Raw genomic sequence first — 108,199 nt, 5'->3', positions numbered from 1 at the left:
TCAGGGGAAGATGTGAATTAGTAACATGCATTGATGAGACATGAATGATACAGACAGAGAGGAGAGAAGCTCAGAGTATCTGGAAAAGTATTATCCCCTGGCAGACTAGGCCTATAGCAGCATCATTAAGCAGAACAAAATCCCCCTGACATGCAGATAAATTGAATGCCAGTAACAACATAACTAAGGACTCGTAAGCCCTAGCTGTAAGCTTTATCAATGAGGAAAGTTTTAAGTTTACTTTTAAATATGGGGACCGTGTATGCCTCCCGGACAACACTTGGGAGTTGGATCCACAAGAGAAGGAAAAAGAGAGTTTCCTTAACTTACATACGTTAGCATTTGCATACATGCATATATGCAAATATGCATATATGCATGTATGCATATATGCATATATGCAAATATGCATATATGCATATTTGCATACACACCTATACAAAATACACACCGACACCACCTTCTTCATCCCTGTTTTCAAATTTTTTTTAAACTGGATAATGTTTGGACATTGCTTTAGTTTAACATGCAGACTGTTGCACTATTTCACTCCACAATCTGAGATACAATGTCCTTGATACGGGTCCTTAAAGTTTACACTTGTTGTAAAATTCCAGCTGTTATGATTTTTGCAGGAGATTTACCACTTGCAAAAACACACATTTCACACAGTCCATTATAAAAGTAGATATTTTAAGCATAGGGTAATGGCAAAGAAAAAAGGTTGAACACATTCTAACACAGGTAAACTTAGTAAACATGGCGATAATGCTCTGTGAAACTAATCTGAAACAAGTAAAATCCTTCATCCAAGATTTCATTGAAGTAAAAATACAAAAGCATTAAAAGTAAAATGTATGAATCCTACATGTTGGACAAAATTGGTGGTTTCATACAGACCTATACACATATATACACGATAGATAACTTATACATAGATAAGTGTGTGCAACACTAAAGCCATTTATTTTGGCGTATTATTACAGATGCTTAGCACACCATGCAGGCCTCATTTTACTATTCCAGCTGGTGAGGTTGAAGCTCATTTTAACTACTGTTGGAAAGTTGAATCTGTAGCACTGCATCATATTTTATGAAAAGTCTGTACATATGTTTTGTGTGACCAACATTAGCCTATACTGACTCAACCTGTCAACACTTTTTGGCTTTAAAATGTCTTGAATATATTTGTATAGTCCTTGTTTAAACTTCCCACTTGCCCTCAAAACATTTTGCCTAAGGACTACAAAAATATGACCTGTCACCTTTTGTCAACAACTGTTTGCTCTGTATGGCCCAACGGCCATTATGATGTTAATTCTATGAGTTATGAAGTGCATTTCATAGAATTCTTTTACATTGAGTGAATACAAAGCCATTTTTATTGTCTCCTCCCTAATGTAATTTTTCAGACAGCATTCATGAAGTCATATGTGAATGTTATGAGGTTGAGAAAGTCAGTGGGTCAAAAGCTCTCTATAATTACAACAATCTTAGTCATGCATGTTATCACAGCAATTTGAACTCAACGTCTTTCTCTGGGTTTCTACACTGATTTAATCCATTTTGAACAATGGTTTGGCACTGATACACTTTCACAGCAAAGAAAAACCTCTGTAAAGTGGATATTTTGACATTCACCGTGTTCCTGCTGAGCTCCAAGAGCTTATGTATTTTTTTTGTTGGTTCCTTTTCCAGCTACACTTCGGCAACAGTGATAATTGAATGTTCAGAATCAGAATCAGAATCAGAAGTACTTTAATAATCCCCGGGGGAAATTGTTTGGTATATCGGTTTGATGGGAAGAAATTCATTTTAAGATTAAAGCATGGTGGTCAGGAGTTCGCTGAATGACTGGCACAAAAACTCAGCCTGCAGCCACCGTTAGTCCTATGACTTGTACTACTGGAGCAACACGCTGCATGGCTTCCTCTGTGTGTCTTCCTGGCTGTCCTGTAGCTCTTATCTTTGTTTTATGACGGTCACTCCTAGGGACATTGTGCTCACAAAACAACATGGCCTAGAAAACCTTGGAATCTAAACAGCAGGGAAAGCATAAAAACACACAGATGATAAAGTGACTGGATTTAATGTATGGATTCATGCAGTACAGTCATGCTCATGGCCCTGAGGTACAAACTACAGGAATAGCTAATCAAATTGGGCCATACAGTTCACACTTCTGAGACAGAAGACGTTAGTTAGAACTGGCTTCTACATCTGTTTGGGACTATTGGGACAGTCGAGTCAAGGCCTATTTGAAAAGCAATAGTGTGCATACATAGTGCATTGCTTCTGTCAATAAAACAATGCTTATCAATGATATTATATCAAAACACAATGTTTGCATTTTTCCAGTTTTTGTTACTGCAACAGATGACAAAGTGTTAGTATGACTGCACTAAAGTAATGGAGACTGGTGCAAAAAAAGCTTTTATAATTGTTATTTATAATAATTGGTAGTCTATGATGTAGTCTCCACCAATGCAAGAAAGTATAGAGTAAAGTTAAAAGAAAAAAAAGTATATGCCTCAAGGTTCACGTCAGGGTCCACGAGGACATGGGCAAATTAGATTTTGTGCTTCAGTTTCCCTGAGGGCAATTAATTTCCTTATCATCCGGAAGGAAACTCAATTTGTAGCCAGAAGTGAAATATATAAACAAACAGCTGCATAAATAATCAATTCTCAATGCTCCAAGCTTATAAACAAACCCAAAATAAAACTTTTTCCAAACTATGAAGAATTCATCAAGATAACTAAGTGTAAGGGATGTTAGAGGATGAACAGATTTATGTTCATCAGTATCAGTTTCTTGCTGCATATGTAGCCTATTCATCTGCATATATGGCAGCTGATAAATTACAAGAAAATATCAACAGAGAAAAGCCCAAAACATTTGTCTTTATTACATAGTCTGTCACCCAGGAAGTACAGGTTATTAACAATTACTATTTTTCAATTGTAGCTATACATTTATAGCACATTTGAACTTGTCACAGTGTGAATTAACCTTAATTATATTATTTACACGTCTTTTGGTTTTGTCAAAATGTCTTCTGAAAATGACTGTCCTAACTAAAACAAAAACAATTACAAGGATGCTCCAAATATTATTTATTACATATTTATTGTGGTGTCAGCTGTAAAATCCAGCATTGCTGAGGCTCTTGTTTAAAAGCTCTAACCCTAACTCTACTGATAACACGTTGACAGTAAGACCAGGTGAAAATGTAACATCATCCTTGCTTTATTTCACCTCAGTATAATGGACATTGATTATTGATAAATTAAAAACAGCTATATACTACTTTCACTGTCACCTAAAGGCAGTGACAGTTAAATAATGTAGTAGTTAGATGTTACCAGAGGAGGTCAACATTGGGTCTACTAACACCAAAACAAACAGGAATGCTGCCTTTAAGGACCAGAGAAAATACTGGAATTTCTAAATTGATTTTAAGCAAAAGATAAAAGATGCGGTTAAAACTAATAAAACTATGTAGAAATGTGAGAGAATGAGACCAAGTGGAGAGCAAGTCCTCAAATAACACGTGGCAACACTTCCGACTATAAATACTGAGGCTAATGATAAGGATTGACTGATTTAATTTGCTATATGATGGTTCTTCTTCTCCTCTCCCATTTTAGACCTCATACGTTATGAAAGTGAAGATAATTATTAGATTTTAACTATTTTTTCAACATTGCATATACATACCTCCAAAGGCATGAAAATATTTTTTTAAATAATCATAATATAAACATTATTATAGCCGACTACAATTAACGTAAATTAAGCTGCAGAACATTGCCTTGAAAGCTAAAAGGGAAAAACATTTAGCAAGCTTTTCACGACCAGCAGGCCTAAAATAAAATAAAAGTGGCTTCCAGTGCTGAAAGGGTCTTCTCATGACGCCAGTCAGATCTTTGAGCCAACATTTTATTTGCTCTGGCTGATGTTACCAGATACATCAACTGGAAACTGCCACTAAAAGCATCAGTTCACTCCCCAAACTTGTAGCAAGTCATTATCTGGACAGTCACACAACACTGATTACTGTCATATTGTGTCATATATTTCAATAAGGACTGAAACCTTAAATAAACAAGGCAACACATTTTAATTCATCACTTTCATCCCCTCTAGCCAAAAACAGTATTGATCACCCTTTAGTGTGTTTGCAGCATATTTATCATTACTTCTGACTGACTGATTGACTTATAGGTCTATGAGCTCTTAAGTCTATATTTGCTTTCAGATTGATTGTGCCTATGAATTTAAAGAGGTCTGTCTATTTGCGTTGTCACTCAAAAGGCCTTAGTGACTTAGTTTGATCAGTGATTGACAATTAAGACAGCTTTTTACATTTTCAAAGAAAGGTTATCGTATTGTTTGTTATTATTTAAGCAGTATACTGAAAGCGGCAGAAAGGCAGAAGTGAGGACACTTTAATATGTGTTTAATTTATTGCAAATGATATAGTTATCACAGTATTCAACAACTTTATTGCATATTTTCCTCAACTTGTTCAGCCCCAATTCACACTACTACCACCAGAAGGCTAATGTCAGACATTGGGCCTTTCAGCCATTTGTCCATCACCTTTAGGTTTATAGTTATAGATAATTTACAGTCTAGTCTTCCGGCGGATTATGAGACAATGGGCCCCTGGGCACAGACATGTAAGATGCCCCCCCACCCTGAACTAGACATCCAAACTCAAAATCGACTTTCAGTCATTTCACACCTCCTTGTGGTAATTTTGTGGTAATTGTGTGACTGTTTTGCATCTCTCCGATTGTTTTTAATCTATTTCAGTTGTTTTCTTCTTGCTTTGAGTTGTTTGTAACCATTATGTGTAAGTTTTTGATCGATTTGTGTCAATCATTTAGCATCTTTTGATGCTCATTTGGCATCTCTGAAGTCATTTTGGGTAGCTTGTAGTTGTTTTGAGAGCGTTTGAGGTCATTTGGCATTTATTTGTGAATGTTTTGTGTTATTTTCAGCAACATTTTGTGACTCAGGGGCCCCTGACCCTATGGGCCCCCGGGCCTGTGCTCGATAAACCCGTTCAGTAATCCATATGTTCTGCTATATCTGACTTTATATCCAGACACTGAACCTCACATGGACTTCTCGGTCACGTGAAGGCAGTACAGTGCGCAGCAGCCTTTGCGCAAGCGCACATCGACTGCCCTGATCAGCTGACTGTGAGTGAGATGCTGTGTTGAAGCACCTTTGAGTCGAAAAGCTGTTATTATCTGCGCTATGTGTGGGAACCTGCGACTGTTCGACTGAACTACACCGCGTGGACCAAATACTGAAGCCATTAAGCACACCGGTAAGCACGGAAATACGTCGGTTATTGACGTCGTGACAGCGGGAAACTGATGCAAACAGGCTCGTGTCAGCAGCGAGCTAATACTGACATCACCATATAGCAACCAGTTATATTTTACTAATATAACCAGTGATACTGAGAATGATTTAACACAAATCACACCTCAAGAGCAGCAGTTATTATCACGTGTTGTTGACGGTGTTTGATTTAAAGGAGGATCAGTATTAAGCATGTCCTCTGCAGCACAGAAACTGATCATATGACCGTAAATCAGCAGACATGGAGGTGTGTGTGTGTGTGTGTGTGTGTGTGTGTGTGTGTGTGTGTGTGTGTGTGTGTGTGTGTGTGCGTGTGTGTGCCTGTGTGCGTGTGTCTGTCTCTGTGTGCGTGTGTCTGTCTCTGTGTGCGTGTGTCTGTCTCTGTGTGCGTTTGTCTGTCTCTGTGTGTGTGTCTGTTTGTCTGTCTCTGTGTGTGTGTGTGTGTGTGTGTCTGTTTGTCTGTCTCTGTGTGTGTGTGTGTGTCTGTTTGTCTGTCTCTGTCTGTTTGTCTGTCTCTGTCTGTTTGTCTGTCTCTGTGTGTTTGTCTGTCTCTGTCTGTTTGTCTGTCTCTGTGTGTTTGTCTGTCTCTGTGTGTTTGTCTGTCTCTGTGTGTGTGTCTGTCTCTGTCTGTGTGTGTGTGTGTCTGTGTGTGTGTGTGTCTCTGTATGTGTGTGTGTGTGTGTGTGTGAGGTGTCAGCATTTCAATCATGGGGACTTGTGAGGAAGTTCATGAATCAGAAGCCAAAAGCGGAACAGGGAGCCTTCTAATATTCATGGAGGGATACTCTAAAATACTCCACACTTTACTTTAGCAGAGGTTGCAATGGCATGTTAAAATACTGAGTTTCAAAAAAAAGGCATACATTAAGAATTTTAAAGGCAAGTTTATTTATGTAGCACATTTCAACAACAATGAAATACAAAGTGCTTTACATAAAACATTGAAGAGCAATTAAAAAGATCATTTAACGTAATACAAAAAAAACCCCAATCTAAAGTAGAATAAGACAGGTATAAATTGCAAGAGTAAAAGGTGCATTGCAGTGTAAGAAATTATGAATAATAATTAAAACCAATTTTGATACCACGGCAAAAAGAACAAAAGTCCTTGGCACACAAAATAGGACTTTTTTAAATCAGCAGCCCACAGTTCTGCTACAGAAAACTAAATGTACACGTACAAACACATACTTGATTTTCCCCTCTGTTGTTTCATCTACGCAGGCTTCGGTTGAAAATCAGACGGTTGATCTGCTTTTTTTATAGCTTTGGTACTTTCAACACCATATTATGTGGATATCTTATCATTTTGAAACACGGAGGATTGAAAAATATTGAATTATCAATACTTGACAACTTAGTAATGATCAACAAGTGAAGTGGAGTAAAAAAAAAAGTACAATATTTTATTAGAGGGTACGTTTACGACTGAAGATGTGTAGCCTAAATGTGTGAAACGCTATATTTGACTTTAATTCAAGGGAGCTGCAGTTTATCTCTAAATACTGTTTTAATTCTCTGATCTTCACATCATTTGAGTTGAGTTTGAATTGTTTAAGCAGTGTTTGTGATAACTATAGATAGAAATCTCGATCAAATCCTTTACGAGGCTGTTTTTCACAAGTCATATCTATAATAATGTAGATTAGACCTATGTTATTTTTTTATTTTTTTCTAATATTTGTGGAAAATCAGTGGAAAAACTGTTCACTGACAAAATAACCCAACAAGTATTATGATTTTGATGCAAAAATCATTTCAGACGTTGTTCAATACACCCTAAGATGTTTAAGGAAAACCCATACAAACGGTATGAATCCACAGAGATAATTGATTCTTAGCTGTTTTTTATTGTCTCACGGTATTTATCGTCAGACCAGCAGCCCTGGAACAAGCCACGCAAGAGCTCCAATAAGACTCTTTCTCTTCCTTCACCCTCAGTGACTTCCTTTCATCAAAGGCCCGGCGGACAAACCTCTCACCTGCAGCCATGACAGAATTCTGGTTGATCTCCGCTCCGGGGGAGAAGACGTGCCAGCAGACCTGGGACAAGCTGATGGTGGCCACCACACGCACCAACAACCTCTCTAACAACAACAAGTTCAACATCCCTGATCTCAAGGTAAAACAAAAGCTTTCCCCACCACAGGAAATACACCTGCAAGTGCATTAGTAGTGTTTTTTGTTAATATTTGTTGTGCGTTGTGTCTCTAACAGGTCGGAACACTAGATGTCTTAGTGGGTCTGTCAGATGAACTGGCTAAACTGGACACTTTTGTGGAAAGGTAAAAGTCCATGTGTTATTTCTGAGTTGAACAAGTTTGTAAAATGCCCTGTGTATTTGTTAGGCAGTAGGAGACAGTTTTTAGATGAACAAATGTCACTTTTTTAGTACAGTTTTGTTCTCCCGCTGTCATCTGTTGCTTCTCTTGTGTTTACTTGTTCTCCCGTGTGTTGATGTCTGACCCTTCTCCTCACCCTGTTGTCGTGTTTCAGTGTGGTGAGGAAGGTCGCTCAGTACATGGCCGATGTCCTGGAGGACAGCCGAGACAAGGTCCAGGAGAACCTACTTGCTAATGGAGGTAATGGCTGTTCACTTTAGGGAGCAGTGTGTAGGATTTAACGCCATCTAGTGGGGAGCTAGAGACTACAACCAACTGTAGTAGAAGCTATGGTGGCCTTCAGTTACAGTCACTTTGCCTTTTTGTCTTTTTCGCTTCATTTTTGCATCATGAACAAAAGTGCAATGCAGGCTTTCAAATTTTTCAGGGCAGTGAGAAGCGTGTCTCGCTGAGCTCCTTCTCCAGTCTTCCACAGTCACACAGGCCCTGAGCGGAAACGCATTTAGCCTTGCCGGTACCACGTAGTGCTTTATGTCCCTAGCCTTGATAGAGCTTACCTGTCCTATGTAAATACAGATAAGAAATGATCCACTCAGGAGGATAAGTCAGATTGTTGGAAGAGGTAATTGTACACCAATGAGGACTTATTTCTGAATGAAGACATTGATTTGAGATAATAAATGACTTTAAACGCTACACACTGTCCCTTTTTTAAAGCTGAAGGAGGTAAAAAGCAAAAAACAACACCAGAATTTGAAGCAGAGTGAGACCTCTTCCCGCAACCCACTCCTCTCCTTCTTGAGCCAATAGGAGCGCTCTCTCTCTATCTCGAAACTACCTTCCCGGGGTTTAATCATCAGGCGTTCACTCTTCAATAGTTGCCATGTTGGTGGTAGAAAGCAAAAACAGTGTGATGTCGTTGATTAGACATCAAAGATGGGTTTTTATGCGTTCAGATATACAATACAAAGACTATGGAAATGAAGGCGATTAATGCTGATGACTTCAAGTGTTCATTTTCACTCTTTACAGTTGACCTGGTCACCTATATCACCAGATTTCAGTGGGACATGGCTAAATATCCAATCAAACAGTCACTGAAAAACATCTCTGAAATCATCTCCAAGGTAAACGTCTGCTCACTTATGGACATATTGTTTGATTTTTATCTTAACCTTTGTGCTTTCGTGTATGTATTTTTAATCAAGCACTATCATTGGCATTGTGATCAATTTTGAAAGACACACCTACAGAGTGCAACAGAAAAAAAACAACTACAGAGAACAAACAACACAAATGGCATCATAAACAATGTAGATATAGTGTGATTTTTCCCGCTCCTGTGATCCAACAAGGATTATTCTGTATTTTATGTTTTATACCATTGTGTTATCTAGCAAGCGACTCAGATAGACAACGACCTGAAGGCCAGAGCTTCAGCCTACAACAACCTGAAGGGAAACCTGCAAAACCTGGAGAGGAAGAATGCGTGAGTAATTAAATAATAACAGTAATATATTAATAAACTTTAATTTGATTGCAGAATTATTGTTTAAAGCCGTGTGGCACATGATTAGCTTGTGTTTTATCTTTGGCTATTTCCCCATATTGTTAAAACAAGTCCACATGTATCCTTCGCATTTAAATATTTTAAAAGTGTTGGGTTAAATGTGTTAAGTACTTTTGCGCCACACATTGTGTACTTCATCTGTACATCTGGAGCAAAAATGTTTGTATATCTTTTTCTAAGAAAGCTTCCTGTCTGACTATCTGAACCGCATGTGTCGTCCTTTAGGGGTAGCCTGTTGACCAGGAGTTTGGCTGACATAGTGAAGAAAGAGGACTTTGTACTGGACTCAGAGTACCTGATCACCATGCTGGTGGTTGTCCCAAAGTACGTACACTTACATGTATATGTTCCATACGTGGGGAGGTTCCTACATGATAGAAGTTCCCTTCTAACTGGAGCTACATAAAAACAGAATAGAAACAGTTTTTTACGTTATTAGAGGTATGATGTGAGTTTTAATGGGTTCACAGTCATTTAAGAAGACACAAAGTGAAAAGTATTTCAGTTCAGTGAATACGTTTTGGCCACAGAAATGGTCATATTGTCACTCATCACTCACTATCATCTTCAACCGCTTATCCGGGGTCGGGTCGCGGGGGCAGCAGATCCAGCAGGGGACCCCAAACTTCCCTTTCCCGGGCCACATTAACCAGCTCTAACTGGGGGATCCTGAGGCGTTCCCAGGCTAATTTCAAAATAAAATGAAAATCTTTCAGTTATAATTGTAATAATAATAATAATAATAATACATAGGACTTATATAGCGCTTTTCAAAATACTCAAAGATGCTTTACCACTGTAGGACACACATATATAGATTAAAAACCCCTAACAAACAAACAAGGAGGTTAGCAGGGACAGGCAAGTTAGATGAGGTGTGCACTGAGGCCAGTTTTGAATGATGGCAGTGTGGGAGCATTTTTCATGCGTTTAGGGAGCGAGTTCCATAGAGAGGGGGGCGGCGACTGAAAACGCCTCGTCACCCCAACTTTGGTGCTCGGTCCTGGGGATTTTTAGGGTAATATCAGTGTAGGTATCAGCCTACGAATGTCAAACAATTCAATACATCACATTTGTCTTTTCTTTTCCACCCTCACCAGGACAGGTTATGGGGACTGGCAGAAGGAGTATGAAACCCTGGCAGAGATGGTTGTGCCGCGCTCCACAAAGTAAGCAAAACTACATGATTCAGTTATTTTTGACAAATATTTGAATGATCAAGAGGAGAGTTTTGCTCTTACGTATCTGATTTTTTCAATTAATGTCAAGCAGTTTAGCTTCCTCCATTATCGGTGGTTTTAAAGGTCCTATATTATGCTCATTTTCATTTTCATACCTGTATTTTGGATTTCTACGAGAATTTTTTACACCTCATTGCAGTCAGGGAATGACGTAACGGCACTGTAATTGTAGTGGCACTTTTTACCTTGACCTTTTCAACGGATTTCCATTGCTAGGCAACAGCCTTGGTCCTTGGCAACTTCCTGTCGGCTGATGTCGTTCACATACACTGCAACAGGAAATAAACTAGGACTGTTTGGAATGTTTATGTTTACATCTTTGAAAAGGTCCACATAGTATAGTTGTGACATCACAACCGTTTGAAGACAGTTTCTGAATACGGGCTGTGTGCATTTTTCTCTGGACTGAGCGTTTTAATACTTTTACAGTATTAAAACAGCAGCTCGACCTGCTTTATGATAAAAGTCATGGTAACTCACTATAAGAATGTTGCAATATTATTTTCTTTTTCTGTGACCAGACAATTTGCCTTGCTTTCTCAGTTTCCCCCCCTCTGCAGTTGCTTTATCAGGTTTCGTGCTCGACTCTGATCAGAATCGGAAGCATCTCATGGTTGACCTGTAAAAAGCAAATGACTCATATTAAAGTAGAAAGACATTATGTGGTTGACTTGCAGAAAGCAATTGATCTTTTGCCAACGAGGCTAGATGATTTGAGGCGTTATGTTCGGGCTTTTGGACTGACGCAACTCAGTGTGCTGTAGTAACCTAGCAACCTGAACCAGAACCGATGTGGAGCATCATCTGGCCAGGGGAAACGTCTTATGTTAGAGTAGCCAGGGCAGGGGAAGTTCTCTCAAAGAAATACTTGACCCTCAAAATGACATTTGTATATCAATTCCTCACCGAGTGTTGCCTTGAATTTGTGGTTGCATGCCTCCACGGTGAACAGAGAAACAGAAAAGTCTTGATGCATGAAGTAGGGCTCTGCGTTTAACAGCAAAACTTCCATTTACAAACTCTCACACAACTCTTGCAGTATTATCCAAGTCTCATGTATTCAGTTGTGTGCTCAGTACTTCCCAGTCAAATGCGTTTTCGCTAAAACACAGGCACACTACTTGTCCTGACTCACATGGACTAATGGCATGCCAGCTATTTTGCTTCTAAATGGTAAGCTTTAAGCATATAGCAATAACACATATGTGATAAAAGGTTTTATCCATATTACCTACTCTTTGTTGTAGCACCACGCATTTAGCAAAGATAAATAAATGATGCTGTGCTATCGGTCACGGGTGGAAGACCATATATTAAATGTGATATAATATAAGTAAATGTACTTGCGTTCATTGCAATCTCAGCAACAGATATTTTCGGTATTAACATTCTCCAAATGTGCACGTTTGTTTTCAGAGTGAGATATAAGTTTACAGATTTAGCTTACAGTATTAGATGTTATTTTGTTCAAAACTCTAAATTCCATAATTAAAGTACTAGACAAGCTGAAAATCTTCAACTCCCTCTATGGTATGAAAACATTCATTTATTAGACGCTTCTGTCTCATTGTTCTGAGACATTGTTCTGCTTTGCTGTCAGAGGCAATAAGTTCAGACTAAAAGTGTTTTTGTTTATATGTTCAGGATGACTCTTTGCTGTCTAACTTTAACCCCACATGACCCCAAAATGTTTTTTGGGTGTGGTTTTCATATAAGCCATTACAAGTTTCTGCTCCACCCACACATGTACTCTAATGTGTTATCCTTATGTGTTTTATATTGTTTATTTGTGATGTAACACTAAAACTTAACCTCCAGGGCATTGAAGTAAATAAAGAAAATGATTCATACTCGTGCAGCACGACATAAATCCCAAAAGGGGACACAAACTAAGTAGAGGTGAACAGTGAGGCTGGTGTGTGGAGTCTGAAGGTGATACTGTTTTGCTTATTTTTGCCACAAGGACAAGGTGTCAGACACACTGTGCGTGTCCAGCTCTCATGTTAATGTGTCCTCTCCTCCAGGCTGCTGTTCGAAGACAACGACAGCGGTCTGTTCAGCGTCACTCTCTTCAGGAAGGCTATCGATGACTTCAAGCACAAGGCCAGAGAAAACAAGTAAACTCATTTTTGCCAAAAAACTTAATACATTTTTGGTAAATTCCTTCAAAGTCTTCACTTCATATTTTATGTAAATCTGGACCGTTTGGATGGAAACTGCAACTTGACTGGTTGTCAGCCGCATACAACCACAGGGCGGTAATTCAGATTTAATTTGAGCTGTATTTCAGTTTTAGTCATTTGACAGATCTTTATTCTGATCTGCCGGTTGTGTTTCCTTGTTGTGTTTTCCATAAATGATGTTTGGAAAATCAACCACAGATATTAAGCAGTGATGACACTTCATTATTAAAGTAGGCCAGCTATTCTTAAACCCATTCTATATTAAACACAATTAGTCAGCGCCTCTCTCCAATTAGCATGACTGAGGGATCTCAGTGTTTCTGTTTGTGTCATTTGTCTGTTTGTATGCAGCCCATTTTCAGGAGTGCACTTGAATGTCTGTGTGTGTGTGTGTGTGTGCTGACAGCTGATTGTTTGCTCTCCGCTGTGTGTCCTGAAATAGGTTTACAGTGCGTGATTTCCAGTACAATGAGGAGGAAATGAAGGCAGACAAAGAAGAGATGACACGTTTGTCCACTGACAAAAAGAAACAGTTTGTACGGCTGCTTTTTCCTTTACAAACAGTACTTTTGACTCAGAATGGAAGGAAGGAGTTAATGGCGCTCACTATTTACCGTGTTAATTCGATATTTGGCTGCAGATATTTAAAAAAAAAATGATTTAATGATTCATTGAGCGTACGCAGCCCTGCAGCTTGTCTTAAATAATGGCTGACAGACAGTAATCTGCCACGGTGCTTCGTGGTAATTCATAAGTAATATTTAATTAAGCAACATCCAAAATGGGGATGTCCAAATTTAGCCAGTTGACAGGTATTTTATCTTTATTAGAAAATATTAAAATGCTGTTTCTATCCATCCAGGGGCCCTTGGTACGATGGCTGAAAGTGAATTTCAGCGAAGCTTTCATCGCATGGATTCACATAAAAGCCCTGCGTGTGTTTGTGGAGTCAGTACTGAGGTAAGCAAGTGAAGACCCAGCAGCTTCCAGGAACTGCCCTCAGTAACGTGCGTCAGTCTGCGACTCTTTCCGTACTTTGTCAATCCAGCCACCCTTTCTTTTTAATGTAAGATTGGTTTCTTCTTGTTTCCTGTGAAAGATGACAGACAGATTTGTTGTGTTTCACAGATACGGGCTGCCAGTGAACTTCCAGGCCATGCTGCTCCAGCCCAACAAGAAGAACATGAAGAAGCTGAGAGAGGTGCTCTACGACCTGTACAAACACCTGGACAGCAGCGCGGCGATCATTGATGTAAGTCTCCTTCACACGCTTCATATTCGGATGGGAGTAGTTTAATGCAGGGACGTTGGGTAAGGTTATTTTTACCAGAGGTTTTAGTCCTGTCCAAATGCGCCATGTCAGTAATTATTCCGGAGAATATCAGAAAAAAATACGCCGATTTTCACCTTCTGTAAAAAATACCTCAGGTAAAACTAGTCCCGTCTGAATACGACCCTCTGTTAAACATACGTTGATATACCTTCATATCACGTTTGTACGTAGTTTCCACAAATTTTTTGGAACATTGAGAAGCACTATTTTTAGATTCTATCCTTTAGTTTTGTGTGTACTTAATTTTGTGATATCAAGAAGCGACGTAGCACGCACATGGCGACAGGGAGATGACGGCAGTGGTAAATCCAGTAACCCCTGCCACCTCTCGTTGAGTACAGGGATTTTTTAATCCTGTGCGAATTGGCCATTTATATTACAGGCGTCCTGAGGTGAAATAATTTTATCCCACGTCCCCACATTAAACCAAAAACCACAAAATCCTGCCTGAATAGTGCTAAAGTAGCAGGTGAAATAACTGGAGGTCCAGCTCTTTGACATTTACGATAACAAGGTCCTACAGAAGACTGGAGCGATCCTTTGTTTAAGGTGTTTGAGTTACTGACGTCTGGTTGTCACTTCCGGATGGAGCGGCTAAATTCTCCTTTATCTGTTGCCAGTGGCCTGCTCAACGTCGTTTATGTGCAACAATTCGGTCGCCCCTACGCAATTCAACTTCAACTTTTTTAATGAATGTCTAAAGTGAAGAGAAGATAACCTGAGCTTTAAATGTTACAAAGTTCAACATGACACATTTCTTTCTTTTAAAGCAAGATTATTATTTTATTTTTTTCAAGATTATTTTCTGGCAGTTTTTCAAGCCTTTATCAAATAGGACTGACAGGAAATGGGATGACAGAGAGAGAGGGAGACATGCAGCAAAGGGCCACAGTTCGGAGTCGAACCCGCGGCCGCTGCCTCAAGGACCTTCAGCCTCTTTACATGGGGCAGCTGCTCTAACCAGTCAGCCACAGGACGTCCCGCAAGATTATTTCTATGCCCCGAGTCCTTCGTCATGATTTCCGGCTGTCCGTCCGTCCCATTCTTGAGTAAATTTCTTGTGAATTCCAGGATGAAGTGATTCGATTTTGGAGGTCAAAGGTCAAGGTCACTGTGACCTTACAAAAGGCGTATTTGGCTATAACTCAAGAGCTAATTATGACAACATCTCACACGAATGTCTAATATGATAAAAAATTATGAAGGGATGACATTTTTTATCCGAAGGGTTAAAGGTCAACTTCCCTGTGACATCATTATGTTCTGCCAACATTTTTTTCTGTCTTTAATTCAACGCCATAACAATATTTTTAAACATAATTAATTAATAAAATAATACTTAAGCGAGAAAGGGACATTTGAGGTCCCCTGCTGGGGCTGCTCCCCCCGCGATTGGATCCTGGATAAGCGGTTGAAGATGAATGAATGAATGAATACTGAAGCACGTAAACATGGTCTGGTAGAAACTAGAATACAAATATGAACCTGAAAATGAGCCCGATATAATGTAAGTGTGTGATTCTCTCTGTGCCTGCAGGCCTCGATGGACATTCCAGGGCTGAACCTGAGCCAGCAGGAGTACTACCCTTATGTTTACTACAAGATCGACTGCAACCTGCTGGACTTCAAAGTCTAGTAACACATCCTCTCACTCTCTGTGCAGCCGTGTTTTGACGTGACATGTTCACATCCTGAGCGTTAATTTATTTACATGATTTTTTTCTTGTTTTTTTCTGCACCTTTGGTCCTCCCATTGTCTTTCCCTCTCTCGTGCTCCTGGTACATTCCTGGGTCCATACTGAATACGCGGTTGAACGTCTGTTCTTATATGCTTGACAAATATGGGCCTTCTTCTTTGTTGTCACTTCCTCTTGGTACAACGCTGTAAAAGTGTAACTCCCCAGTTAACACCCACCAAAATAGTTGACATTCCCCCATCTAAGGACATGTAAAATGCTGCATTTTAATTGTTGTTGTTTCTTCACCCTGTTCCCATCCTTTATTCAAAGCAACAAAAACTCTACACACGTGGGAAATGGGGAGAAAAAGAAACGTGTATTAAATATAGTATTTATTTAAAGCCTCTAAAACCGGTGAATATGTTATTGTTTGTTCAGTTTTTGAAAGTGATGTGTTTTTAGCTACATGTTAGGAATGTCTGTTTACAAATAGGTGTTGACCATCGATTCCCCAAATAAAGCTGTAATCCTGTGAAATACTGAGATGGATCATTTTACAGTAAAGAGACGCAATATGTTTGCTGATTGTATTCACCTATAATTTCTGTATATTAAGCAGTTTAGGAAATATATTGATAGGTCTTTGTGCAAATACTGTATTGTCAGTATAACTGAAAATTACACATATTTAAATAAATGTGAAAATAAATCGTCTATGTGAAATATACTTGACTTTGGCTCACTTTCTTTTTTTAAAGTTAACATCACAATGTTATTTAAACATCCTCTTATTTTACTCTCATTCTTAAAAATGACAAACACCAAACAAAATTCAATTTTTGGGAACACTAAGTCTCCCTAGCAAGTAGGAGCCCATATTTACTTTTGATTAATCATTTTCAGTGTTTAATTCATTAGTCAACAACCATAAACCCATATGTGTGTATAAGCACATAATGACACTGTAGTAAAACAGTTAATAGGCCAAGCAATAATACCAATAAGAAAAATATTGTACATGCATAATATTAATATTAAACGTAATAACGATAATAGCAAATACATAAATACACAATCTTATTAATAATAGTAATAAGTACATAATAATAATGAAATACATATTTTTATAAATATTAAATACATACTGATAATAATAAATACATATTATTATTAATATTAAATACATAATAATGATAATAAATACATTCTATTAATAATACTATTAAACACACTGATAATGCTGATGATAATAATAATAATAGCAAATACATAATAAATACATACTATTATTAATAAGAACAATATTAAACATAATAATGATGATATTAATAAATACATACTATTTGTATTAATAATATTAAACACAGAATGATAATGACAATAACAATAGTAAATATATAATAATGATAAATACATAATATTATGATTACTTATATTAAACACATAATGATAATATTAATAAGAATAATACATCATATTAGTAATCATAGCTATAAATACATAATCAAAATGATAATAAACACATCACATTATAAGATTAAACACATAATATTATTATTATGATTATTAATAATCATAATAATCATAATAATAATAATAACAAAGGGGACTTAAAGTTGGAAGTGTTAGCGTGATTTTCATTGGTATCAGTGCATATTTGTATGATGGTGATGATGATGATGATGATGATGATGATGATGATGATGGTGATGATGGTGACACGAGCTGGGGTTGAGAACCCTCGCAGCCAATCAGCGCTCAGAGCGGACGCAGCTGATGACGCAGAGGCTCCGGTGCGTGTTAGCGCTGCTCAGCTGCTTGTCTGTGGAGTATCAACCAGCGGCGGCAGCGGCTCCACCTGATGATGGGCACGGAAACACGGATGGAGCTGCAGTAGAGATCTGGGGAGGATGCTGCGGCTGCTGTGAGACGACCCGAGCCGTGTTCAGCCCGTGTCAGCTGCACCTGCCGTGGATGCTTTTCCCGATGGGTTGTGGGGGGAGTCGGGCGGACGCGATCATCGAGCCGAGGTATCATGAGAGCTGGACCAGAGAAACGGAATCGACGTGGCTCACCAACACGGACGTGGAGACCTCTCTACCAGTAGCAAACAGTAAGAGCCTCCGCCTCCGTGTTATCTGTTTTAACTGCAGCATCCCCCACTGCATGAACCACAGGCCAAATTACAGCCACAACATGAGGAAATAATACAGAAAAAAGGGATCACAAGAAAGATAAATGAACCACTCCAAGCGCAACCAGCTGCCAACTCCCTGACAAAGCAGTTTTGCATCTCTACTGTTGTCATATACTGTTGAAAGAAAGCCAGGGCACGAATCTGGTTGTGTTTCACATGATAACCTAAGCCTTTGTCCGAAGGTAAAGCTCTTGAGGCCAGTCTGAGGGAGAAGAGGATGGTGAACACAGGCACCCAGTGTGGGAAACAGGCCCTCACATCCACCGGCTCCAACCACCAGAGGAGACCCAGACGCTCCTTGAGTGATGTAGGTGTCACTGGTATTGGCAGGTCCGACTGCTAAATATTAACACCAAACAGCGTCTGTTTTTGCACACAAGGTGACAGGATGTGAGACTCAGCAACTGCATACTGTAATAATATATTATATTATATTATATTATGTTACTTCTGACAGTTTGCTCTGCAGAATCAGTGTTTTCTTTTGAAAATGAATGAATTTAATAGAAACCCAAGAAAAAGTATAAACTCCAAATTTGGCATATGATGTCCCCTTTAAATATTGGTGTTGAGTGTATTTTGGGCTACTTAACAACAGTAAACAATGAGATGATAAGTTGTATTTAAATATTCTGGATTCTTTGGGATATGGCATTGCATTTTCCTTCCCACCATCTGTTTGCCTAGTCATTTATCGTGAATGCGAATGCACAAAACCAACTGAATGCAGATTTAAAATGTATGGGCCTTAATCCTTATGAACAGCAGATAGGAAGAGACAGATAATACTGCATGGATACTTTTATTCTGCATGTTTTATTCTCAATTTAGGGGACTGAGTTGCAAATGTTATTTTGCTCCGTGCAAAAATAATTTCACATTTACTGGAAAATCACTTCCTCTGACCTCACACCTCAGAAACAGAGACTGTTTGTGTGTTTTTTCTATTGAACCTTCCACTTATGGGCAGAGCTTCGGTGACTCAGGTCTCAGTTGGCCAGCGTTGCCCACTTGCTCTCTGTGTGGTGACATTTAAATGACGTGACATTCAAAACTCTCACATCTTTTTTTCACAGCAAACCACTCGTGAGTCCAAAAGGAGGGCATCAAAGGAGGCCGGTGCGTTGTCTAAGGACGGGCAGCCCGTCAATATCAACAGCAGCGGAGACACTGAACCTGGGAATGTGTGCGACGAAAGATGAAGAAAATCCAAGACTGTGTGAAAAAGAAGATGGCCGGAGCTGCGAAAAGTTCACCAGGAGATGGGATGGGGATTTACAGGATTGTGTGGATGATGTTTGCGAGTGACTCTGCGAGATTTTGGCTGTCGGTCTCAGTGATTTTACAATATAAGCACCTGCATAATGTCTCCGTCCAAAGATCTCTGGATGCTGCGTCTTTGTTGTGCCATTGCAAATGCATGTGTGAAGTGAAGCGGAGAGTGGATCACAAACAGTGTTCAAGTCTCCACAAGGCTTTTCTCCCATGCTTATGGTGCCGGTCAGGGAATGAGTCACTGTGTTAAGCCAATTTTAAAGTAAAACAAGAACAGACCGTCCCGTATGCACACGATAATCACTATCTGCACATATGTTGTCATACAAATGTTTTCTGTGTCGGGGGGCCTTCCTTAAGAGTTTGCTTCAGTTCTTTGTGCAAATCTATTCCCTTTGTTGTGAATGAAAAACAATGATGATGCTGTTTAAAGTCAGTCAATGCTGTAAATGATTTTCATTCAAAAGACCCTGAAGTGCTGTCTAGAAACTGAGATTTTGAAGTTTGATGCTCGAAGGCTGAAGACTGTCTTCTCCTTTGCAAAGGTAAAGAAACAAACACACCCGCATGTGCCTACAATTCATCTTGATCTGAACTGCTCCTGTTTCCACTTTGAGCGTTTTTGATTCGTTTATATGTTCTTTTACATCTTTTTTTATGTTGTGATGTTACACTTTATTATTCACCATTATTATGTATTGTAATGATGAATCGTTTGTGTGGCTTACACGCCCATCTGCATGTCAAATCAATCTCAGACTGATTCAACATTGGTGGCAAAATGTCTTTGCTCAAACATCATAAAGCAACACGTGAAAAACTGCACTAAGAAGTACAACATTCAGGATGTGTCGTCAGGAAAGGGAGAGTCACGGCCAGCAGATGGTGATGTCGACCAGTTCTGAAAAAAACTGAAAAAACTGTTGCCTGTCAAGAGTTTTCGATGATTCACTGATGATAATGTTGAAATGTGTACAGGCCAACTTTTGTGATGGAAAACTATATTTAAACACCAACACATTATTTTCCCTTTGAATTAAAATTGTTGTCAGCTTCTTAAGTTGTGAAACTCAGAAAGAAGTGTCGTTTCTCGTTACCTACAGGCAAAGGCTGCTGCGGAATTCATTAGTCTACATCAACAGACCAATATTCTGCTTTGTGTGATCCAATTCATGGATGTGTTTGTATATAAAGTAAAGACAAGGTAATTATTTTTAGATATATAGTTATCTCATTGTCCCCAAGCCCACAAACACATGAGTTGGCAGTAATTCTATTTGCTATCATTGTAATACCAAAATATTTTTGTATGAAAGCAGTCATGTTTGTAGTCTATATTCTGTTGGATAGATTCATTATTAACTGGATAATATTTTATCATAACATTTTTATAGTGTAGTAGGACTGGAATCTTAATTTGCAAAAAGCAAGAGATAAGAAAAAAAAAAACAGTTTAAATGAAATATATAAGAGTGAAATAAGAACTAAGGGAAATTAGAAAGATGGCATGAAAACAATCTAGGCTATACAAAAATACATTACAGTACCTCAGACTATAAGGGTGAATTGTGTAAATATGCAAAATGACTCCAGATTAAGTAAATAAATCTGTCATAAAATTGAACTACTATAGGCCTACCTCAAAAATGTTGACATAAATGCATAAATATATAAATGCATAAATGAATTAATAAATATATGAATACATGTATAAATAAATAAATATGCATTACATGCATTTCTACATTTTTGTTCACCTACCTTTATTTATCTCTTTATTTCTGTGTCCGTATGTGAATGAGTAAGCAGGTCCCGCTTATTCATGCATTTATTGATTTATTCCTGTAATTATTTATTTATTTATTGAGTCCTAAGTCATTTTTACTCCTCATCATTCTTTCATTTTTATGAATGGCCTTTATCTGTTTTTGTTAATTAACTCCATATATTTAATTACTTCCCACCTGTTAAAACCATTAAGATCAATCATCATAATGTCCCCATCATAATGTGATTTTGCACTACACACCTGACAGCGGAAGCTCTGGGGCCTACAAAATGACGATTTCCGCTTTTAGTTGAAGTTAACAGACAAGCGAATCAGTTTTAATTTAATTTAATTTTTTTTGTATGTATTTATTATTGTTTTGTGTATGGTTTTATTGTATGCCTTTTTATTTGATTGTGTATTTAAGTACTCTAACTCATGTTATGTCATTATCATTTCAAATTGTAATGTTCATTGAAAGGAGAATTTACTTCCTTATACACACACATTATTATTTGTCAAGTACGACGCCAAGTTGTTCTACTGTGTTGATATTATATTTGTGAAAATATGCAAATAAAGTTTAAAAAAAACAACAACAACCAAAAAGACAAAAAAAAGACAAGCGAGTCAGTCATGCGCAGTGAACCGGCGGGCTTTGAGACCACGCGGCCCGCGCTGTCAGCTCTCAGCCGTTAACGGTGAACCGTTGGTGCTCTCCGTTCACACCGGGGAGATAACAGCTGATTGAGAGCTTACCGTCTGACTCTCTAAAGCCCAGTGACTCTGAAATACTCATTGATACTTCTCTTCCATTTTTTCCTCTTAAGCTGTGCGGTTATAATGAGGTGAGGATGGCCAAGCGACCGGGGACTGACGACGGGATGTTGACTTCACCGACCGTTCTCCGGGATTTCGCAGCCGACACGAGCACCGGGGACGTGAACATGGACTGCGGCGACGGCGCCGCGGCGGAGGTCTCCTTGGAAGAAATCCTGAAACTGTACAGCCAGCCGATAAACGAGGAGCAGGCGTGGGCGGTGTGCTATCAGTGCTGTCGGACTTTAGCGCAGAAACATCGGAGGAAAAGCTCCAAGGGTGCCGGCACCTCAGCCGTCGAGTGTCCGCGGAGGATTGAGGGACCCGGGGATGTGACGATTGGGAGAGACGGGACGGTGAAACTGCACTTTGAAGACAGCACAGGTAAAACAATAAAACCAGCCAGGTGTTACACATTTGTCTGATTGAATACTGCGCAGCTACGACTGCGATCTCAACAGTGAAGCCTGTTTTCCTCCACATCGCTCCAGGGCCACACACACGGAGCTTCCCCACAAAGAGGCCATGTTGTTGTGGCTGTCTGCTTCCAGCCATGTGGGGAATTTGTTGACAGTCGCCCGATGCGCTTATTAAAAATACATCACAAATCACCGCATAGCTGCTGGGGATCGAAAGACAGACACAGAAAAGCGGTATTGCCAATATTAACAAGGCAGGGTTTGTTCTCCCAACACAATCTAGTATTTACATTATAATCTTGGCTCATATCATGGCTTCATTCAGTCGGGGTGTGTTTTAGCAGGGCTGGTTCTTGAATGGCTGCTTGGGGTTTGTGTTTGAAATGATTGCTCCTGCAGCGGTCAGTTAGCTACAGTAAACAATGAGCCATGTGATGGATTTAAACTGCAGAGCTCCTTGGGCCCAGTCCAGAGCAGAGCAGTATAGCCACAGCACCAAAGCTACAGTGAAATACAGGCAAAAAGACACACATGACTCATATTTCTGCTGTGATCAGAGCAGGTGTATGGGTTTGGGCTGCATGCACCTGAGGTGAGGGAGATTTTAAACAGTGGAAACACGTTTTTAGTATACTGCCCTACAAAGCCTCAGTGCAATCTCTTATCATTCATGATCTCTCTCTCACAGTTTTGAGCTTGAAAGTGTTGAGGTTAGGATTGATTGGATGGAAATTAATAAATGGCACTCAAGTAAACCATAATCCATCATCAATGTGCCGAATATTTATTTGTTTGGACAGTAAACAAACTTTGAAGACCATTTTTTGCTTAAATGTATTTGTGTGGTAGTAGTATAGTTTAGTAGTAAGGTGCAGTGAGCTGCATGCACATGATAGATCCACTCAACTGTTGTAGGTGAGGTCCACTTTCACGCAAGTGTGTGTTCCACCTCGACTATTTGCCGCACAGCTGAAACAATTAATAGATGAGTTATTTCAGAACATGAATTTGAAACAATTTACATGATTCTTTAAACAAATACCAAGAATTTCACTCATCAACCACTCGTATGCAAATATTAGCTTTTTTCATGATAGTATGATGCATACTTTTGGATTTCATGACGTTACGTATGCACGATGAAGACTCTTTCACTCTTTTGACATTTTATAGACCAAACAATTAATAATAATATTAATAATAGGGTTGCATAATATGAGCAAAATATCTAATTGCGATTATTTACATTGATATTGCTTAGGATCCACAATATTAGAGGACGTGTGATATTTTGCACATCATTATTTTCATTTTTATTTGAACATATATATATATATATATATATATATATATATATATATATATATATATATTAAAATGTATCATGATGCATCATCCGTACCAAGCAAAGATTTTAGCCGTAACATTTGACAGATATTTTGCCTGTAACAAATATTGCGCCATCTGGCGATTTCGGTTATTGTACTTTAGTCCATATTGTGTGCATCCCTAATGGTTAATGAAGAAATAAGTTTAGGCCCTAGTCTACACGACAACTAGCCTGGCGTCACCAGGCGGATTCTCAAATGCTTACTGGTCTGGAACCTCTCAGTTCCTTTTTTCTATTTCCAAGGGTTATTTTCGATTTCCAAGGGTTATTTTCGATTTCCAAGGGTTATTTTCGATTTCCAAGGGTTATTTTCAATTTCCAAGGGTTATTTTCTTTTTCCAAGGGTTATTTTCTATTTCCAAGGGTTATTTTCTTTTTCCAAGGGTTATTTTCTATTTCCAAGGGTTATTTTCTTTTTCCAAGGGTTATTTTCGATTTCCAAGGGTTATTTTCTATCAATGGTGTAAACCAAAGGGGCCTCTGGACGTATTGGGTAGACCTACTACCAATCACAGCAATGAAACGGCAGAGCTGGGTTTGTTTTGTAGCAGCATTGACAGAAACGGGCACATTTATATCAAATAATTCCAGTCCGAATGACTTGGACCCTGCTGTCTTGTTTTATAATGCATGAGCACAGATTTACACTTGAGGATATACGCTGAAAGCAATCAACTATTGGAGCAATTACCATCACGCTGACCCTCAAAGACCACCTGGTGTCTAATTCAAAGGGGCTCCCAGCAAGGCTTCTTCCTGTACACACGTTCAGGTGTTCAGAGATTCTCCGAGCCTTTTAACTGCTTCCCATTAACTTAATATGTGAGAGATAAAGTTGGGTGTAGGAGGAGGAGGTGTGGCTGTCAGCGTAGCCTCTGGCACCAAGGTTGTATCCCATCTCTCCGGGGAACTTATTAGCCCCCTTTCTTCTTAGTCCCCCCTCCTCTGTCTGAGCCCCACATACAATCTTTCTCTCTGGAGCACACCCCTCAGACCAGACCCCTCTCATCTCAGCATATTTAACCAACCAGGAGTGTTTGGAGATGCACAATATGGAATTTTTTGCCAATATCCGATATGCCGATATTTTACAACTTGTTTGGCTGATAACCCATATGTTTTTTTAAAAACGTATTTATTTTTAGAATTGATTAATTTTCTTGATTTTTTATATATATATATATATATATATATATATATATATATATATATATATATATATATATATATATATATATATATATAAATAAATAAAGTCAAAGTGTTATAAAATGTTAATTATGTATACCACATATTATTAAAATAATTTCCCCCTGCGATTATAAAGTATTTCTGATTCTGTGCATATTATTGTGTTGGTTCACCGGTAAACGCAGACATTGAAATACAAAGCTTAAAATGATGAAATATTCATTCCTTGTTCAGATGAGAAAAACACTTAAACTTACGTTAAGGTAAACATGCCATATTTATTTATGACAAGTGCTTTTAAACAAAACAAGTAAGATACATCCTACTTAAAATGTGTTACAGGCATTTATTCTGATTTAATCAAGGAAACAGCGGTCTATTCATTCATCGGTTTATTATATCGTTGTGTTATCCAATATCTGTTCATTCAATTTTAAGTCAATATCGGCTGATACTGATAGCTTGCTGTTATCATCGTGCATCCCCTATAAACAGATTCAGTCAGTGCTGCCGATCGTCTTGCAACTACTCAAAATAGAATAAATGTGATGATGAGATGCGCAGACTTTAGACTGCAGATTATGCGGAGGGTCCCATGCTGCTCCTCTTGTTAGTGGACAGCTCAGCCCTGTCCTGGTCTTTAGTAGACCTGGTGATGAGAGAGACGTGACACCTATTAAGCTTTCGGTTGCTCAGTTTCAGAGGGTGCTACCCCAGCATGCTTATGTAATCTACATATGGCCTGTTAATGAGCCAGAGACAAGGTGGCATTATTCGTCCAGCACCCAGACCACCGACACAGGAGGCCTTCAAGTCACTTCTCCTATCTTACTACGTGTATCAAGAGGTCCTCTAGAGCCGAACACTGCACAAAGTGTGTGTTCAGACGAAATGAGACTAATAAGCAGCTCAGAGTCTAAGTCAAGTGCTTATTTTAGGCTCAATTAGACGGATGTGAGATGCACGCTGCAGGCAGATTGATTGATACAGAGCAGGGGGAAATGTTTACTCCCACCCCACATTGAACCGAGAATTAAGCCTGAATGCTGCATCAAGATGACACACTTGTTTGCTCCCCAAGATTTTCAATGATTCATACCAATAGTAGAGGAGTAGAGGATGTTTTTTTGTTGTTGGTTTGGTGCATGCAGTATGTTAACTACAGTGCTGATCTGGTTAATTATGTCTTTGAAGAGGTTTAAGATGTAACAATGGTTCCCTATTTATTTATTTATTAGAATAGAGATGGGTAAAAGATATAAAAAGTCAATCGGTAGAAAACTCTTACATCTCCCCATCTGTAACCCACTCTCGGTAAACCCATTTTTAGGCAGGATAGTCTGGGTGACGCTTCACACTGCTCCAAAAATGCCCACTGTGACACACTCACTCTAGGCCAAGTCGTCTCTCCTCGGCTGGGACAAACAGAGAACCTAGTGTTTCTCAAGTGAGCGTTGGTGGATGGCTGTTTATTTATTTTTTCTCTCCCGTCTATTAGCTGTAACTCATAGTGACCTGCGCAGAACTGAGAGACTCTTTGAAATAAGTGTTTTCCTTGAATGTCTACTTAAGCTCTGCATTGAAAAACATGTCTTAGGATGCATCCACAGCAGACAGCTTAGTCCCATTTTTAATTGGAAATAACTTGAGGGAATTAAAACTGAAATGGCACTTCTATTATCGTTCAGAGAGATGACACACTGGTCAAAGTGTCTCATTTATAGGTCTAATTTTACACTGCACTGGTGTTAAAGTCTACAGATCTATCTCTCTATTTGTACTTTCACCCTTGACGTTACTCTGACCAGCACTTAGCCTTTTGTTAAATGTCATTTTTCACTGTGGGAAAGAGACTCTGTACCTTTTGAGTTCTTAGAGGAAAATCTACAGGTGTGTTAGAAAAGCCAGACAGAACAAAAAGATAAGATTGTCAAAGCTTTTGAGTTATCTTTTTTCCAATAAGGGAAAGAGAAACTTTCCCCCCCGTCTATTTAGGTCCCTGTGGTTTCTGTACTTTCCATTTTCAGAGGTGTTTTCGTGGAAATGAATAGAGGGTAATGTCTCTTTCCCGAGTATGAAGAAACAGTCATATCACTATTACCAGCCCCCAGTGGCAGGTTTTGACACTTCAATTTGCCCCAGGCAGTGTGAAGTGGTTGCAGAGAGAAAACATTATCATTTATTCAAGCAGTCGTCTTCAGCGCCGTCGAGCAATCATGGTTCTCAGCTCTCCAACATTACTTTAAAACTTTACTGTTTTATGTTATGTGACACTGTGAGAGGTGTGTGTTTGCTCTAAAGACGTCTTACATAATTGTGCAGAATAATTGTACACACACACACACACACACACACATGTACAGTAGACAATTCATTTAAAGGGTGTGTTTTGCACATTTAATAACTATCCAAAGTGATCATGTGTGTGAATAACTATCTCAATGTTCTGTCATTACAGATAAATACCAACCAGCACCCACGCCATTAGAGGTGAGTTTGTGTGTGTGTGTGTGTGTGTGTGTGTGTGTGTGTGTGTGTGTGTGTGTGTGTGTGTGTGTGTGTGTGTGTGTGTGTGTGTGTGTGTGTGTGTGTGTGTGTGTGTGTGTGTGTGTGTGTGTGTGTGTGTGTGTGTGTGTGTGTGTGTGTGTGTGTGTGTGTGTGTGTGTGTGTGTGTGTGTGTGTGTGTGTGTGTGTGTGTGTGTGTGTGTGTGTGTGTGTGTGTTGAAAAAGTAAACAGCTTTCTATATATGGACAGGCAGGGTTGTCTATTTTCCTATGATATAAATATATATAACACTTATATTTACCAAAATATAAAGCCATAATATTGTCTATTAAAAAAGGGCGACATCCAATAAATGACTGTAACTCACTGAGATTCATGTATACAGTATTTGCACTAAACCTCACATGGAGCTAAAAAAAAAAACCTAAATAGAACTTACCACATTAAAAGAACAAAAAACAAAAATTCCCTGGTTGACTATGGAGTGAACACAAGTTTTTTATAACAGAACTTTTTTTTTGTCAAATATGGTAACACGAAGATAAAGCATGACAGCAACTTCACACAGAAATAAAGGGCAGGTGCCTCTAAATCATTTGATGTATGTAACACTGACACACTGAAAGAATCAGCTCAGTGTGTACAGGTCGTCTCTGAAGGCTTTGTAGGGTTAAACTTGAATGTTAATTCAATCATCAGATTTCTTTTCACACAACTGTCATGCATTATTTAGTTCACTTATGACAAAACAATTTCAAAAACATGACAGCTTTCCACAGCTTTCGCACCACTGAATCTATTAGTTACCCTGTGTATCGAGCCAATACAAAAATACATTTAAATGAACATTTAGTGGTTATCACTGCTGTTGAAAACTGGTGACTACTTGGATAAAATCTGCACATTGTGTCCAGTTCAGTCAAAGCGTAGTTACGACACTGCTCAGCAGCACTGTTACCTATCACAACCATTCAAGTGTTGGAAGAGGGAAGGAACTCTGTAAAAAAAATGGCACATCTCTACTGTGTTCTGTACTTATTGTGTTTGGCTGCACTCTGATGCAGAAGAGCACTTAAAAGAGAGCATGACTTCTTCTCTTTTTGTTCGTCACTTTCTGTCATACACACATGAAGAGGACATGTGTCCAGTGTCTGTTTGACCAGGCAAGGTACACGGTATCATCCTGGTAGGAGAAGCCTTTCTCCGAGCTTCATTATGTGTACATAGACTAATTACACAGAGAGTCCTCTGTCAACCCAAGCAGTCTGATCTCCTCCATGTTTGCCTTGCAGTTCATGTGATCACAGGCATGTGCACTATGTGTGTTTTTGCATGGCTTAGTCGGAAATATAATTCCTTCACATCAGCTGGCCGTCACTTCCCTCTCCCCTTCTTCTTCTACTTACTATATTTTTCTAGTTGATACTGTCATACTCCTTGCATCATTAGCTTTGCCCTTACTTACGCTGAACAAACAGGGTGTGTTTGACGTGTTGTGTTTTTGGAAATACTTAACATCTTGCACAACAGCTTTTAGTACATCAGCGTGACAATCCAAAACGAGCATGTGACCAAACCTTGAGGACACACCTTGTTTTAAAAAAATGTGTTTATTATTTTTAAGTCACACGGATTAATAGTTGAAGCACATTCACATGGATGAGCTCTGTTAGGCTTGTTTTTCCAAATCAATGTTTAGTGACGCACTAAAAAAAACAATGGCGATTTTAGCTGCAATCGCCCCAATCATGCTCGGACACACGTTTACAGTCTTACAGTTAATTAGAAAGTGTCATAGCATCCTTTCTGGTAAATGTATAAAAAACGTTTGTATGAAATAACCACATTGTAAAGGATTTTTATTTTTAAACAACCTGACAGACTTGTCACAGACAACAGACGGACATAAAATAACATAAATAAAAAAATAATCCAAAGAATAATAGTAAGAAAAAAAAAAGGGTGGGCAAGTATTAACAGTCAGAGATCCGGTTCCAGACCCGGTAAATCGTTCACATAAGATATCAGAGGGTCCCAGGTTTTGTAGAATCTGCTGATGGATCCGTTGAGGGTCCATCTGATTTTTTCCAACTTAACATTCTGCAGAACGTCCCTAATCCAATGGTGGAGTGATGGAGGAGTAGCAGCCTTCCATTTAAATAAGATCAGATTTTATTAAGAACTTTAGTGCAAAATGATCATAACGGGCAAGAATGGGAATGTAAAGCTTCATCCAAATAAAGTTTAATATTTCCATAATGCAGTTCGGCTGCTGTTTTTTTGACATTGGGATGGAAATGACATAGAAAAATGTACACGATAACTATTTTTAATACCGTTTTGATAATATATATTGTTATATTCCGCAGCCCTAGTAGCATGCTAACATGCTAAATTAAGATTGAGATCATTATACTGTAGCTGCTAAACATGAGCATGTTTGCATTATTTGTATGAGCACGTTCGCATACTAAAGTTAGCATACTAAAGTTAGCATACTAAAGTTAGCATACTAAAGTTAGCATTGTATTTTGTATATACATATAGACCGTTGCCCAACAGTTTCAACAGAGAAACTCTGATTACAACAAACACTTTATCTTTATATAACAAATATTTGTTTGCTGCTGTATTAATGCTGTGATTGTTGAGTCCAGCTTCTTTTAATGTTCTGAGAGAACATTAACTGGAACTATTAATTCGCTCTGGTGCTTTCCTTGACTTAATTATGTTCAGATCATTGTAGAAAATTGATTTAGCGCACTGCACACAGCAACTCAGTTTTATCCTTTTGATTGATAAAACCCTCTCTACTCTCACGCTCGGTCACATTTTGGCCATTGTCCTGCATTCCTCATGATTTAGCCTTGTGTGTGAGTGTGTGTGTGTGTGTGTGTGTGTGTGTGTGTGTGTTTGTTGTGTCTCAGTCCCTTGTCAATCAGCCAGGGCCACTGTCTCATACCCTCCTTTGCTTCTTCACATTTTGGAGCTGATCACTAGCTTGTGTTGAGATGACCCACTTCCCCTCACTTGAACTGTAGATCCTGTGTTGGGATAATCATCAATCATTTTTAAACAAGGTACCGTTTTGTTACCTGCCTTTTTAAAAATGGTCCAGATGACAAAGCTTCATGGCTAGTAGTAAATATTTCTTAAAATAAAATAATTTGTGTGAGACTTGTACCTTGGACAAGCTTAATCCAGTTTGTTCGACGTCGAAGATTAAGGTGAGATTAGTTGTAGTATCCTATTTCAGGTTTGCCAGGTCTGCTAGGGTCCCTGTCGCTCAATTTTGGGCCAAGCCTCGGACTCGTTCCTGTCGTCAGTGACGAGGTCAGCAAACGGCAGTTAATGCAAGTCATCAAAAGGTTTATTTTCTCATCCTCCGAATAAAATGGACCCCTCCAACCCTAAGTTCGTAGAATAGTTCACTCAAATAACTTATTATTTGATTGTGTCTAAGTTATATTCCAGATTCAAATATGTTCATTATTCACACTTATCCTCTTTCCAGATGGTTAGAAGTTAGATTAATTTGTCTGTTTGGCTCAGATGAAGCAGGGCAATGCATATTCTTTGCATTTCAACGGTGTACAGTACTGGCTTCCACGCTGCAGCTGGGTGAACAGGGGCTGCATGTGTCTGCATGGGAGGCTTCTGTGTGTGTGTGTGTGTGTGTATGTGTGTGTGTGTGTGGGCCCCCCCCCCCCCCATACCAGTCACTGCAGGCAATGAGCTCCGTCTCTACAAAGACTTTCTTACTGTTGTCAGCTCTGACGTAAGACTGCCCATTTTAAGATGGAGAGACGTCATTCTTTTAAACATCATTTTTAATGCTGCAGATTCTTTTTGAATATGTAAATTTTCTAGAAATAAATACAGGTCTCTGTGTATTAGGCAACAAACCAGTGCAGTTTTTTGGGGTCAGCTGTCTGTGTATTTCAGATCATCCAGGCATGTCCCCTGGAGTTACTGGCTCCCAGTTTGATCCTGTAGCGCAACATTTACCAGTGACCTGATTGTTTCATCCTGCATTTATCCTTATCAATCAATAGATTTTTGTGACATTGACATCTTCAGTTAAAAGCACCCGGGTGTTTGGTTCATGTTTCAACCACCTGGGATTACATTTCTGCCTATACAGGGGTATTCACAGCAAGCACAAAACCACAGGAATGCAATGTATTGACTAGTCTGAGCTATTTGAGTCGGAGATTTCTATTTATATACCCATAACAGGAGGAATCTATTTCGCATCTTCCTTTTGTCCAGTCAGGCCTGAGAGAGTCAAGTTTATGAGTTTATCATATCTTTTTTTTCACAGATATTTTTACAGTAGCTCATCCAAAGTCAGGTGTGGTTTTTGGAATAAGACAAAAGGGTTTTGTGTGAAGAGCCAGTTTAGAGCCAATGCTGGGAATCTGACAACATTTTAGGTCAAACCTTTAGCTTTTGTAAAAAAAACAAGTTCTACCTCACCTGCAGCTTCAGTGTCATTTATTTATGCCCATGTCACCCTGATTGCTCGAAATGATGACACATAATGTGGTCTCTGTTTGATCCAGAGGCACATTTTCTCAGTCCTCAGCAGTTTCCAGCTGCCTTCATATAGGAATACAAACCAGAGAGGTTTTTGAACAGGCGATAAGAAAGAGCAGCATCGTGCTCTGTCCCACTGTAGTGATGCTTGAGACTGGAGGAGGCCGACATCCGCTCCTGCAGTGGAAGCCCTCTAGATTTAGCTCTGCTTATGTAACCGTCTGTGTTGTGATGGCTTTGCTCTACTACTGCAGCAAACGCTGAAGGCTGCTTAGCTGACTGTTTCGTGAACTCTGATGGCCACAGCGTTGCCTAGGGCTGCGAATTCAACTGCATAGGCAATAATGTGATTGTGATGATCCAAGAAACGATGGCAGGCTGCTTGCCGTAGCCTCCAATAATATAGACTTTACACACTTACTGTACTTTTCCTCTTGTAATATATTTTGAAAAGAGAGGCTAGGAAAGGATTTTCATCAGTTTTTATGAAGTGCATATTGTTTACAGTGACAACTTTACTTTAATCTGAAGTCACATGCGATAATGCAGATCAGAATGTCACCATGTCAGTTCATCTGCTGTATAACATGTCAGCGTAAAGTAAGGTTGTTAAAAGTAGCGATACTTCACTACTTCTCAATACCACGTGTTTCAAAATAATACTATATCCTACTATATACTATATCCTCATTCGACAGTGCTGAACGTATCAAACCTGTAAAAAAAAACGATCAGATTATCGACCCAAGGCCACACAGATGAAACGACAGAAGGAAAATCAACTGCATACCAGCACTGTGTGCAGGATGTTAATAATAAAAAAATAGTATAGGACTTTTTGCCGTGGTAACGAATATCACTTGGAAAAAAACAAAAAAACAAACTAGTATCACAGTTTAAAATTCTGGTATTGTGACAACCTTAATCCATAGACATCAATATGACAGCTGATATCAAGTGTCAATTCATTAATAGAAAACCAGGAGTAGTTATATATTTACGTATAAACTGATCTGTGGGCTAAAAGACTAAACGGCACATTAGCCTGACTTTTTCCTCCCTCCTGAATTTGCACCATTAACGTTCACACAAACGTCTCATTCTTTGCCCATTTGCGTGCTGGTTGACTCACTGAGACTTTCCCCGTTAAGGTTGCTCCTCTTGCATTGCTTTTTGAGCCAGTTTATACGGCTGAGAATTATGTTATTGCCTATTTTTCAACCTAGTCTTTAATTTTAGGCCTAAAATCGCCTTACATTTCCCCCCCATATGAATCAAACAGGTAGGTATTTAGAGCTTTGCTTTACTTATGTAAGCCTCATCGAACCAGGGGTAGTTACTTTGAGAATGAATCACTTTTCAAAACAAGTTCGGGCCAAGAAAGCGGCACACACACATGCACGAGTTTTAGCCTCACCAGAGAAGTCATGCATACTTATGAGTGACCAATTGATTACTTGCCAGACTGAGCTGGCCCAAAAGCAGACCAAACGCATGTTTTTAATGATGTGCCCCTCTTATTTATATATATATATATATATATATATATATTCTTTTTTCACTCCTAACAGCCGTTGTCTGCTTTGTCTGCTTGACCTATTTGAAGTGGTTAAGTGGGGGGAAAAGCTCTTAAATGTATTGAGTGGGCACAAATAAAAAGGTCATGTTTGGAGAAAAAAGGTCCACTTCATGAGCATTATTCTATCTTTATTCATTTGTATGACGTCTTACTTTGTTGTTCATTAGCTATTTTGTTCTAGTTTTGTTTATTGGGGGCCATGTCTGACAATGAAGATTTGATATGAAACGCAGCGTTCCTTCAGGAGACAAAGGTTATTCATGAGTAAAAAATTCTCTTCCTATTCGTCATTGATTCTCAGGATGATGCCTCTGACACTGGTCTTCATGTGAGATTCTGTATAAAACAACTTATTGTTGGGAAAACGTAAGCCTTAAGCACTTCTTGCCCCGCGCAATGATGTCACGATTCATTATTTGTTTGCGGAGCGTGAGAAAGGTTGCGGGAAGATGGAGTATACTCTGAATGGAGTTTTTTTTAAAGTGCTTTTTTAACCACACACACACACACACACACACACACACACACACACACACACACACACACACACACACACACACACACACACACACACACACACACACACACACACACACACACACACACACACACAGGACATACTATTTCTTTCCCTTAGACATCAACATGACTCATCCCGCTACATTTCATAAGAAGTATTTGAAAACGTTTTCCTGTGCTACCTGTGGTTGGCTGATACCACAGCGATGGGAATATATGATCATCCACTGTGGCAGGCTTCCACCTATCCTGGGTGGAGCCTGGTTTCAGTTAGTGGTTTTGCTACCAAACCGTTCTGCCTGAGCCTTAAAACCCAGCAGTGGAATTTTTGGCTGTCTTTCCCAACTGTTCCACATATCTATAACCCCCCTTCCTCCTGCTCCTCTGCGTTGGCTTCTTGCCTCAATCCTCTGAGTCACAAGTCTTGAAATGAGATTGTGAGGTGTGATAAGAAAACCTGGCAGTAATGTTTCCTCTCTTTCCTGCTTAGTGCTGGCTACCAATACTTAAGATGCCTCTTCCACGTTCCATCTGTCATAAGCATATGGGACTTACTCTTTGAAATGAAACCATGAAGCTGTTGCAACGCTGACGTGTTGGTGGAGTGACGGGGTGGAGTTATCCAGCCTTCACCTCATGTCTTGATTTAACTGTGTATTTGCCAAATTGAGTCCAAGCTGTCATTGTTTATGCTCTGGAGTGCTGAAACCTTGATTCAACATGAACCAAATTATTGTATGTATGAGTGTGTTAATTAATGATGTATTGAACAGTGAGCCTTTCTGTGCTAGCCCCTGTTAAACCGCCAGGCAGGTAATCATTACAAGCCATTTTGTCTTGGAAAAGTTGGATTAAACAATAACTGCTGGCTCAGTCTACTTAGACTTAGGGTAGACTGAGTCAACACTTATAGCAAAGCGGCAAGTTGCCAGTATAGTAAATCTTCTTTAAATTGGAACTCTAGTCTACTGCAACTGCTTAAATTACACATGGGTACAAGATGATTTTCCACACTTAATTATCGATATTTGTTCACTATATGCGGTCCAGTGTAAACCTTTGCATCCCTGTGGCTCATGAATGAGACCCCTTGTGCTCTTTGTCACTCCAGCAGTCCCTCATATCTCCGCCCACTACAGCGCATGTTGTCCAACAGATGGATTATAAGGTTACATAATGACACACTAAGGAAAAAGGATATTTATTTTAGCCCTGGAACAGGATTATCAGCTGCACACAGACATGGTTGATAAATTCTGACAAGACTAAGGGTGGGACAAAATATCGATAACGCAATGTATCGCATTACTTCCTATTACGATGCATTATTGAATCACTGTTGCCTAATATTGATATTTTTATTAAAGAGAGAAATGTTATTTTTTTTGCATAATGGTGCATGGACATGGAGAAGTTGCAGTGTGTGTCTGTGTTAAAGAGGCACTAAAATAAGACTAAATGCACTTTGTTGTACATTATTTATTCTCAGTTGTCAAATTCTGTTAAACTACAATGCAGTGTATAGCCTAAATCAAACTTCCGTCTTTTTGCAGGTGTATTTTTTCCTCAGGTAAAATTTATTTTTTCAGATATCGTGATGTATCGTGATGATTGTCTTGTAATGTATCGCAGAATGGCTGTATTGCGGTGCCGCAATTATCATGGAAAACATATTGTGAGTTAGTCTGTGATTCCCATCCCTATACAAGACTATCAAAGAGATCTTTCTCCAGGGTTTTGGATCAATAGTTTAATGTTGGGATATTCAGAATAGAGGCTGTTGCTACTTTCACGGTATTGGTATGTTTAGTTGTACTGGTTGTTTTTATTTATAGAAAAGTGTTGAATAGGGAGCCGAGTTAAACTGACAGTTAAGGGATTTGATCCGCAAAGATAAAAAACACGATCCTAAAGCAGTTTCTAATGAACCAACATTCAGAAATAGACCTGCTGTACTGCTCAAAAGTGTCCCACACTTCCCTCTCTTGACAAGATGAAAATGGTGAATAAATGATCTTTTTTGCTGTCATTATTTCTACCAGGTTTTATTATACACCATTTCTCTCTGAAGGGTCTTGTGACTTGAACAACTTTTATCATGAGCCCACTCAACCTTCCTGTTTTAGACATGACAGCTTCTCACCTCTGTAACAGAGAAGGCTAAGGCAGTGGAGACAGGCAAACACCCCTGTTAGTCAGGTGATGCAGAACTGTGACGCCTTCAGCATTATAATGCAGAGAAAAGACATGGATAAATATGGACGTGAATATCACTCCAACTTATTTGATGCTGTTTAGAGGAAATAATGCAGTGGGTTGAGAGAATTCCTGCTTCTCAGAAAGTTCAGTGGAGAAAACAATTTATAGGAAACATCTCAGTGTTTTCAGTCCAAACGTGAGGGCGGCACTTTGACTGTATGACATGTCGGTTATGTAATGATTTTCTGCCTCTGCTGCTGCAATCAAGATGCCGAACATGTCAACACCCTTCGCTTCAGTGCGTTCACGTTCCCAGAATCCCCGGCCAGGTGCTGTTCTTGGACGCCTCACCCAAGCATAGCTAGCCATGCCCAAAAACACCAGCTTCACCCACATCAACACTGTTTTATTAGGCCACCTCCCTTTTACAACAATGCTGCTCCATTCCTTATTGAACATAAATTTCCTTAATGACAGTATGCAGCAGTTATGGGCATAGTTAAACTGCTTTTATTACAACAACAAAACAAATTCAAAATTGCTATAAGGTGTTACCTGTACACAAATAGACAGATTGCAGCCAGCAGTTTCTATCCACCCTTGTATGATGTTATAGAAAACAATATCATCCACTGGAGATGAGGAAAAGGAAACTACAGTATTTTTCCTTGGTATTGTGGTATTGCAGTATTTAGGAAAATACAGAAACGGCAGAAATGGAACAACAGAAAAGGCAGATACTAAAACTTGAATGACCAATATTGGGATTCCAGGCCAAACAACTTCAGTGGCAGTTAAAAAGAATAATGCTGGAAGAAGTTGAGTGAAGCTGAAGTATCAGTTGTGGTAAAAGTCCTGAAAGATTTCCAAGTTTGCAACACGGGAGCTGAGGCGTCGGTGATGTTAGCAGAGAAGACAGTTAGCAGCTAACGTTCGCCATGTGTGACATCTTATGTTAGTTATGCAGAACTCCTAAGCCTCAATATCAAGACCAAAGAGACCAAAACTTTTTTTTTTTGTACCCGGCTAAAGACATGTTTATTTCTGCTATAAAAATAGTTATTTTAACATGGGGCTCGATGGGGATTTGCTCTGTTTTGGAGCTAGCCTCAAGTGGCCACTTGATGAACTGGAGTGTCTGGCACTTCCCTGCGAATGCATGTTTTCTTTGATTTGTTGTCCATTATTTTGAGGTCCTTGGTGTGGTTGTTATATAATTTGTTGACATATAGGCCTACCATAACTTTTGTTTGCATTTATATGTACTGTAATCAGGGCATCTTTGTCAACAGACTTGCTTTCAATGGGCTTCCCTCTTTCAACAAACGTATCAATCACTCAAGCCAAGCAAGGGAGCTTAGCTCAAAACGTGTTTGCTGTGTCAGGCCAATAATAACCAACAACTCAAGACCCCTCCTTCCTCAGCGATCTGCCATCCTGTGCTTCTTCCAACACTCGTAGATTTGATAGCAATGGTTATATTAAGTTATCAGGAGAGGACATTACACAGCAGAGCCAACATGTCATGCTGCAGTGAAAGAACAACTTTGTCTTGTCGCATCCCTGTGGTTGTTTGAGACATTTTGGAACAAACTGCAAAAAAAAAAGAGACAAGTCATACCCTGCTTGTTAATGAGGGGAAGCAGTGATGAAATGAAATCATCCCCAGATTATGGTAATAATCACGCTGTTTGGAGGAACACTGTGGCCTCGTTTCACATCTGGTTTGAGGACATGAACTGCCTTCTTGTCTGTTCAGGTGAATTGAGTGTTTGTAGATGGAGTTTTTTTTATCAAAGATGGGCGATAAGGCATCAGGTCTGTTTTTAGAGGATGTGCCATTGATTACAGAGCAGCAGGGGCAACCTACAATTGAGTGTAGACTGTCAGCTGGAAAAAAACAAACATATTTTGGCACACATGACAGCAAGTAAACAAATGTCAGTGGACAGGAAGAAAAATAATTTGACTAATCTCACCAAATTAGTAAAGCCCCTAGGCTGCTCTTATTCTTTCCATATGCTATTTAGCATTTTTCTGTTATATATATATATATATATATATATATATATCCTCTCCATTCCTGAACCAGTTTTTTCTGTAGAAACTCAAGTGAAAGGAACTCTCCTATTGGAGCAAAGTCTTCAAAACTGATTTATGTTCCATTTTAATAATCTACCACATCCTGTGTGTCTATTGTCCTATAGGTAATTGACTCGCTGGGTGTCATGATTTACAAAGCTCTGGACTTTGGCCTCAAAGAAAATGAGGAGCGTGAACTCAGCCCGCCCCTGGAGCGCCTGATCGACATGATGACAAACCCCGAAGAAACGGAGAGTGACCCCTGTCCTGACGAGGGCTACGAAGCCACAGAGGAGGAAGACGAGTGCGAGGAGGAAGAGGAGCCTGTCTCTGTCACCACCAGCCCTGTCAGCAGCATCCGCAGCTATCAGGACCTCATCACGGTAGGTTGTTGCTTTCAGTTCTGTGTTTTTCTCAGTAAGATTCAATCTGAGATACATCAGAAACAAAATAATCCTCACACTGTAACACTGCCATAATAACTCAATCAGTCAGGGTTCGAGGGATAAGGCTGATGAAGATCCATGAGGGGTCAAAGTCATTATAAGCATATTAAATGTGTAGATTCTCCTTTTGCTATAAATATATCCTTCTGTATCCCATTTTTACTTTAGGTCTGTTTACAGAGCAGTGCATGCATACCTCATCATCACTCCAGCTCTAACAAATTCCCCTGATGAGGGCCGTCACGCTGTAAATTCCCCTAGGACCTTCTGAATATGAGACTGGCAATAACAGCTGTGTAAACACGCTGGTATTTGAGGAATAAGCTTAGAAACCTTTAACAGCCCGTTCCTTCCATATAATGAACCATGGTGTAGAACACACAGGTCTGTTTTGCTGCCAGTGGGTGTCTCGCATTGCTTGGATCTTAATTTCTCCAACAATCGTTCTCCTGAGTGTAAACTGTGTGTTGGTATGACCTGGCTGGAGTAGTTCACTGCACATTCCCGACTGACCTCCTTCCTTTACTCTGCTGTTTCTGTCAGGCAGAGGTAGGTTGCGTCGGTGAGGGTTCAGCAAAGACGAGAAGCTGACAGAGAAGCTGACAAGAAATGACAGGACTTAGAAGACAGGAATAATTAGACGTTGCTTTAGTGAAATTAAGTGAACCGAGCATTCATCCTCTTTGCAAAGTTGTCAATCTTGAGTTTGGATTTTACTGGATTTTTACTTTTTTTACTTAATTATCTATCATCAAAAACTGAAATGATAGCACATAAAAGAGGCTGTCAATTTAACAGCAAATCTCCAAACTGTGACATTGGCACATACTGTCAGCCCACTGTTCTCCTTTGTGTCTTGCGATAGATAAGGTTTCATGCTTCATCATTGTTTTTAGCGTCAACAGTGGAAAACGCAGATGCAGCTGTATTTTACCATGCTGGTAAAGACGCTCACTGCTCACTGCCGTTTTGCTTGCGAATTTTCACTTCAATAGACGAGGAAGGAGACACTTTCTGCTGAGTCAGACATTCCTGTGGCTTGCCGAACCCTTCAGGAGAACATGAGAATATGTCACTCGTTCGGTTTCCTCCCCTTGTATCGCTGGAGATAATTTGACAGCTCATCATTTCTCTAGCAGGCAGCCTCTATTGTCTTTACAATCGCAGCAAAATTCCATAAGGGTCAGAGTTCTTGAATGGTGCATGATAGGTGATGCTATTCAGGCAATGTCGCTCCAACTGGTCAGTCAGGTTCATGTTGTTTTTAGCCATGCTAGCATAGCTACGTAGGCCTGCCAGAGTTGGTACAAACTGACTTTCGAGAACTGTTTAATGGTGTGTTTGATGTTCTGAAGAGTATCCAGCAGGACAGGTTTGGGAGCCCAGAATAGATGGATTGACATGAAAGTTTGTAAAGACAGTCATGTTCCCCAGAAGGTGACGCCTAGCCAGCTGACTCTGGAAATCCCCTGATGGTTTTCTTGCACCACCACGAGGCAGACATTTCTGGTGTCTTAATGAAATGTCCCAACTACAGTTGAATGAATTAACATGGAATTATCAGTCTCTTAAGTCGTGACGTAACGCCCTCTAAGAATATGATTTCCAGGTCCAAGCCGTTCCCAGCCTCGTATTTTTAAAATGCAGCAGTGACGCGTCCCGATTGTTTGAATAGCTCTGAGTTAAAAAAATAACCCCAAAACAACGTAATTGTCATTTTACCTCTTACTAGTCGATGAAAAAGGTGTGGAGGAGTGTTACGTCAGACTTAACAGCCGTATATATACAGACATTCATATTCCCTCATGAATTATACTAATCTGTCTTTTTCCGATTCTACTTTTCATCTAGTGCCATCATCATGAGGCAAGAATGTTTAATTTGACCAATTACCTGCAAAACTAATGACATCCCCATCAGCCTCAGCATGCTAACAAAACAAAGACGGGGGGACATGGTATACTTGTTTAACATGAGCATGTTAGCATTTAGCTCAAAGCACATATCTGCCTGAGCTGCTCTGCTATATTTGTACATCTCCACTAAATGGAGTGAATTGCCATAAATACTCTGGGTGCATGATTTCTTCATATGTTTCAAAAGTATTTCATATATATATATATATATATCTCACACAAATTTGTCTCAACGGGCTTTACGGTGGCTTTAAAGTACCAGTAACTACTTACTACTACTACTACTAACTTATTCCTTCCCTTCTCTCCTTCACAGTTATGTTCTTCCCACCTGCCCAGCCCATCAGACGCCCCCAGCCATTACCAGGCCGTGTGTCGTGCTCTCTATGCCGAAACCCGGGAACTTCACACGTTTCTGGAGAAAATCAAGAGTGCTAAGGAGGTAAGGAATCTTACATGTGACATCCGTGAGTTCAGGATAAATCTGGTAGGGATAAATCAGTCGAACAGAAATGGAAACAACGCCATCCCTTTACCCTTTTGTTTTTATTTTACCTGGACAACTGATAAGATGTTTAGCTGTGAAGTGAGTCCCCTAAACCTATTTCAGAAATAATTAGTAACTCACCAAAATTCCCCAAAGTCTGCCCACGAGTCATATTAAAAACGTCATAAACCTGTCGAAATGAAAGAAATTGAAAGTGATAGAGATCATTGAACTTGAAGGCACAGAACAGAAAGTACAAACCCTCTTGTTCCTGAGGGATACCACTCTGCTGCTTTGGTATGTGGATTTACTGTGTAGAGTTCAATTGAATAAGGATCTGTAAGGCCAAAAGGCTTTCTAACGCTGGGAAAAGAAAATACCAGAGTGGTGCCCAGAAACTGCACAATAACAACAACACAGCCCACAAAGTGCCACTAGTCCAGCAGGACTGAGACAGTGTGGGTGTCCCTGTATGACCTCCTTCTGAGGCCAGTTGAGAGCGTTATCTCTTACGCTACTTGGCATGACTTAACTCTTCATGGATGTTATGTGGCATCCTGTTTCTCATTTGTTTCTGATTTAACATGGAGTAGTGGTATGTGAGTCTTATCAGTGAGAAACTCCCTGTAGAGCATCTTTAGTGACGGCGTGTTTTATACTCTTAACCAACTGATTATCACGATGTGCCGGAATTAATTGTTTTTCATTAAAATCAATTGAAAATTCTCACCATGAAAAAATACCATTACAGAAGTACACCAGGAAAGATGTCATGTGCAGCGTGAGCACAGACAGACCAGTGCATAGTCTTATTACAGAAAAGAACGTTATCACAATTTGTTCTAGCATTATTGCTACCAAATATGGCCAAAATTTCCTATCCCAAAATCGATAATACAGTACATACGTAGATGATACATGATATAGCATGTTTTCTGGTAATGAATAAATAAATAAATAAATAGTTGATATGAAATAACCACATGGTAAAGCCTATTTTCAGTTGACACATGAAAAGTCCTCTTCTCATTTTATTAAGGACTTTATCTCAAAATGGACATAATGTGCAAATATCGGACCGTAAAGCATCATCCAAATTACGTAAATATTACCGTAATGTAGTGCGGCCGCTGGTTCTTCAACATAAAGGATACAGAAAAATACATATAATAGATATTTTTATATGGTTTTGCCAATTGTTATCTTCCTTGTTACTGACTATCTCAATAGATCACGTATCTGCTCACGTTTGTGAAATCATGGGTTATATACAGTATAATCCAATTGATCTTAATCACATTGAACTCTCTGGTTATGTGAAGTTTGATTGTCAAAACCAAAACTGCAATTCTCATTGATATAATCTCGAGTATTTCAGATAACGTCATGTTAAAAGTTCAGGCAATACTAAAGACGATAAATATGTAATTTTCGCCCCAGCCCTCATAAAAATCGAGAGAATTTGGGATGTGTGCAAAAGTGTGTTGTGCATGGACTTAAAAAGTAATAAGAAATGTACTGTTGCATTTTAAATGTGCAACTGATAGCGATAATAAAATGCAGAAAACCTTTATAAAGTCTTCTAGAAGTGTGGTATAGAGCTGATGGGTGGGTGCCCCCCCCCCCACCCAACCCAACTGAAGCATTCAAAACAGAATTAAATGATTGTACACTTGCTAGTATAACTTTGTGCTCCTTGATTGAGTTGAGGTTTAGAGAAATTTTAGGCATGACTTTTTTCATAGCTGTCAGACAGCAAAGGTTTGCTGCATAGTGTGTACTCATTCATTCTGCAGGATGGTCATGCAAAGCTTATGTAATATATCGTTATAGAATCAAGTTTAACCTTATTACAGCAATTTAAGGAGCTTACAGGAGGGGACCGCCAGGCTATAGGGGCTGCTTTTCACTCCCTGTAGCACTGAACATCACTGAGTAGCTGCTAATAAGTAACTGTACACAATACTACACATGCTTACAAATTAGGAGGCTAGTTCATTAGTTTTGCCTTCAGTTTCTCACACTGTTCTCTTCTGTCAATATATACGCGCTTCTTCTTGTTGGATTCCCCCTGTTTAAATGAACCAAAAGTGTCAGTGAGCGGCAGGTTAAATGTTGTCATGGTTTAAGAAAAGGCAAGGTAACCCAGTTGGAAGGTAAATAAGCAGCAGAAATGCATTTGGATGTTGGAGGAGCAAGGTCCGATCAGCAGGAAACAATATCAGGCTTAGGAAGAATGTCTTTCGGGAGCAAACACAGATGTGGATGATGGATGTGTGTATGAAAGGGAAAGCGTCTTGTATCAAAGAAAGAAAAGCCTAAAGCGTTCTTTTGCTGACGGAGTGATACTGTAGTTCATGTTGGATTCATCTGGCCTGAAAGAACTTTCGATGAATCAGTAAAGCTCAACTTGAGCCTCTTAGAAAATATTCTACTCCTATTATAACGAGAAATCAGTGTTAATGGTTAGAGGAACTTTAAAACCACCAGTATTAGTTTGATGGTAAAGCTACAAGAACAGTACCCTGCCTGCAAAGTCATGCCTTCAGTGAAAAATAGCTTATCTAAAAGGATGGTGTGACAAGTGTGTACACGTTTACAATATCTAGACGAGCCGCATGCAGCTAACCACAAGGAGAGCCATCCTTATGCTGCGTTCAGACCGGGGGCGTTAGACGCGATAAAATAACAAGAAGAGCGAAACACGCTGCTTGATCATATTTGGATCAACGTGCCAATTGCGTCATCCATGATGTGATGATGCGAACCCCATTTTTCACCTGCTGTTTCCTTTCTTTCATCAACCCTCCTCACCCCCTTTTCCCCTTTTTGATCTGCTGGCGCGTCACATGATTCGACTGAAAAGTTCAAAATTTTCAACTCACACAAAATAGATCGATCGTGCTTTTTCTATTATGCTTCGTCCATCACTTCCGGTTTGAATGCAAAAATAAACGTAGCTATTTTGACATTTGAACTGGCCACCCAGAGCTTCCTACAACTTGTTTGTGCACTGAGCACAGACATTAATAGCAGCCATTAGTTGACTATTGGCTTCTTCTTCCCCCCCTCTGGTACATTGTCAATATTGGATGAGACAGATATCGACGCGCTCATGTGAAACAACATCTATCGGTTAATTAACCAGACTGCTTTAATATGGGCAGTTTGCCAGTGACCTCAACTTCATTTCAGCCAGAACTGTGAACGCAGTGGTACACCTACTGAATATCATAACATTCAAAAACATTTAAAATGTATTTCTCTTTTTTCCCCCTCCCCTTCTTATGTTATTTGCCATTGCCGTCCATTTTTCTTGGCTAGAACCTTCGGAAAATGGAAGGTGAGACTCGGGAGGAACGCGTTAAAGACCTCGACGAGCTGCAGAATTCAGACTGGGTAAGAAGAATAGATTCTTTTTTTCTTCACCTAGCACCGATCGATTTAACTCTGTGATATTGTGTTGGTGATACATAACTTATGTACCGCAGTGACTATCATTTTGTCCCCAACAGGCACGGTTCTGGGTGCAGGTGATGCGAGATCTACGGGATGGTGTTAAATTGAAGAAGGTTCAAGAGCGTCAGTATAACCCGTTACCCACTGAATACCAACTCACACCATACGAAATGTTGATGGATGATATCCGCTTCAAACGCTACAAGCTGCGTAAAGTCATGGTAAGGGAAAAGAAGATGAGCAGTTATTTCTATTTAGCCTTTTTCTCTTTTGTTTAAAAAGAACTCGAGACCTTCCTGTTACTGTGTGTTTTTTCCTCACGTTTTTGTTAATAATAGTCCTATTTATTAATGTTCTCATTTGGCAATGGGAAGTTCTCTGCAGCTTTCAGCAACCTCTTCACCTCTTAAAAACGAACATGATCCTCATCAAATTGAACAATGTCATTCTAGGTGAATGGAGACATCCCACCAAGGTTAAAGAAGAGTGCACATGAGATCATTCTTGAATTCATCAGGTCACGGCCACCTCTCAACCCTGTAAGTAGTACACAACAGAGCCAGTAATCTGTCTCAAGATACTTTCCCCAAAGTTTGTTTGAAGTTCCCGTACAGTTTTAGTCTATACGTTATTCTTTACAATACGGATATTAATGTTCAATTAAGTGTTTGTTGTTACTGGTGTTACATAGTGTTTTGCAGTGTTTGCCTGCCGTTTTGCTTTTTTCTATAGAATAAAAACTCATTTAGTTTATTTTTGCGCATCAGCGCCCACGTGAAATTGTCTGCTCAAACAATGGTGGAGGACTTGGAGTCAAAGTGAAAAGCAAAAGTGTAGAATCAGATCATTTATATCATATATAATAAATCGTTTATAACAGATTATCAGTGTGTTATTGCGAGATTCACTCGCTGCTCGCAAAGAAAATGGACCAAAACGTAGATCACGAGCGGACCTAAGAATAATATATAATAATAATAATAAATAATTCCTCCAGCAGTGCATCGAGTTTCATTGTGACACAAAACTTGAACAGAGAGGCCAGGCACAGCTGTGGTGCCTTTGCAGTTAAATCGGTGTTGTCATGAGTTTATTAACCTGTGGGAAAATGTCCTCAATGTGGCTTCAATGTGTGCATTTCCATTATTGAGTTTGGCAAAAGAACAGAACAGAACACGAGTGACTCATATAATTATAATTGATATTAAATCTGTTTGTTGTCAGTTGTCATACTAACATACAGTAGATGCCAAATGACTGGGTGTGAACATAAATGTTGCATGTCCGTACATCATCACATGGTGGCATTGTTGGTTTCAGATGACTTAATGCAATCACAAAACATGCGCTCTTCCTTGAGAGTGAGGTGGGGAAATTTTACTCTGGTCCCCATGGTGATGACAGCAGAGGACTCACTCATGTGGATTTCTTGACAGGTTGCAGCCCGTAAACTTAAACCCCACCCGGCACGCCCCCGGAGCCTCCACGAGCGACTGCTGGAGGACATCAAAGCTGAAAGGAAACTCAGGCCGGTCTCACCGGACATGATCCGCAGACACCGCCTCGGTAAGGCACTGACAATTACACACATACGTACTAATGTTTATATGCATACATGCATAAATGGCCATTAAAGAAAAATAAATATGCTTGTGTGTAACATTCTGTTCAAACTAAACCTTTTTTTAATCTGATCCCTTTATTCTAATCAGTGAGAATATGTCTGCTAACTTCCTGCTTTACAAGCCTAATGCTTTCACTCAGGACAAAAGAAACAAAAAACATTAACCATGACTTAACCACACCTTCTTCCTACATTGATCTCTTAACTCAATCAGACGGGTCATAGTGTTTAAACAAGGATCACTTTGACTGCAGCTGCGAGCCTCGAGTTGTTTGCCAGACCTGCCATTATAAAGTAACAGTTGTGGTTACTGACAAACGTGCTCTTGGACTGAAACGTTCCTTTGGGTTGAACCTATTGATATGATTCTGGTATGTAATGCTGCTCTTTGTAGTGACTTTATGAAAGAAAGCAGTGCATAGTTAGGGAGTAGATAATACTTTTGGTATGCAGTCGTCATAATTGGTCAATAAGATAAATATAGCAAATATGCTGTCTATACTGCACAGTGCGGTTTACACAAGACGCCTTTTGTAAGGGGATTTAAGAGGGTAATATGGAGCAGTGGTTGCATAATCATACGCATGGTCGAGTATACAGGCTGTTCCTAAACATAGTAAGCTCTTCATAGTGTTACACTTCTCTTTGACAATATGTTTTATAAACTTGGATGATTCATTGACTTCATTGACTGACAACCATTTTAACTCTCATGGATTTCTTTTTCTCCTGTTTGCTCCCGTTTCCTTTATTTCAAACATACGTCTCAGTCATGCGACCTCTAAGCATGTCTTACAGCTTTGACTCATCAGGTAAAGTTTCATCTATTGTGCTCCTATTTTTGTATTGTGTTTCACTCAAAGCTACTTAAGGGTCAGCTTCGCCTCTCCCGATGTAAACACACACACACACGCACCCTCTTTTATTTATTTATATATTTATTTATTATGTTCAATTACAGTTTTGGCTCCCAACGATTATGAAAACAAGATAATCACAATAAAAAGTTTATTGTCCTGCATTCTGTGTCGCAAATATGCTCTCGTGTTTCTTGTGTTATAAATCCAGTTCACCCCTTTCCTTTACAGCGGGGCCCTTTCATCTGTTTTTGCTGAGTCACTGACTCAAATATGTTGAATATACAGCACTTTACCCCAGTGTCGAAAATAATTTTTGTAGTGTTCAGTAGCTTGTGTCAGTGCACTACAACATATTTTCTCTAATTAACTTTGGTCCAATTTATTTCTATTTATTATTTTTATACATTGCATATATGTTTAGTCATTCAGTCAGTAGGCTGTGGAAGTGCAGTAACATTACAGCATAATTGGCTTATTCATTTTTATCTGATTCATTTTTATATTTAAATTTGTTGAAATATATATTGATATATTTTTCCAGTTGAATTATATTTAATGTTTAACTCTTTTGAAGTTCAATAAATGCATGATATTATCAAAGTCATTAAGTAATCGTGTCACATAATCATGACCTGAGTATTGACCAAAATAATCATATTTTTTTTTCTTTGTTATAATTTTTTTTCTGCCATTATGTAGCAGCCGTATTGTGTTGTACAGGTGTTTGTATTGATTGAGCCTTTATTTATATAGGGAAGGCCATTGAGAGAAAGCTCTTCTTTTCAAGGACGCCCTGATTACAGTACATGTAACACAACTCAAGCACACAAAAGTTACAGCATATATCAACAAATTATACAACAAACCGACCAAGGACATCCACCTAACAGACAACAATTCATAATAAAACGCATGCGTTCACACTGCTGCAAGTCAGCCAGTAGGAAATAAGATGAGCGTGTTTGATTTTACACGGTTCTGCAGATTGTTCCTCTAGTGTGCAGCTTAATATTTAAAAGCCAGTCTCAGTGTTACTTGTTATGTTACTAGTCATAGTCATATAGCCATAGTCGATAACCGATGAAAAGGTTTACTGTACAATTTGCTTACTGCAGTAATGCATGCTTTATTTCTATCGAAAAATGCCAGTTTTGCTTTTAGGGACTTAGTCAGGCCTTTAATGTTTTTTGAAGCACAGCTTGTCACCAAGCCAGAAACCAAGGTATTTATAAGTGGAGCCTCTTTCAGTTTAGACTAGTGTGTATGACACACTACTGTCATTTACTAAAAGTTTTAAGCTCCTACTCTACCTGCGGAAAAGCTGGGTTAACACAGCGCAACAAAACCTCAGACTAAATGTTAAATCATCACCTTGTTCTTTGCTGGGAGGTTTGAATAAAGACATACAGCTTCTGCGCAGGACTCCTTTTATTTTAAGCCGGTTATGAATGATGTACGTTTGACAGTGTGTCCTGGATATAATAGTTATTTACAGGGACAATCTGTGGCCTAGGTGATAAGGGACAGCCATTGAGCCCGAGCCAGTAGGGTGAGATTGCAGATCATCACTCTGCGCTGCGCGTCACCCTAATCCGCGCTCACTTTGAAATACGACACATTACATAACACTGGTGTCAGCAGCCTACCTCAGATGAATCTCTGAACGGCGGATGACCGTCTGAATGGAGCACTACAGTTTCACAGAATGACTATAATCACAATCCTTTGCGCTGTGGCTGCACTCATTGTCTTTCTCTGCTTCCCCTGGCACTCCCTCTTCACTCCCCCACCCCCCCCCCCCCCCCCGTGCTTTTCCAGCTTTGCACAACATTTTTGCGTGAGCGTAGCCCTCAACTACACAGCATCCCCTCAGTTAACACCTGGTCTGACAGATGCCTGTTGCTATCAAGTCCTTCTTGTGGTACTAGTGTGGTATGAATGTGCGTGGTCCTAGCAAAGTTCACATTTCCTTAATTCCTTTACAGGCGCAGGGAAAAGCATCAGCACTCCTCAGGACTTGTTCCGCAGCTCAGGTGAAGGAGCAATGCTTTTTGCATTTTGTTATTGTTGAAAATAAAGCGCAATACAAGTTAAATGTATTATCATTCATTCATTCATCTTCAACCGCTTTATTATTTATTATTATCAATGATTCATGGGTACGAAGCCAGCTTCAGTGGTGGGATCTTTGGGCCTTAGCTGAAATCATTATTATATGTAATATATGTATATGACTGGGGCTTACGTAGTTAGCAATACAAAGACAAACATAGTTTACACTTGAGACGTGACACAACTGTTAAAATCAGCAGATGATTCATGTGAATTTATGGCTTACTTCTAATACAAGTTCAATCGTATCTTCCACCCACAGACACTCCTGATGCACCCAGGAAATTGGCTGTCAGCACCCAGTCTCTGGCCAGCGGCACCCTGGGACCCAATCAAGGCGGAGGGCACCCTGTTAGCCAGAGGAAGAGGCTGCTCAGAGCACCCACGCTGGCTGAGCTTGATAGCTCCGAATCTGATGTAAGATGTCTGACTCTTATTGTGTATGCCTATAAGATGGATGATCTTCACCCCCCTAGTTCCAATTAGGCATCTTAAAAAATGTTGATGCAGTATCCTGCAGCTTTAGTATCTGTAAATTAAAGCTATCATTTGACTTAATACAGTAAGTGAAATCTTCTGGTTTACAGGAGGAGCCCACGCGGAGCAGCTCCAGTATGTCCCCGTCTTTGATGGAGGACACGTCACCCGAGTCTGTCGTAGGGAAAAAGGGTAAGAGCTTACCTTGAACATGTTGTATTATATTGACCACTTCAAACAAGTTGGCTTCATAATGTTTACTCTTTAGCAGTCTTCTCACATGTTGTTCTTTTTTGTCCTATGTGTCCAGCTCCTCCAAAGTTCCTGCCGGTTTCTGCGACACCACAGCCGGACAAGCGTCAGTCTCCACAGAGGCGGCACTCTATCGAGAAGGAGGCCCCGACAAGTGTCTGCCCCTTTGTACCTCCATCCAGACAGAGCTCCAAGTCTTTGGTATGTAAACTGTGGGAGCCATCTCTGTTAGAATAACTACCAGAGCCTAGATGAATGAATTAATGAAGCCTCTAAGGTTAATGACAGAGCTTCAACCTCCCAACTGGTTTTACTATCACATTGCATTAGTGACAGAACGTATTGTACTTCACCACTTGCAAATATTAGATTATTTTCCTGACATGTCACTGCTATAATCATCTCTTATCAGTCTGCACAGTAATATAATATGCAGAGACAAATCATACGGGTGATTGTTACAATTTTAATGACCTAAATCCACCACAACCGTGGTTTCTATTATCCGTTAATTGACAGTTTTTGGGAACTCTCGTTCGACATATTTAAATCTCTCAGGTCATAATGTCCAGTGAAAATAATGTCCTCTAAGCTGCAGGCTTCACTGCTGCGAAAAAGTATAAAAGGTAAAATTATATGAACCGGCAATAGGTTATGGTTAGTTTTAGTTCTATTTTATCTTATTTTATCTCAGAAAATTCCTCTGCTCTTATGAGCGGGGTTTCATAAGGGACCCAAAATATTTTAAAACCTTGCTGCTTCCTGGGGCCGTGGACGTGGTGCTCTCTGCGTCCTCTCTCCCGGCGAGGAGGGACTCACGACATGACTGTTAAACATTCGGACTGTCGTTGGTGCGTCAGGGTCCTGCGGTGATGTCGAAACATACACCCTGTCTTGTGGTAGTTGTCTTTGTGGGTGACTTCTTTGCCATATCAACACTGTGTAATATACCAATTTTATTTTTTATATAATATCAGCAAAGGTAGCCAACTTCTCAATACCACTTAATGATATCATAAATTAACACGCCTTGATGATGTCATTCCTTATGTAACCTGCCTATCGGTTGTTTTTAAGCTCTGAACACCGATAATATTTGACAGGAAATTCTTCCTTTAACGGAAACCCCTGCCAACTGCAATATCTGTTAAATTTACTCCTATCCTGTGACCGGTCATTCATTTGCCATGAGGTCATTCTCTGAATAACTCCGTGCTGGTCGTATGATTCCAGCGAGGTTGATGGATGTAATTGAAACCACAGGACAGGCCGCTGTATAGAGGATTCAGATGGAATCGGTTCATTCTCACCACTTGATAGTTTAATGTCAGACGTCTGGCGCCAAACCACAGGCTGGTTTCAACCCTCATCAAATCCTAAGAAATAAAAATTAAAACCCTTGAAGAGACAGCTCCCCTTGGGATACCTTACGCCCTTCAGGCTAGGGATTACATCCTTTTAAAAAGAGAATAATTAAGCTTCTATGTGGCAGGTTATGGTAATCAAAAACCACACTTTCACAGTTTTTAGCCACCCTTTTTTCATGACAAAATCAAAGAGTAATTTCCTTTATTTGAAGCCTAGTTTATTTTCCTTTAATTGGTAGAAGCACATGCTCTAACATGATTTTGCCTTTCACATTAAAAAATAGGAGATCTCTAGTAAACGTAAAACAGTAAGATCTTTGTTTCAGGTCCTCTCCCTTTCTGGTACTCATACTATATCTAGTTAAAGTGTTTTCACTGGTTAGCCATCTTATCTCAAAGACTTACTTGCAGTCATTTCTTATTTTATACAATGCTGCAGATGATGGCGGATCCCAATGCCAAGGTAACCTGATTAACCTTCTGTCTATCCATCACCATCAACCCATTTTAAATATGCTTCATTATAGAACTCTAGATAAACCAAGAGCGGGACAGTTTGGGGAAGAAACAGGAGAGACGATTTTTGGGTCACAGATGCGATCCCGCCATCACGAGATACAAACGCTGCCCGCTCACCGACTTCTTCTGCTTTTGAGAAAGTTGCTGTCGGATGATTATTCTGTCATGGGACTTGTTGTCATGAAGCTCTGCTTTTATGAAATTAAATTTCATGCCACACAAGATGACATGTTAATGGTACAAGCTGTGCAGTGAGAGAGTCTGTGAAATAATGAATGTTTGATTAAATTGACTGTAAAATCTTAACTGGCAGCCTCTCAGAATGTCCTCACACAGAGCCATCTTGTATTACATTTTATAAACCTCTCTGTATGTGATTAGCTTGTTGGAATATAAGGTCTTGCTTACTGTTTGAACGTCCTGTTCCCTTTGTGTGCTGGTCAGGTGGAAGCTGCCAGTGGTGCTCAGGGCACGGTATGTCACTGCTACTTGTACTGCATATCATCAAAGGCAACGTAACCCTGAATGCTGTGTGAAGTAGACTTGTGTCACCACCATTTGTGTGAATGGAAGATGTGCGGCAAACTGAAAATGGCTCGGGGAAAGGTTAAAAAGAAAGTTGAGAAATGATCTGTAAACATTTACAGCAGAATCTCACATTTTCTCATCTACGCCAACAAAAGCACAGTGAGAGTCAATGATTGGTGAAGACGCTTCCTGAGCAATTTTCACTTTTGACTTTGGGTGGTTAAGCTGTTAAATTCAGACAAAAGATAGATGAATCATGTTGAATAGGCTCCCAGTTATGTCACCAATCTCCTGGGGACGGCAGCCTGCACTATGATGGGGGTCCACTTTTATACAGAGTGCTGCAGGGATGACCTGTTTTCATAGGCCAACCGAGAAGTTAGTATTGCACTGGCTCCCTTGGACTCCTCCTTTGGATGATTGCAGAAAATAAGATCTGTGCCGAACAGTAACCTACAAGTTACTGACAGATATGTAATATTGTACAACAAAACTGATAACCACAGACCTTATTTCAGACTTCGAACCAAAAATCCCAAAAGTAAAACAGTGACTCATGCAAAAATGCTAATTAATTTCTGGGTTTTAGGACTAATTGCTGTAAATGGTGTAAAAAAAAGAAGATTCACCATGTTGAAGTAGCTGATTTGTAAATTTTCAAATCTTTAAGATAACTGTATTTTTGGGGTTTCTTTTTAATATTGACCGGTGGTCATGAATAAAGCAAATAGAATAACTCAATAAAATAAATTGACAGATTGAAGCTGTGGGCCACCAACATGGAATGTTAAATCACCAGCATGCTTTGTATTTTCTGTTCATTGTCACACTGTCATGGAAGTATCATTTGTGGTTCACAGGGCGCATATTGGTGTTTTCACCCTTACCATCTCTATGCATGCTTAGGCTTTGGTGTGCAATGGGCAGCAGATAGATCACTTCTTGCTGTTGCACTGTTTATGGGAATCTGTCTTCTAAACGGCATACAAGGCTAGTTTGCTCATGTGTGTTTTTTCCTCCAGGAGGAGTTCTGCTACCCGGTGGAGTGTCTGGCTCTGACGGTGGAGGAGGTGATGCACATCAGACAAGTTCTGGTCAAGGCAGAGCTGGAGAAGTTTCAGCAGTACAAAGAAATCTACACCGCCCTCAAGAAAGGAAAGGTAGACAGCACACGTTTTTGTCATTGGAGTGATAATTGTCTTGTCATCCCTTAAATGCGACAGATTCTATGTACCTTCCTCACCTCATGCCTTCCTCTCTAGGTTTGCTTTTCATGTCGGACCAAGAGGTTTTCTCTCTTTACCTGGTCCTACACCTGCCAGTTCTGCAAAAGGTAAATTGAATCATTATAACAAGAACTACTCAAGTTAAAGGTCCCGTATTGTAAAGTGTTAGATATCCATGTATTTTGATTATAAAGCAGGTCAAGGTATCAAAACGCTCAAGAAACCTACACAGCCTGTTTTTCAGAAGCTGTGTCTTTATACAAGCTGTCAGGACTTCTGCACAGTTGTGACTTCACAACTACAATATATTTACATATATATACACACACACTGTGTTCCCAGTGCTCTAAATATATATAGTGCTATTACAGTCATTCCCCGGCTGCAATGACTGAGTGTACAGACGAAGAGCCGGAAACACAGGCGCTAAAACAAAGCGTTTCAGACAGAGGGAGAATACTGGTATATTAAGACAGACGGTACAAGAAAAATAATGTGTTACTATTATTGTGCTACTAGCATAACACTCGCATCTCTGACCCAACTGTCTCCGGTCTAGTTGCATTGTGTGTAATGAAGAAGAATGTGTGGAAGAAGACAGACAATATCTCTGGTTGTGCTGCATCAATTTTACCCTTTTGGTTTTAAACCGTCCCATCACGAGCCTGACAGCGTTGTAGGAGTTTATCGGTGGAGTGCTATTTTTTCGAGATATTAATTCAGCAGTGTTCAACATAACAGCTAATTTTTATCTTCTCCAGGCCTGTGTGTTCCCAGTGCTCTAAAAAGGTAGGTGGCTGTCGATTTATATTTAACTCACTTTTGAACACTCATTTTAGAATTTGTTGGCACCAAGCGGTCCAAAAATATGTGCATCTTTTTTACCTCAGATGCGACTACCATCTAAGCCCTACTCCACCTTGCCCATTTATTCTTTGGGCCCCAGTGCTGTGGCTAAAGAAGAGGCAAGGGGAGCGTCTGCCTCCGCTGAGCCAGAAAAGAACCCATTTGGGTCCGGACACAGTCGACACAGCCTACGCAGAAGTGTCTACAAGTATGTTACTGTACAACTCCTATTTCTTTGTCTCTACTGGGGAAATATGGTGGAAATATCCGGCTTTTGTCAGATTAGTTCATTATTTCTGTTCCGTCCTCAGATTGTCTAAGCAGAGCAGCAGCAGTAGCAGTAAAGACGGGCGGTCGCTGGAGGAGCCAGAGCTGCCAAAGGAGCTCACGCAGGACTGGGTCACCATGGAGATCTGCATAGACTGTAAAAAGTTCATCATTGAAATCATCTCTTCCAGCAAGCGTAGCCTGTGCGTGGCCACCAAACGTGCCCGCCTCAATCGCAAAACCCAATCCTTCTACATGTCGTCGTCGAACTCGGTCAACTTCAGGCCCTCTGAGCGCACCATCAATGAGGTGTAACAAGCGGGGACCGCCCTGCGCACTTTCCTTCACGCCTCTCCCAGAGCTTAGCCGTTCAATGTTAGAATGAAGCCAGTCCATCTCACCCCAACCCAAAGTTAGTAAAGGTTCTTATACCTTTCCCCCCCGTCTCAGGAAAAGTTGGCATGCTATGATTGGTCATGACCGATCAGGACTGTACTGTAGCTGCAAGATAACAAAGGAGAGCCATGTTTCTGTATAAGTCAATGATAATTTAGGACACGTGGGTAAATTAAGCTGCTGTTGTCGCCGTTGTGAACCAGGTAAGAGAATGTATATTTGACATAATGGCAGGAGACGATACAGAAAGCAAAAAGCTGCAGTGATAACGTGTAAATAGTACAAAGGCCCGTCCCTAATCTTAGCTATGAGTACGTTTTTCCAGTTCCTGTTTACTTCTCGCGCTCAGGATGAACAACAGATTGTCCTTTGACAGAAATGCACTGTAGATCCTCCTGTCAGATCTGTTGGGGTAGACCTCCCCTGCTCTCTCTTTCGCTCTGATATTCTTCCAGCAACAATTTATGCCAAATGTTACATCGTACATTTTTTTTCTTAGCCAGTTGAAATGTATATTTACCATTCTCTTGTGAAACACATCAAAAGGGGAGAATAGTCAGATTATTTTTCTGGGTGGGTTTTTAGCTATTAGTTTTAATGTATATTCAAGTTTGTGCCTGGTGCCAAAATGTAATTTCTTTCTTTGAATGCCTTTTTGTAGTTCTGGACCTATTGTACATATGTGTGATAAACTCAACGGGGGACATTTTTAGGGTAATCCAACATTTGTTTTAGTTGCCCTCTCCATGTTCCGAGCTAGGCAACAGAAGCACAGAAATGTAGGGTTATAAATGTGTAAATGCTGTAGATCTTAATTGTTCCAAATTGAAATGTATTATAAAACTAAGTAGAAGTATAATTTGTATCATGTTTTAAGATTTCTGCCTCTGGAGTTTCTTTATTTGAAGTTATTCTCTGAAACCTTTATCATTAGTGTTATTATGTTTGCATCAATGTCATATTAGGATTTTATTTTTATTGTATAGTTTAAAAACTCCTCAGTGTTAAAATACTCCTAATTTGCAAATCGCACTTTTATCGGATCAATTTATTGTTTATGTTGGGTTTTTGTCTTAATAATAATTATTAAAATCTTATGTTTTTCATCTCTTGGGGGTCCATAGTGCCATTTCCCATAGTTCCTCATGAGTGAAAATGTGTGTGTGAATGGCTACAGGTTGTTTGAGAACAATGGCTAAAATAAAACAACATTTAATTGAATGTAGGCAATTGTCCAACTGTCAATGAATATGCTTTAAACCTTTCAAAATACTTTTTACACAAACACACACACACACACACACACACACACACACACACACACACACACACACACACACACACACACACACACACACACACACACACACACTCACTCATATAGTGTTTTTTTTGACAGTTTTGGACAAACGAACACAAAGTCCAACCCGCCTGTTCAATAACGATGTTCCAGTGAAACCGTGCATCTGACCAGTTTTATTTTAGACCTCTGTAAAGAATGTATGCATGCTGAACTGTGCTGATCTTTTTGTTTCTATCAAAGAAATTATAATAAAATTATCAAGATTCTTATTTCGACTCAATTATGCATGATTTGATGTCCCGTGGCGTTAAATGAATCTTCCAGAATGTGCAGCATTACAGAGCGCAGAAGTCATTTCAGACAGCAGAGGGTGATAGAGTTACAATGAAAGGAAATCTTTCTGTTGCACTCAGACTGTATGGCTGCACTTCACATCACCCTGTGGTCCAGGGGACATCTGGTGGTGGAAGATGTGTATTGCAGGCATTTGAAGTTGTTGCCATATTCAGAATTGCCATGTGATTAATGCTGATTAAATGTTGTCATACAAACACTGTCTTTGCAAATGACCTGCTGCAGTAGTTAGCGTTTTAGAAATGGATGAGTAAAGTGCATTTAACTTTCACACTGCCTACCACTGAGACCTTTTCTCGCAAGTAGTACTACTGTAACTTCATCAAATTAATTACTTTCTTTTACATGATTTATTTTGTTAATGTTGAGTCTGTTTAATCAAAAAAATCATTTTTTCTTCTAGCATTTCAGCTGTCAGAATTAAGTCCATTTTTTAAAAGCACTGAAAGTTTTAAGTGTATATATTGCAGGCACTTTTACTGCAACATTGAAACAAAACCTTTAGTTGTAGCTTGAAAAAAATAACCAGTTGACGAAAGAAATCTTAGTCAACAAAGACCAAAACGAATGACTTATCAACAAAGAAGGGGCAGCCCTACAAAGTAGTTCAGATAATGTTTCAGACCTGCTGGTTTATTGAGATTTAACTAAAAAAAGAAAGTGAATGTACATACAGTATTTCATTGCCTATAGGGGCTTTAAAAAAACAAATCACAAGGTGTTATGTACATTTACACTTCTATAATCTGTTATGTGAAAGAACAGCACAACAATGTATTAAAACCTATCTGCAGATTAAGATACGGGTTTTAGATTCATTAGAAAGCAATCTATCGACTATTATTTAAGAAAACCTTTTAGAGTCCCTGTAGGTTAAAGTTTATTTTGGTGGGTATTGAAGGCAACATGCATGCTGCTCCTATTAAAATTGCTGTATGTGTACTGTACACACACACACACACACACACACACACACACACACACACACACACACACACACACACACACACACACACACACACAATTGGTTTAGCAATGAAATGCTCTCCCTTGATGGGTTAGTAACAGACACTGAAAATAACCTGCTAGGCCACAGCCTCTCTGAAGGGTGACCCTCACACTGGTTTCTATGGAAAGACAGCAAACAAACACAGAGTCAATAAACAGTGTGATTAGGCTGTGTATTTAGCAGCAGCTCAACCAAAAGTTTACAGGGTGTCGTTCTGAAATGCTGCTCTGACTAACTGCTTCGAGCACATGACATCGGACTCATCTGATGGCGAGTTACTCATAACGATCACAGTCTGTTGATTTAAACTTTAAGGTGTCAGGTTCAATGTTTAAATGTGCTGCTGGCTGTTATGTGCTCATTCTGCACAGTCGTGTGTGTGAGTGTCTAGATAATGGTTGGGTTGGTTCGGCATCAAGTATTGAATACACACACACACACACACACACACACACACACACACACACACACACAGAGCGTTATTGTGAGGCATTCAGAGTGACCAGGCTAACAAGGAGCCATTTAACGCAATGGCAGTCTGGGCTCGCTAATGTGAAGTGGGATGAAATTCCCTTTTGGGCGCTGCCCCTGGGCAAGTTTTAATGTTTCCCCACTAATGGGCAGGGATTAAAATGTAAGAGTGAAATCCGATCCTGCATCTTTTCCCCTAAGGTCAGCTTCACCGGAGGTCTGCATACAAATAGGCCATACCGTACCATGCGAACAGTGAGCCTCTCAGGGGGTAATTAGATATTTAGCCTACATGTGGAGCTCCTCTGGCCCTTGCTCTTGACACGCTTTATGATGAGAATGTGGCCTGAAGGGTCAAGAGGTTGGCAGACCTACTGTAACATAAAGCAATGTATTCATTTCATGCCAGCTAAACTGTTTTAACTGTCGATCATAATCCACACAAAATCACACCTCACACTTAAATATAAAGCAGTGTATTTGTTGAAGTAGTTCATAATGATGTATGGACAACAAATGTGTCACCTGCTAGCGAACATGTTTCTGTGTCTGTGTCAACAATGTTCCTTTGAGTATGAAAGTAACACGACTCAGCCGGCCCGCAGACAGACAGAGAGACAGAGAACCACTTAGAGGAACCAAAGACTGTTAAGTAAAACTTACATTTATACGGCCGTCCCAAACAGATTCTTTTATTTGTTCCTTTGTGCAGAGAAATTCCAAGCAATAAATTAGAATTGGCTTTGCGTTCACCTTGTGTATATATACATAAATAACAGTGTTACTTTATAAACCAAATCACAAGCAGGGAAATCAATATCCAAAATATAAGCATACTGTAGTAGGAAATAAAACATTTGAAAGAAAGAAAGTCAATTGTGCAATTAACAGCAACACAGTGAAACAATCTTAGATAGACTCACTATGGGGATGCACGATCCAATTGGGTGATAATAGGGTTGCCATAGCAACTGTGAATGTATGCTCCATAAGGGTCAGGGTGGTTACAGGACCATGACAGGAGTAACAGCAGTGGCCTGTAGAGAGGCTCCACAGTCACATTGTCCTACGTCTTCCTCTGACACATTACAGCCTTTGCTCACAGAGAAATAGAAGATTGATTTCAGATCAGTGGGCATGTTTGTGAGAAACCACCTGCAGGTTATATGTGTACATGAGTCTCTTGTACAGGCTGCAAACAATGAAAATCTCCCCCACACTATTTCCAGTCCTAGTTGTCCTTATCAGGTCATCGCTTCCCCATGATGCTCTTTCCTCGAAGGCAGCACTGTCACATGTCCTCACGTCAACACAGCTGACTGCAAAACCATTCTCTTTATCCAACAACTGTACATGGTAAAATTAAATGTAAACCGCTACTGAATTAAACAATCCTTTGTGTTCACAGTGCGTCAACTAATCCAAAATATACTTCATATTACATTGCACTATAATGCAAGCAAAAAGAAAAATCATGATACAACACAGAACATGCTGTGTTGGAGGTTTCCAGAACAATTCTTAAAGTCATGAATCAAGCCAGCTAAACTGGAATAAAGTTGGCCCAGATCATTTTGTTTAAGTAAAATTGTGCTTCTCATTGACATTTCAGCAAACATGATAAAGTACTGTACTTTGCACGGGCGGTTTTTCATGTTCTGCCACATCTGCTCTCATCAGCAAGTGCTCACTGATAGAAGCATGTGGGTCAAGGAGGAATGTATTTTCTATAAAGTGCAAGTCATATTAGCTGTCTGATCTGTTATTTTCATTCCCTATGTATTTGATTTTGTTACAGGGAAGTCAGCGACAGCTGCCAGGCATTGATATGTGTGTAGAACTGTCTGGGAAATTAAAGCATTTACACTTCTGGTTACCATCAAACGAGCACAGCCATCTGCGTAAAGAGCTTTTTGGATTACGTATGTGTCTGAACAGCTGCTTCTTATGTAAGTAAGTCTGCCTCGTCTTGTCATCTCGTGGGTTCTCAATTCAATTTCACCCCAAGTGCCTTAGGAACGACACCTCTGCTCGTCAGCTGAGCTCCCCTTTGATTCAGATGAGAGTTTGCCTGGCCTAACGTGCTGCTAAGTTGCGGCAGAGACTGAGCTTCGTGAAGGAATGCAGTCCCTTTATAACGTTTTCCCATAGATGCATGTAGTAAAGGATTCGCCCCATGTGGCTGTTTGAATGGTGGGTCATGGTGGGTTAGGTCTGTTGGAAACACAGACAAGGGGCAAGGAGCCATGGTCAAAAAGCTTGTATGGCAAAGAACCTTTCGAGGTCCAAACGTCCGTCTTGGGGTCGTAACACTCGAAGCAGTCCGAGTCCTCGATGACATCATGGCCATTGAGGATGCGTCCACCAGTGACATAGAGCTTGTTGTTGATCACTGTAGCGCTGTGATGCATCCGCCGCTCCTTAAGGTTCTCACACTTGACAAATTTGTTGGCTTTGGTGTCGTAGGCGATCATTCGCCTCGTGTATCCTGGAAATGAGATTTTTTCTTTTTTTTATTGAGCACACTTTCAAGAATAAGCCTATATTTTTTCTTACAATCAACAAATCCAATGAAAAGACCAAATAAAGGACAACAACTATTTTATGTTTACATGCGGTAGCTCTGCTAAAAACACATCACTGAGCCACACTGTTGCACTGGCATACATGTTTTTTCATTACAGTGAACGTTGGTTTAATGGTTTATTTTGAGTCGGTCCCACAAACAGTAAACTGTCCCGCTGCAGGTATTGTGTATTCATGTGCAGCAGAAAATAGCTCTACGAAATAAGAATAAATTGACTCCTGTTTTGTGGAAAAGATAAAACTTTTTTATACGATACAATAAGACCTTATTGTCAGTTTACATTGTATGTTATAGCTGGGGCAACCGTTCATTGAGCTCACCTCCTATGATGTAGATCTTGTCTTCAATAACAGCAGCAGGAGCACAAACGTTTTTCACCGTCCTTGTTTCCAGCCTGGACCACAAGTTGCGAGAGATGTGATACACCTGTTGAAACACCGCAAACATCAACAGATAGTCAACCTGTTTACTGTGGCTTCAAAGACTGTAGTTTGCGTCCTTGGGGTTTCTGAAGACCTCTTCCTTTTTTTTTTTAATAATTAATGAATAATATTTAACGCAGGCATTGGATTTCAATGTTGCTAAAATGAGAAGTCTGACTCTACCTGAATCAGCCTCACTGGATTCTGCATGGCGTCCTCCCCTCCAAAGACATAGATCCTCTGATCACTGGCTGCAACAGCTGGATGCAGCACTGCTGTGGGCATCGGAGCCATGGCCTCCCATTGATTAAACATACTGTTATACCTCTCTACAGACTGAGAGATCTTCTTGTCCACCCCAATGCCTCCTAAGACAAAGATAAAGTGCAGATAGGACACGCTTTGGTGGGCATATCGTGGCTCCAACATGGGCTCAGCAGTACGCCACTGGTTGGTCTTCAGGGAGAGTGTGTAAACTGTGGCACTGACTGAGCTGTCGCCTGATGTCATGCAGAGGCTGAGTCCGCCAAGCACATAGAGGATGCTATGAATACATACATATGCAGCTTTGTAGAGGCGCAGAGGGAGCTTGGCCAACCACTGCCAACGGTGAGTTCTTTCATCGTATAGTAAGGCTTCTCGTGAGGTCTGTTCATTGTTTTTGCGTCCTCCGACCACCACCAGTGTTTCTCTGCAGGTGTAACGTCGGGGTGCGGTCCAAAGGGGCTTCAGCTCTCGGGTGCACTTGGTGCTGACTGTAAGCATAAGGCGGCGCACTGACTCGATTATCTCAGTGCAGAGGGTGGAGGACTGCACAAGTGGGTCGTTGGCAATGAACTGGAAGAGGTAAGTTGGATGGATGTAGCGAAGACGGACTTTCTTGAAGAGATCGTGGATCGCACCGCGTCTTGAGAACGGGTCATGGTGGATCCACGCCAGAAGGGTCTCAAACACTTGCTCCTCCTCGGCACAAAGTCGGTCGTCTTCGAGGTAACACATGAGCTCAGGAAGAGACAGCTCACAGAAATCCTCTGTAGCAGCGACATCAGAGAAACATCTCACAGCCATCTCCTTGGCCCTCTCCTTTAAACTCTCGCAGTGAAGGATCTCAGAGAGTCGTATCATACTCAGACAGTTTTCTGGACTCAGCTGCTTCTGGAGGAACATGGAACAGGCCTCAAAGAGACCTCCGTAATGAAGCATGGAGGCAGCCTGCATGAGCGGGAGCACAATCTCCATGGTGATAGTGATGCAGCCTGTGTAGACATAGTCCACGATGCCACTGAGGACATTCGAAGAGATTCCCTTCAGATTCACTCGGGCCTGACTGCTCTCCAGAAAGTTGCTGCAGAACATGGCACGGAAGTACGGGCTGCTGGACACCAGGACACTCCTGTGGCAGGGGATCTCCTGGTGATCCGTGCAGAGCAGGACGTCTGTCAGCATACGCTCCTGACGGAGGATGTTGAGCTGGGCGAGAAGGTGGGAGGGAAGTTCTGAGTCTTTGAAAGAGAAAACATCTTGTGGTCTACATGCCATTCTGTTGAGAGGAAAAAGAGAGACACCATGATAGCCTTGTTTTTCTATTGTTCTTTGGCAAGTAACGGTAAAACAAAAATGGGTTACAAAGGTACAAAAACAAAAATGTAAAAACAACACATTATGGTTTTTACAGAGGGTTTTCTGCTGGAATCCTTCTTGGCTGGACAGATGCTAGATCACACCTACTTTACGAGAACACTGGCATAACGCGCAGGTGTCAACACAGTTATTTGAACATATAAGTTATAACCTCTTAAGTAGGGATATGTAACCCTAACCCTGACTTTTTAACTTAACCCTTCATAGCTAACGTTAGCAAGCTGCAAGTGTTGACGTTTGCGTATGGTTATGGAAGAAGTCGGTCAACAAAGATTAGAGCAGGCAAGGTTGGCTTTTCTCCCTGGTTTTATTTAAAGTATTTTCTGCAGGAAAGGACTTCCCTCTATGAGCAAAGGCTGGGGGAGAGACAGACCCAGAGCTAAGGGCAGTTTGCTTTAAATACAGAACATGAAAACACAATTCAGCATCAGCTGGATGACATACAAGGTAAGGCAGCACGTTAGGCACATTAGTCAACCTCATCACAGGATAGGACAACAAAGGTTTCAGACAGTGTTGTGTGTATATGACAAGATACTGTATACTAATCTTTCTTATGCAGATAGGTTCCACGTCTCTGTGTGTTTCTAGAGCTGAACATGCTGCACGTTCCAGATGAAGAACTTCTGCTTCACAAGGAGAGAAATAATGTGTTTGTCCTTTGTTTTAAAGCCCGAAACATGTCAATTGTAATTTCTATCACAGTCTTGAGTCTCACTGCGAGGTTGCTAGGAAGTCACCATGCATTTCCTCAAATTTCTAACTATTCAAAAATATTGCTGCTGCTACAAAAACACTTGAATCTGTCCACCAAATGACTAATATACCAAAATGCTACTTTGCTTGTGAAACTGCAGTTGCACATGGCTGTTTTTGCTCCATCTTAAACTTCCATGGCAGAAGCTGTTGTTTCATCCATACAGGATTAACAATGTATTATGCATTATGCTTTCAAGGAATGTGTAATCACAGTCATTTTGACATTTCTCAGACTACCCATGATTCCTCTGTCTGACAGCAAACCCTTTAATTTATCAGCCAACTCTCAAACTCTTAAAAATCCTGCTGAGCAGCCGTCCTCATCCTTAATGTGACATTACTGACTCACAGATTTCTATTTTTAAATAGAAATAGTAGCATTAGCCCACATCCCGCTTATCAAGCGGCCCATGTCCACTAACATTAACAGAACTGTGTCTACAGAGCATCTGTTTGTAACTCCACCCCACCTGAATTTATTCTCTGGACCTCTCTTTCTCCCTCATAATCAATGTTTTTTCTACATTTGTGTTTTTTCTCCTCTATGATGTTCCTCGCTCATTGTCCCAGAGGGTTTTGGTTGATCCTGCTGTTTAAATAGCTGGAATGTCATTGGGCTATTAGCAACACTAAGTCTTCTAAACACCCCCAGCGACAGCTACTGATTCACTCCCATTTAACGGGAAGCAGCCAGTCGGATATATTTGGAGCTCTGATCATTATTGCATGTTGCGAAATGACTGTAAGTGACATTCTTAAAACAAGACTGCCGGTAAGACCAAGCGTCCCCTATGAATTGTATCAGAAATCAAAGCTTGAGTCACACTCATGTCTTAATTATGTACTGTATAGTATATATTCAATCACTTACTTTCTAATCAGTCATCAATATTGTTTCTGCACATTCATCATGTAACTAATGTGGCTAAGTGTGCTCTTTTGTGACAGATTATTCATATGTATATTTATATATATATATTTCTTTTAACTCCTAATACTGTAACCAAACACTAAATTCGATTTCTAAATGTGTTGTCGACACCAAAATATTCCAGTAATAATGATTTAACTAATTGTAAATGTGGCTCAGCTGGATTATATTAGCAGTTTCTGATCACCCTTGAACCTGAAAGAGAACACTCATGATCAAAATGAATTAATACACAAAAGCGCTGACGCATTTGAATATCATATTTGTGTCAAACTGATGAATTTGAGAGAAACGTGCTGCTGATGACCCTGTTGCCAGTTCATCAGCAGCATCTGTGACTGAGTGAATCCTTACCTCCTGCCCTCAGAAAATCAATGATATCCAAAATGTCTGGTCAGTCTGGTCTGACAAAGTATCACTCCCAATAAAAAGAGGACCAAAACATTATGCAGTGATAAAGTAGGTAGTGTAGTCAGGGAGAGAAAAGGAGCATGACACAGAGAAACGGCAAGGCTTTCCAGTTAGGCGCAGTGGAGCTCGCCATGAGGCCACTGTGTACATTCCTGCAGCTAAGAATAGTATCCCGGGCCTCTCATGTGACACGGAGCTGTTTGGTACCCAGTTGCCAGCTTAACTGCTCTGACAGTGTCCAGTGGAGCGAGTGTTTACAATAGCCAGGGGAGGGAGAATCATCACAGGGTCCTGACTCAGCCATCGAGCCCACACAAGCTGGTGTTTAATCAAAGTGTCCCAGAGGTGATAGCCCTTGTCCATCTTCCTGTGGTGTTTAAGTCCTCCCCTCCTCCTCCCTCATGTGTGTAACCCAGGATGAAGGTAAATATAGAGCAGCGCTGATGGGCTGGCTTGATCAGGAGAAACAGCTGTAAGAACTTACTTTTTAACAGTCTGGGAGTCCTGTTGTGAATTTGAACTAGATTAATGTTACGTGGCTAGGTTTAGGCAGCAAAACTAGGGGATTCCATTTAGGAAAAGATTGTAGTTTGGGTTAAAACACTAAAGAACATTCACTTAAAAATCCTCAATGACTTTTAGTTTCACATGGGATGCAAACTCGGGTCTCCCGGAATCAAGTCCTGCGTGTGCTTGGGTGTGTCTGACCCATCTATCACGGCAACCTTCCTCCTAACGTGGAATTTCGGGGCTTTTAACACTCCCTACTATCATACCATGTCATCTTACAGGGCCGCTGTCAAGCAGTTGGGAGTCACAGTGGATGATGGGTAATCCAGCTCACTGATGGCAGAGGCCGTCGTGCAAGGTGCCATCTGCTTATGGAATCTAATCCTTCATACATTCACACAATGGCACAGCCTTCAGGAGCAATTTAGGGTTCGGCGATTGCCCAAATGCAGACGGACTGGAGGAGCTGGGGATCACACAGCCTATCTCGTAATTAGTTGACAACCTCTGCTACTTCCAGAACCACAGTATCTTTAAAGTGTCTTTTTTGGCACTTAATACATCAAATAAGCCATCAAGACAGTTTTTTCGTGTAAAATCTGTTAACGGAGAAATCAGGGAGAGTCGCTAACAGCCGGTTAGCCTGTTAATCCTCCCTGCAAGAGGGAGGTGTTGCTCCTGTTGTGTGTCTCTCTATATGATTTTGCAGGTGGTGATTGGACAGGAGGGCGGCACGGTGTTGTGGTGGTTAGCACGGTCGCCTCACAGCAAGAGGGTTGCTGGTTTGAATCCAGGCTGGCTCCCTTCTGTGGGGAGTTTGCATGTCCTCCCTGTGTCCGCGCGGGTTTGCTCCGGCTTCCTCCCACGGTCCAAAGACGTGCACATGTTAGGTTAATTGATGACTCTAAATTGCTTGTAGGTGTGAATGTGAATCTTTTTATTTTAGGGAGGCAGGTAAGAATCCTGTATTTCTTTTCGTTGATAGGTGAGTCACTTTCATTAACAAATTGTATTTTGTTTGTTGTTTTGGCTGTGCTCACCCTGAAGTCAAATTACCTTTTTGAGAATAAATATCTGTGTTTTGGACTGCATCTTCTGTCGCCATAGTCTACCCTGGGAGTTGGTGGAAAAAAGGAAAGGAATTTATGTTGCGCTCAGGTTCTAGGCTGGGCGTAACAAGATACCCAAATGTGTGTGTGCACAAGCACTGAAAAACTGGGTTTATCATCACATCCTCTTTGAAGATCTAGTCCTATCTGATTTGATGAGACCTGTGGTTACTAGTGAAACCGTGGTTGTCAGGGGGAATACTATGATATAAACAAGCTATGGCAGGAAATGCTTGGTTTGCATTAACAGTAACTTAATACGACTGATAAGGTGTTAGAAGAGTGAACAGTGAGGCTGATATCAAAACCATTACTAACATTAATGCTTACAATTACATGAATTGTTTCCTGTGTGCCCATTTGAATTCAGGGAGGTAATGCCAGACTCTGCCACTAACAATGAATGAAAAGTACCATATGAATAATTAGAGAATGTGAATACAGTGAAAATTAACCATAGGTAGCATCAAAAGCATGGTGTGTAAACTGTAACAAGGATTAAAACTTAAAATTCTTCTGTTCTTAAAACAAATGAAATATCTATCAGTGCTGTAAGACAACTTGTACATTGCCGTGTAAATCACTTTCTTTCAAGCTTCTAGTTTCTCTTCATTATGAAGCAGCAACATGGTTTCTTCCTCTTTGTTTCAAGATACACTAATTTCTAGAAAATTTGAAGTGGCTTTCTATTGTAAACAGATTAAAATATCTTTATTATGGAGATTTTTAACAATGTTATGTTAACAAAATTGCATTTTTGATGCAGACTTATTTTTCTAATTTTGCTTTTATTTGTCAAGCCTCAATAAACATGCTTCAAATTAAAACAACAACAAAACAGTCTGAGAAGGAAAACTGTTCCCGGATCATATCCACATTGATATGAGAAGACATAGCTTTATTTTAAGGAGCCAAAGGGGCTGGGAAACTGTGATATTAAGGAACATGCAGTATACTCTCATACCTTTCATTCATTCATTCATTCATCTTCAACCACTTATCCCGGGGTCGGGGTCGGGGTCGCGGGGGGTGCTGGAGCCGATCCCAGCTGACATCGGGCGTGAGGCGGGGCACACCCTGGACAGGACGCCAGTCTATCACAGGGCACATAGAGACGAACAGAGACAGACAACCATTCACACCTACGGGCAATTTGAGAGTCATCAATTACCCTAACACCTGCATGTCTTTGGATTGTGGGAGGAAACCGGAGAACACAGAGAAAACCCATGCAGACACGGGGAGAACATGCAAACTCCACACAGAAAGGCCCAGGCCAGGTCTCATACCTTTCAGAAAGATAAAAATGAATCTGGACAGAATCTCTTATAATAACCTTTTATTGTAAGTCACTGATGGGGAAGATTAAAGGAGACATGGAACATATTCTCCTTTGATGTCATGACCTCGTGTTTCTGCTCGTACTTTCAGGAGAGAGATATAGTTCAAGCATTTAAGCCTCCTTTTCCTCACAGTTGATATCACAAAGTTGTCATTTCTTTATCTCACAATGTGGGGCTTATCTTCAGCTCCTCTCTTACTCACACTCCTCACAGCTCCTGAGGCTGTGAGATGATTTATTGTCCTGTTAGTTTAGCGGCACATGACAAGGAACTGGAGTTACATGTAGACAGATTAAATGACAAAGCTGCGAGAAACTGAGCTGTCAGCAAGTCAGACATCATGACATGTGAGCACACGCAGCTTTGGTGGACTTTGTCACACTGTGAAATCCTACACTCTGTTAGTTACAGAGCGACAGCTTCGTGCTCAGAGGTCACGGTGTGTACTTCAGACTCCTTCAGGGGCAAAGCTCCAAAGTCGGACAAAGACAGGTTTCCTAATAAATGCAGGTTGAGGTGCAAGATGAAGTTTAGACTTTACCACTTTCACTTCATCTCACTGGCTTAAAACCGCTTTTTATTGATTCACTGATATTCCTGCTGCAGAAAATCTAATGATGCCTTTAGGGGCCATTTGTTTAAATCCATTGGCAGCGCTCTCAGAAAGTGTGCAGCTGATAATCTTCATTTTGTACTATTTTAAAAGATCAGATTTTATTGGAGGCAATATATAAGAAGGTAAATGAAAAACACATTTCTCTCTTAAATTAATGTTGTTTACACACTGATATTGTGTAACCATCATTAGTCTTCTAAAATTCTGCAGAAACATTTCTTTAAAAGGTTTATTTTGATTTACTCATATAGAACTTTTGTGACCTAGTTTATTTCCTGCTGCAGTGAATGTGAAGGGCAACTGACAGGAAGTTAACAAGGACCAAGGCTGTTGCCTAGTAATGGTATTCCATTCAAAAGGTCTATAGTTTTATTGCAAACATGGTAAGAATGCGTCACAGTTCAGGCACCATTCTCATTGTCTATTTCCAGTCGGCAGCCCCTAAGCTTTGGAACAGCCTCCCAATAAGCTCAAGGTCTTTGGGCTCTTTTAAAAAGCATAAACGCATCTGAGGCATTTAGGTAGTATTTAATGTTTTAAACTTGTGTCTTATATCTGTTCTCCTTGTATATTTTATCTGGTGTTTTATCTTTATATTTATTGTGAAGCACCGTCTGTGAACGGTGCTTGATAGAGAAACTTTGCTCGCTGGGCATTAATGCTTTTCTAAAGTGGCAGACAGACAATGCTGACACATGCTATTCCTCTGAGGCTATTCATAGACCTCCACTGTTGCCCTGAAAATTAAAAAAACACATCAATGAGGCACTTTGGCTGACATGAACATTTGCACTGTAGTTTATTTTTAATGATATCCTGCATACAGTGTCCTCCTGCTGAAAATATTCACCAGAGTGCCAAATGTGTATTAATCATGACTGAAAATAGCCCCCAACAAATACACCATTTGCTGCTGAACTACAATTAGAGTTGTTCTGATACCTGTACAGGTGTCAGAAATGCCTCAGATAATGCATAAAATGCTGGTACCAGTATCTGTGAGTATGCGAGCCTATGCACCAAAATTTAAAGTAATCTGTTTATGTTTGTTTTACATTATGACTGACTCCTGTAGATAATTTAAAGAAAGGTAATGGCAGTCATTCTCTGTATGCACATACACACACACACACACACACACACACACACACACACACACACACACACACACACACACACACACACACACACACACACACACACACACACACACACACACACACACACACACACACACACACACACACACACACACACACACACACACACACAAAAACACACACACACACACACACACACACACACACACACACACACACACACACACACACACACACACACACACACACACACACACACACACGGGGAAGGAAAAAATGGCATCAACATCTCTTAAGACAATTGCCTCCTGCTGTTTCATGAAATTCTGTAGGTTAACGTATATACTATTATATATTCATGATCTGCTTTTAGATATTTGTCTTGATTAAAAAGAGATTTGTGCTGAGATTAATAAAAACAATAGACAATAGAAGAAGAAGACCGACCACTTTTGAGGTCAAAACTTCTTACATGACATGGCAATGGCATCGATTGACAACCCCATAGTTTGTCACTTCGTTTTTTATTTGCATTTATTCATTTAAAGTTTAGTATTTAAAGTTTTATTTAGGAAAGAGAACAAAAGAGGAGAAAATATAGATAGAGGAGATAAAACAGAAAATAAAAGAGAAAAGAGGAGAAAAAAGAGGAGAGGAAAGAGAAAATAAGAGAGAAAAGAGAGGAAAGGAGAGAAAGAGGAGAAAGGAGAGAAAGAGGAGATAAAAGAGAAAAGAGGAGAGGAAAGAAAGAGAGGAAAGAGGAGAGAAAGAGAAGTAAATAGAGGAAGAGGAGAGAAAGGAAAAGAAAATAGAGAAAGAGGAGATAAAAGAGAAAAGAGGAGATAAAATAGAAAAGAAGAAAAAAGAGAGGGAAGAGGAGAAGAAAGAGAAAAGAGAGAAAGATGAGAGAAATGAAAACGAAGAGAAAAGAGAGAAAGAGGAGATACAAGCGAAAAGAAGAAAAAAGAGAGGAAAGATGAGATGAAAGAAAAAAGGAGAGAGAGAAAGAGGAGATAAAAGAGAAAAGAAGAAAAAAGAGAGGAAAGAAAAAAAGAAGAGAGAGAAAGAGGAGAGAAAAGAAAAAAAGAAGAGCGAGAAAGAGAGGAAAGAGAAAAGCAAAGATAATTTGCTACCTCGCTCTCGAGCTCCATTCACATCCACGGTCACGCCTCGACCGGAAGTGACGAATGTAGCCACGAGCGTGACGAACGGCTCGTTCGAAAATACAACACGGAAGTGACCGTTTATTGTAAAGGAGAATAATCACCGGATAAAACCCTCTCTCTGTCCGGGGGTCGCTTCGCTCGGTGGTTGTTGTCGGGGGGTGAAGTCACCGTGGACTTGCCCGAGAGCCCATTTCCGATCGTCTCCAGGGTTTTGCTCTTAGCCAGCTAGCTAGCGATGAACACGGACGTGGAATTTCACATCAGGCAGAATTACCCGTGGACCAAGCTCCCAGCCAATGTCAAACAGGTACCGTGTTTTATCGTCTCCGCAGGGGCAAGGTGAGAGGGGAACAACCGCTGTGCTGGAGGGCTGGAGCTGGCAATGTCATACAGGCAGCTGTCAGTGTCGTGCGACCCGCTAACCTCCTCTGGAGGGTTTCCTCACATACGCTTTCAACAACTGGCCATCTTTACATTACAGCCATGAAGCTACGCGGACTCCAACTACACTGGCATCACATGACAAACTGTTCACATGATTTTAGCGCGTGCATGGCAACTGCAATTTTAACTGCAATATTGCATTCACACGTTTGTGCTCAATGTGTAAACGTTAACCATGCACTTGCAAAAGTCGAAAAAAAAAGAAGGTTGTTATACTATTAATAGTCTGCATAAATCCCTCCTCCTGCACATACAAACATGTCGTGGTGAAGTGGAGGCGGGTGTATGTGCATGTTTGAGCTGCCTGCATCCCTGTGCATCCACACTAAAAAGGGATTATCTATCTAAGTGTGCAACTGCCCGGATGCCCCTTTACCTCTAGGCTTATTATCAACCGATCTGAGCCAATATAGTTGATTTTAGGTAAGTTTTTCTCTCAGTTCAATTTAATGTATAGTGCCAAATCATAACAAACGTTATCTCAAGACACTTTCCATGTAGAGTAGATCTAGACCACACTATAACTTATTTATGATGCAGAGAGACCCAACAATTAGTCAATGAGCAGCAGCAATTTACACTATCTATAATGATAATAATAATAATGATAATAATAATGTCTATATACATTATTTATCCAGAAATATTTTGCACACAGTTGCAACAAAAAGCTTAATTTTAAAAGGCAGGAAGATACAGATTTAATTCTGGTTGTGTGCTTTGAAATCTGTATTTATCACTGCAGAAATTGCGGTGGCCCTAAAACTGAGTAGGTGGCATGGTTTTACCGAATGTATGTGCAGTAAACTGACAGTGATAACAGTGAATGACAGTATCATGTGGGTGGATACATTGTGTCCAGGAAATATTCCATCAGAGGAAAAAAATAATGTGCACAGAAAGTCGGAGGAAAGGGTGGTTAAAAGGGACCCAGTTGCTCACTTTGCCCTGTAGAAGGTTAATCCAGCCATGATCCTCACTGTGTGCTGTGTGTTTTTGCTCTGCAGAGTTTGGGGAACTCGCAGCGTGAGTATGAGAAGCATGTGCTGCTGTACAGCATCCGCAACCAGCTGCGATTCCGCAATAACCTAGGTGAGTTAAGTTTGTCCCTCCCGCCTGTGCTAAACATACACCTTGTAGTGACACATCATGATTAGTTGTGAGATTAAAAGACAAAGAGCAAACAAATCCTCATGCATTGAATAGCTCAATAATAAGCAATGTGAGTAATAATATAAAATATACGCCCAGTTTCCATTTCCTCTGGTGCATTTAGCTAAAATGAAAGCATTCTAATACAACAGTCCTGCAAAAAATAAATTGCATTAATTACTGCATTAGCTCTGGTGTATTTACAAACTGCCAGCTTAGTGAAAGCTGTAACTCTAGCAGGCCAGGTCAGCTTGCAAACAAACTATCAATCAAATATAATGTTATATCACAGGTGTAAGGCCTCACAGGTCACAGTAATACTTGATTCCCCTCTTGGTACATGTGTATGAAAAGGCAATGCAGGTTGAGTGATATCAACACTATCATTATATGGTAATATGTCTCTGACAATAATGTGTAAAAGTCTCTAAATAGCTGTTTAATAATAAACACTTAATTTAAGTAATTGTCTTACTATCCTTGTGACCTTCTGGAGCTTGTTTAGCGCTTGATCAATACTCCTTTTTTTAACCTGGATTGATCTGGTTTCCATCAATGTTACTGCGTTACTGTGTGTACACTCAGTCCTCACTGTGACCTGCTGCTGTGTGTGTGTTTTATGAGCAGTGCGCCACGTGAGGAAGGATGAGCGCAAGTATTACGAGGAGCTCTTGAAGTACAGCCGGGAGCACCTGATGCTGTACCCCTACCACTTGTCTGACATCATGGTCAAAGGGCTGCGAGTCACTCCGTTCTCATATTACATTGGAATCATGGAGGTAAGCCACTTCTGCTGAACTGAAAGAGGAAGATGGGCGTTTTGATGTGGAAAGGCTAAGCTTTAACCACTTTTCCTTTAATTAGCTTCTCTCAGACCTGAACATCTCTGACTGATTCAGTCATTTAGCATTGATTTCTTCTGAAACCAAAAACAATAGCAATGTGATTTCACAATTTCATGTGCGCTGGGGAAACTCAAAAGGCGATGAGCAGGAATTATTATTGTGCAGCAGCAACGATTCTCTAATTGGATCGGAAACACCCAGTCTTTGTTCATTTTAAATTGAACAACGTCTTCAATTTTTCGCCATCCCTGGAAACCACTGTGGAAGTGGCAGACTCAGAGAAGGCAGGGAATTAAAGAAGCCATCATAATAAGAAGGATCTGACCCTTTTCTAACCCCCTACTGTCATGTTTAAAGTGTTCTTTGTTACTTGAAAATATACCGCACTTGAATAGACCTTCTAAAACGTATCCTTTTGTAGGACTACGCTTTTGTTGTGTAATCAATAAAGAGGAGAGACGTGTATGCCATTGGCTAGCATTACACAACAAACAAAAGAAGGAAAATCTTGTAACATGGCATATATAACCACCATTATCAGATAGATATATTCAGTTACTTGATAAAATATCATGTTGTTTTTAGAGGTAAATATGGCGCAGAGGCTCTCCCATGTTGATAGACTTGGCATCAGTCAGGCACTAGGTGTCAGTCAGCGTCTAGTGAATTCTTATGTACCAGCTCAGGGAGACACAGAGGACTGTTCCCAGGACAAACACACGTAGAGAAAACCTTTGCTGTTTGCCCTACATTCAATTTGGGCTTTGTCTGCATGGGCGGCTCACTCTCACTGATGAAGCTCAGTCTGTTGTTTAAGGCTGTGGCACAGTCGGGTTCGCAGAGCGCAGGTCTCTCTGAGACAGCTGGATTCTCCTTGACTTCCGACATCATTAGACTACAAAGATTGAGTCACACGGCTTTGAGGATCCACTTTATGTATAAAAATGTTGATTTCTTGATGAAAATAATGCACCTTTTAATTTTGTTCCTGCTGTTTTTTTCTTCACTTAAAGCTGATTATATGTGTATTGCGAAATTGCTTGGCATAATGTGCTCATATGTATTTAACTTCTCCACCCCGTGTGTTTATACAGAGGGTGTTTGCAGAGGCTGGCTACAACATTTGATAGTTCCTCATTCAGCACACTTCCCATTTCATCAGAACAGATGTGACTAATATGACAAATGCATTTCGTCTGACTTGAGTTCTAAACGTGAATAAAGATGAACCATTTAGTTATTAAGCGTATACTCCCACGTTCCTATGCATGCTAACCTAAACTTGAGCTTTAATTGTGGCCACTGAAGGCTATGTCATATTCTGATAATCCGTCTTAAGCACTTAATGAAAATGGGGTGTCGAAATTAGCGCTGCCGCCCAGATCTGCTAATCCTGTTATTAATCAGAGGCAGAGGGACATAGAAAGTGGAAGAGGAAAAATTAGTTTAATTCTTCTTTTCCCTTTCTCCTTTCTCTTTTTGCAACTCCAGGATATAATGAACAGCGAGAAGAGTTACGACTCCTTGCCCAACTTCACTGCTGCTGACTGTGAGTTTTTTCCCTCCTTTTTTCTCAGTTTCCTGCTTCTCTCCCACACTGTAGAAGGACTTTACTGGGGTTCTGTTTATCTCCCACTCCTGCTCTCTCTGTGCCTCTCTCTCTCTGTGCCTCTCTCTCTCTCTGTGCCTCTCTCTAGTCTATTTTTTTAACATCACTCCCAGTTCTTGTTTTTGAAGGGTTGTCAGTGTAAGAGATGGGAGAAGAGTCACAGTGAAAAGATACAAAGTTTTCAGGAAGCTCAGGGATTTGAATGAGGGTCATGAGGTCATTAGAAGGGGCACTTTAAACCTTAACTTTAAACTGAAGATCTTCAAGGGTTATCTGCAATTGTTGCATTATTCATTGTGTATATCAGTTCTTCCATGCAGGCCCTAGAGCTGAAACAATACATTTTTCGATTGACAGAAAGATAACTGTTTCGCAAAAGTGCCAAATATTTATTGGTTCAAGTGTCTCAATTGTGAGAATTCTCTGTTTTCCTGTGTTTGGTATCATTTTAAAGTGAATATCATTGGGTTTCGGACAAAACGAGCAGTTTGAGGACATTGCCTTTTGTCTGAATTTTTTTTTTTCTTTCTCTACGCCGTCGACAGCCGTGTCCAGAGGCGTTATGATTTGGGGATGTCCGTCTGTCTGTCCCACTCTTGTGAACACAATATCTCAGAAACCCCTGTAGGAATTTTCTGGCTCAAATGTCCACTTGGACTCAAGGATGAGCCGATTAGATGTTGGAGAACAAAGGTCAAGGTCACTGTGACCTCTAACCGCTATCAGTCTGACGACAGTCTAGCATCTGGGAACAACAGCCAATATTTCAGGGTTCCCTCTATCCGGACCAAGACTTCCTCCCCAATGCACTGTGTGTGATTAGCAACTTGAGAGGCAAGAATGGTGTTGGAAATGAGAGACGACATTTCTATAAACAGATGCCTTCATACGTTTACAGATAAATACATTAAAAAGCTAATAAAAAGCAAAATTGTCTTCAGACGACATTAACTCTTTTTGCTCTCCACTGACCGTTTCAACCTGCATGCAACCACTCAAATTTGATTGGTCAATACCACTCAGACTACAAACAAATTCATATGTAGAATCTGTTTTAGAGATATTTCTGAAGTAAATTAAGCCAATCTAAATGTTTTTTTTTTTTTTAAAGAATTTGAGTATTTTTTTTGTTGATAAAGATGAAGATTGGCAGCTGGATGCCAGCCTCTTAGCCTATGTCTGTTACCCTCTTGTCTTGACTGATACAGCTGTCCACCAACATACAAATCCCACATTGGTTTTGATGGCTTACGAGAGAAATGGTTCTCAAAACCCTCTGACATAGCATTACTAATCAATCTAAAACATTTCTATTTCCATAACATACCAGAGCACTGGTGGTTTTTTGGATTAACTGATATAAATCCCATTTCACTGTGAATCAAAATTGTTTCTCCAAAAGCAAAACAGTCACCTTTCTGAAATCTTACAGCATCCGGGGGAGCTGTGAAATTATTGCAAAATCAGATTAAGATTGCATCAGAGATGAAGGTCAAGTGTAGGGGCAGTTGTAACATTATTTGACTTTCTGCTGTCAACTGGGCTTTGGCATTGGCCTGTGAGTGACCGAGTCCTGGCTGTACAAGACCTTCCCACTGTGGAGACAGAAGGCTGCCAGCAGGCCATCAGAGCAATGCTTGCAGAGGCTTCTCTCTTATAATCTCCCTGGAGCAGCTTTGGAAGTGTGTCATGCAGGCGTGGGTGGATAGAGAGGCAGTTTGAGAGTGTGTGTGAGAGAGTTTTTTTTACGTAGGCGGATGCCTGTGTGTTGTGTCTGGGTCTTGGTGAAACAGCAGGATACGCGTGTAAGATTCTGCTGCGTTAGGAGGCCGAAATGCGAACATCCCTGACTGGCTCCTGTTTGCGTTGGCAGCCCGCCCACCACATTTTCCTCTGCCCCTTCCAGGCATGTGCATCATAGGCTCGATGACGGGACAAGGTGGGATTTACTGTAAGGCCAAAATGTGCATACCTCTCCCCTATACGGGAGGCTATACAAAGTTTGCTTCCAGGGCCAGTGTTTTTTCAGACAAATAATATACAGTATGTCTTAATTACAGATAAAAATGCATTCATGCACTCGCTCTTATTATTATTATATTACTACATTTATTAACACCATTCGCCTTGTGTGTGTGTGTGTGTGTGTGTGTGTGTGTGTGTGTGTGTGTGTGTGTGTGTGTGTGTGTGTGTGTGTGTGTGTGTGTGTGTGTGTGTGTGTGTGTGTGTGTGTGTGTGTGTGTGTGTGTGTGTGTGTGTGTGTGTGTGTGTGTGTGTGTGTGTGTGTGTGTGTGTGTGTGTGTGTGTGTGTGTGTGTGTGTGTGTGTGTGTGTGTGTGTGTGTGTGTGTGTGTGTGTGTGTGTGTGTGTGTGTGTGTGTGTGTGTGTGTGTGTGTGTGTGTGGCCACTTGCCAAGCTTTCTTTCCCCAAAATAACTATCCAATATGAACAACGAAAACAAAAAACTAGTTCTAAAATGTCTTGCTGTAATGTTTTTGTAAAGCGTCAGAGCCTGTAATTGAAAAATGCCTTTTGCAGCTGCACTGCAGCCAAATGTATTTGCTTGAGTGTTAATGTACAGTGCCAGTTCCTGAGGCATGATTGAGTTTGTTCATCCTCTCATAGGTCTCCGGCTGCTTGGCATCGGTAGAAACCAGTACATTGACTTAATGAACCAGTGCCGGTCTTCCAAAGTAAGACATGTTTCTAATTTAGCCTTTTAAATGCTCATTTAGAGAACAAACCTCACACATTAAGCTCATACAGTATATTTTTTATAATGTTAGCACATTTAGTGTAAAATGCATGTGGGAATACTGGTTATTTAATGCAGCCTTATCTGCCTTGGCTAAGCAATTCTCAATATGCGAACAGACACAGTCTAATGAATGTAACTATAATAGCCAAAAAATGTAGCGCACTTAAGCTAAAACACCATTAACAAACCATTTTCTGTATATTTAAGGATTTTTCCCCTACCATTCTCCTAAAATTTACAATATTAGCACTTGTGGCCATGTTTATCAGATTTTGATGACTTGATTTCACCTCACCTGCTTCCCCCGTTTGTCTCCCTTTATAAGAAATTCTTCCGTAGGAAATCAGCACGGGACCTTCTACCAGCCAAACCAGTGGAAATCTCTGTGGAGCCGTGGTGGACGGCACAGACAGGCTACATCACCGAGGACGATATCAGGGTGAGATGAGGGCTTTCTCCTTGTTGATGCTTAATTTGATAAATTCAATAATTCAGTCTGATTATTGATAAACAGGCTGGGATAGATACAATTAGGAGAGAGGACAACATTCAGATTTATTGATGCCAAGGTATTTTTTATGATATAGCGAATACACTGAAGAAGGTTCAGTTTATTCTTTTAATCATCCATCTCTTTTATGTATCATTGATCTACTTAATAAGTCAGAGAATGATGTGTGTTGGCGTGATTTTTAACCTGAGATTTCATTGAAATTCATACGTGTTACCCACCAAGCTACAATTGTTCATCCCATGAGCCCCTGCACTGCATGTGAAGATCTCACCTGACTAAAAATAAATACCTGCCAAGTTCCCAACAGTTCTTCTCCCCACCACAAGAAAAACAGTCTAGGAATCAACCCAGTTATCATATGCAAATGTATTCATCCTCCCAGAGACTGCGCTACCACTGTTGGTTTTTTTTGACAAACAACGCCACATGTGCAGGTATGCTTTAACGTTGTGTGTTTGATGTGTATGATTACAGATCTGTTCTTCAGCAGAGAAGAAAGCCATTGATAAGATGATAGATTCTGGTCCTCAGCTGGCTGGATCAACGGAGTACAATGTGGTCTTAAGTGAGTATCTGTCGCGTGTCACGTTCCCATTTAAATCAACATCTGCATATATCAAAGACTCCATGAAATGAACTCTCCATAGAAATAGAAGAGAGTACAATTCAATTCAGATCAAGTAGAAGGATGGTCAGAGCAGCTGACATTTTTACTGTACTGCTGCAGACTGTACAGTGCTGTTGTGTGCTGTTGCCATTGCAACAACCGGTGATCAAGCGGGCGAAGTTGTTCTGTTACTATGGTCAACGCACACTGCCGAGTCAGCAGTCACCATTACCATGGCAGCCTTTGATTAATGCTGGGGACACACAGCTGATTGAGATGAGCTAATTAGTGCAGTTTGACACACACACACACACACACACACACACACACACACACACACACACACACACACACACACACACACACACACACACACACACACACACACACACACACACACACACGCACACTCACACACACGCCACAGACTTCACACTTTTTCAAGAAGTCTTCTCTACTTATTCATACTTCCAGCTAGAAACTTCATTCGACATCTTTAATACATAACGGACATTATTCAACTTTTAAAGCCAGCAATTCGGTTTAGCATCAGCTTTTCAACATCCAGCATCCACACCCCAATTTCTAGTTATATATTTTGTTTGTAATTGAGAGGTGTTTCTAATATTCTGTCCCCATTATAAATGTTATTTGAGGTGGACTTAAGATTTAAAGCACCACTGCCTCCTGATTTTGTTAGATCAAAAGTATTTCAGAGTGGTTTGCTTCTTCCCTTTTCCACATTTGATCCGGTCCAGTCTCCTCTTGCATTTTGCTCCGTCCTGTTACATCCTGTTCCAACAGGAATTATGGAAGCAAGTGGCCCCCAAAGGGCTGTTTTCTTTAAAACTTTACAATCCTTTTGCAACAACATCTTGAGATTTAGTATTATTGAAAATATTTGCTGTCTGTTAGTGCAGACAGGGTCATTAAACAGTGCAATAGCAGTTATGGACAGAAGGAGTTCATTCAACTTGGTTTTATTGTACGTGCCTGCTGCTAATGAACTTCAAAACTTAACTTAACTGAAAATCAAAATCATGGAATTCTTTATATAAAATTCAATAAAAATACATTTGTTGGCATTAATAGATAAACGAGTTTGCATCTCTGAAATGTAGTTAGCAAGGGGCAAAAGTCTAAAGTGTGGACATAGTGGCTTATACTAGTGTTGCAGTTAAAGTTATTTCATCAGTGTGCTGGTGTGAATTTCAAAGATGAAGCACAGGGACTGAGTGTGTGTCCATGCAGTTAAAATGTTAATTAGAGAACAGTTTGACAGTCATGAACCTCTGGGCCACTGGAGTGCTGGTGACTGAGTGGGAAAAAATACAATTAAATACAGGAGACATGGGGCAATTTAAAAACAAGTAGCTGTTCAAATAAGATTTGATTGGCTTGATTTCTTTCCCACCATTCTCATATGTGCAGTTTTCTCTTCTACACAAAAGATAATTGCACACATGAGTAATTACTAGATACTTTGTGTTGTAAGATTAGTTTTTTTGAATGTGGCAACAACTGTGTTAATGGAGCTGTTTCGTTTATGCTAACAGAATATTGTTTTTTTTTTACTCCAGGCTTGTACAACCGGGGCTTCATCTACTTGGATGTTCCTATATCTGATGACAGCTGCATCTCAGGTACATCAGTGTGTGTGTTTAAACATCCTGCCATTAATCTCCTCTGAATAATTACCTTCAATAAAACCGTATGTACCAAAAATTACAACTGTGAGAACAAAAATGAGCATTATGGCTAATGGACTGATCTGAAAACAAGCCTTATAGTGTCATTACAGATACATACAGTTGTAAAAAACGTCCCAAAAATATTTGTGGAAATGTTTTTGTCACTGTTTGTGTCTTTTAGTGCCCCCGCTGGAAGGCTTCGTAATGAACCGTGTCCAGGGCGATTACTTTGAAACGCTTCTCTACAAAATCTTTGTGTCCATTGATGAGCAGACAAACGTAGCGGAGGTAGGCTTTAGAAATGCATTTTATTGTTCTCACCTGCTGTGCTCATTGAATGTAATATGACTGTTCGTGTGTCTATCGATCAACTTTTCAGTCCTATTTTTTTTCTCCCTCTTTCTCCTGATCCTTCCTTCCCCTGTGCCTCTCAGCTGGCGAATGTGTTGGAGATTGACTTGGATTTAGTGAAGGTGGGTATCCACTTGCTGCAGAATGCGAATCCAATTGTAATGTATAGACAGAAGCACTTCTTCACAAGAGGAAGGAAAATGGTAGCTCTCTGGAATATTGCTCTGCTTTCTAAAATTGACACAAAAAACGGGGAAGGTAATTTCCTTCCCCCTCATTTTGAGACTTGCATTTTGCCTCTCTGTATGCTTGAAGGAAAACAGTGTAGCAGTAGAAAGAAATGAAGTGACAAGACTATCATTTTATCCAAAAAATTTGATTTAAGTTTGAGATTTAAACTTTTTTTCACTAACATTTGTTCCTTGTTCCTTTTGAATTTGCTTTCCAAGGGTATGCTATTATTACATTTGACTTCTGGCAGTTTGCTTTATAATTATACAGTATATTATATTGTTATTATATTTCATCACAGTAGCACATAGGCATTGCTGTCTGTGACACACAAGCACACACATTGTTTCAGGTTAGATCTATCATGCGCCATGACTCTACCAGAGGGCTGAGCAGCACCAGATCAGTTTGAATTGGTGCTCAAGTTTGACCCAGTTTTCCCCTGTTTCCTATTCGCGGGTTATCAGACACGGAGCCAGACTCCCTCTCAGTGTTGTGACCTCCACTGTGAAGAGCTGAACTCCCCTGGCCCTCATTTCATTTCATTCCTGCCTTTGAAAAGCAGCACTTAAAAGAAGTGGCTGAAGTCACCGATTCTCCAGGAGTAACCCTGTAACTTCAGAGATGATTTAGATGTCTGAGAGGTCTCCTTTGTGCAGAACCTTTCCATCATGACTTGAGTTTATTTTACCGTTTGGTAATGACTGCCTCATGGTTTGAGTCACTTTAAAAAAAAAACCTCTGTGCTTCCTTTGATATAATAAGAGGATGGCTAAGAGTTGACCTCTCCAACTGTTAAGTGGAAAGTACGCAGCGTTCTCGGTTTGAGTAACCAGAGGTTTTTTAAATTGTAGATCCTGGATGGACAGTGAGAGAGCATCGGTCAGTATTTAGGTAGTCTCTTTTAGACCCTCACAAGTCAACATTGATGTCAGTAGAATTTGAGGAGTGAATCAAGTCCTTCAAAGAGTAGTTACATCTTCTGGACTGCACATTCATCCATCCTTCACATCGTGTAGTTCTGAACTGCATATCTGACTAAACGTAGATACTGTAGTGTTCGTTTTTTTACTGCAGCCTGTAAGGAGTTCTGTAGGAGAAAGACAATCTTTGATAAAAGCGTCAGCAGTAAGCATACAATAGAAAAGAGCAACAACCACCATTTGACACAGTGTTACACCAGCAATCATACAGGAAGGAATCTTTGTAAAAAAAAAAGAGAGCTACCATTTTTTTTCTCCCAGCCACAGTGTCAGGTTTGTGTTGAGTAATCGTCGTTTGAATGCAACTTTACTGTGTTTTATCAGAATGCAGTTTCCATGTACTGTCGCCTCGGCTTCGCTGTAAAGAAAGGTCATGTGATCAGCCCAGACAAACTCCACCCCACCTGGAAGAACGCCCCATCTGTCAACAGACTCAAGTATGTACAGCCAGCCAATAGCAACCATCCACCACCATTTAAAAAAAACTGGACGTAGTGGTCTCCGTTAAACCATGTTTACCCACTAACTTGCATTATTCTACATTCTTAGAAGCACCCCCCACCCTGAAAATAAAGGATTATTATCATTTATTTTTTTGAATGAATCAACCTTTTACATACTTACATACATACAATGCTGGGATACTAAAGACTCCTTTCAACTCGACACAAACCCACTAACATCTGGCTTTTGTCTTTATTGGCAAATGTTACAGTTTGCATTCATTCCCGTGACAAATGACTCTCCAGTAGTCACGGTCATATCGCCAGTGATGGAAATATGACACCTGAGTAGACCCGCTAATTTTCGCCCCCCTTTTTGGCGCAGTTCTATGATGTGCGTCGGTAAATTCAATCAATCAATATACTTTATTTAACCAGGTAGAAAACTCATTGGGATTAAAAACCTCTTTTCCAAGAGTGACCTGGCAAAGCAGCAGCACTGTTACACACAAAACTTAAATAAAATAGGATTACACAATGAGAAAGAGAGATTAGGAGATTACACAGTGACACGATCCGTTTGAGCTTATTTCTCTGTTTTTTAGAATTGTCTAGAACTCCCCCAGAGTTAAGAGATGTGTCATTTTCAAGTCCTTCTACGACTCTTTGTCATCTTAGCCACAAATTCTGTTCGTCTCCATCCAAGCAGCGCTCAAACATCGTTCCAAATTAGTCGGCACCGAGTTTGAAAGAGAGACTGAACAGGTAACAGAAATTAAAAACCAGAAAAAAAAACAATAGAAAAAAAACAATAGAAAGTCATATTTGTCAACTGAGTCTATCGCTTATTTTTAGCTGGTTTTCACACATAAAAAAATCCACATGTATGCGCTAATTTAGGTGGTAAAAGGGTATCACTCTCATGTGAGAAGCAAATGACAGTTGGGGTCTCCAGTATCCATCGTTCACCAACATCCACCTGGTAAACTTTTTAAGCTCTCAATCAGGAAAAATCTATTTCTCTAAAATTTACTTTAAAAAACCACTACATGTTTTTGATTGTGGTGAGAGCGCTCTTTTGTCCTCTGTGTTAGGAGCACCATGGACCCTCAGAAGATGCTGCTGTCCTGGGAGCAGGGCAGTCCCGTGATGGAGGGAGGCTCTTCAGCCACTGACACAGACACCACCAGTCTGGAAGACCAAGGTCCGTGTGGCCACGCGCATAAATGATGCAGCGTATGCAAATAAAAAAACACTTGATGTATTGCGCACAAAGCAATTTCTGAATGTCATTTTTAGAAGTTTAGCAGTGGTGCTAATTAATCCCTAAGAAAGATCCTTCATGCTTCTGAAAGTGATTCTCACATTAATAGGTGTTTGTCTAAAATGGTTTCATTTGTGCTCTAATTTTTAACTTTGTTATTTGTGTTACGCCAGCACTGTTGTGTTACTCAGACTAACAAATTGGATATTATGAAAGTGGCTGTTCAATAACCATATATACATGTTAATAAAAAGATAAATTCAAAATGATTTGAAAGACGAGACATGGTTTGAGTTGGTCCTTTAAACACATTTCATTTTCATAAAATTACAAGCTTACACCCTCAATTCATGTTTGATACAGCCAAGCAATTGTGCTACTACATGCATTAATGTTCCTGCACAGTGTTATTGCTCTTGTTATATGTCTTTTTTTTCTGTCTCTGTAGCAGACACAGGCAGCGTCAGCAGCCTGAGCATCCCAGCTGCGCCTACAAAGAGGATCGCCTTCCTCTTTGACTCCACTCTCACAGCCTTCCTCATGATGGGCAACCTGTCTCCGGTTAGTGACTGGATTCCCCGTGTTAAAAGGCTTAATAGAAACAGAATTTTTCAAATCAAAATTGGACGTGGACTGTACATCTTGATTCCTCTGTCTCTTTCCTTTTAGAACCTAAAGAGTCATGCAGTAACCATGTTTGAGGTGGGTAAGCTATCTGATGAGACTCTGGACAGCTTCCTGGCTGAGTTAGAGAAGGTGAGACCAGCAATAGAAACAAAGAAAATAAAGACTTGCTTGTGTGTCTAGTAAAGCTTCTGTCATGAAACTCCAGATGATTCATCAGTGTAGAAAATAAACATCTTCCATCTTCAGGTGGAGAGCACAGCAGAGGGCGAGGCCCAGCGTTACTTTGACCACGCTCTGACCCTGAAAAACACTATCCTTTTCTTGCGCTACAACAAAGAACTTACTCAGGACCAGGGACCTGATATCCCAAATATAGGTAATTATACAGTTAAACTTTCTTTGTCATTCCCTCAGGTAAATACTGCTACATGCAAAATCCAGACGCAACACACATGTACATGTACATGTCTGTACATGTGGTGAATAGACAGCTTGGAGGTCAGACTTGTTTTTTGTGTTTTCTTTTGCAGCTAGCATGCTGGTTTTGGTTTCAAGTTCTCACTGGGTTCACAGCCTCAACAGCAAGTTAATGAAAGAGAAGCCCATATTTTTGTCTGCTGACATTTCACACTGTGCTTTGTATTTTGTGTGTTGTCAACAGTTGACATCATCTGTGATACAAATGCAGCCAACATTTTGTAATGGTTGTTTGTGTTGTCTCTCTCTGTGTGTGTGTGTGTGTGTGTGTGTGTGTGTGTGTGTGTGTGTGTGTGTGTGTGTGTGTGTGTGTGTGTGTGTGTGTGTGTGTGTGTGTGTGTGTGTGTGTGTGTGTGTGTGTGTGTGTGTGTGTGTGTGTGTGTGTGTGTGTGTGTGTGTGTGTGTGTGTGTGTGTGTGTGTGTGTGTGTGTGTGTGTGTGTGTGTGTGTGTGTGTGTGTGTGTGTGTGTGTGTGTGTGTGTGTGTGTGTGTGTGTGTGTGTGTGTGTGTGTGTGTGTGTGTGTGTGTGTGTGTGTGTGTGTGTGTGTGTGTGTGTGTGTGTGTGAAAGGACAAATGGCTTATTATTTTCAGATATTCTCTTTAATATGATCTTACACTGCATGTCTGTCGGTCCAGCGTGAAGCCGTCTCTAGGGGGAGTTCTCCAACAACGGCAAAGCGAACCCCTGAGTTTCCTTGTAGCAACCGTTGTGCCACCAGATGCTGTTTGTTTGGTTTGGCAGCGTGCCTCACTGATTGTCTTATCTCTCAGTCGTCCTCAGCTGCTGCTCCATGCATCTGCTGAGGAGAGCCCGTCGGCTGAAGCTAAACTAAGCCCACAATAATACAAATAACGATAATAAATTATTAATGGATTAGAAAAACCTCCTTTTGACAATATAGTCTGATTGCGTATTGTATCCAGCTTGTGTAGGTGTTTGTTTTACTCTAGGTTGTGGAATAAATAAGAAAATCAACTTGCGTGTGCGTGTGTGTGTGTGCATGTGTGTGTGCGTCAATATGTCACAGTTAATGTTTCCTATGTTGTTTTTGTTCTTCTTGTTTGTTTGCTATTGTTTTTTTTGTTAGCCAGCACTGTTTACCTTTATTTGGGGATTTCTGTTTGGTTTTGTGTTTTGTTTTAATGGTTATATGTTAATGTATTTTTAATTTTTTTTATCGTGTCAATTGCCTGACTTTAAGACAAGAAGTCACATGTTCTGTTTGTTTTCTTTCTAAAATAATGTGTCTGAATAATCCCACGAGGGATGGGTCTTTGAAAGGACCAGGCATGGAAATAAATTAATCTTTCTTTCATTCATTCATTCATAGACACCTCTTGCCTCAGAAAAGGTGATTATTAAATCCCAGAATGCCAAGTTGACACTTGTGTCCATAGAAAGGACCTTCTTCACAAGTCACCTTGGAGAAAACGCTCTTCTTAGAGAATCTACTGCTTCAACCCAGTTACTGTTTTATGCATTTGCACTTGGCAGATTCATTTCCAGTATTGTTATTTGCTTTCCTCCTGTGCTTCTTTTCATTTAAAGAAATAGATGTCTCATGTTTGTCTGGTGTATATAAAAGGTTACAACCAACAGCTGGTTAGCTTTGGTCAGCATAAAGACTGGAAACATCTATTACTATACTTATATTAATTTACTATCCATGCAGTTGCTTCATTCCCGTCACAGAAGACACAAGAATGTGAACTACTCACCTACACCTATTGTCTTGCACTTGGATCCCAATCTTTTTTGTATAGAAGTTTTAACTGTCCCTGTTTTTCCCCAATTAGGTTTTCCATTGGACATGTTGCGCTGTGAGAGCCTGCTGGGTCTGGACCAGGCCACCTGCAGCCGTGTCCTCAACAAGAACTACAAGCTGCTGGTCTCGATGGCACCGCTCAGCAATGAGATCAGACCCATCAGCAGCTGCACGCCTCAGGTATGACGCCCGGAGGCAAGGAGAGCAGAGCCAGAGCAGGGGGGATACTCGGGATACTTGGGATGTTGGATCAAATGACTGTTTTCAAGTTGTGTGTTTTAGACGACGTTTCATGCCTTTGTGAGTGTGTGCTCTCTATGGTTGTGTTTGCCCTCTTGCTTTGTGCACTCACTTGGGTGCCTGCAGTGATTTGGGACTGTGTGTGTGTATGCTTTGTGAGCACTCAGCCTGCGGTTGCCCCTGACAACAAGGCTACACAAAGAGAGAGAGAGAGAGAGAGAGAGCGAGCGAGGAAGGAAGGGAGGGAGGCAATGCTCATGAGTAATTCCTCTGCCTGGCCACAGTCCAGCTTTCTAGCTGAGCTCAGAGAGACGGAGTGAATTAAGTTAAACTCTTGTTGTGCCATTCATGTTGCTGTTTATTCGCACACTGCTGTGACTCAGTGAAGTGGAATTCAATGAATTCTTTTCTTAGTTTTCAGCTCACATCTCTAATAGCAGCTTCAGTCTCTGCTTCTCCAACAGAAGAACAACACAGATACAATTTTTCTCCTTTGTCTCTGTTACTGTTTTTTTTTGTAATTTCAAGTTTGTCTCTGTAATGTAATGGAAAACATGTCTGAGGGTGTGTGTGTGTATGCATTATCTCTGCACACTTATGCACACGTGTTTGTTTCTCCTTGCAGCACATTGGTCCGGCTATCCCTGAGGTGAGCTCCATCTGGTTCAAGCTATACCTGTATCATGTCACCGGCCAAGGCCCGCCGTCTCTGCTGCTCTCCAAAGGCACCAGGCTCCGCAAACTGCCGGACATATTCCAGGTTAGCCCAAACTATTAATTACTCAGTTCCAGGGACACAGTTGAGTAAGTAAATGTATGCCGATGCAGAGACTTTATAAAACAAAGAAATCTTTTTGAAGTCTGATAAGAAAAGCCCCACATGTGATGAGAAAAACTAAATTTTGAGTTCAATCGGAGATGTGTTTGGACACTTTTTCATTCGCCTTTGATTCCTGCCCCTTTTAAAGTTCGACCTTGCCAACTGTAAGGCAATCTTAGCAATGGAGGCTTAACAAAGCACCTGGCACATTACAATCACAGTCATACCACAGCGTGCAACTGCATTTACCCCTCCAAGGCTTTTTGATGGTCTCTTTTGATGGAATTTTTTTAACTATCCTGGGAATGTGAGACTGGGAACAAGAGAAGAGTTTGATGAATTAAATTCTCAGGGGAGGGCAGGTAAAGTAATATCATGCAAATGGGTCACTCTATTGGAACACAGCAGCATGTATTTTTCTACTTGTTGTCAACTTTTAATTTTATTCAGTGTAACTGTTTTTCTTCTCAGCGAACCCAACTGTGGGATATACTCCTCTACGTTCATAGCTGAAAGTAATTAACAAAACAGAAAAGAATGAACCCTTGTGTAAAAAGTCATTTATGTTTTATATTATATAAAAAGCATTGTTCTTATCATTTATCACTACTCAGTATGGTGAGTGCTGAGCTGCTGTACTCTCATGATGCCGTACTCCATCCCACCACAGACCTGAGTTTTTTCAACTGTGCAGCTGTGGAAGAATCCTTCCCTTGACCCGCATTTCTCTGTTCAGGTCTACGACAGGTTGTTGATAACTTCCTGGGGTCACGACCCCGGGGTCGTGCCTTCATCCAACGTGCTGACCATGCTCAACGATGCCCTCACACACTCTGCTGTACTAATCCAGGTAAACACACACATTTGAACTCTAATTTTACTATGAGGTTGTTTTTTCTTTTCTTTTTTGCTGATTTGGTTGAATTTTTACTTGTCTAATATTATGTATCTGTCATTTCTTCCTGTGTTTTCAATAACAACATGTTTGGTGCCACTGTGTGGATATATATGGATATATCTGACGTTCCTGCCTGTAATAGGGAAGGTTTTCGTTGCCACCGTACTCTACGGGGGAATTGTTGGGTCTATGTAAATCATAAATAAGTCATAGAGTGTGGTCTTTACCTTGTTTGTAAAGTGTCCTGAGATAACTTTTGTTATGATTTGGCACTATAAATAAAATTGAATTGAATATATAATCTACTGCATGTGTGTTAACCCTCAGGGTCATGGTATGCATGGCCATGGAGAAACAGTTCACATCCCGTTCCCCTTCGATGCAGAAGATCTAAAAGGAGGTGAGTTATTACATGTGGATAAAGCTATAAATTTACTTGGTTATTGACATTACTGTATATAGCCTATATGTTATGCTAGTGCAAGTGTTCAACGGCCCACATTGTAAAAAGCTTCTTTTTTATTGTCAATGGTAAATGGACTTGGACTTATATAGCGCCTCTCTAGTCTTCTGACTCAAGGTGCTTTCACACTACTCGTCACATTCATCCATTCACACTGATGTCAGTGGATATCGATATCAGGGTTTCTGTACAGTTGTGATGTCACAACTACACCATATATTGATAGAAAGTGCCACTACAGTGCGGTAACAGTCATTCCCGGCTGCAATGAGGAGGCAGAGACGAGTGTGGATGCGGAAAACCCAGAAACGTTGACCAATCAGAGCAGACCAGAGACTGTATAAGAAATCGACGTAGCCTCTCCGTCAAGGCCTGTTATCTCAACTTGATCCAATCGTAATCGCCTCAGAGAGCCGCCATCTTGTCTATACTCCGCCTAATTTCCTCTTACTAAAAAAGGGCATGTATATGACATTGGGGGGAGGGCTGACGTTTACTGAATTAGCAACATTAGCACGACTGCCCAGGAGCTTGGCTAACAGAACACGTAACTAGATAAACGGACGTGGGAGTCAATGCTGAGATTTTTTTCTTGGCCCGGGAGGGAATGGGAGTGATTCATTTTTTTGTCCTGTGTCTCTAGCGGAGATTACAATGGCTCCGTGAGTCAAGTAGAGGCAGCCAGCATTTAGGATCTATGATTTAAACCGATATTCAACACAGTAACAACGACCCTCTCGGGCCGAATCTGCTTGCTGCACCAGATTAGCATCTAGTGTATGTGCCATCGATAGTAGGCTAACTTATATTGCACGTCATGGTGTAAAGCATTAGCATAACAAAGCTAACGTTAACATGTTTTGTTCCTTAACCATCTGTTTGTACAGTTGATCGGAGAGCAAAACATCTTGTCACTTAAGGTAACACCACCACAGGAATGACAGCAGTCCAGGTCATCCAGAGATGGATGCTAATCCTGCTAGGATCCGAGGCAAAGTCAGGGCCAGAGGGTAGCTGTCACTCAAGAGGCCGCGCCCCTAATTATTCATAAACTTTAACCTCCAATAAAATACAAACTAGCCTCAATGTTGTCATGCTGATATGACCTAAACATAGAAACGAGAATGTTTTTTTTGTAGCAGGCCTTAAATAGGTTTAATTATTCTGTGAAAACAGCCAGTTTAACATTGGGGTCAATGTGGAATTGCTCTACTGTGCAACACTCGGAGAACTGCAGTTTTTGGCACTTCCTTATTGGATCAACCAGGAAGTTGCTGTGGTGGGGGCTTGGAGCAGACTGGGCTTTTTCTGGAGGGGGGGTCATAAAGAGACAGTCGCTAAAACAGAGTGTTTCAGACATTTGGTAAATACAGGTATATTCAGACAGACGGTATGAGAAAAATAATGTGTTTTTTGAACATTAAACTTTGTAAACATGTTCCAGTAGAAAACCCCCCCAAAAAGTCTGAACCTGAAAATGAACATAATAGGGTAAATATAAATATGGCACCTTTTTATGGATGTTATTTGAACAAAATGAGAAGTGTTGCTAAAATAAAGGGAACAAATGTATTATTTTTGAGAGATAAGTTAAGCAGTGATTTTGCTTCAGTCACAGTACTATTTTTGAGCAGATGCCAACTCTCTACCATAGAATGAACATCAGTATTAGATCTTTTATTACTCATTTCCTTATTCACATTTTATTCAAGTTCCTTGACTTTAGGGTCAGGTAGGTAACAAAAAAGACTTTTTCTTGAGTATACAGCATGATTTGCCAACTCACAGATAATCTAATATTTCTAGACCAATAGTGTTAATATTAGTGTGCTGTCGCAGTCATGTTGTGTGTAAATGACTAAGCTGTGCACCTTTCTCTGGTGACTCAAATATTCAGTGTGTGGCTTTGAAGGTTTTAACTTGTCAACATCATAAAAGGGTTTCAGTCCTCTGAAATCCTTCTCTTTTGAATTTGTTTGCGAAACACTGACACTCATCCCCCCCTAATACACTAGCCCTCACAATAGTACAACCTCCGGAGAAACACATTTTATATAAATGCCATGCTACGCAGATATTAATAGAAGCATCTATGAAGAGTTTATTGTATGGAGTGCTACACTTGAAGCATCACTCCCATTGTTTGTGTTGTCTCTTTTTCTTGTGCAGAGTTCTCCTACTCCAACATGTGTGTTCACAAGGCGCTGCAGAAGCTGAAGGAGAACGTGGACCTGGATCACCAGTGCGGCTACGTCACCATGCTCAACTCCAACAATAGGCACCGTCGCAGGGCTAGTGACAGCACCGAGTGTAGAGGTGGGGGGAAAGGGAGGTCTTTTTTTTTGACCGCGTGTACATGCTGATGTTTGCATGTGAGAGACAAGACATATAGTGGAATTAGAAACAATGTCCTCGCCTCTGATTGCCATCGGCACTGATGGTGCAAATTAGATTATGATTGCTCACAGTCCAGTTTAATTATTCTGTTTGTCTGCATAATTGTGTCCGTTATTGTGATAGCCTTTGCTAATGGACGTGGATCGAACAGTATTAGCCTTTAGCTTGAGATTTACTGATTAAGTGTTGCTGACATACTAGATACTGATTCACGTAACAGTTTTGCCAAGTTTTTTTTCTATTTTCAGACCTCTGAGGGACATTATTTAAAAGTTGTTAAAAGTTGTGCATTTAAATGAAGCTTATAACTGAAAGGCGTTCAAGCTGTAATCTTCACTAAGGTGAAAAAACTTTGCTGTGACTTAATGCTGATGGAGATTTGTTTCTTTTCTTCAAGGTGACACTCATCTCGGTGGAGGCTTGGACACCAACGGCAGCACTGAGTCCTTTGAGCTGGTCACGGAAGAAAACAACGGTGAAAGCAAAGTAAAGACAGAAAGTAGGTTCACTCTTTTGGTTCATTTTTATATTTGTTTTTATTAGAATACCTTCATGTTCGTTAATCAGATGTTTGAGAGTTGGAATAGACAGTTAAGACCAGTGTAAATGATGTGTCTCATGTTGTAATGTATGTCACGCCCATCCCTCCTCTGCCTCGCTTCCCTCGTCAATCACTTCCTTTCAGCCCTTTCATCTGAAGATGAGTGGGTCCCTCTCGAACTGTGCTTCGGCATGCCCCTCTTCAGCTCCGAGCTAAACCGCAAAGTGTGTCGAAAAATCGCCTCGCACAAATTGTGCTGCAACGAAAGGTACAAAAAAAAAAAACCCCAGCTACCTCAAAGATTTCACTTTTGTTTAAAACATTGAAACAAGCGTAAAGACGTGTATTGTAGGGGTGCCAGACTTGAGCTTTGTTGTCATTTCAGCCTTCAAGAGCTACTTCACTCGAGCAGAAAGCTGTCGCTGAAGGTGTTGAGCTTCGTTCAGTCATTCCAGGTAAGAACACTCCGCCGTCGCTTCAGTTTTTCACTTGAGAATACTCAGAAAAGAAAAGCAGAAAAGAAACAGAAACAACAATGTCCAGTGAAAGTATCAGCAGTCAGGAATTCAACTTTAGAAATTGAGTCTGTTAAAATGAATCAAGATTAAAGATTAATATTTTTTAAACGTATCGAATAGAACTGTTTGTTTAATCTGGCTTTGGAACAACAATATCCACAGGACAGCATTGTGAAAGAGAAGAGAGTGCTTCTTTTTTCACACAATGTGAAATCCAATGTGGGGGGAAACCATACATTTGTTATCTTAAGATAATTAGATATTTCACACGCTTCACATGAGAATACAATATGATTAAGTCTTTCATTCATGCGTAAATAATTCATATGAGAGGCACTATAGGATGTTTTTTGATAATGAGATAATTAAGTTATGATTTTTGATATAATGTGCTGAAAATAATAAGACTGCTCCTGGCAGCTATTTCACGAAACCTTTTGTTTTGAATCAGAATTTGTGAAATAATGAAGTTTACTTTCACCAATCAGTTCAACTTTATTTGGTAGGCATTTTTGATGCTGTAAATTCGCCAAACCCATAAAGATATTTTTTAATCACGAGATTAGAAATGATAAAGATGATCATGTTGAGAATAGACTTCTAATTGAGGTAATAATAGTGACTAAAGTGATTTTATTTCTCTGAAACATGAACAAAAGACATTAAAATGGTCTAACTTGCTGCATTGCCCGGGGTTCGACTCCGACCTTTTGGTCTCTCTCCCCCCGTTCCTGTCGATCTTGAGCGTTGCTGATGATTGAGACAAAAGAAATAATCTTATTAAAGTAGTTTGTATTGTAAGAGCAGTGAAAGTCGAAGGGAAAACTAAAGAAACATGGGAGAAAACAAATAAACAAAATAAAAATGCGAGACAATTAGCATAGTTCAAATTGAGTGCAGTAACATGAGGTTATGTGAGAGTTGGTTTGAGATAGAAACAAGGTTTTGGTTGTTGTTTAAGTTTGTTCGGAAGTGTGACGGCAAAAACAAGACAATTTGGAGCAGAAAGGAAAATTTAATAGAAAAACAATTTAGCAGAAAAGGGACGTGCATGGTGAATATGTAGAGAATGAATATTTTGTTAAAAATGTGAACATCCTGTCTCATTTGTGTCACAGAACTCCCTGATGTAACTTAGTCTCTTTACCCTTTCTACATATTCTATACAAACATTTTACGCCGCAAAGGTCTTGTGTGGAGATCCAGTTATTTAACCTCTAGTGAGGGCGTGCACAAGGCCGATGATGTCACTAGAACCCTTTGTGAGTCCCTTTGTCCAACGACTGTCGTTAGAGTGACAGTCGTTGGTGGTAAATTGGTTTCGACTTTGTTAGTGATCTATCGAGTCTTAACGACAGTCGTTGGAGTCACAGGAGGTCATTTGTGAACAGTTATTCTTTGAGGTTAGATTGTTTAATCTCCTGGGAAGGGATGAAAGGGCAGCATTGTAAACTGGAGATAAGTGGTGTCTCAGACATCCTCCTCTGTTTAGCGATGGTTTCTCTACTTTTGCATAGATGGTTTCTTTTACTCCTCTTTCAAACCATCTGTCCTCTCCGTCCAGGATGTGGATATTGTTGTCATCAAAAAAGTGGGCTTTCTCCTTGAGATGTAAGTGGACAGCAGAGTCCAGGCCTGAGGAGTAAGCTCTCCTGTGTTGGGCCATGCGTTTATGCACTGGTTGTTTTGTTTCTCCAATGTAGAGAGCTTCGCATTTGTCGTTGCATTGGATAGTATAAACCAGATTGCTTTTGTGGGTGTATGGTGTTCTGTCCTTGGGACATGCTTGTATCCTTGTCCCACACATCATCCGCTCTACCTGCTGCTCTGATCTGTGATATTTGCCCCCTTTTGTTGCCAGGACGGCATCCAGCCCTCTGACGTGGACAGCGGCGTGTCAAACCCTCTCAGTCAGCCCCCAGCAGAGTCCGGTGTCCCCCTGCCCGCCCTCAACCTCCTCTTCAAGGACGGGCAGCTGAAGGAGTGGAGCGGGCGGGCCCCTCCTCCTCTGGACATCTCAGCTCTGCAGAAGGACCAACCCTCATAATCCACCCCTTCCCCAAAACTTCCAGATATGGTCAGATGGGGGGAAAAAACATCATCACATTGAAAGCCTCACTGAGGGAAATTGTCATTTGAGGAACCAAACCTGCATCTTGTCTATCAGTCATGGGAAAATTAGCCCCGCCAGCACTTCATTCACCTACTGTATGAGGAATCATCCTTCTGACAGCCCCCCCCCCCTTCGGTGTTCTTCTCTGCGATTCCTCGTATTTGTAGCAAGGCAGTGTTATTTGTTCGCAGTGGTGCTATCATCACAGTGTGTTACATCGACGCAGGTACAACAGCGTATAACCTGGAAGACCGTTTGACTGGGAACGCACACACTCTTTCCTACCCTACCTTTCAGTCAGTGGATGTTCTGTGATCTTTCAGAGCGGAGTGTGAAAGTGGTTACTTATTGTATAGATGTTTTAAAAATGACCCACAAAATAAACAATGAAGTGTTTAACAGGCATCTTCAGGAATCATTTTGACAATATGCATATTCTAGGACCAAGTTTTTGGACTTTCCAGACAGTCCAGACAGAGACTCCGCTGCCTCCCTGTGTTGTCTCACGTTAAGTGATCTGATGCATGATACTGTTGCACAAGTCGTACCATAAAAGAATACTTTCCTCTTTACTTGTAATCAATATGGGGGGGGGGGGGGGGGGTGTTATTATTTGCACTGTGCAGGATTTCTTTAAACCTGTGGATGAAGTAACGTCATGTAACTTTTTTTTTAAAAACGTTGGATCCCCTCGTAGTGCGCACATGGTTTTAAAAACTCTTACCACAAGAATGGCTTTCCTCTTGGAAAATTGACTGGGCATCAGAGAAACTGCAGTTGTTTTTTTTTTTGTTTTTTTAATTCTTTGTTATCATTCTTTCTCAGTACAAGAGAACACCAAAGACCATTTTCTTTTCCTGTATAATGATTTATTTTTTAAATCTTCTGTTTTACTGTGTCTTCTTTTAATTTCGCTGCCTTATCACTGTCGGCCAATCAAACACTACCAGGTCTTTGAGCAAATCTCCGGGTTTGATTTGCTGATGTTTAGTTTTTTCACCTTCTTTTTTTAGATTTAACAAATGATATGCATTTGAATGAGTGTCTATAACCAAAATAGATGACATTGGGCCACAAATTTCATACCATCACCCCCTGTTCAAGAATTTGACCGATTAACCTAATTGCGTAGGATGGGAACAGTTAGGTCTGTGTGTTTGACCCAGGCCTGTTTCCACTGTTGCCTGCCAGTATCTTTCCCTGGATCGACTCCAGTTTGTGTGCAGTGCAGTGCACTCTTGGCCAGCCCGCCACAGTCTCCAAGGGATGCTGTTTACACCATGTTTTGAAAAAAAATGGTGTTTGTAGTTTAGGGAGGAGAAAGCATCTTCGCTGTGACAGACCCATGGGATGAAAATGCTAATGCTTTGCCCAGTGTTTCAGAGATGTGATGGGCAGAAAAAGTGTCTGAAGACTGTCATGAATTTTCAATGTGGCTCCAAGTATATCAAGTACTTTTTATTGAATTTAAAAAGCCAACCTATTTTGTTTAGTATTTCTTTTTCTTTTTATTTTTTTTGTTGAAAGAATCTGCCTCCTGCAGTTTTTGACCCACTTGTGGTTGTTTCTAATAACGTGATGCTGAAACATAAAAAGAAAAAAAAAAGACTAACATGAGCTCCTGCTGAAGCATGATGACTGTGTAGAAACTGTTGTGTGTATGTTGTGTATGCGTGTGTAGTGTACACCTCACTCTTGGTGTGTTTTCATACCAACTACCTTTCACAATAAGAGCCCCTTCCCCCTCCAATCCTGCCTGTTTGTTATCTAGTTGCAGTGCTCAGTCATCCCCATCCTCTGAGGTATACATGAACCACAGTGTTTAAAAACAAAAAAAAGTTAGTTTTATATGTCAGCTTATATTTTAGAAACTCTTTGTTGTAGCTTGTTTAATGGGACTGAATATCATTGACTGAGTTAATAATGGTGATGCTCTTGTCATTAAATGGGTTAAAAAAAATAGAAGAAAGTGACATTCCTTCAACATGCCCTTCCTCCATCTCCCCTCTGCTCCAGATACATGTTATTATTACAAATAAATATGTAAAAAGTATATGAAAATATAAATAAATATGTAATAAGAACAAACTCCTTTTCCTTCCTGAAAATGTCTCGGTGTTGTTTTTTCCCTGATCTATATTTCAGATTTTGTATCACTGATTTCAGCCCCTCCTGGCTCTGAATCGTAGCCAATCACATTACATGACATTAAGCCGTGCTCGGTAGATGTTTTCCTAGCCAGGTGGAACAGATGGCGTGCAAGACGCAGCGGCCCGGATGCTCTGTCCATCTGCCTGAAGTATACACTTGTTCACCCATCTTTGTAGATTTAAATGAATACTTAGCTGAAAAGCAGCATCTGATACATGCATGTGAAACCATTTGAAAAGGGAATAAACACATATTTTTGGAAGGAAGATTTAGGTGTCAGTGGCTGCCCGTGCCCCCAACGGACAGGTGGAGCCCCGCCTAATTGACTGTATCTCCCAGGCCACCCTGCTCCAGTAATTTCCCAGTGCCACAAATTACAGTGTGTCACCGGGGGGCACCAGGGGCGTAAACTGGGTCGTGCCACCTGAGGATAAGATGCTTCAAGAAAACGGTAAAATGGGCTGCACGTCACCACTCCAACAATTCATTAACACCCCCAGCCCTGCTGAAGCTTGGGGAAGGTGTAATGCATCTGATTTGTTATTTTTGCCTTTCATCAAATGCGTTGTCAAACTGTGACTGCCACAAGGCGTCAGGGCAAAATGGGAGAACACAAATACTTTCGCCAAAGCTGGTGGAACGTCAGTGGAGGTTAAAGGCTAGTGGCCTCTGAAACACTGCATTTCTGTGCTTTATCATCATTTCAAGTAAAACTGGAAGTACATCTTAGATAATGTTCCTTTGAATTGTGTTGCATCATCATGGTGTGAGGTCACGATGCTACAGTGTATCCCTCTTGGTGTAGGCTTATGGATCTTTTCAAAGTTGTGAACATAAACATTCTAAATTTGCCCTGATTCATTTCCTGTTCCAGTAAATGTAAAAGGCATCAGCTGACAGGAAGTTCACAAGGACCAAGGCTGTTGCCTAGCAATGGAATTCCACTGAATAGGCCTATACTGAACTTTCCTTGACTCCAAGAGAACATATATGGAATTCCATTGCTAAGGAACAGCCACGGTCCTTGTTAACTTCCTGTCAGCTGCTGTCGTCGACACACGCTGCCACAGGAAATACATTTGGGACACATTTATGTTAATGTTTACAACTGTTAAATGTTCTATAGTGAATCTATATTTGCCAGAGGAGACAAAACCACAGCTATGCTAGCAGCTCTGTGAGGCTAAATGCTAACATAAGTATGCTAACATGCTCATAGGCTAATGACACCGCAAACATGCTCACAGGCTAATGACAATGCTACCATCCAGAGGTAGGCAGGTATGTTTACTCTTGTTGTGGAATAATCTTCAACACGCTTCTCTTCCTGGGTTCGTATCCTTTCATCTACTGGTTTGATCTTAGTGAGTTGAAAGCCGTTACGAGTGCTTGGAGAACAAAGCTACATAAATCAGGATTCTTTCAATATTCTTTAAGTTTAATGAAAAACACAAGAGGATATACAAAGTGTCTTCTAGATAGATAAGAAAGGGCACCACAGGAAAGGAAATTAGAATTTGTTCAAGGTTGGAAGGAAGAAAGAGAAAGAGAAAAAAAAACAGTGAAACAATTAAATGATACAAAGTCTGATGAGAAAGCAAAGTTATGAGTTTTCACAGAAGGAAATGTAACAAGTGCTAGTTAAAATGTCAAGGCATCACCAAAATAATTACAATTCATCCAGAGGGACACGGACCAAAGTACATGGTAACCCAAAAGTATTTTTACTCAGAATCTCAAATGTCGACCAAAGGTTGGGGGTCACCAAAGTCATCGGGACACACGTTTGGTGATCATGAATGTCCGTACAAAGTTTTATGCAAACTTGTAGATAAGATAAAGATGATACTTTCCAGTGGATAAGGTAAACCCTGTGATGTGCATGTTGGGCTACTGTACAGGAAATTTCAAGTCATTAGGTTTCATCCTCTGGGGGCCATGATTACCTGTATAAAAAATCCATCGAGTAGTTGTGGACCAACAGATGGACCCTGACGCCGCAACACGCTGCCCGTGGTGCTAAAACCGTTAAACGTTGGTTCTGTTTGACCTAGAAACCTGCATAAAGACACTTGATTTGAACCTTGTCTCCCAGGTTGACTCCTACTAACCAGGGAAAAGGTGCAATCTGGATTAGTCAGAGTTGGAAATCGCACAGTGTGATCCCGCGCAGCTCTAAGAAAGCTCAGTCTCTTAATTAACCTGATAGTCTTAAGGAGTGCTGCCCAAAAGCCTCAACTCTAATCCGCTCAGTCCACTGTGGCCAATGAGGCCATTCGGCCTGTTCAAACTAGATGAATAGACCAGAAGGAGGCTCTTTTTCCATTGAGACGAGTCATCTTTTATATCTACTGTACTGGATGACTTTGCAGTCAGTTTGAAATGGGTTCCTCCAGTGGGCAATCAGCTCAGTGCTGTGGTCAACTCAGGTTCATCCGCTCTGTTAAACTTAGTATCTCTCTCTGTCTTCTTCATAGTTTAACATGCGTTTCCATTTACACCCTGTCAAACATGCTCACACACCCTTCAGCATCTCTCCCACAGTCTGAATCCCAGCCATACTATTTCCAGGACAGGTGTTTTCACACAGACGCTGCCACATTGTGTGCCATTTTTGAGGCATTCTGAGCACATTTCCCCCTCGCCTCTGGGATACAGTGGTGAGAAAATAGCCCATAACTGAGAGCGAGTCGAGGCAGGACACAAGCCACTACAAAATGTAATGGAGACATTATTGTCCCACTAGGAGATGGAGAGGGAGCAAATGAGCGCACAGCTTCAGTTCATTCAAGGACAGACAGGTGGTCTAAACAGTAAAATATCACAGATGTCGGACCCCTCACGGTCCTCCTCACTGTGGAGGGTTGTAATTTGTAACAGGGCCACATTGCACTACTAAACCCAGGATGGAGGCTTGCTTACTTGGCATTTTTGTTTGCAGTGAGTTTTTGATCAAATGTAGTGATTTACAAAAAAATGTAATCCAATAAAAATGACAAAATGATTAAGTTAGAATAAATGACTACTTCAATAAAGCACTAAATGAAATTTCAAAATGTACGTAAATAGATATCTTAACTGTACCCAAAGATCAAGTCAACCATGATCCATTGTCTCTTTTTGAAATGTCTTCTGTCGTATTGCTTTCACTGATGTACATGCACAAAAATAAGAATTTCATCCATTTTTGTTCAATCAAAACACTGAGCATGTGTGTTTTAAACGGCTCCTCTGGTATCTTCATGTGTTGTCAGCGTGTTAAGTAGAAATTAGTGTAATCTGCTGGGTTTGAGATGTTAATTGCTTGACGTGCTGCTGAAGGCACGTTTTCTAAATCATTGTCAAAACAGAGAAAGTTTGATTTCACTTTTTTTTTTCCACTTATAGACCACTTCTTGAAGATCTAAGTTGCCATAGCTAATGGCAAAACAAATTACAGCTTAATCTACATGTTCAGTATTTCTCAGTATAATCTTTACTTTATTGAAACTGGACCTTTGCTCAGGTTCATACTTGTATTTTGGGTCTATTCACTGTGTAGGGTTGTAATAAATAAATTATAATAATACATAATACAATTACAAAATAAATAAATAAAATAAAAACCAACTAAATTAAATAAATATAACTCGCTAAGAAAAAATATAATTAACTAAAAAACAAATACAATACAAATTGATTATTTACTAATAATAAATAAAGATAAATAAAAAACGAACCAACTAAATAATATATAGAATACAACAAAACATAGTAGCCATCACAACTGACAAAACAATAAAATAATGGGCTTAATAACTAACTAATGTGGAATAAGATACATTAATAAAACATATTTTAAATCTACAGACAGAAAAAAATACACATTATTAGAGCATTCAGAGAAGGTTAACAAAATAATAACCCCCAGCAGCAAGTTTGTATTTAATCTGAATTGAAGTCAAATAGAAGGAAGCTCAAAACAGCATTTAAGTGTTTTCTCGAGATGAGGAGCGGATGTTGAAGAAGACTTTGAAGAGAATTGCGCGCACTTCCGCTTTAAGTGGAGCTGTGTGTAACAGAGGAGAGTTGCTGTGGCGATGCCGAGCACCAGAGCTGCCGGATCCGCGCTGCACAGTGCGCAGTGTGTGCGCCGTCATCACATGGAGCTGTTCACTACATACGAGCGGTCAAATGTGTGCCGATGGTTTGTGATTTGAACTCTCGCTGTTTCCTTACGGGCGAAACTTTACGCAGAGAAACAGCAGGTGAGTCGACGCGGCTGCACTTGAACGGATCATTCTCATCGCTCAATGTGAAACCAGTTTGTATTCTCCTCCCAACTCTCACTTGTTGATGGGGCGCAAACAGGCTACCCCAGCGCTAACACCGCGGAGTTATACTTATGCGTAATTTGGATCAAACACTGTCCAACCCGACGGCAGGGCGAAGGAAGTTTGAACCTGTCAGGGTTTATTGTGGGCAGATGGTGGTGGTGATGTTTGGTGACCGGTAACAGCTTGCGGCATCAGATCGTATTACAAGGGCTGCCACCAGGTGAGGAGCGGCATGGGGAACCAGATGGACAAGCTCTCACATTTAAGTTACGCAGAAGTTCCCACGGTGGACCCGAACGGCGCGGACGCGGAGGACTGTCCGCGGATCGGCGTGTCTTACATATTTTCCAACGACGACGACGAGTTGGAGGATGGCTGCGCCGTCGACGGCACAGACAAGGACCAGAATCAGGAAGAGAAACAATACGACCGGCGCGACGAGGTGGAGTGCGCCGTCTACAACAGAGAAGAGTGCATTTACGAGAAGAGCGTCAAGTCCGCCAACCTGGAGGTTTACTCCCCGGAGAATCTACTCAACAAATGTAAAGCGGGCGACCTGGTGGAGTTTGTAGCCACCGGGCAGTTCCCGCACTGGGCTGTGTACGTCGGCGACTTCCAGGTGGTGCACCTGCACAGAGCCGAGGTGAAAAACAGCTTTTTGACAGACGCGGGTCAGGGCAGGAGGTGCAGGGTCGTGAACGACTTGTACAGATTCAAAGCTCTGGGTGCGGAGATGGTGGTGCAGAACGCGATGGAGCAGGTGGGCTTAAAGGACCGAGAGCTGAGCTGGAGGAACTCCGAGTGCTTCGCCGCCTGGTGCAGGTTCGGCAAGAGGGAGTTCAAAATGGGTGGGGAGATACGGATAGGCAAACAGCCCTACAGGTTAAAAATACTGATGTCTGACAAACACTCGCACATGTTGGAGTTTCAGAGTTTGGAGGACATGATCATGGAGAAGAGGAGGAACGATCACCTGGGCAGGACAGCCGTGTTGCAGGAGCTGGCCACTCACTTCAGCAGCGTGGAGGAGATCAAAAGTGAGGCAGGCGCTGACTGATGGGGATGGATGCTGCCCCCCCCCCCCCTTTTTTTTGATGCTCTTCAGAATAATTGCTTTACAAGTAGAGTAGCCTTGACCGAACATAAACTGTCATAGCTCGCTTTAATCTATAGCAAATTTCAGTCCTATTTTATTTTTTTAATTGGAGCACACATGTCAACATGTCTAGTCTGATATTGTCATTTTTAAATTATGTTTTCACACAATGTTATGCCTTAAAAGCCACAATCATCCTCAGATGCGTTATGGCCTTAGCAATTATGAATTCAATTATTTGGAAAAAATGGGATCAATTGAATTAGTTGATAAGGCTTGCTTGTAGCTCCTGACAGCCCCTGCCACACAGAATGTATAGTTTTATAAAAGCTTTACACATCAAACTGTCGTGATTCTGTAAAAAGAGTGATTTTTTTTTTCTATTCATAGTGTTACTTGATCCTTGTGTGGTTTAACTTCACCCCTCAGCTCAGCCAGAGCTGCTCGCTGAATGCAAGAAGGATTCCTTTCTGCCTTTTAAGGGTAACATAATTCTCACACCAGCACCATCAGAGACAGTGTTGTGGATCTGGTCTTATGTTGCACTGATCAAAGTCTGTCTCAACTGTACCCAAAGTTTGAGTAAACCATGACCCATTGTCTCCTTTTGAAATGACTCTTCTCTAATTGTTTTTCTTACATGCGCAAGAATAAGAATTTCATTTGTTTCCGTTCAATCACTTAGTACTGAGTATATTGGCTCGTCCTGTTATTTTCATTAGTAGATTAGACTGTAATTTACTTGGTTTATTATGCTAATTGTTGAAGTGTTGCAGAAGAGAAAACAGAGAAAATGAGATTGTTCCTCCTGTAGACACCTTGTTGAAGATCTGAGTTGCCATAGCTATTGGTAAAACAGAAAGCTTACATGTTTGGTCGTTCATTTCAAACCACTTTCTTTTTTAAAGTAATACTTATTATACTAAATGTCAGGTTTAAACTTGTCTTTACCTAGAAGCTGTTTACATGATTTAATGTTGAAAAAACACATTGTTTTCCTCATACTGTCTGTCTGAATATACCTGTATTCACCCTCTGTCTGAAACACTCTGTTTTAGCGCCTGTCTCTTTAAGAGCCCCTCCTGAAAAAGCAAAGTCTGCTCTGATTGGTCAGTGTTTCCAGTCTTCTGCATCTCATTCCTATCAATGTAGCCCGGTAATGACTGTAACAACGCTGTAGCTGCTCTTTCTACCTATATAGGTATACAGGTAGAAAGAGCAGCTTTAAAGGCACAGTTTCTGAATACCGGCTGTAGTTTTTTTCCACTTTACAGACTAAACCATTCATCAGTAATGGAAATAATCAAGCCCTACCACCTCTCTTGTGGGATGAGAGATTTCAGGGGCCAACAGCTCTATTGAAATTGTGTTAAAACTCAGAATTCCTAGTTGCTAGCCTGACTACAGGATCTCTATGTGATTAAAAAAAATGCTGCATTCATTTGAAAGTGACAAGTAATAAAGGGAAAATAACCTGCTCAATTAACAGGAGTGTTCTGATGAAAATCTTTTCACAGAATGACATAAACGTTCCTCCACAAACTGCAATGAATGTTTGCAGCGTTTTTAGACCATCTGCCGCTTTTAGTATTAAACTAGGACCCACCGTAATATCAATAAACCAAATTTGTTGTTTTGTTTAAATTCCCCTGCATCATATTTGCAGGATTACAAACAGTATTTTGTTTTCACTGCAGCCCTGAAGAACGCGGGGGAACATTTTTATATACAGAGTGCTTTACAGCTTCAGTGTGATGGAAAGAGTGCTCATTGTGCCCTGATGATGGCAGTGATAAGCTTGTGTAGTTATCATTGTAGGACCCTGTACTACCTACAATGATAACTACCTGTTACTTCTAATTGGTACGTTTATTTTCTCATATTATTTTTTTCTAATTTGTCAGTTTAATTCTTTTACACACTCAGAAAATCCAATGCAAATATTTTCACCATTTTTTTCACATGATTACAGTTTCAAATGCAGGAACGACACATGTATTGTTGCACTAACGTATTCCATGTTGCAACAGAATGAGGAATCAGCTTCAAACCTGTAGATGTTTCTGACCTACAGTTTCAACTAAACCAGACTATTTAACTTTTAACCATCTTGGATGGTCTGACCAATCTATACATGAACTTTCATAATGAACAGTGCTACATATGGTACATACAGTGCGGTACGCTGGTAACTATATGGCTACTTTAGCCCCCATATGCTTCATTTTCTCAGCAGTTGTTTTGATGTTCCTTGCGGCACTGAAATCAAATTAGGCAATGGTAAACCCTCCTTAGGGTCTTGTTAAGCTCAGCCTTTCCTTAGTCTATTAGACGATTTTATATTGAACAAAGAGTCATTTAATTTAACGAGACAGGAGTGTAGCTGTACAGCTATAACTGCTGTAACGGCACAGGGTTCTTTTTTCTCCTCTGGTGTGTGAAGACATCCTGTATGTGAGGTGCTGCGCAGATAATTGAGCTGTGTGTTGCAGGTCCCGGTTCTTGAGTTGCCAGATTTGAACTTCATTACAGATGAGCTAGAGTGTGGGGAGGCGAGGTTTGGTGCCTGCTGTTTTGTGTTTGTCCCTAGTTTCCGGATCAATAAGGGTGTTGTTGATTTTGATGGTGATCCCTTAAAAGGTAGCGGTGTCTACTTGAGGCGCTCTCCTAAGTGTTAATATGAGCTGTTTTCTTTCTCAAGCTGTTTAACCTAAGGCCTGAGGAGGTGGGAGTAGATAGTAGTTGACCAGGGGGGAAAGGACACCATTTTGTTCTTTACTTTCATATCAACACTGTTAAGAATCTCCATTTTATGAAGGCATTTCTGTCTATAACAACATCCTGAAAACGTTGTTGTCTTCACGGGTGAATACCAATCTTCAGCTGCTGTGAGAGTTTCCATCTGTTTCCAATAGAAAGAAGAAAGATTTTTTTTCTCTTAGAAATTACCGTCTTTGTCTTGGAACAAATGCCTGCTGCTACACTAGTATAAAGAAAAAATGAAGCTTGATTTTAGAAAAGACTTAACAAATAAATATACTTTAGAAACAAGTAAAAATATGCGGTAACACTTTATCTGAAGGGGTGTGCATTAGACATGATGTTGTTGATGACAGCTGTCTTTATGAATGTTTATGACCATTGTCATTCAGTGTCATCTGGTGAGAGAGATGAGGCGTCTGTGTTATGACAGCTTGACATAAACTTGTCATAACAAGCCTAATTATCAAACTTAAAGAAACTATTAAGCTGTATGTGTGGTGGTTTTGACATTGGCTGTCATGAGAACATTCTAATTGTGTCAATTATTTTTGCTTGAAAAGTTGTGGACTTAAAGGTATCGTAAAGCAGGCTGCACATAATTATGTTAATTAGGCCTGTTATGTTTATGACAGGTTATGTTGTCTTGCTTAAGGTCAAGTTGTCATAACACAGACATCTCAGATTGTGTCAACTCTGCATTAAAAGTGTCATCATTTACCGAAGGACACCTTTTAGGGCTTTGCACACTTAGATTCTGCAACAGCTGCACAACGAAGGGAACGGTGGAGTTTTAGTCATTCATTCGTGAAGCCTCTGCAGTTGTGATTTCACACAGAACGCTGAAATTCCGTAAGCAAAAGGGGCATCCAGTATGTGGGAGCTGGTCATCACCGCTCGCAACCGACCCGACCTACAAACTGCCAACTTTACACATTATAGTAGCACAACTGTAAGTAGAGAGAAGGACAGAGATGCAAAGCAGCACTGTTGTGTGTGTTTGCGAGAGGGAGAGAGAGAGAAAGAGGAAGGGGAAGAGACTTTTTGGAGACCTCAGCCTGCTGCTGCTACTGGTGTAAGTTTTGTCTCTGTGGGATGCTGAAGAACTGATGAGATAAGTTGCATTATTTGAGAGCGAGAAATCAGAATTCATGTCTCACTGTGACTGAAATACAAAAGATAATTTGCAGCACATGAGAGGTAGAGGAGGAATAGAAAGTAGTTGTTTTAACAACAAGCCTTGTTTTCATAATACTCTCAGAAACAATTTGCCTCCCATCTGTTTACCGCCTCCAAATCTATTGAGCAAGTGGAATCCCGTAAACAGCCTAAAACAGAAGTTAAAATACCTTTTTGAGAGGCTCATCTCGAAGTCGTCCATTTCTCTGTCTCGCCACATGGACGATTTAGCTTCGGAAAAAAATGGAAAATGCTCAAATTTTTCGGTTATCCAAAAACTAACAAAGTACTTGGCATACAATTGTAGAGCAAAACATAATACTTGAGATGTTTTTTCTCTTTACAAAAAGCCCCAGAAGGCTTTCAAAACAGGAACCTAGAGATATATTTTTGAACTCAGGGTTTCCTATGTTGATTTAGTCAATATGCATTATGGTGGTAGAGGCCATGGTGCTCCTTTTTCATCTTTAAGACAAAAACGACGCAGACATTGTTTTCAGGAAAAAAACATACTTACTTAAATGAGTACTTTTTGGGAAATACGCTTATTCACTCTCTTTCAGAGAGTTTGAATGATTTGAATTGATCGATACCACTTTCATGTCTGTCTGCTAAATATGTAGCTGAGCCAGTAGCCGTGTAACTTAGCCAGAATCAGTAACCTCCTGAAGTTTCTGCTGGTTCCCTGGCAACTACTCGCATGTAGTTTCTAAGATTTTCCAGTGTCTCTCTAGACTGGAAAAGGCATCTCTTTCGACTGCACCTAAGCTAAATGTAATGTAATATGCTAAGCTAAGATAACTATCTGCTGGCTGTAGCTTGATGTTTACCGCACAGGTAAATAAGTCATAATTCTACAACAAATAAACAAACAAACAAAAAAACTATTTAGGGCACAACATGGACGTTGTTGACCTGGGGTTTCTTTCCTAAAAAGTGTGAATAAGGTCATTAAAAAGGTTAAACTCCATGCATTGCACACGCTGAGACGCTTGTAAATATTTTACGGTTAGCGCCCGACTCCCTTTGTTACCTGACCTGTGTGGACAACCAGAGAGGATGTTTGGAAAAGTTATGTGATTCCACCTGCCATGCTGGGAGTGAGTAACAGCCACCCACAATAGCAACACAGCCACTCTTTGTGTGTCGGAGTCATGTCAGGAAAACTCCACAATGCCCAAAGAACAATTATTATACGACGACGTCACACTAGTAGAAAGTAAGGAAGAATGACTAATCAATTTTATTGGCATTTGCAAAAAAAACCCACCAAATGCAAAACAGGAAAACAAAAGGATGAATCACTTCCATGTAAATTATGAGAAATTAGTCTTGAGTGTAAGACAAAGTAACCTTTGCTGAAGAGCAGCCGCAAGCAGCAGTTACAGAATACAAGTAAAAGCTGCGTAACAGTATCACAAATGGAGAAGAGTATCCGCATAAAGTTACCTAACATTACCTAATGATAGTAATCATCAGCTAGTGGTCGTACCAGACCACGTAAGGCTATGAAATCCCTGAGCGTATTGATCTGAGCAATGTCGCATCTTATTGCTTCACTTTTCATTGTAAGAGGAAGATCGTGTTGCTTCTTCTTTCGCTCTGCATACTGTAAAGAAGTGCCATTTCCATGACTTTTTTACGCCTCCATATCGGCAGCAGCTGCGTCCAGGGGCGTTATGTTTCAAGTTTGTCTGTCGGTACGCCCCATTCTTGCGAGCACGATATCTCAGGAACCCCTGGAGGGAATTTCTTCTAATATGGCACAAATGTCCAGATTTTGGAGGTCAAAGGTCACTCTGACCTCTCAAAACGCATTTACGTCTACAACTCGTGAATTTATATGGTAGGGGTGGCACATTGGTTAGAGCAGTCGCCCAATGTAAAGAGGCTGAAGGTCCTAGAGACAGGGGGGGGGGGGGGGGGTGGACAGAGGATGGATACAGGTATAATCAGACACAGCATGAGACAAATGTGGTTTTTGAACATTAAAGCTTGTAAACATATTCTAGTAGAAACCCAATATAAATGGATGAACCTGAAAAAATGAGCATTATATGGGACCTTTTAAAGCAGAACTTTGAGATTCTATTAAAATATGAGAGAACATGATCATATATATGCTAATATAATGGTTACTATAGTTAGACATCAAGTTTAGGATTCATGAGAGTGCTTTTTACCAATAAGCTGGCTGCAGCCTCTAAAATACATTTGCA

General features: G+C 40.3%; 6 protein-coding genes across 8 annotated transcripts; 5 read left to right on the top strand and 1 right to left on the bottom strand.

The window, feature by feature from the left end:
- The first annotated feature begins 5,206 nt into the window (after positions 1 to 5,206).
- On the top strand, positions 5,207 to 16,455 carry atp6v1c1b (ATPase H+ transporting V1 subunit C1b). The gene is made up of 13 exons (XM_083925693.1): positions 5,207 to 5,344; positions 7,324 to 7,504; positions 7,600 to 7,667; positions 7,879 to 7,964; positions 8,757 to 8,851; positions 9,122 to 9,213; positions 9,520 to 9,618; positions 10,395 to 10,463; positions 12,560 to 12,652; positions 13,161 to 13,254; positions 13,581 to 13,678; positions 13,847 to 13,970; positions 15,589 to 16,455. Exons 2-13 carry the CDS (start codon positions 7,373 to 7,375, stop codon positions 15,685 to 15,687), a joined length of 1,149 nt encoding a protein of 382 aa, XP_083781819.1. The 5' UTR covers positions 5,207 to 5,344; positions 7,324 to 7,372; the 3' UTR covers positions 15,688 to 16,455.
- A 1,249-nt stretch (positions 16,456 to 17,704) lies between these two features.
- Positions 17,705 to 19,142, top strand: LOC310955347 (uncharacterized protein; the record flags this gene model as incomplete). The annotated part of the gene is made up of 3 exons (XM_083925160.1): positions 17,705 to 17,843; positions 18,110 to 18,234; positions 19,004 to 19,142. 3 exons carry the CDS (start codon positions 17,705 to 17,707, stop codon positions 19,127 to 19,129), a joined length of 390 nt encoding a protein of 129 aa, XP_083781286.1. The 3' UTR covers positions 19,130 to 19,142.
- Positions 19,143 to 21,707: 2,565 nt separating this feature from the next.
- spire1a (spire-type actin nucleation factor 1a) lies at positions 21,708 to 56,567 on the top strand. 2 transcript variants are annotated; one of them, XM_083926120.1, is made up of 18 exons: positions 21,708 to 22,173; positions 27,248 to 27,279; positions 38,339 to 38,596; positions 40,892 to 41,017; positions 44,387 to 44,461; positions 44,578 to 44,742; positions 44,974 to 45,060; positions 45,958 to 46,087; positions 48,991 to 49,038; positions 49,380 to 49,534; positions 49,705 to 49,786; positions 49,905 to 50,047; positions 52,177 to 52,206; positions 53,283 to 53,420; positions 53,523 to 53,593; positions 54,248 to 54,275; positions 54,377 to 54,540; positions 54,644 to 56,567. In XM_083926120.1, the coding sequence occupies exons 1-18, from the start codon at positions 21,825 to 21,827 to the stop codon at positions 54,912 to 54,914; spliced, it is 2,352 nt and encodes a 783-aa protein (XP_083782246.1). In that variant the 5' UTR covers positions 21,708 to 21,824; the 3' UTR covers positions 54,915 to 56,567. The 2 variants fall into 2 exon arrangements, with proteins under 2 accessions (XP_083782246.1, XP_083782247.1); XM_083926121.1 differs by lacking the exon at positions 52,177 to 52,206.
- Positions 56,568 to 59,780: 3,213 nt separating this feature from the next.
- Positions 59,781 to 64,932, bottom strand: klhl38a (kelch-like family member 38a). Its single transcript, XM_083925946.1, has 4 exons — positions 64,827 to 64,932; positions 61,325 to 62,681; positions 61,040 to 61,145; positions 59,781 to 60,620 (listed from the first exon to the last, which is right to left on the bottom strand). Exons 2-4 carry the CDS (start codon positions 62,678 to 62,680, stop codon positions 60,331 to 60,333), a joined length of 1,752 nt encoding a protein of 583 aa, XP_083782072.1. The 5' UTR covers position 62,681; positions 64,827 to 64,932; the 3' UTR covers positions 59,781 to 60,330.
- A 5,886-nt stretch (positions 64,933 to 70,818) lies between these two features.
- Positions 70,819 to 95,038, top strand: fam91a1 (family with sequence similarity 91 member A1). Of its 2 annotated transcripts, none has more exons than XM_083925828.1 (24): positions 70,819 to 71,034; positions 72,179 to 72,263; positions 72,951 to 73,102; positions 74,660 to 74,717; positions 77,402 to 77,469; positions 77,860 to 77,973; positions 78,523 to 78,613; positions 80,236 to 80,298; positions 80,528 to 80,634; positions 80,781 to 80,819; positions 82,236 to 82,348; positions 83,449 to 83,558; positions 84,070 to 84,179; positions 84,288 to 84,374; positions 84,492 to 84,621; positions 86,520 to 86,668; positions 87,354 to 87,488; positions 88,285 to 88,398; positions 88,774 to 88,846; positions 91,079 to 91,225; positions 91,704 to 91,805; positions 91,992 to 92,115; positions 92,233 to 92,302; positions 94,227 to 95,038. In XM_083925828.1, exons 1-24 carry the CDS (start codon positions 70,963 to 70,965, stop codon positions 94,410 to 94,412), a joined length of 2,499 nt encoding a protein of 832 aa, XP_083781954.1. In that variant the 5' UTR covers positions 70,819 to 70,962; the 3' UTR covers positions 94,413 to 95,038. The 2 variants fall into 2 exon arrangements, with proteins under 2 accessions (XP_083781954.1, XP_083781953.1); XM_083925827.1 differs by having other exon boundaries at positions 84,067 to 84,179.
- Positions 95,039 to 101,174: 6,136 nt separating this feature from the next.
- lratd2a (LRAT domain containing 2a) lies at positions 101,175 to 102,002 on the top strand (the record flags this gene model as incomplete). Its single annotated transcript, XM_083926024.1, has 1 exon — positions 101,175 to 102,002. Exon 1 carries the CDS (start codon positions 101,178 to 101,180, stop codon positions 102,000 to 102,002), a length of 825 nt encoding a protein of 274 aa, XP_083782150.1. The 5' UTR covers positions 101,175 to 101,177.
- Between the last annotated feature and the right edge of the window lie 6,197 nt (positions 102,003 to 108,199).

The sequence above is a fragment of the Echiichthys vipera genome, assembly GCF_963691815.1.
Source record: "Echiichthys vipera genome assembly, chromosome: 13".
In the NCBI taxonomy this organism is placed as follows: Eukaryota; Metazoa; Chordata; class Actinopteri; order Perciformes; family Trachinidae; genus Echiichthys; species Echiichthys vipera.
The sequence above is the reverse complement of the archived record's forward strand: the minus strand, read 5'-3'. Positions and strand labels throughout refer to the sequence as shown.

Coding starts and splice junctions, on each gene's coding strand:
- atp6v1c1b (XM_083925693.1), top strand. CDS start 7,373: ATGACAGAATTCTGGTTGATCTCCGCTCCGGGGGAGAAGACGTGCCAG. Junction 9,214..9,519: donor AACCTGGAGAGGAAGAATGC/GTGAGTAATTAA, acceptor GTCGTCCTTTAG/GGGTAGCCTGTTGACCAGGA. Junction 13,971..15,588: donor GCAGCGCGGCGATCATTGAT/GTAAGTCTCCTT, acceptor CTGTGCCTGCAG/GCCTCGATGGACATTCCAGG.
- klhl38a (XM_083925946.1), bottom strand. CDS start 62,680: ATGGCATGTAGACCACAAGATGTTTTCTCTTTCAAAGACTCAGAACTT. Junction 61,146..61,324: donor ATCCAGTGAGGCTGATTCAG/GTAGAGTCAGAC, acceptor GTGTTTCAACAG/GTGTATCACATCTCTCGCAA. Junction 60,621..61,039: donor CAAGATCTACATCATAGGAG/GTGAGCTCAATG, acceptor TCTCATTTCCAG/GATACACGAGGCGAATGATC.
- fam91a1 (XM_083925827.1), top strand. CDS start 70,963: ATGAACACGGACGTGGAATTTCACATCAGGCAGAATTACCCGTGGACC. Junction 71,035..72,178: donor TCCCAGCCAATGTCAAACAG/GTACCGTGTTTT, acceptor TTTGCTCTGCAG/AGTTTGGGGAACTCGCAGCG. Junction 84,622..86,519: donor ACCTGATATCCCAAATATAG/GTAATTATACAG, acceptor TTCCCCAATTAG/GTTTTCCATTGGACATGTTG.
- spire1a (XM_083926120.1), top strand. CDS start 21,825: ATGGCCAAGCGACCGGGGACTGACGACGGGATGTTGACTTCACCGACC. Junction 27,280..38,338: donor CAGCACCCACGCCATTAGAG/GTGAGTTTGTGT, acceptor ATTGTCCTATAG/GTAATTGACTCGCTGGGTGT. Junction 44,462..44,577: donor AGCTGCAGAATTCAGACTGG/GTAAGAAGAATA, acceptor TGTCCCCAACAG/GCACGGTTCTGGGTGCAGGT.